This window comes from Mustela putorius, unplaced genomic scaffold (genome assembly GCF_011764305.1).
Source record: "Mustela putorius furo isolate JIRA1106 unplaced genomic scaffold, ASM1176430v1.1 tig00000135_pilon_pilon_pilon, whole genome shotgun sequence".
Classification (NCBI taxonomy): domain Eukaryota; kingdom Metazoa; phylum Chordata; class Mammalia; order Carnivora; family Mustelidae; genus Mustela; species Mustela putorius.
Window position 1 is genome coordinate 4,450,753 of NW_025421292.1, and position 142,083 is coordinate 4,592,835.

Consider the following 142,083-nt stretch of genomic DNA (forward strand, 5'->3'; position numbering starts at 1 on the left):
CCACTGGAGGCCTCAGTGGGCATGGTAGGTCCTAGGGTGGGCTCATGAGACATTCTGATTTACGCTCAAGTTCGAGAATTGCTGTTTTCAACAGTCAGGGCCTACACCCCCGCATGAAGGGATGTGGGGCTCAGTGGAGCTGAACCCAGTTATCAGAGAGCCCCGCAGCTGGTCTGCAGGGGTTTCCTTGGGGAGGAAGAATTGTACATTACACTTGACTCAGGACCCTTTTGCAGCTACCCACCACTGCCCACCCAGCCTTGACCTGGTACCCTGGAGGCACAGGGACTCCCTTGGGCCAGGTGCCTGGGGCAATGCATGGAAATGGAAAAGAACTGTGAATCCCCCCCTCAGGAAGTTTGGAAGTTGATCTGGAGAGTGGGAAGCCCTGGCTAGTTAAACAGCTACAGCAACCATTTTCCGTCTGAGTGCTTTTGAACTCAGCCTCGGCCTCCCATGAGTCCAAGTGGGTTTTACCAGGAGCCATTACCATGCTTCTTATCATGTGCCTTTCGTGCAGAAACTGAGCCTCAAAGAGATCGAGTGACGTGCGCAAGGTCGCACAGCTGGGAAGTGGTGGAACTGGGACTCAGCCCAGCCACCTGATTCTAGAGCCCACATGCTGCTTCTCGCCCCCTCTCCCCTTCCTTCCACTGGCCCCCCTGGATACTACATTTACACGGCCTCAAAACTGAAGAGTTCAAACGGATGTGCAGTGATACTCCTCTTCATCCCCTTCCTAGAGACAACGAATGGGAAGAGTTTCTAACAACTAGTTTTAGCATCTTCTGTGCCTATATAAATACATAGACTCCATAGAGACTCTCCCCTGCTCTTTTTGGACCAAAAAGTGGTAGCATCCTACATACTGTTTTGCACCTAGTTTTTTTTTTTTTTTCTTTCTTTCTTTACTTAGTATTTCTCAGCGGTCTTTCCATGTCAGTTCACCAAGAGAATTTATTTTCCTTATCCTGCTTTATAGCCCATATTCATCCCGAGCTCAGGTCATTTTCCATGAGCAGGAACCTCTGCTGGATAATGGTCTAGAAGGGGAACTAAAACCCAGGGCTCCTGATTCCCAGCAGACTCACTGCCCCCAGGGCCGTACTGCTTCCCAGCCGCTCTTACACTGCAAGGAGTGGAGGGAGGAACGACATGCCCGCTTTACTCTCTGGCTGGTTTTCCACACAACAATAGGAATGGCATGGGGCCTTTCAAGTCAGTTTTTATTTGCCCGTTTATTTGCCAACAGAGATGACAAAGATCAGAATATCGAGCCAACGTTTTTTCAGTCCTCCCACACTCCAGGCGTCTCCCTCTGCCCCCATTTGCTCATTCACCTCTCAGAGGCCAGGAGGGTAGGTGCCGTTCTTCCCTGCCCCCTTGTCCAGGTGAGGTGAAATGAGGGGTAGAAAGGAGCAGAGCTGAGATTTAAACCCAGGCAGAGCCCATATTCTTAACTTCTCTATACCAAGGACTCTTAGTTTGAGAGCAAACAACAGCTTTCGATAGGTGACACTCATAAATTATCATTATAATATTATTTCAACCTTCTCCAGAAATGGTGGCTATCTCCTTGATGTTTTTCTTATTTTTTATTTCTTGTATTATTATTATTACTGAGAGAGACACTGAGAGAGAGAACATGCATGCGCATGAGGGGAGGGGCAGAGGGAGGGAGTGTCCCACGCAGACTCCACGCTGAGCCTGGAGCCCCACATGGATTTTTGACTCTGAGATCATGGCCTGAGCGAGAACCAAGAGTCAGACACTTAACTGGCTGAGCCACCCAGGCGCCCCCTCCTTGGTATTTCAGGGGAAGCAAGAAGACCCTTCACCTATTAAAAAATGAACTACCTTCCCACCAGCTCTGGGCTGATTTCAATTGCACGGGGAGAGCGGCGTCTCTTAGGCTGACAGCTTGGATCCTTGAGGAAATGAAATTCTCCCAGGTACGTCCCCCCACCCCTCCCCCTTTTAATGCTCAGGTCTGTCTGTCCTGACAGAAACAGCTCTCTCCCTTCCTGTAGTTCTTATAAAAACAGGAGAGGACATCCCTGAATGTAACATTAAATTGCACTGTTAAATATGTCTTTACAAGCTCCGTCACTCACCCTGTCAGTTTTGCGGATTCCTTGAAGGTCTGAGCTCCCTGCTCGCTGTCCTCACTCTACTCCTCCTGCCCACGATGCTCTGATTCTCTGTGTGTGGCGCTTTCGCCATTCACCGATGTTGCCTGGCCTCCCGTTTCCCTGATCTCCTCTCCTGCAATGCCTGGGCTACTCAGTCCCAAGGTCAAGCCCTGGACAAGCCCAAGATCAAGATCCCACATTCAAACTTCTTCCCAGCTCACTCCTTCAAGCCTCACGGGTCCCACGGGCCCCACAGTCACTGACCTCATCGCCTTTCCACAGTGCCCTTCAAGCCCGCCTCCCCTCTTGTCCCAGCCTCAACTCCACCGATACTTATTACAGCTCCTTTCTTTAAATTTTATGTATTTATTTGACAGAGGGAGAGAATGAGTGACAGAGCGCATGAGAAGGGAGAGGATCAGAGGGAGAAGCAAACTCCCCACCAAGCGAGGAGCCTGATGGGGGACTTGATCCTGGGACTGCAGGATCATGGCCTGAGCCAAAGGCAGTCCCCTAATGACTATGAGCCACCCAGGCGCCCCTTAACAGCTCCTTTCTTGTCTACACCTCATCTCACCCCCAAGACAACTCCCCAGGGAGGCACTGTCATCACTCCCATTGTAGGGAAAGGGAAACATAGGCACAAGGAGCTTACACCAGGACACACAGAGTGAGGAAGGATCGGGGCTGAAATCCAAACCACCTTGTTTCAAGAGCCTTGGGCCTATAACCTTCTCTCTTCAGGGCTGGAAATGTCACACCCAAGTGACTTGTCAGTTTAAGCAAGTTTGCCGCCAACAGGTTTGAGTCCTGCCTGCAAAAGGAACTTGACCCTCTGAGACAGGGTGTGGTGTGGGCAAGGTAGGCCTGGCTTGCTCAGCGGGCTGCCGGCTGCACTTCAGTCCTAAGTCCAAAGGGGAAGCCGCAGAGGATCAGGGAGAGGGGCTTGCTCCCTCCCACGTGCTCTTTTGGGCCGGGGCTTTCTGCACCTCAGCCCTGCTTGATTCTCACCACACACCTCCACAGTGAGCCGGTCATGGAAGTGAGATTCAAACCAGACACATTTATTCCACTGAGAGGCTCCCAAGGCTGTGTTGTTACACGGGACATACCAGAACCGCACAAGTAAGGCATTTCTGAGCCATGAGCTTGGAGTCTTAAGCATTCTCAGTCCCAGCTGAAGCTCTGACCATTTGGTCTTTCCTTTCTTATCCCTTGAGAACAGGAAAGTATTGGACTGACGGGAGTTTTCCCCTGAGATGGGGAAAGGAGTTTGAGCCCACTTGTCATCAAGTTTTGACTCCAAAAAAAGGAAACAATTTGTTCTAATTTGCCAAACCTTAAGTCAAATGCTTTGTTTTGAAAACCAAATTGTCTATGGGATCCCGAGTTTGGCATTTTGTCTTTTTAAAGGTTACTAAATCTGTGAGAGTTCTTTTTTTTAAAGATTTATTTATTTGAGAGAGAGAGAGAGAGAGAAAGAGAGGTCACGAGTGGTGAGGCGGTGCCAGAGGGAGAGAGAAAATCTCCAGCATGGTCCCCACTGCGTGAGGAGCCCTAATGGAGGACAATCTCAGGACTCCGAGATCAAGACCTGAGCCAAAATCAATAGTGGGCCACTTAACCGACTAAGCCACCCAGGTGCCCAGAATCTGTGAGATTTCTAACTAGAGCAGCCCACGGGGATAGAAAGAACCGTGGCCTGGGAGTCAGGATCTGGACTTGCTGTGTCACCTTGAGCAGTTACCTCCCCTCTCTGGGGTTTGACACCATGGAAATGAAGGGTGTGGTTCTGATGAGCTCTGCATTCCCCTCTAGACCCGGAGTTCTAGGATAGGAACATGGGCTCTGGACTCAGACACTGGAGTTCAAGCCCTGTTTCATCATGACCAACTGGTACATGAGCAGGTTGGGCAGGTTGCTTAACTACTGTAGGATTCAGTTTCTTCACTGTAAAACAGAGATTGATAATGACTTTGTCATAAGGTGGCAAAGCCTGTTTTAGAAAATTCATCTAACTTCCTTGGCATAGGGAGCTGGCATGAACAGAAGATGCACTCAAGTTAGTACGACACGACAATGATGAAGTTTCTTTCTGTGTTCTTGGAAATCCATAAAGAACCAGATCACAAGGAGCGCCTGGGGGGCTCAAGTGGTTAAGGATCTGCCTTCAGCTCAGGTCATGATCCTGGGGTCCTGGGTTGGAGCCCCTTGTCTGTCTCCCTGCTCAGTGGCAAGCCTGCTTCTCTCTCTCTTCTGTGCCTCCCCCTCCACTCTTGTTCTCTCCTGCTAGTTCTGCTCTCTCTCTCTCTGTTAAATAAATACATAAGTAATCCTAAAAAAAAAAAAAAAAAAAACCAAAAACAAAAACCAGATCATAAAAATCTGAACTTCTACCAATAAATAGTTATTGAGCACATATTTTGCATTTGTGGAGAACCCTTTCAGTTGGCTATACCCATTCTCAGCCCCTTGTTTGGCACGTCCAGCCTCAGAGACTGGAAACACAGATACTCTGTCAGCCTCACTCAAAGCTTGGGGTGGCCGTATGATCCATGTTTTGCTGTGAGACATAAGCTACCAATGGCTTCTAGGAGAACTTTCTACCCCTGTGATAAAGGAGTCACCAGAGGGGAGCCCCCTGCCACAGTCTTTTTGATTTTTTTCTCCCCTTACATATGAATACATTATGCGGGGCAGTGGCAGCGTTCTTATAACCATGAGGCACACCACAAGGAGAAAAAGCCAACAAGCCAAGCATATCATAGGGTATAGCTGGAAAGAGCTTGGGTCCAGCAGCTGCTGGCTGTTAGACTAGTCACCATTTAACAATACAAGCCCTGTTTGTTTAGGCGGCTATCAGCTGGGCTTCCTGTTCTTTATAGCTGAGCCTGTCCTTGCTCATATATCATTCAATAAACACTGGTTAAGTTAATACTGGTGCCAAGCCCCATTCAAGGTATGTAGTTTATGGGGAGGGAGAAGACATCCTTAAGGCTTTACAATCTATTCAACAGGAGAGAAGATTTTTTTTAAAGATTTATTTATTCCAGATACAGAGAGAGAGAGAGCATGAAAGCATGAGTGGGGGTGGGGGGAGGGGCAGAGGGAAAGGGAGACAAGCAGACTCGCTGCTGAGCATGGAGCATGACATGAGGCTGGATCCCAGGACCCTGAGACCATGACCTGGGCTGAAACCAAGAGTCTCTGGCTTAACCAACTGAGCCACCCAGAGTCCCTTTTTATTTCTTTTTAATACAATGAAAATGTAAGAGGTCTTACAGTTGATGTCCTTCTGTGTTAGCACAAGGACATAAAGGAAGGACTTATTTCCTTTCTAGACTGTAAATGTTTTCACAACAGATACTTTTTCTTACCAATACCCCTCCAGTGCCTTGCCTAGCATATAGTCAGTGCTCAATAAATAATTGTTGAATGTGTTAACTGTGAGGGCAGCTTACCCTGCACAAAGGATGATCTCACTTTTATGCCCTTCTGAAGTTAGGTGTGTCCGTGTGACTTGCTTTAGCCAATAAAATATGAACAGAATTGATATATGTTGATGGTAGGCGGAAGCAGGTGAGAGCTGGAATGGATCTTTGTTCTTTATCTGCCCCTGGTGCCATGACCATTAAAAATGATCCCAGGGTCCTGGGATTGGGCCCCACATCCAGATCCCTGTCTGCTTCTTCCTCTCCCACTCCCCCTGCTGTGTTCTTTCTCTCGAGGTCTCCCTCTCTGTCTGTGTGTGTGTCAAATAAATCCATAAAATCTTTTTAAAAAAATGTTATTTTTAAGTAATCTCTATAACCAATGTGGGACTCGAATCCATAATCCTGAGATCGAGAGTTGCACGCTCCGCCAACTGAGCCAGCCAGGCACCCTTATGATTTTTGATAAAGAGCTAAATTGCTTTTGCAAAATGGTAGAACCAAAAATGTTCTGTTGTTGCATATGAGAATTTTGTTTGACATTACACATGCAACACTTACAGTCAGGACATACTGCTCTGGTTCTGCTCATATGGTCTGAATATGGGGCTTAAGTTATAGATATTGTTAACTGAGCTAGAAGGCAAAATATTTCCTCTAAAAAACAAAATTGCAACCCTTTATCGAACAGCTAAGTAACCATTAAATAGCCAAGCAAATAATCCAACATTATGATTTTTTAAAACCTCTTAGGTTGTTTGTTTGTTTGTTTAAGATTTTATTTATTTATTTATTGCCAGAGAGAGACGTAGTGAGAGAGTGAACACAAGCAGGGGGAGTGGGAGAGGGAGAAGCAGGCTTCCCAATAAGCAGGGAGCCCGATGCGAGGATTCTCAGGACCCTGAGCTGAAGCCAGATGCCCAATGACTGAGTTGCCCAGGTGCCCCAAACCTCTTAGGTTTAAATAATACCTAAGTTTCCTGAGAAATATAAGAACATGGAGAAATGTTCTGTTCTTTTCTCACTAACCCTGGATTGTTCTTAGTCATAGCCCAATACCATCCTCGTCTTGATCCTCTAATTGGTTAGAATGGGCCATTCCAACCGGAGTAGAGTTTAAAATTCCTTGTTTGGCTGGCTCGTCCGGACCTGGAATCTGCTTTCCTGGCTCTTCAGCCTTGGGCTCTGAACCACTTGGGGCTTGAGACCTCTCTGAGCCCTGGCTAAGCAGACAGGAGGGGCTAGCTGTGTGAACTGGATTGTCATATTTCCTCCTGAGGGACAGGACATCCCTGGGCATTGAGAGAGGAGCACAACCCTAGCAGAGGCTGGAAAGAATATTCAAAGGAGTGGCAGGGACTGACTTCGCAGTTTGGTTAGACAGCAAAGGTCTGCATCATCAAAAACCGTGACAGCATCCCAACAATGAATTGGCCACCTTTTGCCTACTATAGGACTAGAGAAACTGAATATAATAAATATCACTTTGTTACTCTGACCTTCATTTTCTCTTCTGTAAATGGGGGTTAAAAAAACCTTCTAACTCAGTATCGCTGTGAAAGCCAGATGAGATGATTATCTGAAGGTCTCTGAAAACAGATTAAGAAATTTACTAAGGGGCACCTAGGAAGCTCAGTCGGTTAAGGGTCTGACTCTTGATTTCAGCTCGGTTGTGATCTCAGGGTTGCGATTAAGCCCCAAAATAGGCCCCGTGCTCCACACTCGGCTGGGAGTCTGCTTGAGATTTCCCTCCCCCTCCCTCTGCCCATCCCCTGCTTGCACTCTTTTCTCTCAAATAAATAAATCTTAAAAAAGAAATTAGCTAAGTATCATGTTTTGTTTTCACTCATAATAAGACAGCTAACATCTATCCTGCAGTGTATAATCTATAGTAGTTCTCAGACTCCAATGTGTGTATGACTCCTCTGGGAGTCTTGTTTATTTATTTATTTTTAAAGATTTTATATAATTGACAGAGAGACACAGAAACAGCAAGAGAGGGAACACAAGCAGGGAGAGTGGAAGAGGGAAAAACAGGCCTCCCTCGGAGCAGGGACCCCGATGCAGGGGCTCGATCCCAGGACCCTGGGGTCTTTTCATTCAAGTCCTTTCCTTTTTCATGTTTTCTTTTATAGTCTTGAACATAGTTATAATTGCTGCTTTAAAATCCGTGCCTGGGGGCACCTGGGTGGCTCAGTGGGTTAAGCCTCTGCCTTCGGCTCAGGTCATGATCCCAGGGTCCTGGGATCGAGCCCCACATCAGGCTCTCTGCTCTGCAGGGAGCCTGCTTCCTCCTCTCTCTCTGCCTGCCTCTCTGCCTACTTGTGATCTCTGTCAGATAAATAAAGAAAAAATCTTAAAAAAAAAAAAATAAAAAAATAAAATCCGTGCCTGCTCATTCTTCCATCTGGGGATCTTGAGTCTGGTCTCCATTGATTGAGCTTTCTTTGTTGGATGGGCCATATTTTCCTGCTTATTCTAATGTCGAGCACCTTTGGATGGTATCCTGAATATTGCAAGTGTTATGCTGTAGAGAAACTGGATTTCTGTTGTTCTTCTAAAGAGTGTTGTTTTCTGTGTTTGTTTCAGCAGGCAGTGGAGTGGGCTGAACTCCCAAACTGCAAACACTGTCTCCTCACTGGCAGACATGAGCAGACATCTTAGTGTAGATCTTTTACTCTTAGCTGTGCTGCTTGCTGTCTGTCCTGCACAAGCGAGCTTCAGAGATGCATGCAGTCTACACACAGAGTTTGGGGCTCTCGTTTTGTGGCTCCTTCTCCTTTCCAGGATTTCGCTTCTCACTTTCCAGCCATATGTTTACCAGAACTCTATCCTCTGGTCTTTCTTTTCCTTCCTCCCTTCCTCCCTCCCTCCCTCCCTCCCTTTCTTCTCTCTTTCTTTCTTTCTAGATTTTATTTATTTATTTGAGAAGGAGAATGAGAAAGTAAGAGATCACAAGCAGTGAGAGGGGCAGAGAAAAAAGTAGACTCCCAGCTAAGTAGGGAGTCTGACGTTAGGCTTAATCCCGGACTCTGGGATCATGACCTGAGTGGAAGGCAGACACTTAACCGACTGAGCCACCCAGACGCCCCTGTCTTCTGGTTTTTCATGCCAGCACAACTGTGGACTTCTATCCCAATTTTAACCACCCCACATGCACCTGACTAGGGCTTTCCCTCAGGTAAAAAGTATCAACAATTTAAAAATGAATCCAGTGCTATTTCCTTTTTTCCATTATCTGAGTGCTTTGGTCACTCTTCAATGTCTTCATAGTTGTTTTTTATGATATTGTCATGAAGATCATGTGTGGTCCAATAGGTGCTGCTCAGCCTTTACTGGATGCAGATTTTTTTTTTTTTTAATTTAAGTATAACTGACATGTCAGTTTCAGAGGCATAACATAATGATTTGATATTTGTATGTATTTGCAAAACGATCATCACAATAAGTCTACTTAACATCTGTCACCACATGTAGTTACAAATTTCTTTTTTTTGTGATGAGAATATTTAAGATTTACTCTCTTAGCAGCTTTCAAATGGACAGCACGGCATGAACTATACCTAGCATGCTGTATAGTGCACTCCTAGGACTTATTTATGTTATAACTGGAAGTTCCTACCTTTTGAGCCCCCTCACCCATTTTGCTCACCTCCCACCCATTGCCTCTGGTTCCCAGCAGCCTGTTCTCTGTATCTGTGGCCTTGGTTGGGTTTCTTTGTTTTTGTCTGCTTAGATTTTACATAGGAGTGAGGTCATATGGGATTGTCTTTCTCTGTCTGACTTATTTTGCTTAGTATACTGCCCTCAAGGTCCATCCAAGCCGTTGCAAGATTTCATTCATTTTTATGGCTGAATAAAATTCCATTATGTGTATACACATATGCACACCACAATTACTTGATCCATTTATCCACTGGTGGACCCTAAGCTTGTTTCCGTATCTTGGCTCTTGTGAATAATGCTGCAGTGAACATGGGGGTGCAGATCTCTTTTTGAATTATTGTTTTAATTTTCTTTGAGTAAATGCCCAGAAGTGTTTGACCATATGGTATTTCTGTTTTTAATTTTTTGAGGAATCTTCATACTGTTTTCCATGGTGGCTGCACTAATTTACGTTCCCCACAACAGTGCACAAGTGTTTCCTTTTTCTTACATTCTTGCCAACATCTGTTGTTTCTTGATTTCTGATAATAGCCATTCTAACAGGTGTGAGATGATATTTCATGGATGTTTTGAGTTGTATTTCTCCAATTTTCAGTGATGTTGAGCACCTTCTGATGTACCTGTTGGCATCTGTATGTCTTCTTTGGAAATATATCTATTCAGACCTTCTTCCCGTTTTTTAATCAGATTTTTTTTTTTTTTTTGCTATTGAGTTGTATGAGTTATTTTTATATATATTCTGGATACTCACCTTCTCAGACATATGATTTGCAAATATTTTTCCTATCCCATCGATTGTCTTTTCATTTTGTTGATGATTTCCTTTGCTGTATGGAAGCTTTTTAGTTTGCTGTGGTCCCCATTATTTATTTTTTTCTTTCATTGCATCTGATTTTGGTGTCAAATCCAAAAACTTATCACCAAGACCAATGTCAAGGAACCTACTGCCTATGTTTTCTTTTAATTTTATGGTTCCAGGGGCTTTTGTTCAAGTCCTTAATCCATTCTGAGTTCGTTTTTGTGTGTGGTGTAAGATAATGATCCATTTTCATTCCTTTGCACACGACAGTCCATTTTTCCCAGCACCATTTGTTGGAGGTGTTACAGGATTTTTTTTTCTCCCTCAGTGCCTGTAGTTCTTGGTCATACTGCTTCGAAGAATGAGGAGGTAGACCAGACAGAGGTGCGGGCAGCGAAGCAAGGTGTATTGAGTGATAGCAGAGTGATAGTACAAAGCTCCTGAAGAGGGTTGCCACTGGAGATTTTAAGTCTAGATGTTTTTATGGGCTTGTTAGAAGGCTGTTTTCATCTGATGACCCCTCCCTGTGCCTGTTATCCCATCAGGTTTATGTCACCAATCTATCACCAGGGAAGGGGTAGAGGGCTCCTTTCAGGGCGCTGTAAAATCCTTCCAAGGGTGGTCTTCTCTTAGGGTGCCCCCTCACCACTGTCCCTGCCTGTCTGCCTTCCAATTATCCTTCATGGGAGGCACTGTCCTTCACTCATTGTATGTTCTTGGCTCCTTTGTCATAAATTAACTATGTATGTGTGGGTTTATTTCTGGGCTCTATGTTCTGTTCCATTGATCTAAGTGTCTATTTTTATGCCAAGTCCATACTGTTTGATTACTGCAGCTTGTAGTATAGTTTGAATCAGGGAGCATGATGCCTCCAGTTTTGTTCTTCTTTCACAAGATTACTTTGGTTATTTGGGGCTTTTTATGGTTCCATATAAATTTTAGGATTGTTTGTTACATTTCTATGAAAAATGCCATTGGAATTTTGATGAGGATTGCATTGACTCTGTAGATTGCTTTGGCTAGATGGACATTTTAACAATATTAATTCTTCCAATCTATGAGTACAGAATTTCTTTTTATTTATGTCTTCTTCAATTTCTTTCATTAATGTTTTACAGTTTTCAGTCTTTCACCTTTCAAGGAGGTTTTTCACCTCTTTGGTTAAATTCATTCTTAGATATTTCATTCTTTTTGATTAAATTGTATGTTTTCTTAATTTCTCTTGTTAAATAGGTTATCATTAATGAAGTGCAATGGATTTTTATGTATTGATTTTGTATCCTGAAATTTTACTGAATTCATTGATTAGATCTAACAGTTTCTTGGTGGATTCTTTAGGATTTTCATTTTTTTTCTCTTTTTAAAGATTGTATTGATTTGAGAGAGAGAGCACCAGCAGGGTGGCAGGGAGGGGGCAGAGGGAGAGGGAGAGGGAGAACAGGCTCCCTGCTGAGTAGCAGCCAAGGAGAAGAGGACAAGGATGTGAGCTCCATCCCAGAACCCTGGGATCATGACCTGAGCTGAAGGCAGATGCTTAACAAACTAAGCCACCTAGGCACCCCTCCTCCTCCCCCTCACCCTTCCTCCTCCTCTTCTTCAAGAGTTTTATTTTTAAATAATGTCTACACCCAATGTGGGGCTTGAACGCAGCAACTCTTGAGATCAAGACAAGCATGCCCTACTGACTGAGACAGCCAGGGGCCCCTTAAGAATTTTCCATCGTAATATCATGTCATCCTGTATGAAGAGTTTTTGTTAGTCTCTCTTTAAAAACCAAAGAGGCCTTTCTCAGAATTCCTCAGCAGGTTTCTTCTGTCTCACTGGCCAGAGTTACATTCATTTGCTCTTTCTTAATTCCCCTTGGGGGCGCCTGGGTGGCTCAGTCTGTTAAGTGTCCTGATTCTTGGTGTCAGCTGAGGTCATGGTCTCAGGGTTGTAAGATCAAGCCCCAAATGGGATTCCATTCTCAGCATGGAGTCTGCATAAGACTCTCTCTCCTTCTGTTCCCCCGCCCCTGCTCTCTCTCACTCACTTACTGTCTCTCTCTCTCAAATAAATAAATAAATCTTTAAAATTTTTTTTAAAAATCCCCTTTGTTCTGGGACTTGCTTGCCCTGAAGGGACATTGTTGCCCTGAAGAGGGTAAACAGAATTAGAGTTTGATTAGCTAGGAAGTTGAGAACCTCTGTTAAACCAGAAACCAAAGGAACTTGCCTCCAAGGATTTTTCAGAGCCTTTAAAATGAAGGTTTTCATTGTGGATCTCCAAGTTCTTTTTGTTTGTTTGTTTTTTAAGGTTTCTGTTGGTTTGTTTAAGATTCATTTATTTGTCAGAGAGAGAAAGCGTGTGTGCACAAGCAGTGGGACTGGCAGACAGAGGGAGAGGGAAAAGCAGGTCCCCCACTGAGCAAGGAACCCCATGTGGGATTTGATCCCAGGACTCTGGGATCATGACTCAAGCTGAAGGCAGACACTTAACTGACTGAGCCACCCAGGCATCCTGATCTCCAAATTCTTATCCCAATCTCACCTGAAGTATTTCTTAACTTTTATTTATTTATTTTTAGAGATTTTATTTATTTATTTGTCAGAGAGAGTGAGAGAGACCACAGCAGGGTGAGCAGCAGGCAGAACAGGCAGAGGGAGAAGCAGGCTCCCCACTGAGCAAGGAGCCTGATGTGGGGCTCGACCCCAGGACCCTGGGATCATAACCTGAGCCGAAGGCAGATGCTTAACCAAGTGAGCCACCCAGGTGTCCCTAACCTGCAATATTTCTTAAACTTGATTATTTGATTAAGAAATCCTCTATCCACCGAGCTTATGTCAGAACTGAGTTCTGCAGGGTACTGCAGTACTGGTCTCAACTGGAAACAGCACTTTCCTGCACCATCTTTTGGCTACAACCCTCATGTGTGCTTCACCCAGCACTGAGATGTTTGTTTGTTTGTTTATTCATTTGAGAGAGAGAGAGAGCGTGAGCATGGGGATGAGCAGAGGAAGAGGGAGAGAGAGTCTCAAGCAGATTCTGCACTGTGGAGCTGGAGGCTGACGTGTGGCTTGATCTCATGACCTGGAGATCATGACCTGAGCCAAAACCAAGAGTCAGACGCTTAACCAACTGAACCACTCTGGCTGCCCCCCCCCCCCCCAGGCATAGGTTTTATCAGTGTTTTCAACTTGACAGCTGTTTTTGAACTATGGCAATGGTTTTGACCAAAACTTGAAGTCTGAACCAATTGCTGAAATAAACACCAATAGTGGCCAAGTACCTCAGTTTTTGATGAACTGTTCCTGGAAGGTGGGTTTCTCCAGGAAAATCTGAAGAAAATGAGCTAAATTTAGGGCCCAGGGCTTTGCTCTGATAATTATTTAAACTAAAGTAAACTAGGGGTGCCTCGGTGGCTCAGTGGGTTAAGCCTCTGCCTTTGGCTCAGGTCATGATCTCAGAGTCCTGGGATCGAGCCCCACATGGGGCTCTCTGCTCAGCGGGGAACCTGCTTCCCCCTCTCCCTCTGCCTGCCTCTCTGCCTATTTGTGATCTTTCTCTGTTAAATAAATAAATAAATCTTAAAATATAAAATAAAATAAACTGAGGAAGTGGTGACTTTCCTGGGTTTACTACTTTGCAGGTTATCTAGACTCTGGTGCTGGGGAATGCCGCCTCCCTCTAAAAAACACGGATTGTCCTAAAAACAGTTTAAAATATGTTTTTAAAAAACTATTGAAAAGATGATGTACAAAGACTGGTAAGGACCATTTGAAAGTAGAAAGATCCCCACCATCCCACCACACAATGGGTTTCACTGTTACAGTCCTTTTCCACTTGCCACATTTTTATGTACTGCTTTTCCTTGATTCTAAAACAACATCACTTTTAAGATGCAGCATCAGTTTACTAAAAGCTTTTTAGGGAGAAAAAGAAACCACCACAAGAACCTATTAAGAATGTCCATTGATTATAAGATACATTCTAAGATCAGAAACTTTAAACTGTAAGGGGCAAAACTCATGCCTTAGGATTGAGGAATATAGCAGGAAAAAAATATTGATCTATTTTACTTTGCTATGTATCAGCAAGGGTTTTATTTTACTTTTCTCTCTCTTTCTCTCTCTCTCTCTCTCTCTCTCTTTTTTTTTTTTTTTTTTTTGAAGTAAGCTTTATGCTCAACAGGGGTCTCGAACTCATGACCCCAAGATCAAGAGTGAGATGCTCTGCTGAGCCAGCCAAACGTCCCCTAAACTTTTCTTTTTCTTTTTCTTTTTCTTCTCCTAACAAGTGTTTTATTTGATTTTTGAATTGGAAACATTCTCACATGGCGCAGCGTTCAGAAGGTACAAACGAACTGTCAGTGGCTTATCCTCCACTGCTCACCTCTTCCCCTCCCTCAGGCCCCCAGTGTTACAAGCCTCCTGCGTGCCATTCAGAGGTAGGTTAGCGAGTGAAACCTTAGATTCCCTGCCCCCTTTATAACACAGATCATAGATTATTATACTCTCTTCTCTGAGCATTGCTTTTTCACTTAATACTATATCATTAAGATGGATCAACATCGTGTCCAGCCCATGTTGATTTCTTTTGTTTTTCTAAAGCTACATCACAAGCATATCTCTAGCTTCCTATATAATTGCGGTAATTATCCTCTTCGATGACTATTTGATTTTGTGGGGTGGCTGGGCCACATTTAATAAGAACTCCCTGTTGTTGAGCATCTAGATTGTTTGCAGTGTTGCTGTGACAGGGCACTCGCTATGACCGTGGACTCATTCAGCAAGTATTTATTTGACAACCAACAACTGTGCTCCTCCTATGTACCGAAGGACTTTCCCCCAAGGGGCAGACAGGCAAGCCGCTGGAGCCGTTCTGGAAATAAATAAGAGCCCAGAAGTGTTTCCATTCCCCCAAGGAGCCTCTGAGTACAGTCTGGGCTCCCACATGCGGAGCGGAGAGAAGGGTTGTGATGCACCCATCCAGGGCACTGGCCTGTGTAAAGCAACAAGTGGGGTCACCGCTTATTCACTGGGCCTGTGAATGTTCTTAATGCGCATGCCCTGCAGACCCAAATCCCGCCTCCAGGTGCTGACCCGGCACAGCCAGGGTCACTGCTGCGCTGAAATTTACAAAAATTTCTAAATGCAGACGGAATTAACAGTGGTTACCGCTTCATAAGCATCTACCATATGCCAGGAGAACCCTCTGTGGGGTAAATATTATTTTCCCATTTTACAGATAAGAAAACTAAGACAGAGATGTTGAGTAATTTGCCAGCGGTGCAATGGTGAGGCTGGGATTGCAGCCCCTGGATTAAACCCTGGCAGCACTTTCTGTCTTTGTTCTGTGACCCCTGGCCCAATTCCTTTCCCTTCTTAAATCTCAAGGAGGGTAAGCTCAAGTGCCTTTAGTTCTCACTTACAGGATGAGCGATCTCCTACTTGGAGCATGGCTTTTCTTCCTCTCCAGAGAATTGCCTGCCAGCAGCTTTGAGATGCGTGCTCTTCTCCTCCCCTGGGAAAGAGGGTGCAGAGCCTCATCTCATCCTGCCGCTGTACAGCACAAGGAGACTCAGAGCCCGGGGCGGGCCCAGACCTAGGCACTCACAACTAGTCTTGGGACCGCAGGGCTCCGGTGGCAGCTCTTGGCTCAGACCTGCGCCCACCTTCCTTTGTCTTTCCTCCGCCCCCTCCCCCCACACACCCTGGTTCCATAGACAGGTCCCCATCCCCCACCTCTCTCAGTTCCCCTCTCCCTTGTTCCGCAGACAGCGCCCCTGTCCCCCAGACAATGGCGAGTCTGAATCTCATCACTCTGGCCGGCGTGCTGCTGAGAGCGCTGCCCTTCTGACCCAGCGACAGAACACATGTAATGAAGCCGTCCCGCTGATGCCGCGGCTCCTGCCCCGCTTCTAATAATTCAGTGTCTTCTCAGCTATTGCAAGGAAAGGCCCTCTTCACTTCAGAATCTTTCAAATGCCAAAACAAATAGAAGCTTATGGGAAAACGGGACTGTCCATACATTCTTCTTTGTTTACAGTCAAAGGAGTAACAGTGAAAACAGCACCGAAGATGGTGAACACTGGGTTTCCACCTGCAAACCCTGGTCCCCCACCTCAGAAGTAACCACCCAGTAGTAATTTCTGGAATTTTACAAGCACACACATACGAAATCCCATCTCCCCTCACCTCCCCCAATGCCCTTCAACATAAATGAGAGTACACTGTTTGGATCCTTGGGTTTTTTATTTTCATTTTTCCTACTTACCAATATATCTCGGAGAACTTTCCATATGAGTACATCCGGATCTCCCTTATTCTTTACTATGGCTAAGGAGAATTATATTTATGACCATGCCATAATTCATTTACCTAGCTTTCCACCGATAGGCCTTCAGGTTACTTCTAGATTTTTTGCTATTACAATTGTATCGAGCAAACCTATGCATAGATTTCTGGGGACTCCTGTATAAGTATGTCTGTAGGATTAATTTCTGCAAGTATTTATTTTAAAACAGGTGGTGCCAAACTACCCACCAGACTGGAGTTTTCCAATGGAGATAGAACTAATAGCTTAGGCTTGATGGTTAAACCATTTAAAATAACCCAGACTCTATTTTGTATGGGAGAGCATTTTCATAACTTGAAGCCACAAAAACACAAATCATAAGGGAAAAAGAATGGTACATTTTAAACTTCTGTACCATAGAGACATCATAAAAAAAGTTAAAAGACAAGCCACAAACAGGGAGGGGATATTTGCTATGCATTTAATATTAGCTCGTATTAGTACCAACATCTACACATTCCTGACAAAAGACAAACACTGCTCCCACCCTAGAGTTTTAGAAAAGGTTAAGAACAGCAATTGAGAGAAGAGGAAACTGGATTGGCCAGCGGATGGAAGAAATGATGCCCAGCCTCACGAATAACCAGGAAAATATCCATTGAACAACAAGATAGCATTTCATGTCACTCAGATTGGTAACATTTTTCATTCTGGTAAGAATGAAAAGAGAAGCAAAGCCATGAGACCTCTTACAAACTCTCAGTGGGAGCACAACTTGGCACTACCACTGTAGACAGCAGTAGTCAAATTGAAGGAATGCTCTTTGTATTAACTATATTTTCTTATTTTGTATATTCTGGAAGCTCTGGCCTGTGTGGCTTCCCTGACTGGAGAGGGACTGCCCTCCTATCCCACCCTTCACCCTAGGGCTAGTCAATTCTTGGAGAGAACAAAGAGAGCTGGGAGCACACACCATCTAGAGCCCAGACTCTGACCCACCTCCTCTATCGGGCTCCCATACTCTGGGAAGTGACATTCCTCTGCCCTCATCACCCAGAGCAAGCTACCAGACAGTTAGAGACCACGCCTAGAGTTCATAGCCGTGGCATGGCATGTCTCCTGGTCTCTGGAAATGTAAGTGCAGATGTCCCTCCTTAACCAGTAGCTCACTTTCCGTGATTTCAGTTACCAGAGGTCAAACATGGACCAGAAGCAGATGATCCTCCTTCTGACATCATGCCTGAAAGCCAGTAGTAATCCCATGCCATATCTTACTGTACCATGCTTACCCTTCTCGCGCTGATGTGAGATGACAAGATGCCCCTATGATGAGGTGACGTTCACCTCACGTCATCTCATCATAGGGGCATCTTGTCATCTCACATCAGCGCGAGAAGGGTAAGCATGGTTCAGTAAGATATTTTGAGACAGAGACCCCATTCACACAACTTTTATTATAGGATTTTGTTATAATTGTGTTATTATTCATTATGGTTGCTAATCTCTTACTTACTGTGCCTAACATAAATTAGACTTTATCATAGGTATATATATATAGGAAAAAACATCATATATATAGTGTTTAGTACTACCCGTGGTTTCGGGGATCCCCTGGGGGTCTTGGAGAATGTTCCCAGCAGAAGGTGGGACCACTGTAATAGAAACCTTCTTTCAATGGCGTTAGCCTCCCCCATCATCACTCAGTCCCTTTGGAACATTCAGGTTTCGTGAGTACAATTAATACACCCACACCATGACCTGAAAAATTCCCATGTCCTACAAAGGAAGTATTCACTGCAACATTGTTGGTTATAGTGAAATGTTAGAAACAACCAGAAGGTCCATCAGTAGAATGATAAATATGTTGTCCCACAATCCCATAATAGGTTACCCAAAAGCAGCAAAACGGAAAAGACGAGAGCCTTGTGTATCATAACACTGGTCGATAATGGCAAATCGCAGAATAAATCAGTGTGTTTGCTTAAGTGAAATTTAGAAATATGTTTAAAACAATACTATGCATTTTTTAATAAATCCTATTCATGTAATAAAAGTGTAAAAAACATGGAGGAGACAAGTTCTGTCCAATCTGGGAACCTGGTTTCCCATGGGAAGGAGAGAAGGAGGTAAGATTAAGAAAGGGTTCAAAGGAGGTTCACCTCCACCCTTCGGTGTTTCACTCTTTTAAGCCCAAACAAATATTTGACTGAGATGTGGTAAAATGTTAAGGTTGTTCAATATGTCTGGTAGGTACTTGGATATTTGCTGTTCTATTTTGGGTACTTTACTTTATGTGGGAGCTATTTCATAATGAGAAGATATGATTTAGGCTGCATGAATTATCTCAAGGTCATATAAAGGACAACATGACAGGATCCCTGCAAGCTCTGTCCCCACTTCCATTGGGTCAGATTTTCTCTCTCTCCCTAAGCTTCATTTTTTAAAAATTGCTGACTTTTTAGAAAAAGGTGTAAACATTTGCACCACATTCACCACGGAGAATACACCAATAGTCGATCAAAGATTCTTTTGCTAATCTCAGGGTGGTAGCCAGCATCCAAAATCAACCCTTGACAATTCCTACCTTGACAATTCCTGTAGGAGGGATGGTATTCACATCCCTCCTACATTTTACCAGGGTTGACCCATGTGGCCGATGGAATATGGCAGAAGGGCCGGTGTCACCTTTGAGACGAGGTTATAAAAAGTTTATAATTTCTATATTGGGTTCACGCTATTTCTTGTTCTTCTCTCTCTCTTTCTCTCTCTTCCACTCTCTCTCACTTCCTTGCATCTCACTCCAGGTAAAGCACACCACCCTCTTGTAAACAGCCCCTTGGAGAGGTTTATGTAGTGAGGCATCAGAGCTTTCTAACTCAGAGAAGAACTGATGCCCACCAACAGCCATGAGAATGTTGAACCACTCAGACAAGCCATTTCTGGCTTTCTAAAGCTCAGAAACTATGTAAGATCATAAGTGTTACTGTAAGGTATTAAGTTGTGAGGTAATCTGTGACACGGCAATAGATAACTCATAGACTCCATTGTGTCTGCCATGTTTCCCCCAATGGGTACTAGATGACTGTTATACCTCCAAACATCGAGTTCTCACAGGGCAGCATCTCAGGCAGGAAAAATGGCGGATGGAGCAAAAGGGGCTTTCCCTATGTACCTTTCTCCTTTTACCAAAGAGGAAAGTCTTCCTTAGAAGCCACCAGCAGATTTCTGCTTGCTTCTCACTGACCGCAATTGGATCTAATGATTGTTTCTAGATCAAGGTGGGGAAGGGGTGCCTGGAAAATCAAGGTTCAGGTCTTTCAGCTGCTTTATAGGGGTGTGGCCAAAGAACAAGTGGACAGGGAATGGCTACCATGGAGCTACCAGCCCTTCCCACAATTTCACTTTGTCTTGTTATTTCCACCCGGCACTCTTCACTTTTTCCTTCAAACTCTGTATTCACCGTGAACTGGAAAGTTAAGTCTGAATTAGATTCAGGTTAAACATTATTGGCAAGGTTATTCATGGGCGATGCCGTGACCTTCATTCTCACTCACCTCAAGAAACAACCCGTTTCTTCACTAAATAAACGTGTTACAGGATTTGAGCAGAGGGTGGTGTGCCATCATTGAACACTAACCCAGAATCCAGATGTTGCCTTTTTCTCCGAGAGCTGTGCCCTGGCAGGCTTCACATATTTCATACTTATGGGAACTCCGGGTTCTTCCGTAAATTCGTTCCAGGTTGTCTTGTTGGGATCGTGCATGGTGAGCAGTCTCTGTTTCTTGCCTGGGACTGCCTCAGGGACTGATGAGTCACATGGGCCGTGCCAACTGAGTTCAAAACCCCTGATGGGATTATGAGCCGACTTGAAAAATCAAATGCAGAAATGCTGGCATGTGATCTTTTCTTGATGTCCTCCACTTGAAGTTCTTAGGGCTTTCAGTGTAAAGTCAGAAACAAGGGGAGATGAGAAAAACCTTTTCAGGTGTTCAACTCCAAGGCCCAGGACAGGAGAGACCTGCGGCCCATGGGCCCTCATCAATGTGGGCTCCATAGGGACTGTGGTCTAATCCAGCAGCCAGGCCTGGGAAGCGGAGAGTGGGGCACCAGAGGCCACATCAGGACAAGGCACTGTCCTTGAAAGGGTAGTGGGCCCCAGCCTTCTCGAGCTCAGGCAGCCTGTGTCGAGCAAGGTGGTCTCGCTTCCTATTTTACTGGGGATAGCGAGGTGAACCTCAAAAAAGAATACTTGTCCGAGGTTGTCTTTCTTTAACATAGCCCCGTGCCAACCCCCTCCGACTTCTCACGCTTCTCTGCAGCCTCAAGGACAGGGGTCTCTGCTCCCCTTTCTGGAACCTTCCCTCCCCCTGCCTCCAGCACCAGCATCTTCTTGTCTCCTCGGACACTTTTCCAAGTTAACTCATCCTCTACCCAGTCTCCCCCGCTCTGCCCCCATTTCCTTAAGTCAGCCAAAGGCTGCCTACCCTTCCCGACCCCCAGGCTGAACACGCGGAAACTGCAGTGACTCACCCTCATCCAGCCAGTCCCCTGGTCACGAGAGGCTCTGCGGCCGTTGTTGCATTAGCTTGTCTCCCTCCTGCTGCTGCGCTAGCCTGGGCGTCCACATCCCTAGGAGGCTATGGCGCTATGCTCCTTCCTCACCCTCCAATGCAGGTCTCTTTGCCACGCCTGAGCTCCCTGACAGCTCCTCCTTCATGTCACAAGTAGATCACGCCTTCCTCTTCCGACCCCATCTTTCCATCCCACCTCATCTCCCACGTCCATCTGTTCCAGAAGCCTTGACTCTTCTTACCCTTTAATAATAACAGACGTACCGCATGCCCGGCAATTTATAGCCATATCTTTCTAGCTTCTAGCTTCTTCACATCCCCCAAACCATGCTACTCGCCCTCGTATTCGCTTCCCTGGTAGGAGTCTCAGTGCTGCACAAGTCAGTCCTTAATTACAGACTGCCTCATGCGTTTCTCTGGTTATTTCACATTGGCTGGTCTTATTCCCAAGAAGCGGTGAGCTTTATACCTCTCTCTGCACACATGTGCATGTGTGCGTGCCCACGGACACATGCATTTCCCTGTTACACACTCATTGGGTCCAAAGGTCTCTTCCCAGGGGCACCTGGGTGGCTCAATGGGTTAAAGCCTCTGCCTTTGGCTCAGGTCATGAACTCAGTGTCCTGGGATCGAGCCCCACTGGCTCTCTGCTCAGTGGGGAGCCTGCTTCCTCCTCTCTCTGCCTGCCTCTCTGACTATGTGTGATCTCTCTCTCTCTGCCAAACAAATAAAAAATAATCTTTAAAAAAAAAAAAAAGGTCTCTTCCCAGATGGAGGAAGCGATTCTGTATCTGGGACTATCCACCCAAGAGAGAAAAGTCCCTTCTTACCAAATCCTGATCATTGCCCGCATTGTGGATTCCAGGCTGGACCAGGGAGGCAAAGCATGCAGGGGAGTTCCTTGCGTTGGGGGGAGTATTGACATCACATTGTAACAGAGTGGGGAGCTGAACTGAGCATCGAGTAGGGGACTTGGTGTCCCATTCTAATTCTGTTTCTGCCACTGCATGGTCTGTGGGGGAGGAGAGAGATGTGATCTTGCCAGCTTTGCGATATCCGAGGCAGAGAAATTTGTGGACTGAGGCGGGGCCCTCCTCTCCAGGGCCACTGTGTACAGCTCCAGAGGGGGCATGACCTGTAGCCAAACTTGGTCCCCAGGCACCCGCCCCTTGGCCCTCAGGGCTCCAAAATACCTCTGCCCCCGAGGTCCCCATATCTGGCCTCCCTAGCTGTGCATTCTTAGGGTTACATATTGTCATCTCAAATTTATCATTAGAAGAGTGTGCTGTGCGAAGCTCCAGACAGTTAGAGTGATCTAGAGTTCAGTCCGATTTTTTTTCTTGTATACTTAGGAGATGACATGACAGTCTGGGACTTGGTGAGAGGGTGCTACAGGAGAGTGGGTCAACGGAGGGCTGGGGAGAAAGGGTGGGGAGAGATGGAGAGGCGTGATGTGTGCGGCCCTGAAGCCTGACTTCTTTTCCTTTGCCATTTTGCCCATGGCCATGTCCTAATATGTGAACACACACACAAGTTCTTTTGCAAGAACAAATAAAAACAATTGTGTAACACACCACACACGCCCCACAGGGCCTGGAAGAGGAGCCCAGGGAGGGGTGATGCTGGCAGAGCCATGGGTGGTGTAGGGTGTCCCCCTCAAAAACCATGACCGACCTGTTGGCTCTGGCCCCTGTGGGGGTGGGGACACCTTCTCCTTGGAGGGAGGCCAGCATAAAATTCCTTGGCTGTCGCACCCTGTCAGAGAGAGAGAGAGAGAGAGAGGAAGCCTCTGATAACCATCAGCGGAGGTTTTGCAACTCAGTGTGTGGAGCCTCCTGGGCTGAGCAGTGCCTGCCTCCCTGGGATGGTCCCTGTGGCAGCTGCCAATGTTGCCTGTCGTCCGCAGCACAGTCCAGGGGCTGAGATGACTCTAGCCACACGATGAAGCCAGGGGGGTGCCCGCACGCCCAGGACACTGCTCGCACATTCAAGGTGCCGTCTGCACCTCGACTGGGGTCCGAAGCCTTTCACCAGCCTTTGGGACTGCCTCCTGGAGGAGCTCGACAGGCCCAGGCAGTGGCTGCCGGTGCCATCCGTGGGTGTCCCAGCCAACCCAGGAGAGACGGCCCCTTTCTAGGTTCTGAGTTGGCAGGGAAGCTTGGTCGGAGTTCCAGCAGGAGAGCAGCAGCCCGAGAGGCGAGCACCGAGGGGCCGAGGAGATGGAAGAACAGGTGTTCAAGGGGGATCCAGACACCCCTCATTCCATCTCCTTCTCTGGTAGTGGATTTCTCTCCTTCTACCAGGCCGGGGCTGTGGATGCCTTCCGAGACTTGGCCCCCCGGATGCTGGAAACCACCCATCGCTTTGCTGGGACGTCAGCAGGTGCAGTGATCGCTGCTCTGGTCATCTGCGGAATTGAAATGGGTAAGGCCTTTGTTCTGGGTGCCCTGGGGAAGTCTCTGGCGAGAGTCCCCGAAGTGGAGGCTGAGGATCATTTGGGGGTGCTTCGGGGACAGAGCCAGGCCTTCTGGGTGGTGGGAAAGGAAGAGGAGTGTTGAGTGGCCAGCAGGCAGTCCTCAAATGGGACATTTGAGGTTGGGGTCATCCAGATCCCAGTCTCTGACCCACTGGGTGAGTGTGGACCCACCCCTCCCACTCCCCCAACACTCTTCTGCGATGCCCTGTGTGCCAAGGCCTGAGAGAGGGAAAGACAGCGGCCCCCTCCAGCATCCTGGTCTTGGAAGTCATGTCAGGACACAGTCAGACATTGGGGTAAAGTGTCATTCCTGTTTGGCCTCTTTTAAAGTGCACATCTCCTTGGGTGGGGCAATGCTTCACATCTTTACCACTTTGGCAGGGTAGGTTTGTGAGCTCACCTTCTAGGTGGTTGGCGAGCTAGAGGCCTCATGGTTACGGGGATGAACCAGATGGGGAGAAACCGGGAAGGAATCCCAAGGATCTCACTTCACCTTCTTTCCTGCTAGTCCAGGTCCCCAGAGAGAAGGATGGGGTCCCACCTCTCACCCAGAGGGAGAAGCGCCCCCCTGGGCAGGGGAACTGGACAGATGCCAGGCAGGTCTGGGCCAGCATCCTTTTGGGCTGCCTCAAGTGTATTTATTCATTCACTGTGCTACTGTAAAGAGCCCGTGCCCCTGTGCAGCAGACATTCTAGAGAGATGAGGCAGAAAGTAAACATTCAGGCAGGTAACTTGATGATGTCACCTCAGAATGCCATGAGATCTACAGATAAAATGATAGCAGGAAAGGGACAGAGAATAAAGTGGGGGCTATTTTAGGAAGAGTGATCAGGGAACACTTTTTGGAGCAGGCGGCCTTCGAACAGAGACCCGAGTGATGTGAAGATGAGAGAAAGAACTTTCCAGGCAGGGGAGTAGTTGGGGAGCCAGGGAGTGGGGCCAAGGAGAAGGGAGTGGGGGCCAAGGCTGGAGAGGCAGGCAAGGGTCAGATGGTGCACACTCAATGCTTGGAGCAGGAACAGAGGAGCACAGACAGGCTGTAAGGGGGTGACGTGGGGAGGCAGTGAAGAGTGTGTGCTCCAGGTGGATTGGATCCCAGGTCTGCCCTTCCACCATGTGGACCTGGGGCAAATTGTTGGATGCTCTATGCCTCCGTTTCTGCAACTGTGAAGCAGAGATTTTACCTGTACCTAATTCCCAGGGTTGTTAAAGGGTTAACTAAGCTAGAGTGACTGGTTTATCACAGTGCCTAGCACATGGCAACTGCTTGGTGTTTGCCAACTACCTGGTTGGGGATTTTAAGGAACCTCGACTGCTGGGCAGAGGGAGTTGGAGGGGGAAGGGCGGCTGCCAGGAGACTAGCAGGAGACTATGGCATGTGGGTCTAGGGAGGGATGAGCACGGCAGGCAGCCGGGCCTTGAGGGGCAGTGAGAAGCTGGTGGGTTCAGGATGTACATTGGAGGTTAACCCAGTGAGACTTGCCAAAGGGCCAGAGGCAATGCAGGAGGAAGGGGTGCCGGCGGGCTGCCTTTCTGCCTGGGGACCTCTGTGCTGGATGAGAAGTCTGTCTTCATTTTAAAGAATAATAGTGATGCCCATTCACCGAGTACCTCACGGGCAAGATAATTTTTTCCTTCAAATACCTCAGAAGTTATACATTCTTTCTTACTGTAAAAAATTCAAATCATGCAAAAATATATAGGGTTTTTTTCTTTTTAAAGCCTCTGCTCACCCTCCTTGTCCCCAGTTCCACTCTCCCTCCTGTGGCCAGTTCTAAGGGCTCTGCGTAGATCCTTCTAGATCTTGTTTTTCTTTTTCATTTAAAAACTTTTTAAAAAAATTCCAGTAGAGTTAACATAGAGTGTTGTATCCTTTCAGGTGTACAATTTAGCGATTCATCAATTCTATTCATTACTTGGTGCTTATCGTCATAAGTGTGCTCTTAATCCCCTTAACCTATTTCACGATGCCCCCACCCACCTCCCCTCTGGCAACCATCTGTTTGTTCTCCGTAGATAAGAGTCAGTTTGGGGGTTTGTCTCTTTTTTTCTTTATTCATTTGTTTTGTTTCTTAAAGTCCACATAGGAGTGAAATCACGGTATTTGTCTTTCTCTGCCTGACTTATTTCACTTAACATTATACCCTCAAGGTCCATCCACGTCATTGCAAATGGCAAGATTTCATTCTTTTTTCTGGCTGAGTAATTATCCATTCATCTATCAGTGGACACTTGGGCTGTTATTATAAATAATGTTGCAATAAACATAGAGGTGCACGTATTCTTTTAAATTAGTGTTTTTGTATTCTTTGGGTAAATACCCAATAGTGGAATTACTGGATCAGATGGTAATTCTATTTTTAACTTTTTGAGGAACCGCCATATTGTTTTCCACGGTGGCTGCCCCAGTTTGCATCCCCACCAACAGCACACAAGTATTCCCTTTTCCCCACATACTCACCAACACTTGTTGTTTCTTATATTTTTGATTTTAGGCCTCCTGACAGGTGGGAGGTGCTGTCTCCTTGTGGTTTTGATTTGCATTTCTCCCCAATGATGAGTGATGTAGAGCATCTTTTCATGTGTCTGTTGGGCCCCTACATGTTTTCTAAATGCTCAGAGCCCTCTTTGAATATAGCAGTTAATGCTCCAGTTGCACAACAGACCCTAGAAAAACCTTCAGAAATGGGCTGCGTGAGAGCCCACATGCTCTCTTGTCTGGGAATCCCAGAACTCCTGCCCTTGGAAATAGCCTGCCTCTAGGATACTCTCCCTTTCCGGGTATCTGTGTCACTCACCTGCTCTGTTGCTCCCTCCATCTTCACCATCTTTACTGCGGCTTCTTAAAATACACCACCTGAGAGAGTCAGTGGAGTTTCATCCTCTGACATACACAGACTTGTCAAAATGCATTCGTTTCAATCAGTTCAACCCATACTGCCCAAAATGGACTCGGACAGGCTCTGGGAGGCATGGACAGCAGTTGGGAGGCACTGGAACTCATGGGGACACCTCACTGTAGGTGTGACCAAGGCCCGGACCATGCACATGCCCGTAATCAGGATGGAAGTTCAAGGAGGAGTGAGATGCACGTGGGACTTGCCCTTGTCATTCATCAACCAGTTCATGAGATTTACCCACGTCATTCGGTTTAACCACCACATAATTTACTGTTAACTTCCTTGTATAAGTCTGCGGCATATTAACTTACCTGGTCCTCCCAGCAATCCCCTGAGGTGAAAACTATTATTGTCTCCATTTACAGAGGAGGAAACTGAGTCACAGAAGGCTTAACTAACTTTAAAGCGATACACACAAGCACAAGGTAAATCTGGGATTAGAACATGGTCTGAAAAAAAAAAAAAAAAGAACATGGTCTGGCCTCACCTTTTATTTACTTATTTATTTATTTTTATTAAAAATTATTTAAAGATTTATTTATTTAATTTTTTAAAAAGATTTTATTTATTTGACAGACAGAGATCACAAGGAGGCAGAGAGGCAGGCAGAGAGAGAGAGGAGGAAGCAGGCTCCCTGTCGAGCAGAGAGCCCGAAGTGGGACTCGATCCCAGGACCCCGAGATCATGTCCCGAGCCCAAGGCAGAGGCTTAACCCACTGAGCCATAAATAAGCCAGGCACCCAAGATTTATCTATTTTAGAGAGAGAGTATGCACAAGCGGGGTGGGGGGCAAAGAAAGGGGGCAGGAAGGAGACTCTGCTGAACATGAGTCCCATGCAGGGCTCACTGTCACAATCCTGAGATGGTGACCTGAGCCAGAACCAAGACCTGGACACTGATCTGACTGAGCTGCGCAGGCATCCCTGGCCTCACCTTTTAAACCACTCTGTTTCTTGACAAAGCAGGGTCAGGGAGTACAAATACTGGTTGTACGGATCCTGGGGTCAAGGAAGTCTCTCGAAGCAGATGGGAATTTGCACCTGGACCTGGAGAGGCTGAGGGAGTAAGCCACAGGAATATCTGGGGACAGCATTCTGTAAAAAGGGAGAGGTGACTAATGTAACTCCCTGTCATCAGTCAGAAACAGCAAGAAGGAGGACTCCATTTCCTGACTTTCTTCGAGGATCTTTACCTCTTTCAGTGTATGTTCCATTAAGACTATAACACGGCTCATCTAGCCATTCTGTAGATGGGATGGCCACGACATAAACATCCGTGTTCATGTCTCTCAAGCCCACATAGAATGTTTCCCTAGGATATTCATTCACATTAACATTACCAGACCTGGGGTGCCTGGGTGGCTCAGTCAGTTAAGCATCTACCTTTGGCTCAGGTCATGATCACAGGGTCCTGGGATCGAGCCCTGTGTCCAGCTCCTTGCTCAGTGGGGAGCCTGGTTCTCCCTCTCCCTTTACTGCCCACCCCCTGTTTTTGAGCTCTCTCTTTGTCAAATAAATAAAATCTCTTAAAAAAAAATTACCAAACCTGACTATTCTCCAAAGTGGTTGTACCCATTTAAACACTAGCAGTGTGTGCAAGTGCTAATTTCCTTACAATGTCACCAGCTCCTGGAACTGTCAGACTTCAGTTCTAAGTCAATCTAATGAGTGTGAAACTACATCTCATTTTATTTTGATTATTTAATCTTCGTATCCTGATTGGTAGTCATGTTAAGCATGAATTTGTTGTATGCATTATCTGTGTATTTATTGGCTACCGTGTGCCCTCTTCTGCGACCTGCCTGTCTGCTCTTGAACTTTTCCTGTTTTCTTTTTCCACCATTGCCTTGTTCTCTTTAATTTGCAGCTGTTCTACCCACAAATCAGGTGTCAATCACAAGCACTGCAGCTCTTCTGTTCCACTCCGTGGTTTGTCTTTTTTTTTTTTTTTTGAGCTTTTATATTTGAGTTTATTCTTCATTTAACTTTTAAAACACTACTATAGTTGAATATTAAAACAAAAACAATAGCAAGTAGTGAGCTATGATTATAGTCCTTCACTCATTCACTACTGCACATAAGATGCCAGCAGTGTTATTCACTGGCCCCATTAAGAGGTCTGACACTGAACACCACCCCTGGGATGATGTTCATCATCCTCATATGCTTCCCCATTGTAATGGTGCCGTCTTTCCTGATTTGGATCAAAGTCCACCAGTTCTACCTGGTCCATTTCATCAGTCTCTTCGACTTCCTTCCTCTCAGGTAGGAGTTTTTCCAGCAAAGAGAGTTTATCAGGAGACAGAAAGCCATTCTCAGGAAAATTTACCTTAAATTCGATGATGAGGCGACCCTTTTCATATGGCCTACGATAAATTGGCATGCCTTCATTTAGCACACACTTGATATCTCCATGCTTGACAATTTGACCTGGATGAGAGGTGATGACAATGGTTCGGTTGTCAAGAGTAGATATTGGCTTTTGAAAACCGCACAGTGCTTCAACCAGCTGTATGTCCATACACATGAAAAGGTCTTCTCCTCGCCGAGTAAAAACAGCATGATCCTTCTGATCTAAAACAATGATAATATCTCCTGGTTCCAGTCCTGGTTCTTGGTCTCCCTCACCATGGAATGTTATCTTCTGGCCATCTTTCATGCCTTTGTCAATATGAACTTCTAGAATCTTCTTCTCTCGAACTATCTTCCTTCCATTGCAGCTTTTACATCTATCTTTAGGACTGATCCGTTCCCCATGGCCCTGGCATTCCATGCACACAGACTGAATTTGCTGAACCATTCCAGGTCCTATCTGATGAATTCTTATTTGCATTCCAGTACCTCGGCAATTGGGACAACACTCAACTGCTGCTCCTTTCTTACCACCTCGGCCTTCACATTTATCGCAAATCACATTCTTTTGCAGAGCTAGTTTTCTTGTTGCACCGTTATATAAATCTTCTAAGGTTACTGAGAGCTGATGCACAACATTTTTACCTCTCCTTTCTCTCTGCATTCTTCCTCCTCCTCCAAAAAACATATCAAAGATGTCCATGGGGGAGCCAAAACCACCACCAGCTCCACCTTCTTTAATTGCCTGTTCACCTCCTTTGTCATATAATTCCCTTTTCTTTGCATCAGAGAGTACTTCATAAGCTTGAGAAATCTGTTTAAACTTCTCTCCTTCATTTGGATTCTTATCAGGGTGGTACTTCAAAGCCAGTTTCCTGTAGGCCTTTTTCAGTTCTTCTTGGGTGGCATTGGGTTTGACCCCCAAAACATCATAATAAGTGGTTTCTTTCACCATTTTCTACAGCCGGTGAGAGGGCCGAGGCCGATGTGGGGGAGCGGGAAGGAGCGCGTTGCTGGGCGCAGCTCGGGTAGCCGCCGCTCCTCCGCGTCTCACCGAGCGTTCTGGAAAGTTCCCTTGGTTTGTCTTTTTATTTAGGATCTCTTTTGTCATTCAGAAATCTTAAGCACAGTCAAATGTATCAGTCACTTCCTTCTACATTTTCTGTGCTTTCATATCTTTACTTTGTTACAATGATCTCTTCTGTATTTTCTTTCTTTCAAGTTTCTAGGGGTTGGTTTTTTTTTTTTTTTTTTTTTGCTCTTAATTAATTAATTAATTTGCTCTTAATCTTCATTAATCCAGCTGGATTTTATTTTGTGGCTAGTTTGAGGCAGAAATCAGAAGTTTTCATTGTTCTGCCCTCACACCATTTATAGGCAATCCTTTTCACAGTGGTTTGAGATGCTCTCTTCTGGCTCACTCAAGTGTCTGGATTCTCAAGGGTCTGTCCCGGGAGTCTCTCTTCTGTCTCCGTGGCAAATTTGTATATTTCTGCACCACAGCTCACTGTTTCGATCACTGTAGCTTTGTTACACGTGGCAATTCCTCTCCTCTGCTCTTTTTCTGAGTTCTTCTTCAAGTATTGCCTCTGTTATTCATGACCCCTCTTTCTCCTTGAGAAAAAAACTCTGTTGGGATTTTAATTGAAATTATATCTTCCCATTTATAAATCTAGTCTCTTTCTTCTGGCCTTTTGTGAATCAAGAAGGATTCTGTGTCTTTTTTTGGATTTATTAGCTTTTGTTGCTCTGAAGAATGGGTTCTTTTTTCCAATGGCATTTTCTAATCTAATTGATTACTGTTGATATAAAGGAATGTTGATGGTTTTTGCATACCGATCTTGTTTTGAGCAAACTTGTGAATACTCTAAATAGTTCCAAAAGTTTGTTGGTAGATAATTTCATATTTTGTATGTAAACAATCACCATATCTCCATAGAACCAGAGGTTTATCTCTTTTTTTAAAAAAAAATTCTTTGGGTTGCCTTGGGTGGCTCAGTCAGTTAAGCCTCCGACTTATGATTTCTGCTCAGATCATGATCTCAGGGTCGTGAGATCAAGCCCCATGCTGGGCTCTGTGCTGAGTATGGAGACTGCTTAAGATTCTCTCTCCTTCTCCCTCTGCCCCTCCCCTCCCACTCGTATGCACATGCTCTCTCTCTCTTAAAAAATAAAAATTCTTCAACACGTGGCATGTGGGGCCTCTCTCCTGGTCACACTCCCTCCTCTTCTTCCAGGCTGGGCTTTCTGCCCTGAGATTGCATGTTTTTTTCCTGTGAGAACAGAGGCAGCAGTGGGTCCACCTTCTGGAGACACGTGCCAAGCCCTGTGATAGGACCAATTTGGGGTACGTGAAAATGTTTGTAAAAACACTTAGCACAGTGCCTGGTTTTCATTAGTGATGCAGTAACGGTTTCTGTTCCTTCATGCATTTACCCAAGAATAGATGGTCTTTGTGACAACTGGTGGGGGCACTCAGAATTTCCAATCTGGTCAGAAGTGGGTCTGGGAACTTGCCTCCAGCTGCAGTTGCATAATTTTGAAAAATAAAATAGCTTCTTATTAAATAATGGGGATTTGGTGGATTTAAAACCCCATCTCTGCTTTAGCTATTACTTGGCACCTTTCCCCCAATAAAGACTATATGGTAAGAACTTCCTTCTTTCCTTCCTTCAACAAGTATTTTCTTTTTCTTTTTTTAAATTTTATTTATTTATTTGACAGAGAGAGAGAGTAAGAAAGCACAAACAGGGGTAGTGGCAGAGGGAGAAGCAGGCTCCCTACTGAGCAGGGAGCCCAGTACAGTGCTCAGTCCCTAGACCCCTGGATCATTACCGGAGCTGAAGGCAGACACCCAACCAACAGAGCCACCCAGGCACCCTTCAACAAGTGTTTTCTGAGCACATGCTAGGCTCTGAGGGGACACAGAATTATAACACAAAATGAAACTCCACCTTCACCCTCAAGGAACTTAAAGCCTACTCAAACTTAAAGGCAGATACGAAGTGGGTATAATACAAGAGAGTTCCAACTGAATGCTGGCCAATTCAAAGGCAGGGGAATGCAGAGGAAGGGAGCGACACCTCCAATGGTTGGAAGTCTCACAGAAGTGGCATCTGAGCTGGTGTTTGAGAGGTGAGGAGAAGTTCACGGGGAGGGATAGGTCGGGCAAGTGCCTAGGCTTCTAGTGAGGACAGGGCATTACAACACAACAATAACACATGGGGAAATGTGATGCCCCCAGGGGGTGGGGACCCTGTACCAGTGTCAGAGAAGCGGATTTTGACTCTGTGAGAATTACCCAAGATGCAAAATGGCCGCTCCTAAAAACCCAGTATAAACATAATTCTAAAAAGAAAAATTTTTTTCATGATAGGATACCATGCTCTACTGCCGTAATTTTACTGTTCTCTACCAGTTATTAAAACAACCTTCATTATATCAGTGGTCCTTAGGGCACCTGGGTGGCTCAGTGGGTTAAAGCCTCTACCTTCAGCTCAAGTCATGATCTCAGCGTCCTGGGATCAAGCCCCGCATCGGGCTCTCTGCTCAGTGGGAAGCCTGCTTCCCCCTCTCTCTGCCTGCCTCTCTGCCTATTTGTGATCTCTCTCTCTGTCAAATGAATAAATAAAATCTTAAAAAAAAAAAATCAGTAGTCCTCTCAGCTGCACATGCGAATCACCTGGGGGGCTTTTAAAATGTCCAGTGCACAGGCTTCTCACCAAGCGAATTAAATAAATCATGATCTCCCAGGGTGGAACCCAGGCACTAGTGCTCATTCCAATTACAGAAGTTTCCACTATTTCAGCCGTGGGTAGGGGGAGACCCAGTGCGCTTTGAAACACTAAGATGTAAGGGCACCTGGGTGGCTCAGTTGTTAGGCAACTTCTTTCAGCTTAGGTCATGATCCCAGAGTCCTGGGATCAAGTCCTGCATCAGGCTCCACGTTCCGTGGGGTGTCTGCTTCTCCCTCTGATCTTCTCCCTCTCACGCTCTCTCTCTCTCTCAAATAAATAAGTAAAATCTTTTAAAAATATATTAAAAAGAAAAATTAAGATGTATGACCTCCCTAAGACTCGATGAATGTCTGATGAATTTCTGACCAGGCAGTGGAAATGGTTCGGGCATTTCCTATGCAAACCTGCCAAAGGCCCATCATGGTCTTAGACTAATGACAATTCTCTGATTATTAATGGGGAATGGCTTTTTCCAGGATAAAGAGAAACCATTTCACTAGAGTGCCCTTAGGTTGTATTAGATTCTGTGAATTCCTCTAACTGGCCATAAATGAGGAAGACTGATTTTTGATAAGGGATTTTTGGTCCATCCCTTCCCCTTAGCCAATCCACATGTTGAAATCACTTTTCGGACAAATTGGTAGATGCCCCTGGCCCAGAGCTGCCCCTGACTGTCTTTATTTTTCTCTTCTTTTTTTTTTTTTTTTAAATTTTATTTTTTATTTATTTTACTTACTTTAAAAAAACATTTTTTCTCCCCTCTCCCCACTTTGGTCTTTAACTTCCAAAAACAGCTTTGTTGAGATTTAATTCACATACCATCCAATTCACCCACTGAAATCACATAATTCAATGGTTTTTGGTATATTCACAAAATGGTGCATCCATGGCCACAATCATTATAGAAGATTTTGATTACCCCCCAAAGAAAGCCCATACACCTTTAGCTGTCACCTTTGAATTCCTGCAAACCACCCCCCAACAAGGGTCTGGAAGTCACTAATCTACTTTCTGTCACTGTAGATTAATCCAGTCTGGTCATTTCTTACCAATGGGATCCCACAACATGTGGTCTTTTGTGTTCAGCTTCTTTTTATATTTTAAAAAATATTTTTCTTAGATTTTATTTATTTGAGGGGCTCAATCCCAGGACCCCGGGATCATGACCTGAGCTGAAGGCAGACGCTTAACAGACTGAGCCACCCAGGTACCCGTAGGCATCTTTAAGTAACAGTGCACCTGTTATAGCCTGTGCTACTGTTTCATTCTTTTTATTATTGAATAATATTCTATTGTGTGGCTATCACCCATTTTATTTATCTGTTTGTCATGTGATATACATTCAGGTTGTCTTTGCTTTGGGCTTTTATGAATAACTCTGCTTAAAAACCCTCATGTTATGTTTTTAATACTTATTAATAACTTTTCTTTAATGAAAAGATTGCAAACCTGTCAGAGAGGGCAGTATCATGATTTCCCAAGGACCCATCCTATAACTCCAGTAATTATCAGCATTTACTAGCTGGATTTCAGCCACAGACTCCCTGCCCTGCTTGGCTTTGTTTTGTTTTCTTTCTTTCTTTCTTTTTTTGTTTTGTTTTCTAATAATTTTAAGCTCACATGGAAATTGCAGGGAGCCTCACTGGGCTCTGTTTTCCGCACCAGTGTTCCAGAGCAAGTGTCTCTGTGCAGATAAGGACTGGGAGCCCAAGGAACCCCAAGGGAACAGGGCTTGTTGAACTGCTCGTAGCCCAGATAGTGAGGGGCAGGCACCTGCTCCCGAAGCTGTTCCCCAGTTCTTCTCAGTGGGTGAGGGGAGTAACCAGCAGACAGAGCTGACATTTAGCTGAGCTCATCAAATGACTTTGTTTCAGCCTCTAAAAGTAATAATTTTCCAATACTTCTCACACTGCCTTCCCAACAATGATAACTCTGGCCTCCCCATCCTTGCCCGCACCGCCCCAAACACCCAAACCACTAAATAAAATAGTAAAAGGGTGGGGCGCATGATCAGGGCTGGCTTCGGGAGCTTTTCTTTTCGCTTCCACAGCAGGTAGACTCAGGATGCCTCTGTTCTCTGCCTCTTTGCTCCAGCTGTTCCCTGAGGAATGCGTCCCTGCTTCTCTCCCCATGGAACATCTCCCCTGCCTCCAAAGCCTACCTCAGACGTCACCTCCCCTGAGAGCGAATCCTGATTCCCTTCAGGCACTGAATCCCTCGAGCTCCCACAGTCGGCTCTCCGATAGCGCTTGTCTCACAGGCCAGAATCCCTACGGGAAAGAGCACCTGACTAGGAATCAGAGATTTCTGAGAACCAAAGTGTCCCGTGGCCAGATTATGAGCCTAGCTGGCCACACGCATTGTTTTCATGTGGTCTTTCACAGTAAGATTTGGTAAGGAAGGAGGTGGGGTTCAAGCCAAAGCTGGTGTGACCCCAACATCCAAACTTTGTCCACCCCTCCTTTCCCTCTGGTCCCAGGAATCCACTCAGCAGTGAGTGACCTTGGACAAGCCACCTTGAGCTCAGCTCAGTTACTGTACAACAGGGGAGAACAGTGCCTGCCTCCCCCTCTCCACAGCCTCTCCCCTGACAATCACAGTGGTCTCTATGAAGGAGCATTGCAAACAAAGGGACTGATAGTCTACTTGCTTTGGTTGGGTAGCAGAGGCTTCCACAAGACGGAAGAGCATTTCTCACTCATGTGGTCTTTGCACTCTAGTCCCCCAAGGCCACAACTGACCACAGGGAAGACTGGAAAATAGAGACTTTATTCTGGGAAGCCAGGTTTTCACTAAAAATTGCAGGTTCCAGCTACTAAGGGAGAGGAAGAGAATGGATGGTGGGAACAGCTAGCAGTCTCTGCCACAGCCACCATAGTTGGAGATATGGTGGTGATGGAAAAACTCAGTCCCTGTCTGGGACCAAGACCATGATTCCATAATTGCCAGATCAAGTCCAGTGTGTTGGCTGGGAGGGTCTCATTTCTGAGCCATCAGTAGGCTCCCCCACCCCTCCATGTTACCTGGGGGTGTGAGTGCCTCAGTCTTGCTACTGGGGCCTGGGTGGGGCACCACGACACCCCTTACATCCCCCACCAAAAATGACCTTCTGGTTTTCTCTCGAGAAATATTACCTCCTCCCCAAACACCTTCCCATTGTACTCCACTGTATCTCTTTCCATGATCTCTAGTTTACCCACAGAATCTGTCTGCCTGTCCTAGTGCTTCATGATATATGGTCTTAATTGTTTCAGAAGCTGGGTCTTATTTCATCAGCTAGATTGGGTGAGCCAACTGAGATCTCATGGGTTCCCTGGCTCCACAAATTGCTTGTCCAACAAGAAATGCTTGATAAATTCCTGATGATTGCTGGCCATTGGCAAGTATGATATTGAATGTATTTCTGCAATTTCTATTTTGGGGTTTATCTGACTCTTAGACAACTTTCTGCACTTACGGGTATGGATATGGATAGAATTTCACAGAAGGAATGTCAGTGAGTCCAAATTTTTCATTCTATAGATAATTGTATTTAGGCTTTGGGAAAGGAAGTAAGCGCTGAAGGCAGACCTTGCTTAAGCCAGTGGTTTCCAAACTGTGTTCTGAGAAACCCCAAAGTTCTATGGGAAGGAGGGAGGTTGAGGGGCAGGGGAGATAGGGAACAAGAAAAGGACACAACTGAAGCCCTTGGGACCTCCCCCAGCTTCAAAAAGTATAGTCCTGCTATTGCCCATTCTTTTAAAAATTTCATTTAGAGTAAATTTTCCAACAATTTTTTTTTTTTAAGTTTGAAAGCCGCTGTTTGAATCTAATCTATGTAATGTGCAGACAAAGAAATTGAGGGCCATATTTTGAATGAATTACTGTGATAAAATAGACCATTCATTCATACTAGGTCCTAGGGATCTAGCAGGGAACGAAACAGCCCTCATGAAGCTGACCTTGTCTTGGTGAAATCAAGCCCTAAATCACCAAACTCATAGAAAAACATCAGCATGCATACTCCAAGGGGAAAATAAAGCAGGAGAAGGGTGTGGTGAACGATTAAGGGATGAAGTTTCAGGTGCAAATTTCAGGGGAGGCCTCTCCAGGCAGAAGGGAGGGAGGAAGAGTCAGGTGAGCTCAGAGTGTTCCAACTGAGAGACCAGTGGCACAAACACGCTTGAATTCTCAGAAAGGAAGGCAAGCTGTCTCTCTGCGCAGGGAACAGGCTTTAAAAGGACCTTGCAAGTACACAACAAGGCCAGAGAAGCAGCACGGGCCCTGCCCCACATACATGTACACAACAGGTCCCAGTACGCCCCCTCCCATGGAGATAGAGTCAGCTACAGGTGTGTTGGTCTGCCTCCTGTTAATCATAGTGACCTGCCTTCCCTTGGTTTTCCCATCTCTAACCTAGGCTGGGGTGGGGAGCACATGCTTTGGACATCGTAGTGAGGGACCAAAGAAGTCATGGATGTTACTGGCACAGTGCTTGGCAAATATTAGTCACAAAATAAGTCTTTGGCGAATGAAGGCTGAGTGAATGGATGAACGAGTAAACAAAACAAAACAAAACAAAACTATCTTGAAATAGAAAAGCAGCATTTTTTCAAACTTCACTGAAGAATGCCCTTCGTTGTTAAACTTACTAAAGCAAAATGACTAGACTGCAACCTGGTCCAGTTGATATTTTTAATATTCTAACTGTGAGCTCATGGGCACGAGGACTTAGTTTTTGTGGGAATTCTGTGTGGTCTGGGCAGTGACCGGACCTATCTGAGCTGGTTGGCCTTGGCCTTAACCTGCCTCCCCCCAACCCCAGGCACCCTAGGGTTATCACCAACTCAGGATCAATTGCCTAAAGCAGGCAAGGGGCTTTGAATTCTTATGGGTGACTTCCCCCCCCCCACCCCCCCACCCTGGGCAGAAATAAGCTCCTGGCACCTTTCACTGGCCCAGCAGTTAATGTAGCATCCTGGCTTTCAGCAGGGGTCTCAGTGCCCCTCACACAGCCAGGACCACAGCCTCTATCCCTTCCGGTTTCTGGTTTGATAACCATATCATCAGCTTTCTCTCTCCTGGCGCTGGCTTTCAATTCCTTCATTTGTTCCTCTTCTTTCTTGTGAGTTCAACCATATCTCACGACTTTTATATCAGGCTCTCTGTTGTTGTCGTTGCTATTCCTGAAGCTGGAAAGTTTCCTGGACTGCTGGAGTGGAAAGTCTTTCCAAACTTCTTTAAAGACAGGAATGAGAACCTCCATTTTCCCCCTCTGCGTGCGTGTGTGCGTATGTGTCCCCGCATGCGTACGTGCTCGCACGCATGCGCATAGGAGTGCGCGCATCCCCGGCGGAACCTGGAGTTCGGTCCTGGGTGCTGGGTGCGCTTTCAGAATCAAAATGTCTTCTTCGGATATCATTCTCAGTTACTTATCTGCCTGAGATGGCAACAGTTCCTGTAAAAAGTCACTCTGCTCTGATTCATGTCTTGGTGTCATGCTATTAACAGCCATTTATCAAGCACCTAGAATGTGCCAGGCACTGTGCTCAACGCCTTGCACGAATCATTTTCTCTAATTCTCTCACAACTCCATGAGGCAGACACTATATTTATACCCATTTTAGAAAGGAGGAAACAGGTATTTAGAGAGATTAGATAACTTGCCAGGGTTTATACAGCAGAGCCAAGACTGAGCTCTCTTAATTTCTACCTCCTCCATCCTCTTAAATCAACGAGTTCAGATGTTGCTTTGCAAGCAACTCGACTGTTTTCCTGCCAAACTCTGTGGCCAAGCAATTATTTGCACATTGCTTAAGAAACTGAAGTCCAATGACGTAATAAATGCAAAAGGGACTTTTTAATAAAATGCCATAGAAATCATATCACTACACAGCGATGGTTGGTTGTAATGACCATGTTGAGATTGGCATCTTTTAAGTCGCTCAAAGTAAACATATGCTTTACATGTTTAACCTCTCCAGCCAAGTGGATAAAGGTTCATTTTCCCCAAACAATCCTCTCAAACTCTTAAGGAAGAGAATTGAATGGCAAATCTGGTCAGATGCTGAATGTGTTGGTTGCACCTACAAACAAATTGTTAGAACAATTTAGAAAACAACTCATGCGGGGCCCTTCCTGCAATCTGTTTCCCCCAACATCAGCAGGCATTAACTGAGCCCTTCCTGAGTGGCAGGCTCTGTGTGTCTGACAGCTGTGGTCATCTGTGTTTATTGTTTTGTTTTGTTGTTTTTACTTCAGTTATAATAAATGTGTAACTTTGGAGTATTGTTGGATTTACAGAAAGATTGCTGAGCTCATACAGATAGTTTGGCATGTCCTTCAGCCAGCTCCCTCCTAATGTGAGCATCTTCATAACTATGGTACACTTGTCAACACTAAGAAATCAACACTTGCCCGTTACTATTCATGATGCATTTCACCAGTTTTTCTACTAACATCCTTTTTCTGTCCCAGGATCTAATCCAGGATCCCTCCCTGCATTTGGTGGCTCATTTCTAAACCCGCTCACTAAATACTAAGATAGTATTGTCTTCCTTGCTTTACTTTGGGAGTAAATTCAGCAAAGATTGGTGAGCTCCATTTCTGATTCTATAGGGCAAACAGGCAAACAAATGATAAAACTCCAAACCTCCTTTGAGTCAGGATTTGACCCATTGCTCCAACTCTGTCCTCATAAAACCACCGCTTAAGGAAAATTCTCCTCCCTAGCTCCAGCTCAGGGCCTTGATAGGGATCAGGATTGGGCTTGACAGAGAAGACTGTTCTGTGGTTTGCTTTCTCACAATTCCAGGTCCAGCTGAGTCACTGAAGGTTTTGCCTTTCTGACCACCATTTGGAAAGATTCCTAACAACACAGCAGAAAAGACACTCTTTGATGTCCCTCTCCAGTCCAGTCTTTAAATTTTGTTAAATATTCATTATTAATTTATTCAGCATACCTTCATTTACTGTAGTGTGCCGGGTACTGAATTAAGTGTGGGGGCTGTAATTGGGAACCAAACAAATAGTCTCTGTTTGTGAGATATTAAATAGCTTATTTATTCATTCTTGAATGTCTACTAATGGTTGAACACTGGGCGAGGCTCTCATGGGAGAGAAGGGTCTTCTTATGCAGGCCCTGTCCTCAAGGGATGCAGCTAGCCAGAGAAACAGGACAGGCCACTCAAGGCAGCCTGAGATAAATGGTGAGGAAAATAATGGGAAAAAGAGGGGGTACAGTGGGAGTGAACAGGGAAGGCTTCAAGGAGGAGGCCCAGATTTTAAGCTGGGCTTAAGGGTGAGGTCTGCATGGTTTGAAAGAAAGAAAGAAGGAAGGAAGGAAAGAAGGGAGGGAGAGAGGGAGGGAGAGGGAAGGGGCGGGGAGGAAGGAAGGAAGGAAGGAAAGAAAGAAAAAGAGAGATGTGTGTAGAAGGGTAATAAGCAGGATTGTGTACTTGTGTTTAACCAAGAGAGAGGAGACAGACCGTCCTGAGGAGGGGCTCTGGGTGTGGGGTTAGAAGAGCAAATGTTTGAAGACGTGATTTAGGTTCTGTTGCTCTAAAAAGAGTCTTCCTGTCTGCCAGAGACATCTGAGCCCTTAGGAGGTATGCCTAAAGTAAGTCCTGAAAAGGCAGATCCCAAGAGTCTTCATGGAACCACCTCTTTGCCTCACAGTGGGAAACAGGCTCTGAGAGACAGCGGGCATGTCCCCAGTGGAGGCAGCCAGCTGTGGTGGAAAGAACACCAGCTTTGGGGCCTTCAGGATGTGGAGGCCTAGCTCTGCTGTTTTCCAGCTGTGTGACCTTGGGCGAGTTACTGATGAGCCTCTGTTTCCTCATCTATGAAGAGATAACCCTCAAGGGAGCATCTTGAAGAGGAAATGAGACAGTGAGGCCTCTGAGCCTGCCATGGAGCCAGCACCAGGGAGAAACCAGGAAGTGGTAGCAAACATGGTAAGTTCAGTAAGCAGCAGGGAGGACTAGGACACTGTGGTTTCTAGAGCTTCAGGACTCCTGTGACACAGGTGGAGAGAGATATTGGTAACAGAGCTGACCATCCGAAGTCTCAGACAGCTGGGGCAGTGAGTGTCCCCAGTCAGCAGAAACAAACTTTCATTATCATGGTGTTGGAAGATGGAAGCATGGGTGTTACTCTGTGGTGGCACCCTAACTTGAGCATATCTCAAATGAGGAGATGTTCAGAGATGGCCTTCAGTCTGTAGAGCAGAGAATCACTTGGAGGTCTCTTGACCACCTCCCCCTCTACCCCAACACAAAATAAAACAAAACAGAAACAGCTTTTAAGACTAGAGAGTGACTAGTTCACAGCTCTTGCATTATTCTGGGGTCCCCTCAGTAGTGAAGGGAGAGTCTGACGGGTAGGACAGGCCAGAGCCTAGAAAGGGGACAATGTTGGTTTCTACCTTGGAGCAGGATCCTGAAGAGAGTTCTGGGCTCACCAAAGAAAAAGAGAGAACAGAGCAGGGGCAATGGCCCTCAGAACATTCTGAGGCTCCAGAGAACCTTCTAGATACATTCCCTCTCTGCCTGATTTATCTCAAGGTGATCAACAGATCCTTCAGTGGGAAGTTGGGGAGATGGTGTCCGGATTCTGGGGGAAAGGCACACAGGGGCTGGGTGAGGCCCCAAGTGCTGGAAAGAGTCCCACTGGTATCTTGATAGGAACCAAGGTGAGGAACAAGTGGGAGGCACTGTCGTTTCCATGGCAAGCTGATATAAACCGATTTGAACTTTTAAAGCCAGTTCTATAGTAAACTCTTAGGGTTAGAAAAAGGTCTGTGTGAAAGATTGTTATCACCCATAGAAGAGTATTGGCTTGGGTTTGTTTTGTTTTGTTTTGTTTTTAGTATTTACTGTAGATCAGAGCTGTTTTTGCCTTTGGCTAAAGCCTATAATGTGCATTCAGAACAGAATAGAAAAATACAAGTTTTCTCATACATTTTTCTTCTAGTTCCTGTTAACATAGACTGTGTGACCTAGGGTCTATCCACCTTGATTCATTTCTCCATCCATCCATCCAACCACCCAGCCAGCCAGCTGTGTTTATGGAGCTTTGTCTTCATCCTGGGCTTGATTTCTTATCTGCAAAAGGAGAGAATTAGTCTGGTTTCATATTTTGACCTAAGCTTCTAGAATCTTAGTAGTTTCAAGGTGGTGCTTTCAGCAACCACCTTCCTAGGGTGGGATGGGGGCGACCCAACAGGGTCTGAGACCCCACTTGGCTTCAACCTAGAACAGCTCTGCTTTTAGCTGTCTTATGTATTGGATTTCCACTTGTGATTTCTTTGGAACAAGGGCTCCCTGCCCGAAAAATCGCTGGCCCAGAAGGTCTTCCCGTGGCAACACTGCTGCTTCAAGCCAAACTATTTTCCAATCAATGGCCCTGCAGTGTGGGGTATGGAAATAAAATGGTGAATAAGCGAAGGTCACTACCCCTCGGGGGCTCACTGTCACTGTGAGGATAAACTGAGAATGTAAGCGTGAAAACCCGCTTTGGGTAAAAGACTGTTGTTAAGATAATAATAATTTTTATTATTATAGTGAAGTTGGGCAGTCAAGATATACCCACAGAGAAATGCAGCCTATAATTCAGCCCGCAATTAGGGACCAGGTAGGAGGAGCAGACTCCCAGGTGCTCCACGCAAGGACTCTGAGAATTGCAGGGCTTTCCTGGGAACGCAGCTCTGCTCGCCGCTGTCTCCCCTGGGGCTGCAGCGACGCCTGCTTAGCGGCCCCCACCCCCCGCCGCGCTTATCGCTCCTGCGGTCGGGGAGCGGGGCTGGCGGCAAGAGGAGGGGGGCGCCAGGCGGTGATTGGCTGAACCAGAGGTTGTTGCTAAGCTACCAGTCCGCGGGAGACTGGGGCCACGTAGTCCCATCCTCCAGGGCACATCTCTCCCCCACCGCAGACCCCATCCAGGCACCCTGTGAAGGAGATTCCCCAGCAGTTTAAATTGTCAGCTGCCAAATGCCCATCTTTCTAGGATTTTTTTTTTCTCCATTTAGCAGGAGGTCATGTGGAGGAGGGGAAGAGAAGCTGTTTTATTCGCGGATCACCTTGAAGAAGCTGCTTCTCTTTCTGGACCTCAGTGATTCCTGAGGTCCATTCATTTATTCATTATTCATGCAGGCATTCGTGTTGATTAAGTGCCTCCCATGTTTCAGGCACCATATTAGGAAATACGGACAAAAGGATAAATAAGACAGTGACCATCCTTGCTCTCATGATGCCATGTTGGCAGGGGGGTGGAGGAGATTAGATGCTTAAGCAAATTAATAAGATAATAAGACAAACCTATATCTAATCCCCTTCCTTCCTTTTCTGTGATATTTCTAAGCCCTGCGCCTTTTTCGTACTAAATCTGTAGGGCCCCCCAGGTTGACAAGGGAGGGAGTGCGGACGTTAACAGTGCCTTTACTGCATGACAGCCAGCCTATCACCCCACTGCAGTCTGAAACAGAGGGACATGCTCATCTCTACAGTCCATTTACTGTGCTCTTTTGCATCCCCAAGTAAGCCTAAGCACACCTCAATAAAAATATGGGGCAAGAATCACTGTTTCCTGTTCAGGTGAGAAAGCCAAAAGCCAGAAACATCAAAAAGACTTTTTTTTCCATGGTCACAAGGAAAATTACTGCGGTAACCTGACTGATAGCGAGCACATACTACATGCAGGCGCTTTAAACAAAACAAAACAAAACAAAACAAAACAAAACAAACAAAAACAAAAGCCAATCTGCCTCCTAACCACCCACTGAAGGAATTATTATTCCCATTTTATAGGTGGCAAAATTGAGATCAGAAGAAGTTAATTTGACTTGCTGATGATGGCCCAGTTGGTGTGTGGCAAAGCTGGGATTTCAATCATATCCCCTGGCTCCACAGCCTGAGCTTGTTCCGTAAAATGGGTCTGGTCCTAGAAAAGAGTTAAAACTCTCCGAGTGGCTGAGACCTGGAGTGGCTTCCAAATGCCCTTTAAATCTCCTAGTCCTGGATCTTACTTATTTTTCTATTGAAATTCTTGGCACAATAGGCTCATAAACTTGATGAATTGGCCACAGGTACCAACACAGTTGGCCTGGTTATCTATTCATCTATCTGGGATGATCTTGCCTTCAAGCTTTTACTGGGTAATGACATTGAGTAGCTCTTCCCTGTGAACACCTCCATCACTTGCTTTTCCTCCCTGTCAGGTTTTATTGAACAAACACTGGGCACCCACCCAGGGTCATGGGAGGCTTGGTAGGCAAAGGTGAGTATGGTCCATCCTTGCCATCGAGGAACTCCCAGCTTATAACAAAGGTTTCTGAAGGGCCTTCCCTAGGCAAAGCACAGTGATAGGACTTAGAGAGGGGAGGACCATAAGGATCTTCCTCCAGAGAATCTTCTTCTTGGCTTAGGAGACAGAGCGCACTTAGATAATAAAAGGTGTGAAAGGAGGTGGGAGGAAGCAGAAGTGTATGTAGCAAGCGTGGGTTGGGGGTGGGAGAGCCAACCTCGAGTCCCCCGTGGTGCTGCTTTTAAATCCCATCTTGCTGTGGTCAGTGTGGGATACTGTGTCTCAGAGCCCGGCAGCCTGCAGCTTGGAAGGAGGCCTTTAAATGGGAGAAGGTGCTGGAAAGTACAGAGATGCATAAAGAAGCAAGCTAAATTTATCCCTTCTCCCAGAACCCAGCAATTGCTATGCTTAACACTTGACTTTCTACCGACAGAGTCTTGTTTAACCAGAAGGTTAGTTGCTTCTCTCTTGGCTGGGAAAAGAGAGAGAAAGAAGGAAGAGACACATTTAAGCATCTGCCTCTGGCTCAGGTCATGATCTCAGGGACCTGGGCTCGAGTCCCGCATCAGGCTCTCTGCTTGGCAGAGAGTCTGCTTCTTCTTTTCCCTCTGTGGTTTCTCTCCCAGACACATAAATAAATAATCTTGAAAAAAAAAAAAAAAGAAAAAAAGAAAGGAAGGAAGAAAAAAAGAAGAGAAAAAGAGAGACAGAGAAAGGGATTGTTGGAGACTCTGAAGACAGAGGCACAGGGAAAGACCTGAAAAGGAGCAAGGAGAGCTAGGGTTAAAGGCAGCCTTTGCTCCACAGCCACAGGGAGCAGCAGGAGAGAATGTGAAGCTGGGCACCTGAGTGGGAGAAGTCAGACAATCTCTTGTCCCCTCCCTCTCTGACTACATGATCCTGGCTAGAGGGCTGCTAATTTCTCGACAGCACCACTTTTTCCAATGGGAATATCCTGGAGATGTCTATCTATTCCTATTGTCTTGGCCACTGCTTTGTCCCTGTCACCCATCACCACTCCTGATGAACTAAGAACGGACTGTAAATGGATGTTATATAAAAGCCACGATTAAAACAAGCAGTACGAGACAAAATATGCATGCCTTTGACCTAGCATTCCCACCTCTAGGAATTTATCTTGAGTACAATTATTAAGGACATAGAGGAGAAAAAACATTAGCACAAGATTATTCCCTGCAGCATTGTTTAGAAAAGCAAAGAAACAGACTACATAGCCAACCCCTCCTGGGCACCTGCTCAGCAAATAATGGGATAACATTACAATAGCTTTCCATGCTTCTTGTAAATTGGTTATAAATAGGCACTTATTGATGTGGAAAGACATGATTTAATAGGTTAAAAAAGCAAGTTACAAAATAATATATATAGTATGACTTCATGTAAGTATTCTTATAGGTAAGTAACATATAGTCTAGAAAGACGTAAATGAGATGTTGATCTCTGGTTGAAGGGATTCCAAGACACTTTAATTTTTTTTCTTTTTGCATACCTGCATTTAAAAAAAAGATTTTATATATTTATTTGAGACAAAGGGAGAACACAAGCTGGGGGAGAGGGTCAGAGGGAGAGGAAAAGGGAGATGCAGACTCCCCACTGAGCAGGAAGCCTGATGTGGGGCTCGATCCCAGAACCCTGAGATCATGACCTGAGCCAAAGACAGATGCTTAACCCACTGAGCCACCCAGGCGCCCCCATATCTGCATTTTTAAAAATTGTTTTTCTCCCAAGGAACATGTATTTCTTGTGCAGTGGGAACAAATCTCCTTCCGTCCATCCTAGCCAGCATCTGCCGTGGGGAGTACAGGTGCAGAGGGATGAGCTGAACCAGGTGCTCCTGGCTCAGAGGCATTGTGGGAAAGGCCACCAACCCATGCAAGGCCACTTAAGCTGCTCATTAAGAATTCCCAAAACGGCGTGTCCCCACCCTGGTTTGACTCCCCATCCTCACTGGTCTGGTGGGGCGAGAATTCAGTGACCCAGCCCCTTGGTATCCAAATGTGCAGTTGCTTCGTAACTACATAACGATGGTGAGTTGGCTATCCGTTTCCCTTGAGGGAAAACACTGTAGGTACAAGTTGGGACACGGTAAAGCTAACCTTGCTAAAATCACACCTTCTCACCTCCCCTGTAACAGGGTGAAAGCCAAGATGTTATGTTGTCTTGCTCAGGTCTGTCCCTACTACACGTAGGCAGTTGTGATTCTGATTGTTGGTGAGGGAGGGTGGGGGGGGGGGAAGACGGTCACCATGGCAACCCAGGCTTTCTCAGACTCTGGGATCAGTCCAAAGTGCAGGGAAAGAAGGTGGGATTTAGAGTCAGAACAAACATCGTCAGGCTGTCTGACCTGGGGCGAGGCACTTAGCTTTTCTCTGCTTTGGTCTCTACATCTGTAAAATGACGGTGAAGCTCTTCATCCTACCCATCTCCAGGGTTAAGGAGGAATCATCTGTGAACTGTGAAACACAGAAGAGAACTGCCCTGGCTTTTGTTTGTTTCCAAATTGCTGTGTGTGACTTTGGGCAAATCATTTAACCTCCTGTGCTTTAGCGGCTCTATTTGTAAATGGGAAAATAATGCCCGCGGTGATGACTCTCCAGATATATTGTCAGGCACCCATAAGAATCCCGGAATCTCCATGATGTAAAGAATCTTCACACTTATGCAGGAATCCCTTCCATAAGTTCTCTGGCTTAGGTACGTGTCCCACCTCTGCTTGATTACCTCCAGTGGCAGAGAGTTCATGACTGCATCACTTCCCAAATAACCATCTACAGGACATTGCTTGTAAGAGAGTTCTTCAGCATAGGATGTTCTACAGTTAAATATTCATTTAAAAAAGTTAGCAGTCCTTTTCAGAGCTTCTAATTTTGCCGGAGGGCTTGCACAGGGTAGGAATTAGCAGCAACAGGCAAGGAGCAGGTACAGGCCCAGCTCTAGAAGCCTGTAGTGGAAGGAGTATGGGTTCTGGGGTCACACATTCTAGGTTAAAATCCCACTTTGTTCACTCACCAGGTGGTTGGCCTTGGGCAAGTTGTATTATCTCTCTGAACCTCAGTCTCCTGATCAGTGAAATGAGGCTAGAAATGCCTACCTCATAGTATTGCTATGAGATCCAGCAGGAGAGAAATTCTCATCAAACTTACGGCCCTAACTTCCCCAGGGGAATTCTGGGTACTGGGTGGGGGACAGGTTACACCTTCCTCTGCAATCCCCTGAGCAACACATCCACCCTCTAAGCCCCACCTGGCACATGTAGGCCCTCATGTGACCTGGCTGTGCTCCCCTCAGAAAGAGGGAGAAGCTTCTTCTCCCTGTCCTGGAGACACCTGCAGCTTGGCCTGGCTTAGCTTGTGCTCCATACCTCTCGGCCTTCTCTCCCTCAGGACTGTGCCAGGGGATTTAAAGGGAAGATGGAGGCCATGGTTTCAGGACACAGGTTACCCATCCCTGTAGGTGACCTGCCTCAGGGCCATTCCCCTTTCCCTGCCCACAGATTTGGTGGGCCCCAAGCAGAAGATCACAGTGTGTCCCTTGGTGAAGGCTTTCAATTGTACCAGTGTTTTAATAGGAATCTCATATGAGGCAAAAAAAAACCCCTCTGAGGTCCCAAAAGAATGTAGTCTGGTATTAGATTTTCAGGCAAGTTGGGGAAAGACCGTGTGGGGTAGGCAAGTGGTCCTTTGTCTTCAGTCAGGATGGCTGGCTCTAGTTTTGTTTTTGTTTTTTTTTTTTTAAGATTTTATTTATTTATCAGACAGAGATCACAAGTAAGCAGAGAGGCAGGCAGAGAGAGAGAGAGGAGGAAGCAGGCTCCCCATGGAGCAGAAAGCCCAATGTGGGGCTCGATCCCAGGACCCTGGGATCATGACCTGAGCTGAAGGCAGAGGCTTTAACCCACTGAGCCACCCAGGCACCCCGGCTGGCTCTAGTTCTGCCATTGGTGAGCAGTGACTTAATTCTCCTGTGCTTTGTTTTCCATGTGTGCAGAATGACAGGTTGATCCCTGAGACCAGCCCTGCTTCAGAAGTCTTGGGGTTTCCTCTGTCGGGTATAGGACAAGGCGGAGGGCTGCTGACCTGCCCTCTCTTCTCTGCTTCCTCCACAGATGAGTACCTCAGAGTCCTCAACGTCGGTGTCGCAGAGGTGAAGAAATCCTTCCTGGGGCCCTTGTCGCCATCTTGCAAGATGGTGCAGATGATGCGACAGTTTCTGTACAGGGTCCTGCCCGAGGACTCCTACAAGGCCGCCACAGGGAAGCTCCACGTGTCCCTAACCCGGTTCACAGATGGAGAGAGTGTCGTGGTTTCAGAGTACACATCCAAGGAAGAGCTCATTGAGGCAAGGGGCGGGGCCCAGGGTGCAGGGGTGGGGCCCCGGGGTGGGGGTAGGGCCTGGTTTATTGTTGTGGAGGAGTGTGGGGGCAGACCAGGGAGTAGATCCCAGTTTGTGGAACCAGCCCTTCATTCTGTACCTTCTTTCCCAATGGCTCTTGATAAAAAGACTCAATTATTACCAAATGCGTTATCACACTGGGTGCTCTGTGCACCATTTTATGCTCATTAATATAAATCTTAGTTGTGAGTTATTATTGTTGGCAAGTGCTGTGGATATGCCCAGTTTTCTTTCAGGACAAAAGTGTTAAGTGGCATGGACTTCCCTCCCATATCCCCACTCCCCTCTTCTCTCCCGAATACAAGACCCTTGCCATGCAGCCTCACAGCCCCACGCTGGGAGCTGGGGGAGTGAATGGGCAGTAGGCACGGACACCTCCTCAACTTACCTCATGTCCCTCTGCATTTTTTAGCACTCAGCTCTTTGAGACTTTTCTCTCCCTTCTACCTCCTGTCAGCTCCTGCTCTTACTTCTGCCAACCAGAGCAAACCACACACAAACAGACCCCTGGACCTTTGTACTTGCCGTGACATCTGCCTGGAAAGCCCTTCCCCCCTTCCCAGCTCACGTCACCTGCTTGACAAAACTAGTCGCTCTGCCTGGGAACTTCCCTTCAACACCTGCCTGTCCCACACTCTCCTGGGTTGGGTGCTCCTCCTTAGAGGCCCAATGCCCACCATGTTCACCTCTATCCTAGCCCCTGTCACCCTGTGTACCATCACCTTCTTCCTTACTCTCCCCTGTCGACCATTCCCAAGTGGGCGCATCTTACTCTCCTTTGGTCCCAGAGCCTGGACCTGGCCACACACACATTAATGGCTATTGAATTCCACTGGATTCATGGAGATATGGTACCAGAAGGGACCCTGGAGGTCACTGAGGCTGCCTTGTCTCTTTACAGCTAGGACATGGGTCCAGACTACTAAGTAGGTTAACAAGGACCCAGCTCTTTGGGGCCAGGTCAGGAATTGAACTTGGGGCTCAACTCCCTAGGGCAGTGCCTCTGCCTTGGATTTAAGAAGGACCAGGTTGGTGGTGGCCCAGAGGCCTGCTGGTGAGCCCTCCCCACCCAGCCACAAGAGCCTCACTCTCTGCGGGTTCTCTCCCAACAGGCCCTCTACTGCGGCTGCTTTGTCCCTGTGTACTGTGGTCTCATCCCCCCAACTTACCGTGGCGTGGTGAGTTCAACATGGGAGAGGGTGAGCAGGGACCCAGGAGTGCCCTGTGGCCCACATCTGGGAGAGTAGAGGGGTGGTTTCAGAATTCAGTGGGAAGACCAAGAGTTGGTAATACTCTTGTGTTTTTCTACTTAGAATTCCCAGTAAAGATGGATTTCTGGGGCTTTCAGATGAACTTTCCTTCCATACACTGGGCTTTTCTCTGGGCCCACCAACCCAATACTGAGCCTGGCTAGTCAGGACTCCATAGCCTTGCTGGATTTTCCCATACTTGACAGAGAGCATAGAATACAGACCCTGTGACATTGCTACCTGGAACCGTAAATGATGGTGACCTTTAAAGTCATCTAGGCTAATGCACTTGAATCACCGGTTGAGGAGGGGGAAGGTCTTGTAAAACAATGCAAGTTCTGATCCCCTAGCCCTGGAGCGGAGCCAGAGACCCTGCCTATCTCCAACCAGCTTTGGCTGGGGTTGCTGGTCCTCAGACCGTGCTCTGAGTAGGCATATCTAACACATGCCCTTTCCTCATTTTATGTAAAAAGAAAATGAGAAAATGAGTCCAGAAATCAGGATTCAGCTAGGAGATGGAGCACATATTGCTTATGTCAGCCGTGTGCTTCCCAGGCACCCCAGAGAGTTAGAACCTCAGAATCTGTGGTCCTTTGTTCACAGCTGAGGCAACAGAAGCCCCAAGAGGGAAGGGCTATGTGGTGGCTGGTGGCCAGACCATGGTTGGGGGTGTTCTGGAAAGTGCTGAAGATACCTGACCTCAATAGAGGGAGGCAGTTTGGACTCACAGCGGTCTGGAAGAGGGGATAGTGCCCAACCTGCTCAGATCCACCATGTGTTCACCTTCCAGAAAGACCATGGGAACAGGCTCCATTCCCCCCACCCTGCTTTTAGCAGTTGAGTGGCTGAGGAGGGGCAGCTGGGATGGGGAGCTGTGACAGGGGAGCATGTGCTCCTGCTTTATCCAGAGTACGAATGCCCCTCCCTCCCCGGGCTCAGCACCTTCGAGATGGCTGAGGGGAGACAGTGTAAGGACAGAGCCCTGGGCTGGGAGTTCAGGGGCCACTGTGGACACACCATGCACCCACCTGGACCTTGGTCTCCAGGCTTGTCCCAAGGGACCCATTTCCTTGGTGGACTCCCTGAAGAGGGAAGAGGACCTCTCTGATCCCATTAGCATTTACGACTTTGCCTCCCCCCGCCCCATAGCGTTACATCGACGGGGGCTTCACGGGCATGCAGCCCTGCTCCTTCTGGACCGATGCCATTACCATCTCCACCTTCAGCGGGCAGCAAGACATCTGCCCCCGGGACTGCCCTGCCATCTTCCATGACTTCCGCATGTTCAACTGCTCCTTCCAGTTCTCCCTGGAGAACATCGCCAGGATGACCCATGCCCTGTTCCCGCCGGACCTACTGGTGAGACAAGGGGCCTGGAAGGAAGGGGAACAGGGGGAAGCTGACAGGGCCTGGGGGAGCCAACAGGATCTATGCAGTTCCATCCGTGCCTCCTTAGACTTCCTCCTACACCTGCATCCTGGATTTGTGGCTAACTAGCTGTGTGACCTTGAATGAGGCCCTTAGGTGCTCCCAGCCTCAATTTTCTCCCCTATAAAAGGAGATGATGTCAGAACTGCTGATAGGACATTACTGGAACTTTCCCACTCTGACATGCAATGTAGGCTTCAGCAACCATGGCCCATGGGCCAAATCCAGCCAGTGGCATGTGTTTTGGGTTTTGTTTTCAATTTTATTTATTTTACTTGTTAAAAAATATTTTATTTTATTTTATTTTATTTTGATAGACAGCACGAGTGAGGGGGAGGTGCACAGAGAGAGGGAGAAGCAGACTCCCCAATGAGCACTGAGCCAAAAGCCTGACTCGGGGCTCAATCTTAGCACCCTGAGATCATAACCTTTCCAAAACTGCTCTAAAAAAATTAAGTCTACATGTCTTTACAAAATGCATGTCATTCTTTGGCAAGAAGTGTGATCCTGGGAGTAGGCACCAAGTTTTACTTATTTCTTTGACTACACTCACTATGTCTACAAAGGACTTTGCTTATAGAAGGTTCTCAGCAATTGTTGTTTGAATGATAACTCCTCTAAGCCAGTTTTGTGACTTACAGTCTAATTATTGTTTACAATCCAGCATCTGCCTTACACTAATTTATTGGTAAAGAGTATGACTATTTACTCTCATAAAAGCAATCCACCAACAGGCAGTTCAAGAAAGACAGAATAAATACATTGTATTCATCAGAGCCTCTCGAACTTGACTTTCTGCTCACCATCAGGGCTCGACTTTCATTCTCAAGGTGTTTGTTTTTATATAGACTGTGAGCTCAGAATGGGCTCTCCATTTTTAGATAGTTGTAGAAGTAGGAGAAAGAGAGGGAAAAGAAGAGGAAGAAGGAAAAGGAGGATGAGAAGGAAGAGGGAAGAAGAAGAAGATGGAGGAGGAGGAGGAGGAGGACAAGAACAAGAAGAACAAGAAGAACGGGAAGAGACAGAGACTCTCTGTGGTGTTCAAAACCCCAAATATTACTCTCTGGCCCTTTATGGAAGAGCTTTGTGAGCAATATCTCATGTAACCCCCTAGCATCCTTTGCAATAGATACGACCACTGTTCCCATTTTACAGATGAAGAAACTGAGGCCGTGAGAGGTTATAGCCATAGAGCCGCACAGCTAGAAAGTAACAGCACTGGGATTTAAACTCGGCTCTTCATATGGCCCTCGTGCACCTTTTCTGGTTCTACTACAAACGTCTCACCCTCTCCTGCCCAGGGGAAGCTGATGATCAGCTGTAAATGATTTAACACATTAATGACCCGCCACATTAATGGACACAAGATCATAACTGCTCCCCACTTCTTAGCAGATAGTGAGGGATGGGACACTGGATGGGTTCATTTTAAAAATCCATTTAAATAAAGCTCAAAGGCAATGAAAGGAGCTGCTCTGGGGGAGGGGACCTCCGCTCTCTCCATTGCTGCAGCCTTTGTCATTGTCCTGCTCTCCCCCCTTGCAGATCCTGCACAACTATTACTACCGAGGGTATGAAGACACCGTTTCTTACTTGAGGCGACTGAGTAAGTACGAGGTGGGGTCATTCTCTGGACAAGGTTGGGGGATGGGAGGAAGGATGGAAGGAATGTGGGTTCTGGAGTCAAGAAGGCCTGGGCCATGATTCTCATCCCCCTTGGCTGTGTGAACTCAGGGAAATCACCTGCCCTCTCTGTCTTGGTTCCTAATCTGTAAAAAAGGTAAATCTTGGTTCCTGACACCTACTAACTGTGTGATCTTGAACCAGGGATTCATCTCCTGGGACCTCGGTTTTCTCATCTGTATAATAGGGCTGATCATGGAACCACCTCAGAATTTTATTCCTGGACCCAGTCAATCCAGCCCACTGACCCTCTGATCTAGGAGACAGGGCCCTCCTCTCGCCTTTCTGCTAGACAGACTCCTCCTGACCCTGACTCTACTTGAACAGCTCCCCACCTCCTACACATTTACATGGGTTACAGCTATGAAAATTAAGCTCCAAGTGCCCCAAAGGGGGACCACATGAGGAGTGTCAGTGGGGGGTAGGGATGGGGTCTCACCTACGGTCTCAGGAAGAGGAGGAGCTGGCAAGGGCCTGAGGTCCTTTCCACCCCCAGCTGGGAAGCCCCTTCACTCTTTCCTCAGTTGTGGCATATACTGGGGACATGGGGCTGGAGGATCCCCTGATTTGAAACTGGGACTTGGGACATATTCCTTGCCTCAGGAGACCCCTCTGTACCTGGCTGCCTGGTTACCAAATGTCCCTGTCTCTCCCCTAGAACTTGTTTCTCTTCCTCTCAGGGCAAGCCCGGGGTGGGGGTGTAGTGGGTGGGTAAGTTACAAAGTGCCTTGCTTTAGCATCTCTGGTCTCTCTCAGCGCCGTTTCATGCTTCCCCACCCTTCCCCCCTTAGTTGATGTGGACGTCGTTGTATAAATGACAGTCTTAAACCCAAGGGTGAGACTCTAATAGGAGCATTTCAGCATCTGCTGAAGAATCAGGGCGATGTATGGAGGATGGTGGGTTTTTCCAGGGCCCTAGAATCACTCCAAGCAGGAACGGACCCAACTCATAAGGAAGAAGATGTCTCTTGCTGGCTATCAACTATTTTCGATTCCTCTTCCAAATTGCCAGTGTTTGCATGGCTCTCAGTGCAGGTTCCTTCAGCCCCACCCTTAAATCCTCTTGGGTTTGGTAGGACTGGATTTTCCTCTCGGCACCAGATGCAAGCAGAAGGTATGACGCATCCTGAGAAATTGCGGCTGGTGCCCAGAGCCACACTCTTAATTCCCACCTGCCATCTGGGAACAGAAAAACGGGAGTCCGCTCCAGCCTCCCACCCTACTGCTTTCTGGATGGGGGTCAGCTCTGGCAGAAGGCCACACCTGCAAGATGTCACCCTGAATTCTTCAGCTCACATCCTGGCATCCCCCTTTTCTGCCCTTCTCAGGACTCACATCTGCCTAATTATTCCTGCTGCCGGGCGAGCTTCCCTCTCCACCCTTGGCCTCCCCAGGCAGCAGCCTCCTGCCAAAGGGAAGGGCACTGCTTGCTGGTATGCTTGAAAATCCACATTCCCCACACAGACATGTGGATGTGGGCGTTGAGTGAGGTTGGAGCTCAAAGGATGTCATGTCTAAAATTATCCATCTGGCATCCAGGCGTGCCTGGCCGGACCTTCTTTCCTACCCCCTTCCCTCCCTTCCCTTCCTCCCGCTCCCCACTTCCTTCCTTCCTTCCTGGCATTCTTCCTTCTCTTGCCTCCTTCCTCGCTCACACAATTTGTTAAGTTCCCGCTCTCTCACTTTCACACACACATACACAAACACACACACACACACCCCTGTGAAGTCAACACCACAATCAAGAGAGTGAACCATTATCCATCATGCCCAAAGTCGTCTTCATGCTCCTCTGTGACCCTTCCCACTTTCCCTCAGTGCCCCCAATTTACTTTCTGTCATTCTAGAAATTTCCAGTATGGACTTACAGTATGGGCTTGATTTTGTCTGCATTCTTTCACTCAGTATAATCAGGCTGAGATTCATCATGTTATTGCGTGTATAAATAGTTCATTCCTTTTTACATTCCACTCCATCTATGAAAACCCCACAGTTCATTTCTCCACTCACCCATTAATGGACATCTAGTTTGCATCCAGCTTGAGCTATTATGTATAAAGTTCCTTTGAATACTCATGGAGTCTTTGTATGAACCTATGCTTTCCTTTCTCTTGAGTAAATACTGAGGAGTGGAATGTCTAGATGGTATGGTGGATGTACATTTAATCTATACTTATGTAATATACAATTATATATATATATAATTCAAGCAAAACACATAACATAAAATTTACCATCTTAACCAGTTTTTAAAGATTTTTTATTTTTAAGTGATCTCTACACCCCATATGGAGCTCAAACTCACAACGCTGAGTTCAAGAGTTTAACGCTCTTTCAACTGAGCCAGCCAAGTGTTCCACCATCTTAACCATTTTTAAGTGTACAGTTCAGTTGTGTTAAGTATATTTACACTGTACAACCAATCTCCAGGACTTTTTTCTCTTGCAAAACTGAGACTCTATACCCATCACTCAGTGATTCCATCTTTCTCCTTCTCCTAGGCCCTGGCTACCACCACTCTATTTTCTACTTCTAGGAGATGGACTACTTCAGATACCTCATATCAATGGAATCACACAGGACTTGACTTTTTGTGACTGGTGTATTTCGCTATCATAATGTCCTCCAGGTTTATCCATTTTGTAGCATGTGACATATACCTGTGTGCATACTGCATTTTCTTTACCGAAAAACAATTTGAATTGTTTCTTCTTCTTAGCACAGGTTTCCAAATGTCTTATTTTTCAATTCTTTGGGATATATACTAAGGGCATATACTCAGAAGGTATGTTTAACTTTTTAAGAAACTGCCAAATTGTTTTTTGAAGTGGTTGTACCATTTTACTTTCTCATCAGCAATGCATAAGAGTTCCAGTTTCTTCATATTATCACCAACACTTGAAATGGTCAGTCTTCCTAATTACAGCCATGTGAATAGTTGTGTGATGGCATGTGATTATAATTTTAATTTGTATCTCCTTAATGACTAATAATGTTGAGCATCTTTTCATATGCTTATTTGCCATCTATATATCATCTTTGTTGAAGGGTTCAATTCTTTTGATCATTTCCCACCCAGACCTATAATAAGCTTTATTTTTAAGAATAATTTTAGGGCGCCTGGGTGGCTCAGAGGGTTGAGCCGCTGCCTTCGGCTCAAGTCATGATCTCAGGGTCCTGGGATCGAGTCCCGCATCGGGCTCTCTGCTCGGCGGGGAGCCTGCTTCCTCCTCTCTCTCTCTCTGCCTACTTGTGATCTCTGTCTGTCAAATAAATAAATAAAATCTTAAAAAAAAAAGAATAATTTTAGATTTACCGAAAAAAATGTGAAAATAGCATGAAGAGCTTCTATGTACTCCCCATTCCGTATTTTTATGTCTTATATTTGTTAGAAGTTATAGTATGGTACGTATAAAATTTGGTACATAGTTTAGTGTAGTGTTGACAATTAATGTACTAATGTTGGTTATTATTAACTGAAGTCTGTATATTCAGATTTCCTTTGGTCATTGAGAGCTCTTTCAGTGGGCTCTTATTTATTTATTTATTTTTAAAAGGTTTTATTTATTTATTTGACAGAAAGAGATCAGGAACAGGCAGAGAGAGAAGGGGAAGCAGGGTCCCTGCTGAGCAGAGACCCCGGTGTTGGCTTGATCCCAGGACCCTGAGATCATGACTTGAGCCGAAGGCAGAGGTTTAACCCATTGAGCCACCCATGCACCCCTCAGTGGGCTCTTTTGCCCAGCTTAAAAATTGAGTCGTTTTCTTATTTAAGAGCTTTTATGTATTCTTGATAAATGCCCTTTATCTGAAATATGATTTGCAAATATTTTCTCTTGGTCTGTGATTTCTTTTTTCAGTTCTTTAACAGTCTCCTAAAAAGGAGTTTTTAATTTTGATGAGGCCCATATTATTAATTTGCTTCCTTTATGGATAATGCTTTTGGTGTCTTATCTAAGAAATCTTTGCTTTACTCAAGATCACAAAAAGGTTTTTCCTGTTTTCTTCTAGAAGTTTTATAGCTTTTTGTTTTTTCATTCTGTCTATTTTTCATTTTGAGTTAATTTTTTAATATGGTTCAAGAAATAAAACAAAGCTTTTTTTTTTTCTTTTTATTTAGATGACTACCTGTTCCAGCATTGTTTGTTTAAAAGGCTATGCTTTTTCTGTTGAGTAAAATCAGTTGTCTCTGTATGTCACGGGTCTATTTCTAGACCTTTTGTTTTGTTCAATTGATCTATTTCTCTGTCTCTACATCAATATACTGTCTTAATCCCTGAAGCTTTATCGTAAATCTTGATAACAGGTAGTCTTAGTTTTCCATCTTTGTTCCTTTTTTTTCTTTAAAAGTTGTTTAGGCTATTCCAAGTCCTTTATAATTCCATATGAATTTTAGAATTAGCTTGTGAATTTCTACATAAAATGTGATTGTGCTGTATTTGTCCTGGCAACATAGTCACCACCTTAAGACTTCCCCTCTCCCTGATCACCAGGAGAAGGCCTTTCCTCCAAACAACTTCACAGAGAAACACAAAACCAACAGAGGGAAGTTTTCTCAACTTTGTACTACCAAATATTCAAACTCAGCCTGCTCTGTCTCCCTCCTTCTTAGAACATTAAAGGAAGCAACCCTTTTCTTGCCTAGAGCCCACCCCCTACCTGTGCTCAGACCCCTTCCCACCTCAGCACTCTTGAATTATCCATTATTTCATCTCTCTTTTATATATCCAATCCCCACTTCTCAAATGGATCCTTACCAGCAACTTGTAGGTCTACCCCAGTCTTGCCCATTTTAGAATCTTGGCCTGGGTTCCCCTATCCCCCTCCTCACTCAGTCCTGGCTCTCTCCTCTTCTCACTCTGCTTTTTCTCCCTAGGCAACCTCCTCCATGGCCACCATCACAGCTTCAGTGACCATCCATAGACAGATTCCCAAATGTAACCTCTAACCCTCAACTCTTCTCTGAGATCCAACCCATATATCTGACTGCCCACACTTTTCATCTCTCCTTGGATATCTCTAAGTCCCCCTAAAATCCACATATCCTCAAACAAACTTTAATCTGTGTCCTCCTCACTGCTCCCTTAACCCACCTTCTTCCTATTCACCCTGTCAGCGCCAGCATCCACCTGGCTGTGCAAGCTAGCTCCCTCCTCTCTTCCCCTGAGTCAATCCATTGTCAGTTCTCATTTATTTTACCTCCTAAATAGAATCTTCTAGTTCTTTCTCTCTCATTCCAGGTGCAAGCCCTAAACACCTCTCCACCGCACCCTTACACATTTCCCTGGGTCCTCTAGGCCCTTCTCAGTGAGTCTCCACACAGCAGTCACAGTGATCTTGTCAAAACCAGAGACAGTGCAGCAGCCCCATTGCCTGTAGGTCTTTCATGGTCTCCGTGGAAACCAAGGGCTCTCAATGGTTTCTACAAGTATGATTGGGCTCCAGTGGCCTCCTCAGCCCCATTTCCCACCAAAGTGCCCCCACCCCTGCTCCAACCACACTGACCTTTCAGGCCTTCCTCATGCTCCCTCAAACCTGTGGCATCTGTGTGTGCTGTTCGTACTGTCTGAAATGCTCCTCCCCATCCCACACCAACACCCCCTGTACCCTCACTCACCCTTCAGATCTCAGCGCAAATGTTGCTCCCTCAGGGAAACCCTCCTGAAGAAGTCCTCCCTGCTTCCCTCTCTCTCATAACATCATGTTCCTTTTTCACCTAGAACTTGTCCTGGTAAAAATGAGATTATCTGGATAATCAATGCCTGTTCCCAAGCCAGACTGTAAACTCCAAGAGGCCAAGAACCATCACACCTGTTTTTGTCTCCCTCACTCCTCAGTACCTGGTATAATGTCTGGCACATATAGATGCTCAATAAACATCTGTCGAATAAGTGAATCAATACACAATCAAATACTCAATATAAATTTGAGTAAGTAAACAAAGGCCATTAAAAAGCACTAATCCTGCTTATGAAAATAACTTGGGAAATCACTTTTTGAAAATGCCATGCTGATGCCAGGGGCTAGTAATGCCACCGGTGACCCAATGCCATTGTTTTCCTAGATGCTGCTTACCTCAATTCTCCCTCCAAGAGAGTGATGTTCCCCCGTGTGGAAGTATACTGCAATATAGAACTTGCCCTTGGCAGTGAGTGCCCTGAACACAGTCAGTCAAGCCTCCAAACAGAGCAAGAAGAATCCATACAACCTCACACACAGTGGGCTCCCGAAGGGGAAGGAAAGAGCTGCCACAGTCCACTTGTGTCCTCACCTGTGCAGACACCTGAATCCACACATGAGTGGCCTGTAGAATCACCTGTTTCACCACTTGTCTCTTCATTTGAGCAGTCACCTGCATCTCCACTGGCCTCATCACCATCACATTCTCCAGCTGACTTGCCCCCTGTATCACGCCCAGCTGTGCCCTTACCACTCAGCTCTACACCTGTGCTGTCTCATATATCACCACCACAGCAGAGGGTACAAACGACTGGATCATCGCCAAGATCCCCACCCTCCCAGTCACCTCTGTCACCCAGGCCATTCCTGGGGTCTTCATCTGTGGGGACATCTCAAACACTGCCCCTGTGTTCTTCAGTGTCACCTGGACAGCCACCTGTGGAGGAACTGGGCCCAGAACAGCCCCAAGGTATGGACCCTTCTGGCTTCTCCCACCTTCCTTATGTCTGGAGCCCCTCAGCAAGTGTGCCACAACATGGGAGTGACAACCATTGCGTTATTATTTTTTAAATTATGTTCAGTTAGCCAGCATAGTTGTTGTCAGTTAGCCAACATCATTAGTTTGTGTGTGTGTTGTTAGTCATCATAAAATACATCATTAATTTTGATGCAGTGTTCCAAGATTTATTGTTGTACATTATTAGTTTTTGACGTAGTGTTCAACAACTCATTAGTTGCCTATAACTATTGCGTTGGGAGGTGCTTTGGTAAAGTCAGCAGTTAGCTTTAGCCATTCTACCTGTTTTGAGGATAGGCCACCACAAGGGGGCAGTGTTCTTGACCTTTGTTCTTACTTTTCGTCCACTGATTGTCAAAGGTTGGTCTCTGACCTACAGCAAACTCTACACCTGGGGGACTTGTTAGGAATGAAAATTTTCAGGTCATATCACAGACCTACTAACTCAGGGTGGTGGGACCCAGCTATCTATCTTTTTATAAGCCCTCCGGGGGGTTCTTTTGAGAACTGTGATTGAGAACTACTGTACCAGAAGGTTTTTGTTATTGTAATAACTGCTCTTCCAGGGCAGAGCTACTCCAAGAGTGCTCCGTGAGCAAATGCTGGTCCCCAAACTATTTGTTACTAATTCACAATGAACTGAGTACAGAGGTTGAAAGTAAGCATTTAGAAATGTTTACAGCCATGACATCCAAGAGCTTGGTCATTTTCCTACTAATTCCTTGTATTGTATGTCACAAAAGTACTAGTCCATTTGGATTCCAAAAAAAGATTTTAAAAAGATGGTTCTTTAAAACTGGTATTGTCTACAGATAGTTTGAGAAGCACTGCTCTAGAGGCTTCAAAGCTAAACAGCTCTCAGCTCCTCACTCAGGAAATCTCCCCGGCAGCCGAGGGGATGACAGAGATACCAACCTTAAAAACACAGCACAAATGATTAAGTACTACATTACTAGCAAACACAGAGTGCTGGAAGTACTCATAGAGATTAAAATCACTTCTCTCTGGGGGGTTAAGAAAGGCTTTTTGGAGGTGACAGATGAGTTGAAATGGGCAAGATTTTGTCACCTTCTCTCGTCTCCTCTATTTTTACTTTTGACTATAGCTCCTCTTGCCTCTTCAAATCTGAAAGATGCCATGCCTTTGGTTAATGTGAAGGAAGCCACCAGCAAGCCTCACATAACGTAAGTTTCTCCTTAACTAGGGACACATTCTTTCCTTTGGCAGGGGGAGGAGGGCCCAGCTAAATGAAATTTTCCTTCTTTTTAGCTGCCATAACAACACTGGGATCCTTTTCTGGTTTGTGTGATTACAGTCCACCCCTTTACATTTCTCTCGTCTTCAGTGGGGGCAATGAATGGGAAATGAGCTATTTGTGCTCACAGTGTCATTCTCGTCAGCTCCTTCCTGTACTCACTGGGGAATGCCCCTTCTCTGAGTGCAGTGGGAGAATGTGCACCCCCACCTCCCATGTCTTACTCTCTGGTGGTGTCTCAGTTCAAGGGAGCTAGCAGGCATGCTGCATCCTAGCCTGAAATAGGCTATTTCCTGGCCAAATGAATTGTGGGACTCTGTCAAAGGCCTCCTTTAATACAAATTATATTCTATCAGCACAATAAGCAGGCTAATATTCCTATGTTATAGATAGTCCTCAGAAAGTCTTTTTTTATAATACTCATTAATTGTCTGGGTTGTGTGACATGTTCTCCATTACTTACCTTCACAGTCATTCTGAGAGGGCCTGAAGATTGGTGGTAGTTGTTTTTTAAATATTTATTTATTTTTTTTTAGATAGCACATGAGTACGGGGGTGGGGAAGCGTGGGGGGTTTTGTAGGGGAAGAGAGAGAGGGAGAGTGAGTCTTAAGCAGACTCTGCAATGAGTGCAGAGCCCCATGTGGGGCCCAGTCTCATGACCCTGAGATCATGACCTGAGCCGAAACCAAGAGTTGGAGGCTCAACTGACTGTGCTGCCCAGGCACCCCAGGACTGGTATTTTTTTAAGTTCCTTGGGGGTCACATTACCCAGGCTTCCTTTGCTGGCTTCTTTCCAGTTGGGTTAGCCAATGGAAGACACAAGCAGGAGATCAGAAGATGGGTCAAAGAGTACCTCTTCCCTCCTCAACCTCATCCCTCCTGCCTTGGGGAAGTTCTGGTGGTGGCTGGGGTTCTCCATGGCCACAGCGGCACCTATTGGCAGAGCAGGTCCTTTTGATGTTCCAACTCTATATTGTATCAAATATATCAAAACATACCTGGTTCTCACATTAAGTACAATTTTAATTATAAAACTTTTTGAAAGAGTTTTCATGAATTTAAAAATTTTGTGTTTGGGCATATACTATGCATTTTGTACATAGGGTTTACACTTTATTGCATTGACTTATAATTTACAAAATTTCAGTTGAGTTTCAGTTGACTCATTAGCATGATGTTACTTAGATAAATAGTCATTGATTATAAATACAAATGTTTGTTGTGGGAAGTCTGGGGCTTAGCCAGGGTTAAAAGACATTGGTGTGTCTATCTTGTGAGCTGGAGCAGGGCCCTGATAGTGGAGGACACAGGACAGGTCATTAACAAACTATTTATTTCATCTGTTGCCCAGAGGGAACCCCGCTGAAGACTCCAATTGGATGAGCAAGATGTTTAAGAAGAACAAACAAAAGACAAGTAGCACCAGAATAAGCTTCCCAAGACATCCACGATCCAAAAAAACAGGCGGCAAATTGCAGTGAGCATGATTAATGTTTCTCAAGTTCCATGGGGAGTAAAAGCTCTGGGAAGAGTCCACAGGAAGATTACAAGGGGTCAAGGAAGAGTCAGTAGGAGCAGGTGTTAGGAGCTGGACTTTGGAATCAGACCCACCCAGTATATATTCCCTTCTCTGCCATAATCTTACTCAGTGATCATGCTTAGGACATGTGATCTTTCTAAGCCTCTATTTCCTGATCTGTAAAACAGGGATAATATTGTGAAGGTTTAATGAGACCCACATATAAATTGTTTTGCAGAATGCCTGATGTGTAATTAACACTCAATAATTTCGTAGATATTAGTGTTATATGCAGAGGTTAACTAGGACTTCTCAGCTTCTGAATTCACATTCATATTTAAAAACCAACCTAGACAGATGTGTGACCTTGTGACCCTCAAGAGATCCAAACTGTTGCCAGGGTACAACTAAAAGTCCTTACCAATGTAAGCTGCTTGTAGTTTTTTGGTTATTTTACATTGTTATTGATTCCATAAGTTTTAACTTTTATTGAGCACCTAATGAGTACCAACCACTCTTCTGGGCTCTAGAGAAAGCAAATTGAACTAAATCCTCAACTTTTTTTTTAAAGATGTTATTTATTTATTTGAGACAGCGTGAGAGAGATCACAGAGGGAGGGGGAGAAGCAGACTCCTTGCTGAGCAGAGAGCCTGATGCAGGGCTCGATCCTAGGACCCTGAGATTATGACCTGAGCCGAAGGCAGATGCTTAACCTACTGAGCCACCCAGGCACCCCTCGATTCCTAACTTTTAAGAGTTTACCCCAAAATTGAACTTCAGACCAAAGACAAGAACCAAGTCTTAATTTTTTACTGAACTACTTTTTTAAAGGGACATGCATACATACATACATACTTACAGATGAAAAATGCCAGCTTCAAACACAAACCAAGCCAGGAGTAATCAACAACGATTTTACTGGATTATCAAAATATTCTCTGACTGGAACAGACCCACACAGCTATCTACTTCGCTTCCAGCCTCCATTGGTCAGAAAAATGCCCAAATCATTCTAAGTGACATCCTTCCGTGTTGTTCCTATCCCAGGTGGGCAGAGAGATGTATCAGACAGATCAGGGTCAGAGTCTCACCCCAGCAGCCACAGGCCCACTTTGAGGTCTGGGCAAGTAGGTACTTGGTGGGTTTGGGGAGCAGTATGGTGGGAAGGAGATTCTCAGAGCTGCCGTAGAAAGTGGGGCAGAGGCATGTGTCAACTTTTGGATTAAATGATGGGGAGGGAAGGTGCCCATCCTGTAATCCAATGGGCAGTTGGCAGTCCCCTTGGGGTCATGGAATTAGTGAATCCTGGGATTAGTTTCGCTTTGTTCCTTGGTCTTCAGCCCCAAGACTTCTTTGACTTTTGAGTGTCCGTATCTCTGTCTCTAGGAGCTCAAGGTCAAGTTTGGTCAGGAGAACACAGGCAGGTCTGCTGTGGGGGTGAGGAAACTTCCTTGGGCCTGGGAGTGCCATTTGGAAGCCAGGCCCAGGCTCGAGTCCCTTCATTCCCGGGCCAGGCCTCCATCTGTGCATCGGAGTGGTGGAACCGCAATTCAGCCAAAGCTACCTTGGTCGATAAACTTCTAGGAATCAAGGTACTTTATACAGAAGCAGGCTGTGATAAAAACAAACAAAACAACATTCACAGCTGTGGGAAACCCTGTTGTCAGTAGGTCACACATGCCATCTGCGGTGTTCCTTTATAGAACAGATTATGAAACTGCCTGGAAGCAGTTTACCAGTTAATGTTCTTAAGCAATTCCATGCAAATTCACTGCTCTGAGCTTCAAACACCAGGGTAGGGGGTAGAAAAGAGAAGCTCAGAAAGGTTAGGTATAGAGAAGGAGAGATCCAGAAAGAGAGAAAATCTGCTCATTTCCTAACAGAGTACAATCACAAGAGACACTGTCACATCCATGGGCTAGACCTGTGCAACTTCTGGCCTCCAGCGGATATTCCTCCCAATAAAGAGGAAAGAAGTGAGAATAAAAGCTACAGGGTAGGGGCACCTGGGTGGCTCAGTGGGTTAAAGCCTCCACCTTTGGCTCAGATCATGATCCCAGGGTCCTGGGATCAAGTCCCGCATCGGGCTCTCTGCTTGGTGGGGTGCCTGCTTCCTCCTTTCTCTCTGCCTGCCTCTCTGCCTACTTGTGATCTCTCTCTTTATCAAATAAATAAATAAAATCTTAAAAAAAACAACTATAGGGTAGAAGTTCCATACATTAATATCTCTCTCTCCTTCTCTTTCTCCTTGTGTGTTTCTTAAAGATTTTATGTTCTTATTATTTATGCATCCATTCATTCATTTGCGAGAGAGAGAGAGAGAAAACCATTGAAGTGGAGGGGCAGAGGGAGAAGGAGAGAATCTCAAGTAGACCCCATGCTGAGCATGGGGCCTGATGCCAACCTCGATGCAGGGTTCTCTCTTACTACCCTGAGATCACAACTTGAGCCAAAAGCAAGAGTTGGATATTTAACCAACTGAACCACCCAGGAGCCCCTCCCTTTGTGTTTTTAAAATCAGATGTTCAAAATCATACTCTGATCCTGGTTGTATTAGTCAGTAATTTCTGTTTGATAATGCTACATAACAAACATCCCCCGCATCTCAGTGGATTCCAGAACACGTTTCTTTTACTCTGTCAGAGTTCTGTGGGTTGTCTGGTATAGCTCTGCTTAGGCTACACATTGGAGTTGAGTCTGCTCCCTGTCCCTTTCATTCCAGGACCAACAGATATGCCAAATACACTCTGCCCCTGGACTGTGGCTAGATAAGTGTGTCAGCCTGACTTTCCTCTGCTAGGCTTGGCTCTCAGATATGTGTGTCAGCCTGACTTTCCTCTGCTAGCCTTGGCTCTCCTCCCATAAGAGTTCTGTGGTCATCTGATTCAGGTTGTGTAACAGGCCTGTAAATGGCAAAACAGATTGAGAAATTCAGCGACTGCCTACAGGCTCTAAATGGAAAAGGGGGAGGTCCCTCTTGCTAATTACTACTCAAATCCTCTCAGCAGCTGCCAAGTCTGTCAGACTCCTCTGATTTCTACCATTTCTATAGCTAGAGAGCTCCTCCTTTGAGTTACTGTGGAATTTCCCCCTATTCAAATGGAAATGTAATGATAATAGCTAAAACTTACTGAGTAGTTATTATGATCCAGGCATAGAGGCACAGAGATGGTGAGCAACATGCCTAAAGTCACAGAGTAGGGAGCTGGCAGACCCAGGATCTGAATCCAAGTTGTCTGTCACCAACATCTTGGTGTCAAACACTAAGGAATACAGCCTCCCAGGGTAAAAGGAGCCCTGGAGTGAATCAGATGTCACAGGCTCTAGTCTACTTTGTCTGGGCAGGGAGAGGCCTGGAGGTGCACTTACAGGTGCACGGGCAGACATGGCAGGGATAGGGCAGGCTGGCTTAGGGACCATGCTAACAAAGCTGGACTTTTTGGTGCTAGGGAGTTATTACAGGGTTTAAACAGAATGACACAGTCAGAGTTGAAAACTATCCAAGAATGGACAGGTCCCCAGGCCAGCATTTCTCTGAGGTACAGTCTGCAGGAGTCTTCTTGCAATTTCCTTGAGAGGGCCAATGACTGCCCAGGGTCACACAGCAGGTAGAAGAGGCCTTGAAACATGAGGTTTCCCACTGTCCCCTTTTTTGTATCATTACTCCTCACATGTGCTTTCTTGGCATCTTACATCCAGGTCTGCTCCCTGCCCACTCGACTTCTCTCTTCTCTCCACTTCTGAGACAGTTTGGGTCACCTACAGGCCTCACCCCAGCTGGATCCAGGAATACAGCGACCCTGAGGTGTGGAACTGACCAGGATGACCCTGGAAGCCAGACACTACCTGCTCTGTGCCCAGATGTTGCAGTGACCTCTGAGCTCCACCCACCCAGTTTCCTTTCTGACCCCACCCACCTCTTCCTGGTCATAGCGAAGGCCAACATGAGCCCATATATTGTTTTGTGCACTAAGAAAACAGTACCCTTTCCTGGAGAACTTGATTGCCAGCTCCTGGAAGATTGTGATAACATACTGATTTTGTTAAAACAGTTGACTGCCACCTGCTAGACATCTGTATGAATGGTTTACAAAGACACCAAACTGTACAAATAACCTGTGGCATAAATATTTCTGTGAGATGCCTCCCCTCTGTATTGGCAGGGTCTCCTTGTGCAGTCTGCAGTTTACACAACCACACTTAGCACTCAAGAGGTCACTCTACTTCCTTCCTCTTCCTGAAAAACCAAATATTAATCAGACTTTTGTAAATTGAATAACATTTCAAACACTCTTTTTTCAACTCCTGCTCTGCAGATGGAATTCTCCATTTGCAAAAACAAATAAGCAAGCAAACAAACAAAAAAACCCCTTGTATAATAAATTGGGATTTGCTAACTGATTTTTTGATATAAATTGAGATTTCCAACTTCCACGCATCCAATTGGCTAGAATGGGGCCTGGCTCTTTGCTTGGGGCTGCCTGACATATAGGAAACTGTGGATGTTCTCAGTGGAAATATGGGGAGGAAAGTCCTCGATGAGGGACTTAGAAATGATGACTCTCTGTCTTTTTTCTAGGAAGCTGTGAACCAAGAGAGAACTTGAGCTGGAGTGGGAGAGAATGTGATGACCCCAAGGTAGAGCCTTCTCTCCAAGGCTCTCAGATGCATCCCCCTTACCCTAGGCCTTTTGGGGACCAGGTGTTGCCCACTACCAAGCCTGTTGGTGTGGAGGTCATGCTTCCCTTGGGCAAGCACTCTTTGCCTAGACATCCTCTCAGCTTCTCAGTGGACTTCCAGCCCTTCCACTACTCTGCTCTGGACAGACAGATGGACACCAGCATGGATGGGCTCTGAAGAGCCCACAGTACTTCCTCCTCCTGGCTGACTGAATTCTAGGCCTTCCTTCCTCTTCTTTGAGAGGGACTGCATCCATCCTGGCATCCCAGGATCTAGTCTCCAGGTCGAACACGTGGGGGGCGGGGAGTGCACTGTCCTCTCTTGTGTGGTGTCAAGAGACCAAGTTCTTTTGTTTTGTTTTGAATTCTCCTAGTGGACCAAAGGCTTGATCTGCAACCACTGGACTCTTGGCTGCTCACCGGAATCCCTCACAGAGCTCATCAGGCATGAGGTCCTTCAGAGCTCCCCAAGGCTCGCGGTTGCTTCCATGTTGAGCAGGCTGCCCTGTGCTCCTGTGAGTCCCACTGTGGTTGTAGAGGAAACAGGAGGCCAGATATCCCTTCCTTCCCCGTCTCCCAGTAGGAGGGCGGCATGAGGGCCGAATCGTTTTGCTGTTCATGCCTCAATGAAAACATTCTGTGAGAAAGACACACTCTGCCTCAATTTTTCCAGTCCACCCAGGAAAAAAAAAAAAAAAAAAAAACACACACACACAAAAACGAGCCCCACTGCTTGCTGGAGTGTGGATAACCTCCAGTCCCGGTCAGGCCCAGCAAGGAAGCCTGGGCTGCCCACAGACTTCAGATGTATTTGCTTAGCAAATCCTGGAATGCAAGACCCAGAACACTGGGGTGTAAGAGAGCCCTGAGCTGGGTTGGGGCCTCTGAGAGATGCATGCAAATATTAGACAGGCAGTGTGGGAGGCTGTGCCAAGGGGGCCTGGTGGAACCTACATTTAAGGGGACCATGTCAGGGAGCAGGAGTCCGCACAGGTACCCTTCTGAAGGTTCTTCCAGGAAGAACCTAACTGATGTGGAAAACAAAGACAAGAGAAAAAAATTACATTTCCTTATTGCCGACAGCCCACTGATGAGTCCTTGAAATGGGCAGAATGACCTCCCTCTGGGAGCTTAGCTGCCTCAATATTGACACTTCCCTAAGGGCAAAGGACAATCTTACCCTAACCCTCCAGGATCCTGTCAGTCTGCTTTACCATCTAAAAATTCCTGTGGAAACTTCCTTTATCTCTACCCCCAAGATACAAGTTGGCAATCATCTTCCAAAATATGGCCCACTGATCTACATGCAAAGGGACTCATGACAGAGTTTCTCCTAAACAGTAATAAATGACCTTTTCCTAACCACAGCCAGCCCCCTCTAGTCCCCTCAGTATCCTGGAAACTTTGCTTCCAAAATACTCCAGAGGCCTGTGCTGTCCCTAAAACCCTCCCAACTCGAAAGTATATCCTCAGTCACCCTTCACAATCCCAGGGCAGCCTTTTCTGCTCACAGGTCCTATCCCCGTGCTTTAATAAAACCACCGTTTTTGCATTGAAGACGCCTCAAGAATTCTTTCTCGGCTGCCAGCTCCAAACCCCAACATTTCCTACATCGCTAACTAACTGTACCTTTGAGAGGCTGAAAAGAATCAAATCTCGGGTGTTCCTACACCCTCTGCCTTCTCTGACACTCTGATTCTGTGGCCCAGACTAGTCAGGGGGATCGTGCTGGGGGCCACATGGGTGGGGAGAGACCGGTCCCACCCAGAGGGGTCCTCCTGGCCGTGGTCTCCTGGCTTTCCTCCCAGGAGTGGTCTTGTGGTTTGTCCGTGGCTGCAGGCCCTAAGGCCTTGAGCCCTGTGAACGGGATGGAGGAGGCATCTGGAATGCTTATTCCCTGGTGCTCAAGGGGGAATGGAACATAATAGTCATTGTCATTCTAACTTAAAGCCTGTGTTTAGAGCCCAGATGTTGTTATGTTACAGTTATAGGTATTGATAAATCCTCCTGTATATTTTTCTTCCTTTTGCTTATTTCCCTTTTCCCCATGACAAGGTACTTAAGAGAACTCTTCTTGCATTAGTTCCAGGGTTGCTAGATAAAATACAGGACACTGCGTTAAATGTGAATTTCAGATAAACAATGACTCATTATTTAGTATAAGGATGGCCCCAGTATTGCTATTATTTGTTGTGTCTCTGAAATTCACATTTAACTAGGCTACCCATATTTTTATTTGCTAAATTTGGCAACTCTAATTGGCTCCTCTCTCCTTATAATGCCTTTTTTTAAAAAGCCAATACTAGTGGATTGTTTTTGTTTTTGTTTTAATATGCCAGTCACTGTACTCTGAACTTGGAGGTCTCACTGGTGCGGAGGCCAAGGGCAGAACATTCTCTGGTCTTCCAAACAAGCATATCCGGACGACCTCTACCTCATAGGCCTCTGTGTAACTCAGCTCACATCCCAAACTAACCAGGTCTTGGCAGACCCCATTATCTCTGACTTACTCACTTAGCCTCCTGACTTCTCAGGGTCAGAAATCAGGTTAATTAGGCCGTGATGGCACTTACCCACCTTTTCAAAGACTTTCAAAGCAGCAGGGACTCCCACGTACCTCAGTGCTCTTGAGAACCTCTGTGATGTGAGTCGAGGGACCCCTGTCCACCTTTGCACAATGCTGTCCCCACCACCAAAATCCTGTAATGAGCGAGGTCCATGAACTCCCCGAGGGTGGGGATGGTGCCTTTTACACATATGTATTGCACAGAGCTAGATCAGACCAGGCACAGAGTAAATGTTCAGTAAATATTAGTTGAGTGAATGAACTAATGGATTAGATAGTTCGGGAAGGCACTAAATGGGTTCTGGGAGCTGGAACCTGGCCTGGTTCTGGCTATAGGTGGCCACGTGACCTTGAACGGGGCAGTAGCTCTTTCTGGTCCGTGAAGTGAGGTGCTGCCCTCTTCTGCCCTCCTCAGAGCATTACAGCGAGCCTTCAAGGTTTGGGAGCGGAGCGGTGGTTGGGAAAGAAGCGGATCTCTGTACCTACCACCTTCCCCAGGAAGCCTCTGGAAGAACTCACGTGTTACCTGAGAGTCAGGGGAGGAGGTCTTTAAAACCTTTTAGCAGAGACCACATTCTCTGGATCAAAATCTAGACACAGTATTCTGTCCATTTTTACCCCAGTTCTGAGTGACAGTTTGGACACCAAAATTAGGGACTTCATAAAACAGACGATGTAGAATCAAGACTGACCCAGATGTTCCTGGACATACAATTAACTGTCATCTTAACAGTCACAGAGTAGTAGAACATCAGGTCCAGAGGCAAGTATCATGTCCCCGAGGGCCTCATTCTGTGGGAAGTCAGGCGAAAACCCAGGTGTCCGATGCTCAGGGCACTCCATTACTGGTTCAACAAGTGGCACCCCAAGGAGTGGACCTTGGGGAGCAACCAGAAAGGGCCTCCAGGTGGGGAAAGGGAGGCTGACCCTCACAGTCTCACAGGCCCCAGACTGGCCTAGATGTGGGCGGTGGCCTCCATCTTGACAGCATTGTGAATAATTGAGATGAGACTTTGGCAAAAGTCAATTTCTTTATTTGCTTAAATAACAATATAAAAATGAGACTCAGATGCCAGCATCGGGAACTCATACCAAATACTCATACAACTTAAAGAACATCATCCCAAATAAGAAACTATGTACAGAAGGTTCCTGACCCTCATTTCAAAACTGATTCTGATCTTTTGCATTTCGGGGCAGTGTTCCTGAACACTAAAATAAATCCATAAATAGATCACCTCTCCCCCATGTCTTAGAATCAGCAATAAAACCAAATGACTTGCTGAATATGCTTTGTTGAACTTCCTAAAACTTTGCATCAGGTTTGAGGCCATCCCATATAAGTGTCCAAAGCCCCTCTCTCTGCCCTTGGTTTCACCCCCCTCTCCAGTCCTACCCCACAGTGATCACCACATTCAACACAGCAATACAGTGTCCAATCAGGGTAATAAGAGAGAGTCTAGATTTTAATACTCTCTCCCCTATGGCCATGTGTTCCAGGCAATGTCCAATGGCTATGTTTATAACCCTGTTGGGCAGGCATGTAGATAATGGACATCTGGCAAATTGCCCATCTGAGCCAAACTTTTCAAACTGTTCAGCTCTGTAGAAGGCAGAGCTTCTAATAGCCCACACGTTGCCTTTGTACAAAAATAAAAAGAAGCTCCTTTCTCAAGATACTTTACTGTCATCAGGTAGAAAACTGCTATCATAAATCCACAAGTCTGCAATGTCTAGGAAGTGAATAGCACGGCTTGGGGTAGGGTGTTCTCGGGCAGTGCACACCCATGCAACCATTCATGGCAATCCAGCTTAAAGCCTTTCCCCATGTCCTGAAAACTAACCAGATTTTAGCTATAGTCAGAATGACAACATACATGGACAAGGCACTGTGTAATTTTCAGAAATCTTCACATTGTTTTCTCACTGACTCTGGGCAAAACCCCACGAGATGGGAGAGGTACAAGGCATCAGCATCCCTTCTCTGGACATGGGATTATAGGACACAGGATTGGAAGGATTCTGAGAGACTAGAGATCCCCAGTCCATAGGTCTTCTCTCTGAGGCCTGCAGACCTCCTGAGAGGTGTCAGTAAATCCATACTGGCATTAAGCACTGTTGGTCAACGGAATAAATTACTTGTTGCACATGAATGCACATCTGGTTAAATGAATGTGGCTATTCTGGTGAGAAGTTAGACAAAAATGTATTTAAAAAAACTATGACTTGGGATGCCTGGGTGGCTCAGTTGGTTAAGCATCTGCCTTTGACTCAGCTCATAATCCTAGGGTCCTGGGATCAAACCCTACATTAGGCATCCTGATCAGTTGGAAGCCTGCTTCTCCATTTGCCTACAGCTCCCCTTCCTTGTGCCCTCTTTCTCTGACAAATAAATAAATAAAAACTAAAAAAAAAAAAACAACTAATAAGACTCATTGGAAATTGACATCTAGAAAATGCTGGCCAGCTTTCCACAGGATAGTAGACATAGTTTTAGACCCTACCAATGAGGAAAATATAGTAAAAAATAAGTGTAGGAAAGTTGGTACTCTTATATGAAGGCTTTGACTCCTGGTCCAATGTTCAGGACTAGGGCCTATCAAGGTAGCTCCCCATTTCCTCCCTACCTCCCAATCTAGAGAGAGAACTACGGGTTGCACAATTCCAGTGGAGGACCCAGGCCTCCCAAGGAATGCCTGGCAGAGTTGCCTGGATCTCAGGAGCTCTGACACTCGTTCGTCTCGTCATTCATTCCTTCAGTGAGGACTTAAGGACTGCCTCCAGCTCACTGGCGCGTAGTTAGCCACTGAGTGAAAGCACTGACCCTCCCCCCGCCACCCCCCGCACCACCGTTTAGAGACACTTGAGCACAGTGGAGTCAGAGGGATCCCATGGGCTGCATACGTAGTCGTGGCCAGAATCCAAGGTCTGGAGAGGAAGACAAACAAGTCTGGGTCTTGCAGCAAGTTTGGAGCAGGTCAGCAGGTGGTGCTCTGGTATCCTAACTCCCAGCACGTGCTCTCCTTTCCCCAGCATGGCTTCCTCGTCCAGCTAAGTGGGAGAGGGCTTCGTATGTCTCAGTCTCAGGAAGCCCAAGATGGCACCTGGGCGCAGACGGCCATCCCTTCTTGTCGTCATTCATATCTGTGAAGGTCCTGAGGAGGCCCCAAGCTGCCAATTATTTGAATAGGTCAAGGGAACTTGAGTTTAAAGCACAGCTTTTAATCTGGACTTTGGGTTTCATGACTTGCGATGTTCTGAAAGGAGAAAAAGAACATAGGTTTTAGCTATAGCCCCAATTACTTGTGGGTACCACTCTGATAGCAATAGATTTCTAATTATTAGCATAGCCAACACAGCACACTAGTTGTCCCCTCTGGGTCTGGACTCACTCAGTACCTCCTATCGGCAGTGCTCTCCTGGTCCTTTCTCCCTATCCACAACCTCTCCATCCTTCAACATCAAAATCCATGCCTGCCACCCCCTGGAAGGCTTCCAGAACCAATGGCTTCATTGGCCTCAGTTACCACTAATTTGGCATTTTATAGGCACTTAATTTCATCATCAGGAAACATTCTGTTTTTTCCTATAGCAGAACCTTCCTCAGGCCCTCACAGCACCTTGCACAGCAGGGCCCAGTGGAGGTTCTCCGTACCTATTGGTCGAATGAATGAGTGAGTGAATGAATGAGTGAGTGAATGAATGATCAGTAAAACCAGAAGATGGAGCTGGGGCTACTGCGGATGTCAGAGCTGTTGTTTCTATAATATCTTTCACAAAGAACTCAGATCACTCTATAAGCAATAACCTAACCCATCCTAGAGGGCAGATTATCCATAATATCCCCATATCTGGGCAAAGATAATGAGGCTGAGGAAAGAGAAGTTGAAGGTCATAAGGAGTTTCCACCAGGAAAATAAGCGAACATAGAGCAGACCATTTGAATGACAGGATACTAGTATTATGAAATCAGATCAGCGTCCTTGAGAGATGCATCACGTGACTTTGAAAGGTAATTCCAGGAGAAGCAGAGTGTTTGCGTGATGGTGACATCATTGTAATAAAAGTCTAGGGATCATTTGGATATAGAAGTTCTTTTTTTTTTTTTTTAAAGATTTTTATTTACTTATTTGCAAGAGAGAGAGCAATTGAGAGTACAAGCAGGGGGAGCGGCAGGCAGAGGAAGAAGCAGGTTCCTCAATGAGCAGGGAGCCCGATGCAGGACTCGATCCCAGGACCCTGGGACTATGACCTGAGCTGAAGGCAGCCACTTAACTGACTGAGCCACCCAGGCGTCCCTGGATATAGAAGTTCTGTTTGTCCAATGCCAATAAACAGAATGCTTCCTCCCTTTATTTTTTTGTTTTAAGATTTTAAAAATTTATTTATTTGAGAGAGAGAGAGAAGGGGAGAGAGAGAGAACATGAGCAGGGGGCGGCACAAGGATGGGCAGATTCCTCACTGAGCAGGGAGCCTAATGCAGGGCTCCATCCCAGGACCCTTAGATCATGATGTGAGCAGAAGGCAGATGCTTAACTGACTAAGCCACCCAGGTGCCCCAAGACCGCTTCCTTCTTTCAATATCACACCTTCATTCGTTAGCCTCTGCACTAAAGATCTGGGTCAAATTGTCTGTAGGCAGGTTATCTTAAGATGGGGAACACTGCTTATCAGAATCCACAGACAACATGAAAACTCAGACTTTAAAAAAAAAATCAGTGAGAAGTATTATTTCCAAAGGGACCATCTCAGAGCCTTAGGAGCACAGGGGCTTATTAGGAAATGCATGAAATTGATCAGAAGAGTGAGATCCAAGCTATTCTTAATCAATCAACCAAGACAAGGTCAGTGAAGGTCCGCCGCTCCTTGGAAGCCTTCCAGAACCAACAGCCCATGGACCTTTCCCATCTACCTCACCCATCGCTTGATACAGAATCTTCCTTTGCTTTGAGGTTTAAATTTTGTGACGGTCTTGACTTTGGGAAGCCAAACAGCGCAACCCATGAAACAACGAGACGGCAAGTGAGAGTAACACCGGTCCAGGGCTCCATACCAAAATCAAAAAGGATGAAAATGCACAGATGATTAGGGATCAGAGCCAAATAAAGAAGGTACTGAGGATCCATTAAGGCCAGTGAGGGTTTTGGGAAAAAAATGGTCCCTGTGGGTGTTGAAGCATCTCACCGGGCCTCTGTAAGGAGGTGGCATTTGAGTGAGCCCCACCCCGAAGGTCAAGAACTCAGCGTGGGGAAGGGAGAGTCCAGCAAGGGATCTTGGTCCTGTTGGGATCTGGAGCCTGTTGCCACTGGTTCTCACCTGCTGGGCCACCCGGCATGGGAAGTGAGCGTAGCTGTGTTGGCTGCGACCATAGCACAGGCCCATGAGCCTCAGGACCGCATGGCTTTCGTTGCCGGCAAATCTGTTAGACGAGCCGAAGGCAAAGTGGTAAGTTCTCTCGGTGAGGTGACCTTCTGGCTCTGCAGGGTGGGCCTTCTGTCTCTGCAGGGTGGCTGCCAGCTTCCTGAGGGAGGAGTCTGAGAGCTTGTGTAAAAACCTCTTAAAGCTGGGGTGTCGTCGGATCTGGAAGCAGAGACGAGGGAGGCCATCAGGGATGGTGGCAGAGAGCTCCCTCCCGCCAGCTGCCCTCTGCCCAGCTCCATGCACCCAGGCTGGGCTCCTCCCCATCCCACGGGAGCCTCTCAGACTCTGCTCTGCGAGGTTCAACTCCAAGCAGCAGAACAATGTGGGGAAAAAAGAAAAAAAAGAAAGAAAAGAAACAGGTCTCTGTATAACGGATGCTAAATAGCAAAATAGCATTTACTAGCTGTGGGATTTCTCTGAGCCTCAGTTTAGTCAGGGCATGGCAGTAATGATGTCTGGTGCCTGCACGGTATTGTTGGGGGAGGGGATTCAGTGAGGTTGTTCATGTAGAATGTTCCATGCGGAGAAGATGTTGGGTGAATTTCAGTTCCCATTCTTAGTTGTCCCCTCTTAATATCTAAGTGTCCTGGGTTGCGTTCCAAGGGCTCAGGGGCCGGTAGTTTATGTTGTAAGTGATGCAGGGAAACACTGATGGGGTGATGGAGATCTGGGAAAGGCTGGGAAGACAGTCCACACACTCCAGCTACTGAGACTGGTCCTCACTGGCCACTCCAGGAGTGGGGGTAGAACATACTCCTCAGAGTTATCCCCATAAGGGGGGTGGTGATCATTCTGGCCTGCCATGTGGGTGGCAAAATTGTTCCAGAAGCCAGTCCTCAGGCAAAAGGACAGGGTGCTGGCAGTGGGGGGCTAGGCCAGTGTGCACCGTGGTGGTAAAGTGAGACACTCCCAGAGCCCGCCCTGCTCATGACCCATCCATGACTCGTGCGCATATCTGATACAGCGTATGTGGTCTGGGTCTGTCTCTCCAAGCAGACTGTGAGGCTTTCAAAGAGGGAACTTTCTATTACAGGCTCTCCAGCAGGAGGGAAAAAGCTAAAAGCTTGAGAGAATTGCAGACCACATTGATGCTGAAATGTGGGCTGAGGCAGAGTGAAAAGGAAGCTCACAGAGGACACGATCAGTGGGACTGGCGGGCCGGACTTAGGGAAGGAGGCTTCCGGGGAGGTCGGACACAAGTGAAACCTCGAGGGGGATTTGGATTTGGGGAAGTCCTGGCCGGCAGGGTGAGCCCCATGGATGTTATATTATTTTCAGCTAACATTTATCTCATCTGCTATGTGACTGGCATTTTCTATATATATACTAAGCCTTGTCAAGTTGATATATAACCCCCATTTTGCAAAAGAGAAAACAGAGGCTCAGAGAGGTTAAGGGACATGCCCAAGGTCACTTGGATGCAGAGATATGGGGATTGAACTCAGGTCTCAGCTGTGGGATGATGAGGCCCCCCAGGGCCAGCCTTGGAGGTACTGAACAGCCCTTACCTGCTCCCCCAACTGTTCATCCACTTCTTGGAGAAGGTCCACCAGCCTCTGAATGATCAGCTCCTCTAAGGAAAATAAAGAAAGATTGCAGAGCTGTTAATGAGCTCTGCAACAACTCGCCCTCCCATTACAGATGATATTGTTGTCTCTAAAGCACTTCTGAAGGGCAAGGAAAAATCTTCCCCGAAATTAGGGCTGGGGCATGAAAGCTTTACTTGAGTTTGCTTTATAGAAACTGAAAGGATGTTGGCCAGTCAAGGCTCACCTCACTTCCATTTGACAGATGGGGAAACTGAGACCTCCCAATGTCCCCTGTCCAGGCTACTGAGTAGTGTGGTCAAGCATGGGAGTTGGGACCAGGAGCAGCTAATCAGAAAGCAGGGAGGGGGAAAGGCCACGGCCACAGATGCAACAAGAATGCGTCCATGAGGGGCGTGTGGGTGGCTCAGTAGTTAAGCTTCTGCCTTCGGCTCAGGTCATGATCCCAGGGTCCTGGGATTGAGCCCTGCATTGGGCTCCCTGCTCAGTGGGTGAGCCTGCTTCTCCCTCTCCCACTCCCCCTGTTGTGTTCCCTCTCTTGCTATGTCTCTCTTTGTCAAATAAGTAAATAAAATATCTAAAAAAAAAAAAAAAATGTATCCACCAGGCTGGGCTGCAAGACCTAATTGCACATATTCTGGATATTTGGTCCTTTTGGTATAAACTAGTGGCGGCTTGAAATCAGCCATGGTGGGAACACTTATACCATAGAAATCTGCAAATCCTGCGTATCTGGGTTCCCCACCAGGCCTACCTCCAGTCCCTTTGCCAGAACATCACTGGTTATGAGACCCAGAGCCAGCTGGGAATTTTATATGAAAGATTCAAGCAAACCAGGGGGGTGGCATGGGGTGAAGTGATACCCCGCGGAACAGACAGGTGTTCTGTAGCTGATGAGAACCTTCCACCTGCAACTTTGCCCCAGGAGCCCCAGCAGAAAGGCCAGCCCTGCCTCTTCCCGGTGCTGCTGGAGTCTCCTGGGGTGTTTGTCAGCACCTTCCCAGAGCCCACTCGGATTCCCCTATGAGACCCACATAAGCAGAAGCCCTGGGGCAGCTGCCGCAGGAGAGGGCAAGGTGATACTAACTAGATTCGAACACTTCGTCCGGCTGCGGTTCCTCCTCCGGCTTGTGGCCTCTGATCGGGGAGAACACTTCTGAGGATCCAACAGGGGTCCCTTCTGCAGGCGAGGACTCCTGGACCTCGACATCGTCCAGATCTGAGGGCAGAAAGGAGATGGTGTGAGTGTGTTTGGCAAAAATCTCAAATCCACAAGCACATCACAGGGGTCCAGTTCCCGACAAGGAGCTGTCCAAAGGCACTGGCACCAGAGGGGTCCTGGTTTCCCAGGCTCCTCAGCGAGCCCTCAGCCGTGCAGGGCCCAGCTCAAAGTGCCTTCTTCACCCCCTCCAGAAATCTCCTTCTTCCTTTCTGCCGGCAGCCCTGTCTGCCTCCACATAGTCTGGGAGAAAATGGCAGGCCTGCCAACGGATCCCACCCGATCAGCCCGTTTCCCCTTCACTCCATGAGGCCTGACTGAGTCACTTTGCCTATGTGAGCCTCATTTTCTCCACCTGCCAAATGGGAATAACAAGACTGACTTCACGGGTTGCAAGGTGGTTAAATGAGATGACACACGTGAGAGGGGCATGTAGGAGGCCCTCCTTTGAGGTCAAGGGAAGCGCGGTGTACCTTGGCCTGTGGAGTTGTGAAAAGGCAGAGGCCCAGGCCACATCCTACTTCACCCAACCTGAGTCTCTGAACTTTTCTATTTTTGTGTGTTTATGTGTTTATGTATGGGGAAGGGAGGGCTTGCGTTGTGGCTGGGGGGCCCAGTGGGCGCCTGGCACCCACCCCCCTCCACAGCCCTCCCAACCCTCTCAGAGCAGAGAGCCAAGGTCAGGCCTGGGGCTGAGGCCCACGCAGGGGGAGGCCTGGGGCCCGAGGGAGCCTCTGTGACCATGGCAATGCTGGGCCTGCTCACCGAGGCTGCTGGAGGTGGAGGGCTGATGGCCCCCCACACACTGGGGCAGAAAGTTGGGCCTCCTGTGTGGTCGGGACTCTGGGTTGGCGACGCCTGCAGTCCCCGCTCTCTTCGGTTCCTTGGAGCCGTGTTTCTTATGAGAAAAAGCTTTCTTAAAACTGGACTTTTTCTCAGGGGATTTCCTTCTGCAGGGTGGGGACAGGCTTTCCACGGCCACCTCTGGTTCCTGGACTTGAAGCTGTTGTGGGGGAGATGAGAGAATACGAGTCAGGACCCCCAGATTGTGAGGAGATTGCGAGTGAGCTGGGGAAAGAGACCAGCACCCCTGAAACAAATGGAGACCCCGCTGTGGACCAGAGGGCAAGGCCTGTCCAGAACAAGGGTGGCCTGCAGCCACCGGGCTGGCTGGTAGAGGCTTCGGGAAGGAGGGAACAGAGCCCGGTTCTGGAAAGATGGAACACTGGGGGAGGGGCAGGGAAGTTCTTAGGCCAAGCAGGAGTGGGGGTGTCCACAGTCAGGGTCAGGATCTGTGTGGGGGAATGTCTGCCTCACCTTCTCTCCCCACTGCTCCTCTGCATCCTGGAGTAGGGCCGTGATCTTCTGGATGAATTCTTCTAAAAGGGAACAAAACGCTTGCTTATATTTGAGTGTGGAGAATAGCTTTTCTATGGTCAGCCCTCACTTCCTAAGACCCCAGTGGCTCCCTGGGTGAATCTGACAGGTTGCTAACTAGCATGCCCTTGTTGGTTGTCCCAGGCCTGGCCATGGGGACGAGGCAGAATTCCTCAGAAGTGGCCTGAGCTGGTTCCCTAGGAATCTATTCACTTCTTCGTTGGCCAGGCAGCACTTGCAATGCACCCGTTAAGAGTGAGGAAGATAACGTAGGCCCCTGCCTCCAGGAGAAGGTGTCTCAAGGCCATCTGGAAAGGCTTGGTCCCCACAGGTCCCCTGGCCCAGCACCTTCCTCCTCTTCCCTTCTCAATTCCCCTTCAAAGCACAGTTTCTGTGGGAAGCAGACAAGGCAGGACCGGGGATGTGGAGGAAGTGGATACTTCAAAGGTTCTCCAGACACACAGAACTGAAAGTTCTGCCAATGGTAAGGGAGTAAGAGCGACAGCACCACCGGTGTGTTGAACCTCGCCCCTAGGGCCCCTCCCCTCCCTCCTCTCCTCTGGACTTCTCCTGAGGCCCCCGCTCTCAAGCTGGGCTCCAGAACCACCACTATAATAACAATAAAGGGCAGCTAACATTTAATAGCTCTGAATAGCTTATTCACTGCCCCAAGGCTCTGGACCCTGCCTGCTGTGCTCTGTGGAAGTCAAGGCCAGGTCACTGCCTCTTTCTGGGCCAGTTTCTTTTCTGGGTGGGAAGGGGTCAGGCCACACAATTTCCAAGGGGTCTTTGAGAAAAGGAGGGGGTACTAACTGAATTCCAAGGCTCTGTTGGTCTGCAAGGCCTCTTCGGGTCCCTGGCTTCCTGCCTGGGTGGCAAGCTCGAAGGGTCTTGGAGCCCCGCTGTCTGCGGACAGGGCCTCTTGGATGTGGGGTTCCTCCGAATCTGAGAAGCGAGAAGAAATGGTGGGTGTGTTTCATCTGTGTGAGGGGGTTAACTAACACAGAGAAGTTAGCAGAGGTTCTAAAGTCCACTCCATGGCTAGAGTGTAAAAAGGCCGTTCTGGGGCGAGATGAGTAGGGGGTCAGGGTCAAGGCTCTGAGGTACTGGTCCAGACCTTGCTCCCTTATCCCCTTGCACTTCTTAAACTGGCTTTCCCGGGCTTTGCCCTCCTGTCCTTCCTCCTCCAGTAACCTCATTCCTCCTCCAGCATCTCGGTGGTGTGGAGAGTAAAGGCCTGATTCCTTGGCATGAATTAACAAAGCAGGGCCAGAATTCCACCACTGGGGTTCTCTATTTGGTCCAAAACATTGTCCCTCCTTTTTAAAATGTAAATTTCCCTGCCCAGGACAAATGGCAAGTCTAGGCCATTCCTCCCTGCAACCCAGGTGGCAAGGTCTAGCCCTGGTCCCATCACTGGTGGGCCATGTGAACTTGAATGCGTTGTTTGACCTCCCCAAGCCTCAGTTCCCTCATCTGTAAAATGGGGATAACAATATGGCTATGAAAACTGATTGAGTATAGATACACAGTACGGAAGGGTCTTATTTTACAGATGAGGAGACTGAGGCAGGCACAGAGATGGGGAATGATGTAGAAAGTCCTGTCTCAGAGTCCAGGTGTCCTGCGTCCCAGGCTGCAGTTCCTTCCTACAAGTGCGACCCCCCTGCCGGGGTCAAGAGGCTGGAGCTGTGAAGCGATGGGGATGGCTGAGGAATTCCTCAACACAGTCTTCTCTGGGGCTTAGCTGGATTGCCTGCCTAGACAGTGAGGTTTCATGTGTGGAGGTCACCTGATATCATCCCTACCTCCTCCCCACACTGCTTGGGCCAGAGCAAAAGTCAGAACTGGGACGGCAGCCCTTACAATGTCCAATATGAACCCGGGAGAAGGTTCCAGAGCTGGAGGCAGCTGCTTTGTTGCTAGTAACTCAGAGCCTACTTACCAGGGCTGCTGGAGGTGGAGGGCTGGTGGCCCCCCACACACAGGGGCAGAAAGTTGGGCCTCCTGAGCGGCCGGGACTCCGGGCTGGAAACATCTGCAGACCCCGCTCTCTTAGGCTCCTCAGAGCCATGTTTCTTGTGAGAAAAGGCTCTCTTGAGACTCGACTTCTTCTCTTGGGATTTCTTCCTGACGGCTGGTGCTGGGTTCTGTGGAACCACCTCTGGCCGAGGAGCTTGAAGCCGCTGTGGGAGAGATGAGAGAAATTGAGTCAGGACTGACCTTGAGGAGAGGGAAAAACTCCCCAAGAACCAACTGAAGAACAACCAAGTGCTTCAAGATGGCCCCAGGTGAGGGAGGTGACAGAACCCAGAGCAGGGGAGCACTGAGGCCTAGAAGGGCAGATGGGGCTTAAGCATAGAAGGGCAAGTGGGGGGGTGGACAGTGAGGATGAGGAAGTGGCAGACCATTTGCTCCTCACCTCCTTCTCCCACTGGTCTCCCACTCCTTGGAGAAATTCCACTATCATCCTGATGATAGTCTCCTCTGGAAGAAAATGAAATGCGCCCAGTTAGAATTAGCGAAATGCACCACATTTCTCTGTGTGCAGAGAACGCTTTCTAACGGCAGTCTTGGACTTCTGAGATCAACTTAGTTCTTCTGTATTGAGGGCACTCTTAAAACAGTTCCTCGGGCCACGGACGTGAGAAAAAGCACCATGTCCCAGGAGCTAGTGTTTCCGAGAGAGAATTGGGAGATCCACAGGGAAAGGGGAGCTGGCCAAAGCACGAGTTCTTATGCAGGCCATCTCAGGTCAGTCCTTCAAGAGTTGAACCTGTATCCCACTGCTACCTTTGACCTTTACAGATTTGTGAATATCTGCTTTGGGTTTGGCAAGCTGTGTGACCTTGAGTAAATCTCTTAACCTCTCTGGACCTTCATCTCTTTCCCTGTGAAGTGTGAATCATCATCTCGGTTCTGCTTCCCTCAGATGGCTATCAGGCCATCAAAGAACGGTGCTTGGAAATACTGTGGGAGCCTCATACGATCTTCCCACCTGCCAAATTCCAGTGGGGGAAATGGTGGTGACCCAGCCTAACTAAGGTGGAGGACAGAGGAACCCCAGCAGGCATGACACAGACGGCCTGCCCCATGGATGCCTCCACTAAGTCTTTACAGAGAAACCACAAACAACAGAAATGGTTTTTTTTGATACCCCTGTCACCGATCCAGAGACAATATGCCCGGGAGTAGTCTCTGCTAGCTGCCAGCTGACTGCTTTATGCGAAAGAAGGTGCAAACAAGACTCCCCAGTCCCGGGCTGTCTACAGATTTTGTCACCCTCCCATTTCCCTTCCTCGCTTCTGTCTCATTTATAAATCTTGTTGGGCTTTTGTTCCTTGACTCAGTCTACCAGCTGATTTCCTCTAGTGTAAAAAAACAATTAGCATGTAAAACACACAGCCTGTAGACCAGCCAACTAAATGTCTTTTAGTTATTCCTTGACAGATGCATAGATGTTTTATTTTCTTTTAAAATATGCCCATTCCTTATAGGGGCTTAGATTAATAGAGCATCGCTATCGATTTTAGTAGGGGCAACAACAGTGTTGTGGTTGTGCGTGAGACTATACTCATTTCTTGGAGATGGGTGCTTAAGTATTTAAGGATGAAGGACCATTTTACTGAAAATGGCTCAGCAACAAAATTGCACACACACACACACACGAAGCAAATATTGGCCTCCGTCAACAACTGGGAGTATATGAGTGTGCACAGAACTCTTCCACTTTTCCATATATGTAAATGTATATATAAATTCTATATACCAAAAAAAAAAAATCTATATTCCCTCTTCCATCTTCCTTCTATAAATTTAAAAAGACTAAAAAAAAAAAAAAAAAAAAAAAAAAAAAGGCCTATGCTCATTAACACATAAGGCAGGAACATTTGCCAGTGGCTGTTCTAATTCCTGAGACTCCCTTCTGTGAAACTCTAAAATAAGTAAATGTGACCGGAAGCACCAGAAGGACGGAAGCACCAGAAGGAGCAAGATCAGCATAGGCATTTTTGAAAGGGACCATCCAAGGTCTAAGCAGTCATCCAGAACAATCCATTTCAGTTGGTACGGGCCACCCCAGCTGCAGGGAAAGAGGACACTAAGTAGATTCTGACTCACTGTCAAGGTTTTTGAGCTCCTCTTCCCGCCAGTGACCTGTGGCTTGAGAAGAGCTCTCCGACACTCCAGGACCTCTGTCCTCAGTGGACAAGGACTGGTGGAGATCAGAACCTTCCCCACCTGGAAGAAAGCGGAAAGTCAGTGTATGTGTGGGGGTGTGAAGGCGTGTCCATGACATTCTTCTGACTTTGTTCATAAACACATTGAAATGGCACAGAGCTCACAGCAGAACAGGAACTGTAGCTCTAGGCTTAACCAAAAAACCAGAAACCTGCCAAGGTTTCCATTTGAAAACAGGCTGTTTCAATCAGGCATTCTTATTCTCATTAAAAACGTGGTCAGTTTGGGGGGCGCCTGGGTGGCTCAGTTGGTTGAATGTTCGGCTCAGGTCATGATCTCAGGGTTCAGGGATCACAAGCCCCTGTCGGGCTCCATGCTCAGCGGGAAGTCTGCTTGAGATTCTCTCTCTCCCTCTTCCTCTGCCCCTTCCCCAGCTCGTGTGTACCCTCTCTAAATAAATAAATAAATAAAATCTTAAACCCCCAAAACAACCACCACCACCCATGGTGAATTTTGAGTGCTACAGGGCAAAGCTCTGTTTCCCTCCAGGTGCCTGCAGGCCCTTCCACTCCAGGACCTAAGTAAGAGTCAGGAAAGAAAGGCACCTTGGGGACCAGCTTCCTTATTTTCCAAATGAAGAACCAAAGGTCAGGGAGAGGACTTGCTCAAGGTCACAGAGCAAGTTTATTCCTGATACAGCCGATCCTAGAACCTGCACACTCTTTCCCTCTCCCTGGCCCCACCCACAGTCCTCTCACCTCTGGATTCAAGTCGTGGGCTGGGCTTCCCTTCTCACCTCCCGTCCGGCCTTCCCATCCCCTGCCTTGCCCCACCAGCCCCCCTACCCCAACCCCACCCTGAGCCAGCTCCGGGCCACGGTTATCCCAGGAGGTAGCAACTGTTTGTTATCCCCATTTTATGGATGGAAAAAAAAATGAGGCTCAGAGAGGAAAGTCGCCAGCCCCGGGGCGCACTGGTGGCAGCCAGGTTTGACGGCAGGTTCTCAGCCACGGTGCTGTTCTGCCTCAAAGGAATTTCCCAGTGGAGCTGTCCCTGATGGTTGCCCTGCCTTCCAAGCCCCTCTGTTGAGAGGTTTGGGGCCCCCGGCTTAGAGTACCCTAGCCCTTGGGGGTGAGGCGGGGGGGGGGTGTGTGACCAGGCATGGTCTGCTCACCCTTAGGTACTGGGCCCAAGTCAGCCTCCTCAGAGTGCTGGGCAGCAGCCACCTTGGGCAACCCTGTCTCTTGGCCTTCGGCCTCTTGATCTTGGGCCCCCTTGGTTTCCTCAGCAACATGTTTCTTGTGACTGTGTTTCTTTCGGCTGGCCTTCTTGTCGTGGGTTTTCTTCCTAGAAGCTGTGTCCCCCGGTGTCTCAGGGGTTTCTGCAGGCTTGGAGAGGCTGTCCTTCCCCTTTGCCTTGTGGCTGCCCTTTTCTTTAGGCTCCTCCGGGCCTGTCCTCATAATGAAGTTTTTAAGGGTCTTCAGCCACCCCTGCTGGCCGCGCTTCTGGGCCTTGTCATTCTTGGTGTCCTGAGGAGGCCTCTGGTCACTGGGGAGAAACTCCTTGTTCTCCTCTGGGCTGAGGGCTGTGGCCATGGTGTCCTGAGCCTCCACAGACTGAGCTGGGTTCCGGGGACATCTGGTGCCATCGCTGGCCGTCCGGTGGAGCAGCCGCCTGGAGGGGGTGGTGAGCATGGGCAGGGACAGGCACTGGCAGTCCCATGACTCTGAGTCTCTCTTGGGGCCGTGTGACCTGTCCAGAGACCTGGCTCTCCTCCCTGACAGAGGCTTCTTGGGTCCCCGCAGATTCTCCATGGGCACTACGAACAAAGCAAACAGTTCCCTTACAAGAGCCCTACCACAGATGCGACCGCGGCCAGCCAGGCTGACCTGTGCTCTGAGCCACTGTGCCCATTCATGTGAGCGACAACCAACCCTCAGAGCTGTCGTCTCCATTCAATGCCTCAGCAGTCCCGGGACGTTGGGCTAGCCTCGTCCCCGTTTTCCAGAGGGTAAAGTGTCTCACAACTGGCAACTACCCCAGGGCACGGCCAGACGGGACAAGGCCTTGCTGACACCCGGATTTTCGTCCGTTGAGACTGACTGACTTCTCACCCCCGCAGAACTGGAGGGTGATTAACTCATGTTGTTCCCAAACTTCTGAGTATGTGGTGTTTTGTTATAGCAGCAATAGGAAACTAATACAGCTGGAGCCAGGGGCCCAGTCCTGCCCCTGGGGACTTCAGGCAGCTCGAGCATGCTTCCCCACCTGAAATATGCCGGTGACCTGAGGGTCTGTCGCACTGGCTGCCAGACTGTTTACAAGACAGCTCAGTAAATGGCAACCGTGCTCCTCCCATCACCCAGGCCAAAAATGTGAAGTCATCCAGACCCCAACCCATCTCCCCACCTCCTCCACTGACCCTCCTGGGTCAGTCTAGGCCCCAGCTCTGCTCACTGGGGCTACACAATACCTCCCAGTGGGTCCCTTCCCCGCCTGCCCCCCTTCTGCTCTTGTCCTCCTCCCAGTTTCTCCCCTCAGCAGCCATGGGGATACACCCTAAGTCAGAACATGTCACTGTGTTGCCTCCAACAGCTCCTCTTTCACTCAGAGTCAAAGTCAAAGTCGTTACCCTAACCACCAAGGCCCTGTACAACCTGGTCCCATTGCCCTTCTCGACACCTCTCAGCACTCACTCCATCTCACAGCCCTGCTCCCTGCCTCAGGGCCTTCACACAGGCTGTTCCCTCTTTCTAGAACATTCTTATGGTCTATTCCCTCACTTCCTTCAGGGCTTTGCTCAAATGTCACCTTCCCAGAGAGGCCCTCCCTGTGCATCCCCCAATAAGCACATCTTCTCCCCCATTACTACGTCATGTTATGCAATATCACATCTCTCTCTGTGTCATTGTTATCTTCTGAGTCTCTCTTCCTTCCCTCTGTTTTGCAAGGTCTTGTATCCTGAGCACCTAGCCCTCCATAAGCCCTCCTTCAATAATGAATAAATGTACAAAACAAAGTTTTAGTGAACAAAGGTTAGTAAACTCTAGTCAAAGTCTAGTAAACTTTACTAAATAAAGTTTAGTAAACAAAGTTTAGGGGGCGCCTGGTTGGCTCAGTTGGTTAAGCGACTGCCTTCAGCTCAGGTCATGATCCTGGAGTCCCAGGATCGAGTCCCACATTGGGCTTTCTGCTCAGCAGGGAGTCTGCTTCTCCCGCTGACCTCTCTCCTCTCATGCTTTCTCTCTCTCTAATAAATAAATAAATAAAATCTTAAAAACAACAACAACAACAAAGTTTAGTAAACTCTATAATACATAAGGTGTCTTTGGGTGTGTAGTTGACGTAAAGCCAACATGTCTGGACTGGTCTCATCTTACAACAGTGGGAGCCCTTCCTTGGTCCATCCAGAAGGAAGCAGCTGCCATGGAAAGGGTGACAGAAAGAATCATCTCCTCCTGGGCAGTGTTTTAAGCAGGGCAGGCTGTGAGCAGTGCACCTACTTTGCATGTCTTTAATCCAAAACTCCCGTGGTTCCCGATTCTTTCAAGGTTGTTCAGAAACCCTTTACCCTTTGGTGCAAGTTAAAAGAAAAATAAAATATGGTCTTGAATCCCAAATCTGAGTCCCCAGAGATTGCTATGGAATTCAAATCCATGGACAGGCTATTCTACTTTGTAATTATAGTCTTATTATGCATTTACTAAGTATTAGTGTATTATATATTCATGAATTATGTATTTACATCATATCTCCTGCATTAACCAACTAATTCATTACTTTATGTTTTTTAAAAGATCTTATTTATTTATTTGACAGAGAGAGAAAGAGAAGTAGGGAGAGGGAGAAGGAGAAGCAGTCTCCCCACTGAGCAGAGAGCCCAATGGAGGGGCTTGATCCCAGGACTCTGGGATCACAACCTGAGCCAAAGGCGGACGTTTAATAACTGAGCCACCTAGGCGCCCCTAGTTCTTTATTTTAAAATGTGCTTTCTCACATTCCAGCTAAGAGATGCAAATAATAATCTATAATTGTAGTTTCAGATGTGTGCGGATCCATGTGAATATGAGGAAAATACAGAGAGAGAGAGAGAAAGGACAGGCATGGGAGAAATACTAGGAGATTTGAAGGTGAGCGTAAATTTTAGGATGTTGTCCCTCTTTCGAGTACGGGTATGGGGAGAAGGGACTGGGAAGGGTGGCCAGAGGCCCCAGGTACCAGCAGCACAGCTGGGTGTCCACACATGGACAATCTTGGAGAAAATGAGAAAACGGGCTGGGGAGGAAGCAGGAAATTTGGAAGGCTTTATTTGTTGTTTAATGTTCCTTCAAAGGAACATCTGAGTTACACCAAACCTTTAGCACTCTGTGCCTGCATCTTATATGGAATTAATGAATGCTCTCGAAAGCCTGGGAAGTCTATGGTCATGCTTTTGAAAAGTGGTGTGGGATAGGCTACGTGGAAGAAATCATAGAAGAAAATATTTTCTTTCTTCTCATTTATGTCTTTCAACAATGTTCAATAAGCACCCGCCAAGTACCAGGGATCAGGCTCAGTGCTGGGGATATAAGGAATGAGAGGCAGGTTGTGCCCTCGGAGAGAATGTTCTGGTCTTCTTCAGATGGGCACCACAGTAAGTGGTAGTGACGGTAATGGTCTATTCCCCTGAGAGCTGCTCTCTCTTTAGTAGCACACGGTCTTAGGAGAAGATAAATTTAGGTTGAAGGTTTATTTAATTCAAGATCCAAGTGAATTGGGCCAGAAATATTTACTGAGTGGTGTCAGGGTTCTCTCTGCCTTTTCTGTATATTCCTGCGGTCAGGACATGTTGGATGGGGTTGGCCGAGAGGCTGTTTGATAACAAAACCACCGAACCAGCCAAACACAGCAGAACACCCTCGTTCAGCTCAGCCCCTCTTCTTCCTGTGCTAACTTGGCTCCAGCGGTAGGGGCTGGGAGTGGTGGGGGGGTGGGGGTGCATGGCAGGGAGGGTCGGAGCATCCTTCCCAGCTAATGGGAACAGAGCCGCAGTAATGGTTTAAAAGCTGTCATTGCTATGGAAACGGTTCCCACCATTGCTGATGGTCGCAGTGTCCTCCTACTGTCTTTGAAGGACACGCTGCTACTTCTCATCAGAGCATCGGTATAATTCCACCAGACAGTGGTGTCCTTCTCGATGTTTTCTCAAGGAAACTGCCTTGATTTGGCCGCCCCCTCCCAGAACATCGACGCCCTGGGCCTGAGGGAGGCCAGGGAGAGCAGCAGCTGCCGAAGCCCCAGAGGCTGACTGGCAGAAGCCTTTCCGAGGGTTTCCCCAGAGAGGAGAGACCCAGGATCTCTCAAGTTCTCCTCATTCCAAACCAGGGACCTCGTCCTCCCTTAAGGGTCTACAGCATTCAACACTGCGTTCACATGGCCTCTCTACTTCCTTGAAACTCTGCCCTCCCTGGGCGGCCATGACCTGGCTCAGCCCAGCCTCCCTCTACCTCTCTGACCAGTGCTCCTTCTCTGTGATGCTCCAAAGATCCTCTCTCCATATGCCAGCAGGGAGTGGAGAGAGTGCGGCTGGCCCAGGAGGTCACACCCACCCTCCCCCAGGAGACACCGGGAAGAGCCTCCCGTTGGCCAATGTGTCTTCAGACTCTTAAAGTCTCTAAGCCCTGATTGTGTTTACACACACACCCCACACACCCCAAATTTCTCCCAAATTCTATGTGTGCTGAAATTAAATCTTTCTAGAATTTCTAATTATAATTTTCTGCCTATCTAGAATTCAGCAAAGCAAAACTTTCTCTTTCCTTCCTCTTTCTTTTCCATGTTCCATGCCCCTGCCCTGTTGGTGGTCCACCCACTCTCGGCCGTGCGGGGAATTCCACCCTGTCCTGGAAGTAGGTGCAGACCAGGAACCCTGAGACAGCAGCCACCCCTGACTAGCGAGGGGCCCCAACTGCTCTCGTAAAACTCATTTATGACCTTTGCAGAAAGTGGACTTTGGAACAAAGTCCCGGCCTGCTCCAAAACCCCCCAGGTGAGACGCAAAGCTCAAGTCTTCTGATAAGCTTTGATCCAGGTGGGTGACGTGTTCACAACCACCACCGCCCACCAGAGAAAGCCCGAAGAGCTGACCTTGAGGGACCGGGGAGCGGGACGTTTGCCAACTTCTTCGAAGCGTGCTGCCATCTTTGTTTTATTGTCTGAATGATAACACTGACCTCATCTCTACTCCATTCGCTCCTTCACTCCTCTGGCCCCATTACTCTGTAACTGCTCTGGCTCCGGTTCACAGACAGGTTCTGTGGCTCCCCTTCTCCACCCTGGGCTTCACACAACTGATGTGAACAGACGGCTGGACAATCTGATGGAGTGCCCGTGGCGCCCATGTGGGGGCCCAAGGTCAACACCTGCAGACACTCATTGCCGTAGGCTGGATGTTTGTGTGTGTCCCCCCACCCCCACACCTCGATATTAGGAGGCAGGGTCTTTGGGAGGTGATTAGGTCATGAAAGCAGAACACTTTTAAAAGAGATGGGCTCCCTTGCCCCTTCCACCAGGTAAGGGCACCCTGAGAAGGGGAGCACCTGTAGAGGTCCCCAAGAGACACCAAAGCTGCTGGTGCCCTGTTCTTGAACTTGCAGCCTCCAGAATGGTGAGAAATAAAGATCTGTTGTTTAAGCCACCCTGGTTGGGGGCCACAGCAGCCCAAATGGGCTCACACACTCGTGGGTCACAGAAACAAACTCTAACACACATAAGCCTACGTGGCTTCCTAACCGTGTTATTTTTCTTAAACCAAATGCAAGGGAGTAACAGAGTCTATTTGCCGCCACACCTCCGGCTCCCTCCCCAGGCTGAGAGAGAGGATCCCAGCCTGCCCTGTTCCCAGTGGGGACCACCCTGCCTAGAGAGTTCTCAGCATTTGCAGAACAAAGAAGCAAGACACAGATACATGCAGATTCGACCTGTCACCTGTGTGCTGCCCCCAGAATGTCCAGAATGCTCTGGGTGGTCCTCTGAATTGGTCCAGATGCAAAGCCATGGCCCAGCGACCCTGACAGGCTGGGGGTGGGAAACTGAGGCTCTGAACAGTCGAGAGACTTGCCTGGGCGCCCGCAGCCAGGAAGCGTAGTGAATTGGGGCTTGAATCCACCTCCTTGATTTCTAAATCCTTCCTTTTCTCTCCTACACCAAGGGGCCTTCCGTAAATACAAACACACACCCAGGGACCTACTGGTCCACATGCATGGAGTTAACCAGATCTATAGACACACATGCTGTGAGCTGCCCACATGGAGTCCCATGTCACACATCCTTGGAATGGACGCCTGTGCCTGAGGCAAAGATTGTAAACACCAGGAGGGGCTCATAGACCCCTGGACTAGAGCCAATCAGGAGGCTGGAGGGTCAAGGGTTATACCCTAAGGTCACACTTGCTTCTCACTGGCATAGGCGGCCCATAGACACTCCTAACTCCTGGTGTGGGAGCTGTGTGCGTCCAAGTTCAAAGCCTTCAACCTGGGCTCCCACAGCGATGTAGCTCCCATGGGAAGCTCCCACACCCCCCACATGCCATGCAGGGAGGGAGGGTGGAAAGACCTTCCACCTCCACCGGCCAGAATCAAGTGGAGGGTGAGGCTGTCATCTTTTCTTTCAACACTGTCCTAGTTCCGTGCCCACCTCTCAGGTGTTAGACTGCAGTGATTCAACGTGTTTCTTCTCCTTTCATTCCTCATAGGGTCCAGGAGCCAGAAGGGACCAGAGAAGGATCTGGCCCCACCTCTCATATAGGATTCCTTTAGGCCACATTCCTGGCAGGGAGACTTGTCACCCATACTGGAACACTTCCTGCAGTGGGAAATTTCCACCCTTCGAGGCAGGGGATTCCACACAGAATCAGGCCAGCCTATAATCTTTTTTTTTAAGGAAGTCCTCCTTTGACTAAGCTGAAGTCACCAGCAGCAGTCCCTCTCACGTGAGTGCAGGGCGTGTTGCCCTTTGAGTTCTCTCTGTCCCCATCCATCATCCCGATCACCGAAGTCACCTCAAATCACATGTTTTCTAGACCTGTCCTCCTCCTGGGCACCCTGCCCCTGGTAGTCACCTGCTGGTCCTCGTCCACTTCAAAACATGAGGCCTAGGCCTGGAAAGGGGCTCCAGCCAGGGCCCAACCCCGGCAGAGGATGGGATCTTTGCATAAAGCCTCCGACCACAGGGCATCTGAGCAGCCACATGGCACCGTTGGGGGTGCCAGTTCAGAGTAAAAAGTGGACTTTGACTGTCTGCCTGTTCCTTATCATCACTGCCAAAACACACTGACGCCTGGTGCCTGTTTTCCAAAAGGCTAGGCATTTGCATCTCTTGAGGATGTTTCCAAAACCACAAGAAAGAACTACCTAATGGTGGAGTTTCAGGCACTAGGACCCAGTAGTGGGGCAGACTTGGGGCAGGGGTAGTGTGGTGATCATTTCCAAAGCTGGAAAACCCCTAAGATAACCACCACTCCCCACCATCCAACACTAGACTGTGCTCTGCTCGTGTCCCATATGGTCCCCAAGCCATCATGTCCTGTATCCAGGACCACAAGCACTGCAATGCTATCATCCATCCCCTCCTCAAATTGTTGTCAGAGCCACAGGCCACCAGAACTCTTCCTACGATCTTCCTGTCCTTGGACTAACTTCTAAGAACGTTAAAGTGTTAGAAATCGAATTAGCCATGGGTAATAACAATACCTCCTGTTTATGTAAGGTTTTCTTTTACTATGGACCTTCCCATAAAGTCTCTAACTTGACCTCTACAACGTTCAATAAAGAAATAAGCAAGAGAGATGGGTAAGACTGCTCCCATTTTATAGGTGAGGAAACTGAGGCCCCAGAAAGGGACTGTCCTCACTCAGGGTTGCTGGGCTAGTAAGCGGCAGGCTTGGGACTTGAACTCAGCACGCGTAGTAAGTTCAAGTTAGTTCAGAGCTCTTTGCAGCGTTGAGATTACATCACTGAAGTCGGCACTGTCTTTCTAGAGTTGCAGAAACTAAGGCCTAGGGAAAACCCAACAAGCTAGAAGCAGACCTGGAGTTCGACTCAGAGTCCTGGGTCTGCCCCTACTTTCAGGACCCTGAGATACCCACTCCTCTAGCCCCCTAAAGAGAGAGTATCGTTCAACTAACCTTAGACCACAGAAGTCACTGCCGTCACAGAACACCTTTGGCCAGGATCTCCAGACCAGGGGCTCTGCGTCAGGAACCCCCGCAGTGTCTGGGTACCACTTCCTGTTGGCTGGAAGTTGGACCCAGAGGGTAATCCCCCTGGCTCACCCAGGGAGAAGATGCTGCTATTGCTGCTGCCAGTTTCCAGTGTCTCCGAAGATATTTTGGTCACCGTAAATTTATATCCTAACTCCCAGGAGCTGAGCTCATGGGCAGCCAATCCAGAGAGCCAGGGTCAAGTTTGTAAGCTATGGCCTCACCCTGTCCTATCACAGGGCTGCTTCCTGCTCCTCCAGTGATAGGAGGCTTACCTCAGCTACCTGGGGGAGGGGGAAAAAAAAAAAAACCAGTTTCATTTGACGACTTACCTATTACATCCAAACATCAACAAGAAACCAATACCAGAAAATAACCTTGGACCTGGCAGGATGAAAGCCAGTCCGTGGAAGAGAAAACAGGCCTTTATGGGAAAAGCAGGTGGGGAGGCTGAAGAAGGAGGTGCTTTATCTCCTTCACCTTCAGCTCTCCTGAAAGAGGGAAAGCTCTAAAAAGAAAGGTCATTGAATGCAATATGTCTACTCCTTGAGTTGGAGGAAAAACTCAGGAGAAGTTGATAAGGGACATGTTTTCCAAATCCCGCTACCCCTGGAAAGGGTCGCCCTGAATCTTGACAGATCATTCTAAGACATCTTGAAAATTCACATGTTCATTTACTGTAATGCCTGAATTTTTTTAAGGGCATGTTTATAATAAAAAAAAGAAGAACTAGTTCTATTGAAACAAAAGCAAAAGTTGGCAGAAATCCAATTTTGGTTAATTGACATGGGGAGGCATTGCAAAGTAAATATTGAAAGCACCACGCTTTGGAGGCACCCAGACCTGGAACCATATGCCAGCTGTGTGACCTCTGGCCAGGGACACAGTATCTCTGAGTTTGTTTCTCATTCAAAAACTAAGTAGTCACCTTAAAGGTTGACTGTAGGGCCAAATGTGATAGTGTTCCTAAGGAAAAAACAAGGAAGTGTACTGAGTGCAGGACCCTTTCTTCCTTCCTTCCTTTCTTTCTTTTCTCTCTCTCTCTCTTTCTTTCTTTCCTGATTTTATTTATTTATCGGAGAGAGAGAGCATGAGCAGTGGAGGAGGAGGCAGAGGCAGAAGGAGAAGCAGACACCCTGCCCCTCCCCGAGCAGGGAGCCTGATAAAACCTGGTTCCATCCCCGGACCCCAGGATCATGACCTGAGCTGAAGGCAGAGGCTTAACCAACTGAGCCACCCAGGCGCTCCTCCATCCTTTCTGTGTATTAAGAATGTCTAGCCCCTAGTAAGTACTCAATAAAGGGCCAATAATTTATTATTGGTAGCATGGTTACTAATGTTTTATTCATTCTGCCAGCAAAGAGGTTTGGGATCCAGCTATGGGCTGGGCACTGTCTCAACATTGGACTTAGAGGGTTGATTAGAACAAGAGATGACCCAGGCTTCAACAAGGGTTAAATGATATCTCCATCCCTCCAACGTTTTCTTTCCTTTTATTTAAGGAAACTGCATTTTCTCAGCCTGGTTCTCCAGTTTGGCTGTGCATCCTGCCTGCTCTTTCTCACTCAGACGTGAATAAGCCCCTCCCAGCCCTCAGGGTGATCGGTATAGTCTGGAGGAGAGACACATAGAAGCACCACGCAAACAGGTGGGAGGGAATGGGCTGTATTGTGTCAGGGGCACAGAGTGTCGGTTTGGGTAGGTGAAAGAGATCTAGAGATGGCTGGTAGTCCGGTTGTACAACAAAGTCAATGCACTTAATGTCCCTGGGCTGTAGACCTTAAAAATGGTTAAAATGATAAATTTCAGAGGACACCCTCTCCCCTGCTGCTCCCCCTGCTTATGCGTGCTTTCTCTCTCTGTCAAATAATAAAAAAAATCTTTAAAGAAAGACGGTAAATTTCATGCTATGTATATTTTACCACAATTTAAAAAAAAGGCAGATGGAAGAGCAGGGGCAGAGCCAAGGGGGGCATTGGTTTTGCACAAAGTTACTCTATGGACCCCGTAAGTCCATCTGCAGGTACATATAATCCTGGGTTCTCACAGGAGGGAGAGCCATCCTGGGGCCATTATGGGCATCAGGGGTCAGAGGGGCAACCTAGCCCTGGCCCTGTGCCTGTCAAACACCACGCCTTGGGCAGGGATCTGTGGGGAGACACTGGCAGCGGCCTGGGACCAGAGCTGGCTACGTATGTGATATGTGAGGCTTAGTGCCAAATGGGAACAAAGGGCCCCTTGTTCAAAAAGTATTAAGTAGGGGCGCCTGGGTGGCTCAGTCAGTTAAAGGCTGACTCTTGGTCTGCTTCTCGCTCTCCCTCTGCTCCCTCCCCAGCTCGTGCTTACTCTCTCTCTCTCTCTCTCTCAAATAAATAAATAAAATCTTTAAGAAAAAAAAAAGGGCTAATTATTTCAAGACAGAGACAGCAGAGCATGAAACCCATCGCAGGGCTTTCTGAGTGCAAGCTCTGAGCCACTGTAAGGGTCCCATGGCCATGGAGGGGACTCTGGTGGGAACAGTTCTCAGTCAGTGCTTGTGGAAGATGACAGAGGAAGGGAGAGGAGAAAAGTGAGAGAGAATAGTTTTTGAAAGTTTCATTTAAGTATCGCAACTAGAAAAGTTCACCAATCATAACCATACAGAACTTTCACAAAGAGAATAAACTTGTGGACCCAGCAGTTACATCAAGAAGCCCAATCCCAGCAGCCCAGAAGCTTTCCTCATGCTAAGCCTTCCTCGTGCTTTTCACACGGACCCCAACCAGGACTTCCAATAGCGTAAATTACTTTTGTCCCCCTGGGGGTTTCATGTAAATGGGAACCGGAGGGCATGTTCTCTTCCAAGGCTGGCTTTTCTCTCTTTCATGTCTCAGTCATGCTGTGGCCTGTAGTGCGGTTGTAAGGGTTTTAAGTTCTCCGACTGATGATGCCAAGGGTCAGAGAACATGTGGGAGGCCCAGAACTCTCCTAAGCCTCAGGAGGGAGCAGCCCCTTTGAAAAACTGAGTGGCGTTGTCCACTAAAGCTGAGCGGACACCCACCCTCAGACCAGCACTTCCATTCCTAGATACAAACACAACCCAACTGCACGCGCCAGCTCTAAGACGGCTTCTATGAGCGCTCTTTGTATTAGTCCCAAAGGCAAACACTTACAAAAACAGGGGCATATTCACAAAATGGAGAATTCCCCCCCCCCCCCCCTGCCCACTGGAGCCAGTACATTTGTTTAGAAGGACCATTTATTCTCTTGGGTGGCCTGTGGAGTCAACACTGGGACCAGAAGATAAACTCAGTCTTGAGGGAAATTGAAGACTCGAATGAAAAGGGGCAGGGGTGGGGGCAAGGGGGGTGGAACGGAGGTCTCCAGTGTCAGGAGCCAGGGGAGGAGGAGTGACATATTGAACAGAAGAATTTTCCCAAGAGACACTCAAGAATCTGTGAGTTTGGAACCCCCATTCCCAGAAATCTAACTGCATCCCAGTGAAAGAATTTGCATTGTGAAAATGGTGAGTCCAAGGGCGAAGAGAGAGTGGCTGGGCATGCCCTCCTTCCTGGGGCCACACCCTCTGCCCGGAATCCGCCAATACAAAGTCCAGCCTCAACACGGTTTGCTTGCACCTTCCACTTACCCAGCTCTGCTTCCTCTCTCCTCGGTATCAGGTACCTGAACTCTGGACAGCACTGTTTCCCAAGCCAGGTCAGGACCAAGGACGGAAATCCCCTGGCCAGAAGGCAGTCTCAGAGTTTCTTTTGGGTTGGGGACAAAAATGACTGAATTGGGGTCTCCTGCCTTAAGTGCTCAGGGAATCTCTATCCATCTCCATGTTCCCTTGCCTCGGTGTCTTTTTCTGTCCCTCCAGTGGTTTCCAGAATCTCCCCTCTCTCAGTTGTTTCTGGCCCCCCCCTGCAAGTGGGCCACTCGGTGACCATCATGAGGACAAGACTGGCTTTGGACAGAGCTGCAGGGCAATCCAGTTCCTCGCCCGCAGTGGGCATACTAGAACAGTGATGCCAGCAGTGGCCATTTGTGAAATGTTTCTTATATGTCAGACCTTGTGCCAAGAGCTTTTGTATGTGTTATTCATTTTTATCCCCCTCATAATGTTTATAAAGCCGATTCTGTTCTTTTACAGATCTGGAAAATGACACCCAAAAAGATAAAATACTTAAGTGACATGGCTAAATGGGAGAAGAAAACCTGTTTGTCAGTCTCCAAACATGCCATTAACCAGGGCACTGCACTGTTCTTCTGAACCTCAGTTTTCATAGTTGTACCATGGGAATAGGTGACTCCAGTCTGGCAGAATTGGTGGGAAAGTTCAAGGAGGCGATTCCCGTGAGCACTAGCTTGGGCCACAGAGTAAGGGACTCAGGCCATGACAGAACTGGGTGTAGCGGAGCCCACTATGAAGTCTCAGCTGAGGAGCTGGGGACCACTCTTCTCTTCATGGAATTTGCATCAAGTCTAACAGGGCTGTGGGAGTGAAGCCAGTTAGGATAATTCCCTGCATTCCTCTTTCCCATGTCCTAAGGTGGGTATTGGTCCGCTCACCCTACTGTGGCTCTGGCCCGCCTTTCACATTCTCTGTATCAGTAATGAACATACTTGGTCAACAACGATTTATGCCAAGGTCTCTCATCTTGACTCTACTGACACTTTGGACCAGATAATTATTTGTTTTGTGGGCTGTCCTGCATATTGTAGGATGATTAGCAACAATCCTGGCCCCTACCCACTAGAAGCCAGGAGTACCCCCTTCCAGTAGTCAAAAACAAAAATGTCCCTGGACATTGCCAAATAGCCCCTAGAGGGCAAAATCATGCCCAGGTAAGAACTGGTGGCTTAAACAATGATGCCGTGTAATGATCTCATCCGATTGGAAGTCCCTGGAGGTAGGCATTTCCAGGTTTGGTGCAGCAGCTTAAGGATGCTAACAAGGACCATTGCCTCATGATCACAATATGGCTGCTATAAATCCCACTACTACACCATCACATTCAAATTCAAAGGTAGGCAAGAGGCGCAAAGTGATGGTGTCGTGTGTGGCTTCGCCTTTAATCTTAAGAGTTTTCCCAGCCACTTCTCAGTAGTTGGTCTTGTTGACCAAAACTGGTTGTATGTCCATCCCTAGCTGCAAATGAGGCTGGGGAAGTGACTAGGTGGCCAGGGAGAGGAGGGTAGGAAATGGCATGGGTCCTCCCCTGACATGGTGGTATGGGCAGTCTCCATACTTGTGGAAATCATTTTTCTATCTGCTTTCCTCTCTAGGCCAGAGCACCTTGACAACAGGGACCTCCTCAGGTTTTCCTCTGTGTCCTTAGAACTTAGCCAGGTGCTTGTGTACTGAGAAAGTGCTCAATCAGTGCTCACTGAATGAATGAATGAGTGAACCAATCAATGAATGCTTTCACTTCCCCTTCTTTGCTTACATCACTAAAAGCCTTACTTAGGTGATTATTTATTCATATGCAAACTAAACATGGTTTAACAAGAACAAACCCATAATGCAAATGAGTTCCTTCCACAAGCCACGATCCCTCTGGTTATTGGGCATGCTGTTCTCTTTGCTCAGAATATTCTTCCTGCCACCTCCAGCCTCCCTTTGCCCATTTTGGATGGCCAGCTCCTTCTCACTCTCTACGTCTCTGCCTACACGTGACCCCCTCCAAGATGCTTTCCTTCATCTCTCCAGTGTGGCTCAAAGATTTCTGCTATATCCCTGTCAAGCTCCCCATGTTGTCTTATTCTAGCAGTTGTCGCCCTGTGACCTCTGTTACTTGTGACTTCTCCTTGTTAGGACAGTGATCGCCCATGGGGACCAGAACAACACGTTCTACCCTAGCAGGGTATCCATAAGCTTTTGTTGATTAAATAATGCTTACCAGTGTTTGGCAAAGCTTTGATATAAAGAGACAGATGGGGAATATTTTCAGCTTTGTGGGCCGCATAACCTTTGTTGCAACTCTTCAACTCTGAACAGAGTGAGAGAGAAAGCAGCCGTACATAACACGTAAACAAATGAGAGTGGCTCTGTTCCAAGAAAACTTTATTTATGGGCGCTGAATTTGAATTTCATATAAGTTTTATATGCCATGAAATAGTACTCTTCTAAAAAATCTTTTTTTTTCAATCATCTAAAAATGTAAAAATCATTCCCTGAGGCTTTTGGGCCATACAAAAACAGGTGACAAGCCATAGCTTACTGACCCAGATTGATACAAAGAGTCACATGTTTCGGGTTTTCCAGATCAAACTCAGGAATACATCCAGGTCACTTAGAGCAGTAATATCACAGTATTTCTCAATCTCAAGCAACAAATTAAACTTGAAAGTGCATTAAATGACTTCGCCATAACATCCACTAGACTGTATTTTAAGAAATCAAAGGCAATTTGAGATTAAGAAACTATTCCTGTCAGGGAGCCATGTCAACGGGTTTAAACAAAACTGTTTGACAATTCTATATGCAATCCTGATGGGAATTTTTTAAAACTGGGCGTAAAAGGGGATTTGTTTTTCATGACAAAAATTATTTATCTTAAGTCATATCCAACATATGACTTAGATCAACGGAAGTAACCACTGGGGGGCGGGGGACACAGGGCTTTTTAAAAAAAATCGGGTTTCATGTAGTAGAGGACTAGGAAGTGCTGAATGGTAATGAGGCCGCAGGGGCATTTTCTGCAGGGGGGTGGGTAGCGTATGGGCTGGTGTCTGTGTTCCTGGGAGGTAGCAATTCCACTCCTAGAAGTTTTCACACGGCCCCATAAGGGCACCAGAAAGAGGAGTCCCCGCAACACCGTTTGTGGGACCGGAGAGTTAAAGGATCCTGGAGAAGGACAAATAAACTGTGGAGGAGGGACTCCCTGAAGAATTATTTGACATGAGAGGCATCTAGTTGGATGAACACGTAGCAATGTGGAAGGATCCTAAAAATGCAGTGTTTGTTGGGAAAGTGAGAAACAGAAGAAGAGGTACCAAATAACATTATGTAAATTAAGAAGATAAACATGCAGGAACGCCTGGGTGGCTCAGAGGTAAGCACGGGACCCTTGATTGCAGCTGGGGTCCTGATCTCAGGGTCGTGAGATGGAGCCCCTCACTGGCTCCACACTGGGTGTGGAGCCTGCCTGTTTCTCTCTCTCTCCCTCTCTCTCTGCCCCCCCAGTCTCACTCTCGTGCACTCATGTGTGCATACTTGCACACATACTCTCTCTCTCTCTCAAAAAAAAGAAAGGATTATGAACAGGCAAAACAACAATGCTGGGTTTGTAAGAACACGGATGAAAAGATACATATTCTGTATACTGGCAGGCTCAGTTGGGGAGAGAGAGATACACCTAGGATTAATACACACATAGAGGCTAGAGGGGCTGGATGGGGCCTTGAACAGGCAAATGATATACCACGAACTATACCTGAGGTCCCGGAAAGAAAAATAGACAAACAAGCAAAAATAAACAGGAAGACCATGAATCTCTTAAATCTGCAAAACTTATTACACAATAGTGAAATATCAGAGGACTTCCAGTTGAAAACTGGAAAAAAAGATAAAGCCAATTATCTCATAATTGGTGAACATTGTTCTGGGTACTTCTGACCCACACATTAAGAACTGAGATAGAAATAAAAGTTATGCATAAAAGGTAAATCGGTAGGGAGATGGATACACAGAAATAGATACAGAGAGAGATACACATACATATAGTTACAGATTTTACTGGCTCCCAACTGAGCCAACTTCTGACCATAGAGCTACTTAAAAAATCCTTCTAAGTGTCTTATCAGGTTTCAGCCAGGACAAACAGTAAATATTCCTGACAATATTAAATAGCACCGCGGACCCAAGAGGCATCCCCCCAAACACTGCCAAAGTTGATACCTGCCAAAGATTCGGAGCCACTCTCAGGGATAGCTAAATGAAAGAAAGGCTTTTTAGGCAAGTCCCCCGGGGGGCTGGCAATGGACTCTGCCTGCAAATGGGCTGCAACCCTCACTGGTGTCCGGCCATGTTTGGGGGGCCCCAAGCCAAGTTCTTAGGACACAAAACAAGGCAAACGAGAGTAACAGCTACTCCGGGTGGGGGTGAGGGGTGAAAAAAAGATCCATAACCAGTGGATTTGGATTCGGAAAGGAAGAGACAATGTGAAATTTTACCTTCCTCTCTCACCTGAGCACTACAGACGGAGAATCAGGAGAGCTGACCCTGGTGAGAATTCTCACCCTTTGCTGGCCACTGTCTGCTTTCCTAGGATGCCATCTGCAATCCAAAGCAAGTAGGGATTAAAGCACAGAGTGTGGCCCTGATATCTACCAGAAATTGATGAGATTTTCCATTAGCTTTAGATTTCCCTTGACTGTTCAAGGAAATCACTGGTAGCAGTTTACCAGAAAATTCCTCAGATCCTGTCAACCCTAGGAAAGACCCATTGAGGGGGGGCAGCTGCCCTTCGAGGACAGACATGGGGGCATCTGTAAGACCACCAACAGTGGTCTTTATTTTCTGTTTACAGTCATGTAGTGGTAGCATGAGTCCCTACATAGAGGAGGGTAGAGAGGACAGGAGGAGTGACATCAACCCCATGGTCTTTTGTTTTAGGCATCTCTATGCCTTTAATTCTTCATTAGCCTTTTGCAGTGAATATTTCAATGAAACTATTTGGGGAATTTGAAGCCTTTTGGAGGCTCCTACATGCCAATTAAAATAGATGTCCCATTTTGTTTGATTTAGGAATCCTAGCTTCCGAGTGCATTTTTAAAATAAATGATCTTGTCCAGTTGGAACGTTCCTCATCATGGTCATTGCTCTAGGTTGTCTTCAGTAAGATTGGTCCATGCACATGAGGAAAGACCATATCTTTAACATAAAACCAACCATAGCTGCTAGGGAGGGGACTGTCCTTAAAGCACTTAGATGACTAGGATCCCATTTTTGGAGTTTTCTTGAGAGCAAAGAAAAATATTCTTAGATAGCCTAGGGATCATGCTTGGGGTTGAGATGTCAGTTTTGTTTGAAAGCATGCCTTTTGCAGCATATTCCTTTTCCTTAACAGACAGCTTCTGCCCTATTTATCTGACCTGTGACCTGGTGTCCCTTGTTGCACAGAATTTTCTTGCTGGTAGTGAGTGACCTAACATGGAACCTCCTGGTCCGTGATCACATTATATTCACACAGTAGTCTTGGGCTTCACAGATGGTTCTCTCTCCTGGAAAGGTGGCAAGTGCTCTAGCAGGATCCAGGTGCCCAACCCATGCCCATTGGCTTTGGTTTTAATCTTGGCCTCAGGAAAATTCACAAGTTTACATCTAAACCAAGCACATTCTAATTCATAAACCAAGCACATTCTAAATTCAGAAACCAAGTGCATTCTAAATTCAGAAACCAAAAGAGTACTCACCAGAAGGACAATCTGTCCTTATCCAAATCCCAAAAAAAGTCAGAGAGCTCAACCAAAAGAGGGAGCTTGAAATTCAAGAGGAGACTCACAAAACCAGAAGCAGAATGTCACTCATGAAAGCATTGAGCTCAAGGGGCTCAGTGCAGGTGACTTGCTTGATTCTGAGGCTCCTCTTCCAGTCCCCCCTCCCTAGGTCGGGGGGCGGGAGTGTGGATCTCTTTCCAGTCTCACTTCTGACACCACTGAATGTCAACCTAAATAAGGGGGTAAACTGAGGCAAGCTCATATTACAAAGAAATTTGAATTTATTTAGGAATAGCAGAGGAACTGCAATGCAAGAAACACAAGATTTAGCAAGCTACAGGGGAATCAGCTGAGGGTTTGGGGTGGGCTGTATTTACAATTAAAAAGCACATAGAGGGGAAGTCCAGCCAGAGTCCAAGCAATGGGTTCATTGGTTTGAGGATAGAAAGAGATTCTTGGCAGATGTTTATTGATCAGTAGATAAGTCTTGTTTTCTGTAAGTTAGGCATTTAATGGAAATCAGTGTCTTGGTTCTTAAGTTCTGTTTTTCTGAGGGTACATGTATGAGATTCTCTACTTTGTATCCTTTGATTCCATTTTAGATTGAAATCCTTTCATGATATAAATCTAGATAGGCAATATTATTATCACTGGTGAAAATATAATTACACGACCAGAAAATCAGGATCAGTTGAAAACTTTTAGGATTAATAACACAAAAAAGCCTGTGTGCAAACTAATAAATACTGCAAAAAAGGTCAAGTTTTTCTATTTACTGTTGTTTACAATATTTTCTATTTATTATTTACTTTATTTCTATATAACCAGGTGGAAGGTGTGATGGCAGGAAATTTGGCACCCATAAAGCAATTTGAGAATACTCTGTCCAAGGGTGCCTGGGTGGCTCAGCCAGTTAAGCGTCTGCTTCGGCTCAGGTCATGATCTCAGGGTCCTGGGATCAAGCCCCACATCGGACTCCCTGCTTAGTGGGAGTCTGCTTCTCCGTCTCCTTTGCTCCTCCCCCTTCTCCTGCTCTCTCTCTTTTTCTCAAATAAATAAGTAAAATCTTTCCAAAAAGAGAGAAAGAGAAAGAGAGAATACTCTGTCCCAAAGAAGAAATATATGAGATCTATAAGCAGTACAGAAAATTTGAGAAAAATACAGAAACATCCACATTCTTGAAAGGAAAGCTTATTAAAAAAAAAAAAAAACCTTCAATTCTCTGCTAGTAATTCACAGTTCATCATAGTTTTGATTAAAACTAAAAAGAATTTGACAGAATTTGAATATAGAAACTGGCAAACTTTCTCTGGCTATATTTCCATAGAAAACTGACAGGTAAAGTTACATAATATTTTTGGAAGATAAGAATAATTGAGATAAAGAAGGGACATTTTCTCTGCCAGATATGAAATGTATTAGAAAGCTAAAGAAGTAAAACAAGGCTGCATCAACCAGAATCAATGGACAAGTCAATCAGAAAAAAATAGCTCTGAAACCATTCCAAGCGATCTATGAATTTTATGTATGAGAAAGAAAGCTCACAAACCCACAAGAAGAGGTGGGTTATACAGCAAATGGTATTGGAGACCTTGGCTAGAAGGTGGGGAGGACTCATTTAGACCCACACTTTATATTGGAGTATAAAATAATTTGCAGATGTATTAAAGCATTACATGTAATAACACTACTTTAAAAAGCTAAAAAAAATAAAGACATAACTAAATTTGGGTGAAGGACTTAGAGTAAAACCCATAATGAGGGGCACCTGGCTGGCTCAGTCAGTAGAGTATGTGACTCTAAATTTCAGGGTAGTGAGTTCAAGTTCCACATCAGACCTAGTACTTACTTACTTTAAGAAAAAAAAAAAAAACATAATGAGAAGATTCATACAAGAAAAAAATGATAGATTTGACTTGGTCAAAATCATAAACTTCTGCAAATCAAAAACACTATCAAAGGTTAAAAGATGAACAACCAAACTAGGAATAGTTATTTGCAATAAATAATACAGGCCAAGGGTTACTCTCCTTATTTTATAAAGGATGCAAAAATAAATGCAAAATTAGAAGTAATCAGTAAACACATAATACATGTTTAACATCATTGTTAATATACAACTATACTTTGCATACCCAGTTTATTTTCATATATATATTTTATGACACCTTGAACAGAAAACTCGGGATATAAAATTGCTCATGCAGAAGAATCTAAATGGTATTAAAGCATGCAAGTGTGTTTTTAAAAATGGAAATTTAATCATCTAAATACTTCAAATGACTTTCATTTCGGAAGGAATCATAGGTGATATTTATTTATTTATTTATTTGTTTATTTATTTATTTTTGCCAAATGTTCCCAATTTGTGTAGTACATATGTATTATTTATATAATACTCCATTTTTGAAAATGAGTTAACAGTATTTTCCTGGCTTAATTCCCCACCAGGTGAATTGTAGAAATGGCTAACTTCCCAGGGGTACCACCGTGGCTCTGTAGGTTGGGCATCACACTCTTGGTTTCAGTTCAGGTCATGATCTCAGGGTCCTGAGATCGAGCCCTGCATCAGGCTCTGTACTCAGCCTCTCTGTGCCCTCCCCCAATCATACTCACTCTCTCTCTCTCTTTAAAATAAATAAAATGTGGGGCGCCTGGGTGGCTCAGTGGTTTGGGCTGCTGCCTTCGGCTCGGGTCATGATCTCAGGGTCCTGGGATCGAGCCCCGCATCGGGCTCCCTGCTCCGCAGGAAGCCTGCTTCCCTCCCTCTCTCTCTCTCTCTCTCTGCCTGCCTCTCTGCCTACTTGTGATCTCTGTCTGTCAAATAAATAAATAAAATCTTTTAAAAAAATAAATAAATAAAATAAATAAAATGTTAAACAAAAAAAGAATTGGCTAACCTCTTTGGTAAAAAGGGTGTGAGGGGAGGATTCCTGGAGTATCTTGCTCAGGGACAGCTTCCAAGTTGCTATCCCCATGGAAACTTTTTCCTGTCCACATGGGACCTCAGACCCATCACCCTGGGCCTCTCAGTTTCACTAAGAAACACAAACCACAAGTCAGACCTCCATCATGATCTGGCTCCCAAACAGAATGCCACGAGTGGTTCCAGCTCTCTGGACACTGAACAAACCCAAATCAAGCCTTCCTATCTGGGAGGGTTGCAGGTATGGGAGAGGAGAGGCACCCAAGGCCAGGAAGTGACAACAATCAGAGAGGAGGAGGAGTTTCAAGAAGACCCTTGCTCCATCAAGCACCTCGGTGTCTTCTGCAAAAGAGCCCCATTATGTCTATCTTCTAGCCAGGTCTGACCTGGATGGAAGGCTGCAATTTAGGCTCCAGGAGCTGGAAGCTCTTTTGCAAACATGAGATCATGCAAATTATTGGACAGAGATTTGCAACATGCCATGACCAACTGCAGTAGCCCAAAGGGCAATGAGAGCAGCAGCGTCTACACTCTTGCTGGGCCCCTCTTTGTAGTGGGTTGAATGATGACCCCCCAAGAGGATATGACCAAGTCCTAACCCTTTGAAACCTGGGAATATGGCCTTATTTGGAAAAAAAGTCTTTACAGATATAATTAAATTAAAGACTTCAAGATGAGATCATCCTGGATTTAGAGTGGGTCCTAAACCCCATGGCAGATGTCCATACAAAGACAGAGATTTGAGACTCATGGAGGCACGCAGAGGGAAGAGGGCTGTGTAAGACAGAGGCAAAGATCAGAGTGAGGCATCTACAGACCCAGGAATGCCAAGGGTTTCTGGCAACCCCCGGAAACTAAGAGAAAGGTATGGAACCCACTGGAATATTCCCTTCCTTCTAGAACAAGAAGCACCCTGAGCCATCCAGCAGAAGTGTGCATCTCAGGCAGAAGACATGACCATATTCCATCACTTCCAAAGTAATCCTTTCATAGCCCTGAGAAATAAGCAAATAAAATAAAATACAAGAGAAAATGATTGAGGTTGAAATAAAAAATGTAAAACCAATAACAAAGTTACTGAAGCCAAGGCAAGGTATAATTCACAGGTCTTTCTGCCTTTGGTGACAGAAGGTTCTTTGGCATCTCTGACCCTCCCAGTAAGTCCAAGGGAGGTCCAGATTTTCACCTGCAGTTGTCACCTACAAGGTGACACTTGTGACAGCAGGTCCTGACTGTTCTAGGAATTCCGTGGGGAATGTGATCAGATATCAGGATCTTGGATAGGAGGCCCAAGTTGGAAAGAGACATGTTTCGGGGAAGAGGCAGTCCTTTCCCCTAGCAGGTGACTGTTCCTCCGTTGATAAGTAAGATCTCTTTGCTTCTACCAGGGAACCGGAAAACAAGCCATCCAGGACAGACTTTGAAGGTCTTATCTTATCAGAACAAGAGCCTACCAACAGGCTGGCAAGCCTGTGGGCAGCTTGGCTGGGGACAGAACAGCTTCCTTCTAGAATAATTCATGTCTGTGTGTGACTTAAAATACCAGAGGCCACATAACACCCCCGTATTTGGACATAGCCATTGTTTTGAATAAGCCTTTCTGGGATTTTTCTTTTTAATATGGAAAACAGCATAGCATTACGTATTGTTATTATTGTGTTCATGGATGGGAACATTCAATATATACTGTTCCGTGACTCGCCGTTTCTTATTTATGTTCCACAATAAACAGTGTCTTAAGGCAGTTTGTGGCCAAAGAGCAGGGCAGACACCCTTCTTCCTTCCAAGCCCCTAAAGGTCTCTTTTTTTTAACTGAGTGAGTGCGAAGCTTCAGAACTCCAGGTGACAGTCAACATGAATATTGAAGGAGGGGAGTGCAGCAACATCTCTGTATTTCCCATGCATTTTAGAATATTGCCTTTTACCCACACCTCTCAGCATTTGGTTGAGGACTTTTCTCCTTGAAATTTTCTTTCTTTCTTTCTTTTTTTTTTTTTTTTTTAAAGATTTTATTTATTTATTTGTCATCAAGAGAGAGCGCAAGCTGGGAGAGTGACAGGTAGAGCAGGCAGAGGGAGAAGCAGGCTCCCCGTTGCGTAAAGAGCCCTGCTTCCTACCCCAGCCTACACAGGCAGGGATGTGGAGATGGACCTAAATCAGCCATCTGTCTGTCGGCAGCTAGGTCACTGTTTCTCTCTCCAAGATAGCACCCCTTCGGCTTTTAAACCTGAGGCGTTAAACAATTCAGAAACCCAAGTTCAACTTTTCCTTCCTCACTGGGGAACACTGAGAGGTAAATAAAACCCTTATGACTTCTCGGAGGAAGTCATGCTTTCAGTCTGACTCCTTGATAGAATTTATCTCAAGTGTCCTGCAGAACCAAAGATTATTCCGTTGTATTTATTGATCTGAGCCCTACTGCTAGCCTTTTGGGCTTTTCCCGAATTTTTGCAATTGTAACCCCATGTTTCAAAGACAATTGCTATAAATATATTTTTGTTTGTATGTGAGGACATTCCTGAAAGGTGTTTTCTCAGAAACGGAATGACTCGGTCCCAAGGGATGCATTCAGCGCGCTGAATATCTATTCAGTTTTTTTGTTTTTTGTTTTTTAAGATTTTATTTATGTCTTTGTCAGAGAGAGAGAGAGAGAGAGAGAGAGCGCACAAGCAGAGGGAGCAGCAGGCAGAAGGAGAGGGAGAAGCAGGAGTGGGACTTGATCCCTGGACCCCATGATCATGACCTGAGCCGAAGGCAGGCACTTAACCAAAACCAACTGAGCCACCCAGGGGTTCCAATAAAGTCAGTTTTTTGGTATTTGCTGAATTTTGGTATTTTGCTGAATTTTGTTCCAAAACTTTATGCCTTTTTACCCTGCCATCTGCGGTTGCTGAGAGTTACTGCTTCTCTGCATCCATACTCATAGTAAACACAAGTCTAGGTAGCTTCATCCATAAATATCTTTGCCATAGACACCTCTACTTTACCACAAGTGTCTTTCACTGTGTAACTGTCGACCAAAGTCCATTTTGCCATAAAAGATAAAATAATGCAAAATATAAGAGGGACATTTATTTATTTTTTAAAAGATTTTATTTATTTATTTGACAGACAGAGATCACAAGTAGGCAGAGAGAGGCAGGCAGAGAGAGAGGGGGGAAGCAGGCTCCCTGTTGAGCAGAGAGCCTGATGTGGGGCTCGATCCCAGGACTCTGGGACCATGACCTGAGCCAAAAGCAGAGGTTTTAACCCATTGAGCCACCCAGGCACCCATAAGAGGGACATTTAAAAAAAAATTGTGAAATGAAGGCAATTTGTCATAAAAACTAAAATCATGAAAAAATAAGGAACATTCATTGAAAAGCACATACTAGAACATGAAAAATGAATAATGGAATGAAAAATATTGGGAAACACAAACTACTTCAATATGTTCAAGATCTAGAATGTGGATTCATAGTAACACTGCACAAAAGTTAGATTTTATTTTGTGGATTGTTCTTTTTTTTAGATTTTATTTATTTGTTTGACAGACAGAGATCACAAGTAGGCAGAGAGGCAGGCAGAGAAAGAGGGAAGCAAGCTCCTCATGAGCAGAGAGCCCGATGCGGGGCTCCATCCCAGTATGCTGAGATCATGACCTGAGCTGAAGGCAGAGGCTTAACCCACTGAGCCTACCCAGGCACCCCTTGTGGATTGTTCTTAAGGACATGTCTTCAAAGTCTTTCATTCATAGTAATAACAGTAATCTGCCTTTATCTGTAAGGGGTATGTTCCAAGACCCCCCAGCAGATGTCTGAAACCAGACCCACCCCTAACATATGCAGTTTTTTCCTGTATGTGCATGCCGATGATAAAGTTTAATTTATGAATTAGGCACAGTAAGAGATTAACAACAAAGGCTAATAATAAAACATAACAATGTATTGTAATAAAAGTTACGTAATTCCCTCTCTTTCAAAATATCTGTGCTGTGCTCACCTTTCCTCTTGTGATGACGTGATGACATAGGAGGAGAATCGTCTGCTTTTGCGAGTGTTGATTGACTAAGGTAAATGAAACCAACCAGGGGGAAATGAAACTCTGGAACATGAAACTACAGATAAGGGGGGGACTACAGTATGCATTTTTTAAATTTGCCTGTTGATTCATCTCCTCATTCTGCATCACACTTTTTTTTTTTTTTTTTTGCATTAAAATTTCTTTTCAGGAGCACCTGGGTGGCTCAATCAGTTAGGCATCTGACTCTTGGCTTTGGCTCAGGTGGTGATCTCAGGGTCAGGCTCCCAAGCTCAGTGCAGCGTCTGCTTGTCCCTCTCCCCCGCCTCTGCTCCTCTCCCGGCTCACTCTCTGTCTCGCAAATAAGTAAATAAAATTACAGTAAATTCAAACATAAAAGAACACAATCTCTTTTCGTTAAGAGAGGTATCCATTTCCAGCTAGTAGGATGTATTTGTCACTGAGCTTCATGTTGCGTTGTGAAAGCCTTCTGCACCGTTGTTCGCTGTTGGCATATGGTCACCTGTCTACTGACAGACATTTCCAAGTTCTATGGGAAATGGGGAAGAAATGCCAATGCTATAAAGTATTTATAACTGAGCTTTGTGATCACTGTAACTGATAAGATATCATTTTCTGGCATAGTACAGTATGCGGTTTGCTCGACATGGTATGTCACACTGCTGGTAAGTTTTGTCACCAAACTTCCTATCAAGGAGATACACATAGTTGTTATCACCCACTATTTTAAGATCACTACCTCTATTCATTACCGTCTAGATCATTATGAGGGCTAGCAAAAATTTATGTAACACAAAAATGGGAACTTTGTCAATGGAGAAATGAAACCAAATGTCAACCAGTTATGTTATCTTGTACAGCAAAATCACCTTATGGCCAATTAGTTTTGTGACAAAAACGTTTGCAACAAAATTGTCTACAGCAAAGACACTCACAGCAAAAAACACCGGACGTGAGTAGACACTCCCAAGGCTGTTCCTTGTTACCGACCTGATGAGCTACTCTTGTTTTTGATTTGCTTTTAATTATTCATGAAGTGTAGCTGTCTCAAAGTCTTCCTTACCTCTGAGTGTGTTCTTAAGCAGCCGGTTCTTTATTGAAAAAACTGAATTTATTAAGTTATATTGTTTCCTCCAGGAAGTGCTCATTATTCTCAAGAGAATACGTGGAAACTCTTACTTCCTATAACGCACAGGAGTTTCCCACTTCCTGCAGAAAAGCGGATTTCATTCCAGCAGCGGCCAAACCCGGAGCCCTTGAAATCAGATATGAGGACTTGCCACAGGAAACCACTTCTCCTGGTTTCCAGGGCTTCGGAGGTAAATTTATAGGCTGCACACACAGGAAAAAATCATTTCAGGCTGCAAAGATAAATTTTACACAGTGAAGAGAAAGAGAAAGAAAGAGAGAGAGAGAGATCATCAGTTGTTTAACTCAAGTAAGTTTCAAGCCAAAAGAATGTCAAAATCTTGATATAAGGAGGTTGGTCTTGATGGACTGACCCCACCAATCTCCATCCCAGCCTTCTGCCAGAGTCCCTTCCTTTATCTCACAGGCTGAAAAACTGGAAAGTACACTCCCTACTCTCCTTTGCCCCTAGATTTTTGGATGTGAATTAGGATACAACCATTAGATCCTGGGGCCCAAGATTTGGGAAGAGCAGGTGAGATGGGGTATCTTCCTGTGGGGACATGCAAGGTCAAGAGAAACTGTCTTTTTTTCAGCAGCATTCCAGCATTGTGGGCACCCCTTCACGGAACAATAGTGGCCCTTGATGTCCGGATCACAGGTCTCATGGCAGTGTTCTAGATCATTCCTGGGGACCACAGCTCAGAACGCACTTCTCCAACCCTTCCACCGACTTTTTAAGCCCCTGAGTTGGTTCCTGCTACAATCAGCTGGCATAGTTCCTCTATCCCCCAGCTGAACTCTGACTGAATGAGCTCTCAAATACTAACCTTGACGGAGCCAGGCAAGATACAAGAAGGAAAAGCATGGACAACAGGCAATGTTGTCATGAGTCATGCTTATTATGGGTTCCCTAATAGCATTTTAGTAAAAACAACAGCAACAAAAAACCTCATCCCTGTAGAACATTTGAAAAGTACAAAAAAAGGTCAAAGAACAAAATAAAAATCATCTGTTATTGCACAAGAATCAAATATTGATGAGAAGAAAACATTCAGGCCATTCACGATGTAGTCCTAATGGGCCAGCTGTTGCTACTCATTTGTATCTGGAATCACTGGTTTAGCCAAGGGGAGCCCGGGCTGATTTTGGTGCCATGCTTAGTATCTACAGTGGGACAGCAGAGCAGCTCCTGGCCCCTTCCCAAGAGGAAGGGAGGAAAGTTGCAGCTCTAGAATGTGACAAAATACTCCATCTGCATCTAACTCTAACCCACTTGGCGATAGTACAGGGAGGCTGAGTATCTGTACTCTTTCCTTCTCTGGTCACCCTCCTGCCCCCTATTCCTGGAGAGGGTCATCCATCCCCTGCTAGCCCTACCTACAACCTAAACTCTTTTTGTCTACTTCTTTCAGGGGCCTTTTCCTTCCACCTCTCATCCAAGGTCAAAGTTTTTTCCCAGGGACCTCTTCCTTCTTTGTCCAAGAGAAAATAACAATAACAATGATGATGATGATGATGATGATGATGGTGATGATTATACCAGCTATCATTTGTTGAACAATCATTCGTTGAAGGTAATCCCCCTAAGAAGCCTACAAAGTAAGAATTATTCTTATGTTATAGATGAGAGGGCTCAGAGAAACCATTTTCTAACACTCTACGTCTCATAAGAGGTGGAAGGAGTGTTCGAGCCCACAACCATCACAATTCAAAGACTGGGCTGTAATCCTTATGCTGTGCCCCACTCTCAGGGACTAGGAAAGTGCCTCTGACCTGTTGTTTTTGGGGGAAGCTGTCAATCCACATAGGGGTCTGTTTGCACATAAGCACTTCTTTCCTCTACTGATTTACTTAGCTGGGTGGACATTGTGTGGAAGTGGGATCATACAATCTGAACATTATTCCTCCTATGGCCAAATAATAATCTATTGGATAGATATACCCCATATTGTTTATCCATTCATCAGCCGATGCACTCTTGGGTTGTTTTTACTTTCTGGCTATTGTGAAGCATGTCACAACGAACATTTGTGTATGAATTCTTATGTGGCCCTCTGTTTTCAGGTCTTTTGGACATGTCTTTAGGAATGTAATTGCTGGATCGTACGGTAAATCCATATTGTCTTTTTGAGAAATGGCTAAATTGTTCTCCATAGCAGCCTCGCCATTTCACAGTGCCACCAGCAATGTATGAGGGTTCCAAATTCTCCACACACTTATCTGTTAGGACCATCCTAGTAGGCATGAGATAGTGTCTCATTGTGGTTTGGTCTGTGTTTCCCTAATGATTGATGGTGGGGAACATCTTCTCATGTGCCTGTTGGCCATTCATATATCTTTTTTTTTGAATTGTCATCGTCTCTTCAAGTTTTTGCCCCTTTTTGTTGGGTTATTTCTCTTTTTATTATTGGTTTGTAAGAGTTCTTCATATTTCCTGGGCACTAGTCTCTTGTCAGATATACGATTTGGAAATATTTTCTCCCATTTTCTGTGCTGTCTTCTTATTTTGATGAAGCCCAATGTATCTATTTTTGCTTTTGGGGTCTCATTTAAGAGACTCTTTTCTGGGGGTGCCTGGGTGGCTCAGTTGATTAAATATCTGCCTTTGGCTCAGGTCATGATCTCCAAGATCCTGGGATCAAGTCCCACATCATGCCCCTTGCTCATGGGGAGCCTCCTTCTCCCTCTGCCTGCATCTCCCCCTTCTTGTTCTCTATCTCTCTGACAAATAAATAAAATCTTCAAACAAACAAACAAAAAGAAACTGTTACGTAATCCAAGTCATGAAGATTTACTCCTATGTTTTCTTCCAAAGGTTTTATGGTTTTAGCCATTATATGTATGTCTTTGATTCCTTTTGAGTTAATTTTTGTATTGAGATGAATTTTGCATTGAGTTGAATTCTGCATATTGGTGTGAGGCAAGCATACAGCCTCACATTTTTGCATGTGGATCCCCAATTGTCTGAACACTGTTTGTTGTGGACACTATTCTTTCCCCACTGAATAGTCTTGGCATGCTTATCAACAATTAATTGTCATTAACGTGTGGAATTATTTCAGAATTCTCAATCCTACTTCACTGATCTACATGTCTATCCTATGCCAGTACCATACTGTTCTGGTTACTGTAGCTCTGCAGTAAAATTTGAAATTGGGAAACATGGGTCCCCCATCTTTGTTTTCCTCTTCAAGACTACTTTGGCTATTCTTTTGGCTATGCAGGGTTGCTTGTTGTTCCATATAAATATTAGTATCAGCATATCCATTTCTGTCAAGAAAAACCCCAAACAGTTGGAATCACAAGAAGGATTGCACTGAATCTGTTGGTCAGTTAGAGGAGTACTGCCCTCTTAACAAGAGTAACTTTTCCGATCCATGAACATGGAATATCTCCCCATGTATTCAGATCCTCTTTAATTTCTTTCAGCAGTGATTTGTAGTTTTGAAAATATACTTCTTGGGGTGCCTGGGTGGCTCAGTGGGTTAAGCTGCTGCCTTCAGCTCAGGTCATGATCTCAGGGTCCTGGGATCGAGCCCCGCATTGGGCTCTCTGCTCAGCAGGGAGTCTGCTTCCCTCTCTCTCTCTGCCTGCCTCTCTGCCTACTTGTGATCTCTGTCTGTCAAATAAATAAATAAAATCTTAAAAAAAGAAAAATATACTTCTTGTTCTTTATTTGAATTTACTCCTAAGTATTTTATTCTTTCCGATACTAGTGTATATAAGATTGTTTTTAAATTTCATTTTCAGACTCTTCATTGTTGGTGTATAGAAATACAGTTGACTTTTATAGATTGGTCTTATATCTTACAATCAACTTGCTTATTCATTCTAATATATATTTTTATTTGGGTCTTTTCAATATGCAATACTATAACATGTATGAACAGACAGTTTTACTTCTCCCTTTCCTATCTGAATGCCTTTCATTTCTTTTTCTTGCCTAATTTCTCTGGCTAGAATCTCCTGGCATTAGGGGGAAAGCATCTAATCTTCTACTATTAAGTGTGATGTAGCAGCCAGGTTTTCATAAACGACATTTATAAGGTTGGAGAGGTTCAATTCTATTCCAAGATATGAGTATGTTTATCATGAAAGAATGTTGGATTTTGCCAAATGATTTTTCTGTGTCTGTTGAGATGATGGTATGTGTTTTGTGTTACGTTTTAATAATATAGTCTATTATACTGATGTCCATGAACTCTTGTATGAGTTTGGGACAGAAGTGGAGCTGTGTTCAAGCAGTAGGCCTCTCTAATCCCTGGCAGGAGGACAAGGTACATAATGGAATCAGTGACTGGTACTGAGAATATTTGATGCCACCCAGTGAAATCTCCTCAGCTCCAAAGCAGCAACTCTCTCTGATTCATCCCAGACAAAGGACACCTCCCCCCCTCCTTGAAATCCTCTGGTGATAGGGAACTCAGCTTCTAGAAGACAGAGAAGTGGCAGGTCTGGGAGCAGACTTGAAGAGTGCCAAATAATTTTTGGTAAGGACCGTACCTCCTCAAAATAGACCAATAGGTCCTTTGGTAAGGACCGTACCTCCTCAAAATAGAGTCAGAACATTCTTAATTGTATAAGACAGAAACCCCAACTCAAACCAACTTAAGTGAGAGGAGATTTGTTAGGAAGCTATTGGGATTGTCAAAGAATTCAAGGAAGATCTTCAGGGCTCAGGACAGCTCAGAGTTCCCAAGGATCAGAAATGGACGACAGGCCCTGTCAGGACTTCCCCTCACCTTCTGCTTCTCTGTCATACTGTCATGGCAAAAGGTGTGATCATTACCAGCTGGGGGTGGGGTGGGGTGGGTAACCTCTCTGCCAGCTCCAGTCAGAAAATGCCAGGAAAGGACTCTGACTGGCCTGTCCTGGGTCACATGCCTTCTCTGGAACAATAACTGTGGTCAGGGGAATGAGCTTCTCTCAGTGGCCCCGCTTGGGTTGCAGGCCTTTCCCCTTTCTCCAGGGGCAGAAGACTGTGATGGAGCAGGAGAGAAGCTACTCCCAGAGGTCAAATCAGGAGGATGACAAGAGGGGTGCTGGGTTGAATCCCACATTATCTCATTGCCCATCTCTCTGGGGCTCTGTCTTATGAAGAGTCATGCTTCAAGTAGAGATGTGTTACTGAGGGAAATTTGAGGGACTCCCTGACCTCCACTGAATTACCATCACAGGTTATGTTACCAAAGCACTGAGCCATAACACACAGCAGCCTTCAATGGCTGGAACCCAAGGTGGGACATGTGTTGGTTTTCTAAGATCTGAGTACCACAGACTTACAGATGGCTGCCTTCTCGCTGTGTCCTCACAGGATCTCTCCCCTGTGTGCACATATTCCTGGTGTCTCTCTGTGTGTCTTAATCTCTTCTTCTTGGAAAGGCACCAGTCAGATTGGATTGGAGCCCACCTTAATAGCCTCATTTTACTTTAATTACCTCTTTAAAGGCTCTAACTCCAAATATAGTTGCATTCTGAGGTACTGAGGTTTAGAGCTTCAAGAAATAAATTTGGCTGGTCTTGCGGAGAGGCACAACTACATTTACAAGAGGAAGTTAGAAGCTATGTGACATTATGAGCATAGGTAATTATGAGATTACTTTTATTTTGGAGCCACAAAGAGAAACCAGCATTTGAGTTCACAGGCAAGGAGCCAAGTAGCTCGGGACAACAGAGACACCATTTACAGCTGGAGGGGCTACCCAATGTCAGGTGAATAGATTTCCTCCCCAGCCCACTCACTCATTTTACAGATGAGGAAGCTGAGGTGCAGGAAAGAGGCATTGCCCTCTAATAGCCTACACAGAAAAGCCAAAAGGTGTAGTGGTCAGAGCGGGTGGATCAGAGACAGCTGTCCACCAGAGAGTCCTTGCCATACCATGAGGAGCAACACCCAGGCTGGGACTCCCTTCCCCAACCCCCCTTGCCTCGATGTGCATCCACATGGAGCAGTGACGATGACGGCAGGAAGCAGATGGACCACTCGCACCACACAATCGTGAAAAGTTTAATAACAATACCATTTACAAGGATGCACACAGGGTGTAGGGAAAACACAAGTGTTGGCACAGTTTCCTGGGGCTGCCAACGGTCTAAAAGGGCAAGTGGAGGGATTAGGAACAAAACTTGGAGGGAGTGACCTTATGGAGTGACCATCTGGAGACAGAAACGTGACCTTTAGTAGAAGAACATAGCCAACCTATGGACCTGCTTGGGACTGGGGGAAGGTCCCCAGTCAAGGAGAGACTGGCGGAAACACATACCTTGGCCACACTCTCCAGTTTTCCTGCCAGAGGCTTCCTTGACCCAAGCCAACTACAAGCAGAGGACAAAAGGAGCCCATTGGGGCCATCCCCATGGGTCAGCTTCCTCGCCACAGAGCAGGATAAAGAAGGCTGGAGAATGGAATGAGTAAGGGTGGGACGGCATTCAGAAGGAGCTGAGGGCCATATGTGTATGCCACCTGCCCGAGTCCTGGCAATGGAATGTCGGCAGAAATGATGGATGCCTCTTCTCCTGTCCCATCTAACCCAGCAACTGGATTTTGATCTGGGCACATCCAACTACTCACTGCAAAGTCAAATATATGAATTTGCATCATCAGAAAGGCACTTCATCTGTCTGAAAATAAAGATGAGGTCGGGCCGCCCAGCTTTCATTTCTGCTATTTCTTTGGGGACCTTCTGCTGTTAGCTCTAGTTCAGATCTTCTGCTTTGTCAAACATCCTTTTCCCTTTTTGTGGCTGATCGAGACCCACGTTGGTGAATTATTTACTCTTCAGCCATGAAAACATAACGTTCTTTGTCACAAATCACATTAGGGTTTGTGCGAAGCTGGAGTTGGGATGGTCTGTTCCAAAGCTTGGAAAGGGCCCTGAATGAAAGGCAGGATCCCAGACCCTCAAGCTCCCCCTGATAGCTTTGATCTTCAGTTGTCCTATCCCTAAAACAGAGTCTGATCATGGTGCTCATAAGGGATGGTAGGGAGAAAAGTGCTTTGTCAGCTGCTCCAGAAGCTCTCTGGGGATTCACTCACCAGGTACCAGCCACGCCCAAACATCAACTCTCCCATAAGCTGATAGGCACCCTCCACCCCAGGCCACAGGTTGAGAACCTGAGCATGTCACTAGCCGGAGTGTGTGACTGAAGGGAAATCTCCTTCTGGTAAGAATTGCTGGGATTTCAAGAGCCACGTTTAGAACCTGGGGTTTTCCAGCCAGAGAGCTTTCAACAACACCCAGTACTTTCTTGAGTTGAGATGTGTAGATGGGTCTGACCTGGAGAGTTGCGGCCTGTTCAGGAGAATTGATGATCTCATCAGCCTTAGCTTGTGGTTCCCCCACGGGGAAAAGAGGGGACTAGAGAGGAGCAGCTCTGGGTCAGTTTGGTCTTCTCCCCTCCCAGCCTTTCTGTCTGCACTATTCATATCTACTAGCATTGCTTCTGGTTGCACATAACAGAAACTAACAACAGTATCCATTTCAACACTGTCTGTCTCACTTTCACGGTAGGAACCACAGGCCACAGAGAAGGGGGACAGACAGAGGACAGGGGGAAATGGCTGTCGGGGAAGATGACTCGCTCCTGTTTTCACATGCTTGTCACATCTCTGACAGTTCAATTTAGAGTGCCCCCCTTCCCTTGACTCCACTGTATCTTCTTTCATGGCATTTACCGCAACGCCTGATATCAGATGCACCATTTCTTGTTTACTTACATCTTCCCTACTTTCTAGAACAGTGCCTACCTTATAGGGGGTGCTCAATAAATATCTGGTAAATAAACGAATGCATCATTTCATTGGCAATTTTTCAACAACTTAATATGGCAGTCAGGGTAAGGGATGCTGTTAGTCACTTTACAGATAGGGAAACCAAGGCCCAGGAGGCTGCCTTCACGAAAGCCACCAGGAAACTCAGGTAGTCTCAGTCCTTCGGGTTCCTTATCTAGGTCCGGGGGGCGGGCGGGAGAGTGGGCAGGTAGAGTGACTTTTGACGTGTCTGGCCGCGTCCCAGACTGTGAAAAATCTTGTCTGAGCTAGTGTTCAGACTCTTGATAAACTACGCAAGGATAAGGTGATAAGAGATTTAGAGATGGAGATACTAAATTATTCACAACAAAGACCCTGGCGCTAGGGATTTTAGAAACCCGTGGGCCGAGTGTTGGGAAAGGATGGGTGACATTATCACTGAATAGGTTGCTCCTCGCCCTCTCTCCCAACCCCCACTACTTACCCTGCCCCCAGGGCTGGTGAGCTCCCCGTCCCCGGAGGTGTTTAAGCCGGGGCTGGATGTCTGCTTACGGGGTATGCCTGGGTTGGAGATCTGTATTCATGTCCTGGTAGGAGAAGGCCGACTCGCCCCCACCCAGAGCAGGTGCAGTGAGCCGACCCTGGGCTCCTACACTCTTACAAAAGAGGCTTTGCGCCATCTGGTGGACATGTCTTCAAACTGCAGCCCTTTCCCAGGGAGAAGCCCACAGCCGGAGGGTCCCCAAGACAGAGTAGAAGCTCTCAGTTTCACCGGGGTCTGCTTTAGTTTGTGAGAGCTCGGCGGGTCCTCCGCGCCCGGCTAGGCGTCGGCAGGCTTCAGAGGCAACGGTTACGGGGAGGATTTATTATTAGCGGGACTCAGGGCTTGCTAAGGTATGTCCCTGGGATTGGAGTGACCTTGAATTGTCTTTGCCCAGGAGCAAAAACTTCCCGGTTCAGTTCCACGTGAGTTTCTGTGAAACCAGCCCCAGAAAAAAGCAACAACAACAATAAAACAAAAACAAAAACAAACTCTCTCAAAGTGTTTTTCCCCCATGGACATCATATCCTGGAAGAGTCTGTGTACCAAAACACATGTTCTCATTATGTTTATTACCTGATTGCATCATTTATTATCATCAGAGGCCCTTACAACGGCCCCATTGAAGCCGCAATGGGCGTTACCTGTCAACAGGACCACATGAGGTTTGTGTTATCAACAAAAGCATAGACATTTGAAAGCTCAGTGGGCCAGGGCAGCCCCATCTAAGGTGAGTGTTCGATTATGCTCAGGCCCCCTAAAGCACTGAAATGGGCTCTGGCTCCTGGCCCAGCCTTCCTTCTGCTTTAGGTGGTGAAGCCCGGGGGCTCAGTTGTCCCGGAGAGAGATGGGCTCCCTGCCCCGTGTGAAGCCCTGTCCCAGGCCAGCTGCTCCTCTCACCTCTTCTTTTGGTTTCACTTCAGTTCTGAGGAAAGGGCATGGTTTTAATGAACAGTTGATTCCAGGCCTAGCAGCTGGCCAGGCCCCTGGGAGGCAGGGCAGAAAACCCTGGCATGGAGTGCAGTTTGGTAGTCTGCTGAGTGACCCCTTGAAGGCTCCCTGTGCACTGGCTCTATATAACGTGTTCTCCTCCCAGCATCAGCTGCCCCAGGAAGTGGGGTATGTGCGACGGGTGCTGTCAGTTTTCTCCAGTAGGTCCTCAAGGTTCTGACACAGGACGAGCCCTCCCTGTTTCCAAAGGTGCTCTTCACCCTTACGGGAGTGTCAGCCTAAGGCTGACTGAAGCATGTAACTCGGGGACCCCTTTCCCCCCTCCCCCCAGGGATGGGCCTCTACCGTCAGCCCCTGACCTACCCTCAACTCATCGTGATCATGAAACCCACAGCCCCACCACACCTCCAGGCCCTCCAAAAAAAGGGGAAAACAGAGCAGAAGCCTCTATGATCCTTCCTAGGGGTGCTCTCTCTGGCACATCCCAGCGCCACCTTGTCCCCCACCATCTCCAGGGGGCATGCCTCTCATTACACCTCTCCCTGAGGACTGCAACAGGGACTGATGAGTGAACTTCCCAACGGCAGGGCTGCACCCTCCTTCAGATGCCAGCCCCATACCTCCCCACATCCGCAATTCACTTAAGAGGATTTAGGAATTTAAGTTCATGATTAAAATCTTTTTTTACATGGGCGTATCCTGATTTCAGAACCGCATGGTTTGAACTTCCCGCACAAATCTTGGATCTGGCCCCCGTGGCAACTTAGTTTGGAAGTCCCATCGTGGGGCTAAGTGGGCACACAGGAGGGGGCGGGTTGTTCCCCAGACTCCTTCTGAGCCAGGGGCACCTTGGCAGCTATCTCCAGAGGCTGGATAGTTTGGAGGTAGCAAGCCGTTGCTCTATAAATGTATGTGTTTTCTCTGCATCTCTATAAAACTTTCCCAGCCAAGACTTGAGTAGAAAATGCAGATTGACATCATGGAGAGGGACCAGAGGAAGAAGTCAAGAGTGATGGTCACTGCTAGGCTCCTCCACGACAGGGACAACAGGTCACCAGCATCAGCCCAGGTTTCCCCTAAGAGCCCAAGAAATGGCAGTGACACCAGGATTGAAGGAAGTGTTAGATGTTGTCACCACAAACTTACGCGGTTCCATACGTCAATCACATCTCAGTAAAGCCGGGAGAAGTGGAACTTCCTTGTGAGGGAAAAAGACTGTTTGCAAGAACCCACGTAGCAGAAACGGAGAATCATGGAGCCCATGCTCCCGTGACTTGTGTCATTTTTTTCATTAATGAACTTCTTAACACACTCCGTTTTTAAATAAATTATTTATTTACTTTTGACTTCAATATTATTTGGCAAAAAAAAAAAAAAACAAGAGACAAACATGGCTGGCTACTTTTTCAAATCATGAAAATTTATCTCCTGCTTTTTAAAAATGATCTGTGAGGAAGTTCATCTTGACCTGTTTTCAGTGACCCATCACTTTTCAGGAATCTGTGCCCAAAATGGTTGTAAACCCAGAGCCTCACTTGGTGCCAGGTAGACAGCAAGTGCTCCATTAATGCTGGTGGAAGGAAGGGCTGGATGAATCCTTTTACTCCTGACACCCAGGTGGATATCCCTGACCTGGGCCTGGGGAGATGGGGAAAGGGTGGGCTTCCCCCGGGGTTGAGTGGGATGACTGGGCATTCGGGCTTTGGGGTGGTAGATTCTGCCCAAGCCCAGGCCCCACGGGTCCGGCGCTGGGTGGGTTTCATCACCCTGGGTGAAGATGTAGCCCCGGGGATACACTGCTGTTGACAACCACGAATGAATGCCTCAAAAATGCCAACATCGTACCTGGAAAAAGTGACTTCTGAGGCAACGTGAGGAGTCGGCCAGGCTGAGCTGGGCTGTTTGTCTTTGAGCCTGTCCCTCCCCATCTCTGGCCTCAGTTGCCTTATCAATAAGGTCCTTACTGGACAAGTGGATTTTGAAAGGCTTTCTCAGTCTAGTTGTGGAGTTCTGGATTAGAGATGCTGAGAAAAGCTATGGGGCAAGGATTCACCCAGGACCAAAGTCAAGGAGATGGAGCAGTTTCAAGGGAGAGGAAAGAGACCAAGGATTTTCATAGTGAGCCTTTACGCCCAGGCCACCTGCCTGGCCACTCTGGCGTGGAACTGTCCAGGGATGGGTTGGGGCTCAGCCAGGACAGGAGCCCTGCACAGGCGTGGTGGCAGCTCTGAGGGCCAAAGTCCAGGAATCCTTATCAGCTTCTGCACAGTGACTCAGAACCTGCTCAGGCTCACCAGGCTGGGGATTTCCTGACCTGCCAGAGGGTGGGGGCTGGGGGCAGGAGGCAGAGGTTTCCTCCTGCCGAGAAAGAAGATGTGAATCCAAGAAGTTCTGTTTTCAATGAAGTAAAAATATCCCCCTCCCTTTCACCCGCAAACCTTACTGGAAGGGTTACAGGGCAGAGGCTCTGATCCCCTGGCAAGGCCCCAGCCACTCCTGGGGTGCTGGGGAGAAAAGAAGAGAAGCTGAACACAGATGCAGTTGAGTTTGTGGCATGTTTTTGGTGAACACAGACTAAGTGGTCCCTACAGAGCAGGCACATGCTAAGCACGTCACCAATGTTGTCTTACGGAGATTTCTAGCAATCCTGTGAGGTCAGGTTGGGAACAGCATCTACATTTTACAGAGAAGCCTGAAGTTCCAGAGAGAGACAACAACCTGCCCAAGGTCATGTGGCAGGTGTGGGTAGGAGACGACAGGTTCAGGAGGCAGAGGCACTCTCGGCTGGGTCAGAGTCACAGCGTCACCAAAGGACTGAAAACAGGAAAGAAGGTTGGGCCAAGGGAGGCGAACCATTCACCAGAGATGCCGAGGGCAGAGAGGCAGGGCCATGGCCTTGGCTTGAGAAGGGCCCCAGAGTCACTAAAGGCCCCAGAGACACACAGAATCACCAACCGACCAGCCAAGGAACAGAGCAGTGTTCTGAAGAGACAGCCCAGCTCTGCAAGCCTTGCCTCTGTTTCCCCATCTTTAATCCTTGGGGGTTTGGTGTGTGAATGGAATGAGATAAAATATGGGCAGGACCCTTAGTAAGAGGCCTGGTACACAGGGGTCACTTCAATGTCAGTTAGTGTTGTTAGATATTATTACTAAGACTGACAGGTCCCTCTTACAAAAGAGGAAGGAGCTAAAGCTTGGTGAGGGGCCTCTGCTACCTTCTTCTGTAAGTTGAAGGAGCTGAGTTGGAGACTCTTTCAGTGCCCAGCGACCGCTCCCAAGCTGGGCAGGTAGCAAGGGGTAGGGCAGGGAGAGAGTTCACTCCCACGCCCCACTGAGCCCCATGGCTGCCTTACTCAAGAATGATGTCCTCCACAGTGTCCAGAATGTAAAACCTCCCAGTTCTCAGCCTTCTGGGTGCCCAGGCAGCTTTGAGGTCTGAGACAACGGTGATGATCCTGTGAGTGCAAAACCCATTGGGGATCCCTGCTGCTCTGTGAGGAAGGCAGAGACGACCGGGCAGCTAGCTGCCATCAAGGGATACTCAGTTTCTGTCCATCAGTGCTTGGTGCCCAGAATCCACCTGACCTTCACGGAGAGACTTCCAGCATCTTCTCCTTGAAATCCATCCTGTCCTGCTCCTGGCTCTCTGGCTGCTCCAGGCGGCTGTCCTCGTCCTGGCTGACCTTGCTGGGTGTCTTCAGAAATCTGGAAGTCAAGCCCCAGTTGCAAATCAGCTCCTGCCCCAGCTGCTTCTAGTCCATCCAACACCACCACTTCCCCTTTTCACGTTGGTCCCTAGGCTACTCACCTGAATAGGAGTTTCTGCCCGGGTTCTTTCTTAATGATGTTCAGCTTATAGTAGTGGCGCAAGGCACGAGACATCTTCTCATAGGTCATGTTCACCCGGTTCTAGAAGGCAAAGCAGTCCCACATCACCCTCCTCTCCCCACCCCACTCCTTCCAAGCCTCAGTTTCCACACCTGGAAAGGAGCAGGTTGGGGCGCGCCTGAGTGGCTCAGGTGGTTAAGCACTGGCTTTTGCTTTCAGCTCAGGTCATGATCTCAGGACTGGGAGATCGAGTCCCACGTCGGGTCCACACTCAGCCAGGTATCTTCTTGGGATTCTCTCTCTCCCTCTCCTTCTGCTCCTCCCCATGGTCACTCTCACTCTCTCTCAAAAAAAGTATCTGTCTCTGTCTCCCTGCTTCCCATCCTCTACTCCCCCCATTTCTTAAAAAAAAAAAAAAAGAAAGAAATAAAGAAAGAAAGAAAAAGGAAAAGAAAGGAGCAGATTGAACTGGGTGGTTTCTTAACCCCTTCAGTCCAGATTGCTGTCAGCATTTCTAAGAGTCTTTTGAGTTTGGAAGGAGAAAGGCAGGGGAAGGATGGAGGAGAAATAATGAGCACTACCTACTGGGTTGAGAACCATGGGGCAGGAGTAAATCAGCTATTGCTTTTACTTAAAAAAAATTTGTTTTAAAAAGATCTTATTTATTTATTTGAGAGAGAGTGAGCACAAGCAGGAGGGGCGGGGCAGAGGGAGAAATAAACTCCATGCTGAGCAGGGAGTCTGATGCGGGGCTCGATCCCAGTATCTCGAGATCTTGACCTGAGCCGAAGGCAGACGCTTAACCAACTGAATGACCCTAGCACCCTTCACGCATTGTTTTTAAATAGCAAATGTCACTCGGAGCAACGAATACATATATATTTAGTTGAAAACACAGTCAGAGAGACAGCAGGGGAAGGGGAGCACAGCAGTAGGAGGAAATCACCACGAGCTGTGTGACTTTCGCTAAGTTATTTTATCTTTTCTCCCTCTGAGGGATGAACAGTGCAGAGTAAGGGCAAAGAGGCTGGGCTTTAGTGTCACCGTAAGCCCCAGCTCTGCCATTTGGCATTTGCGGGACCTTGGATAAGTTTCCTTGCCTCTCTGCATCCGTTTCCCTGGCCTCCAAATGAGGATAAGACCATTCATCTTGCAGGTGCGTTGTGAGGGCTAAATTAGCTAAACCCTGCGAGCACTTAGCACAGTGCTCGGCATGTAGCATATGCTCATTAAATGGAATTGCTCTTCTCTGAGCCTCAGTTTCCCTCCCTGTACTACATGGGGACTGAACCAGGTGAACACATGCAGCTTTGAGTCACTTACATCCTTCCAGCCACCAATACCCTGAGAGGCAACAAGAGGGGGCACCGTGGGGCTGCGTGGGTGGCACAGTTGGTTGAGAGTCCAACTCTTGATTTCCTCCCCAGTCGTGATCTTGGCGTAGTGAGATCAAGCTCCAAGTGGGGCTCCTTGCTTAGCGGGGAGTTTGCTTTTCTTCTTCTCCCTCGCCCTCTGCCCCTCCCACCACAAATCAATACATCCATCCATCAACCAACCAATCTTTAAAATAGGGTAGAGCCCGGAGCCACACAAGACCTGAGACCTGGGTTTCTACCCCAGCTCTCTCCAGGAAACTAGGAAACCGGTCTCCTCATCTGGCCCAACTGTCCCACAGCACATATTGCACAATTCAAGTAAAAATGCTTTGAGAATCTCAAGTGCTAAGCATAAGTGGGTTTGAGTGAGTAGATGGCAAGACCCCTGAGTTTCAGGGACAGTCCCCATCCTTCAGAAGTAACATCCTGTTGTCCCCCAGGATCTCCCAGAATAAATTGATCCCAACACTCCCGGAGCTGCTAGGGAAGTTGGGAATGCCCTCCCCTCCTCGGTCAGTTGAGGACCATCCCCTAGAGCTGACGGGTCCACTCTGAACCCCTGCTCTGTCCTCTTCTGGATGTGTGGAGGCCACCCCGCCTGCTGGCTGCGGTTTACCTTATGGTTTCCCCAGAGTCTGGCAAGCCCGTTTGGATCCACAACTCTGAAGATCTTGGCATTCTTGTCTTCCCACCGGATGTAGGGCTCGTACCTGGGGTCAGAGAGCAGCTGGTACACATAATCCCACAGCAGCCGGCAGTCTGCAATTGAGACAGAGCTTTCCTGGAGCCATGAGGACAGGCATTAGGAAGGTTCTCTGGCACTCTCTAGGCTAGGGCCCAGGCATGCAGTGGGATGGTCAAGACGACAGCTTCAACAGGACCAGTCACGTGTGGGGGCTCATTGCCTCATTTATTCCCCATAACTTTAGGAAGTGGTTACCTTTATCCCCAGGAAGATGATGGAATGGACTCAGAGAGGTATGGACAGATTCCCAGTCACCGAAGTCTCCTACTGACACACAGACCAAGGTGTCTAACCTAGCCAACATCCTTCATGGTGGCAAGGGCAGGCAGTGGGGGTGCCAGAGGGTGGCCAGTGGCCTGCACCTGTCTCCAGATCCATCCCTTCAGTCGCTTCTCCATTAAATTAGGATTATTAAATCCACCTTGTAGAACCCCCTGGGGAGAGGCCTTGAGAAAATCAACTGTGCCATCTTGGAGGGCAAGTGGCAGAGAGGGCCTGGGAGCAAGAGATTTAGTGCCCCTCTCTGAGTCTTGCAGCTGGGTCATTTCCAGCAGATTCCCTAACCTCTTCCAAGCCACAGTTTCCTTATAGGTGGTGATATGAGGATTAAGTAACATAAACTCAAAAGCCCTTGGCCCAGGGTCTGGTACAGAGTAAGTGCTCAAAGAATATTTCATTTATTTATTTATTTATTTGAGAGAGAGAGAGAGAGAGAGAGAGAGGTCGCAAGTAGGTCGGGGTGGGGGGTGGGGAGAAGCAGGCTCTCTGCAGGGAGAGAGCCAGATGCAGGGCTCCATCCCAGGACCGTGAGACCATGACCTGAGCTGAAGGCAGAGGCTTAACCCACTGAGCCACCCAGGTGTCCCAAGTGCTCAAAGAATATTAAGAATCATTATTAAAAAGACCTGATATTTGTGTGTTAGTGATTCCCAGCCATTTCCAACCCAGAAGCTAGGCTTCCGCCCCTTCTGTGGTGTCTTAGAACAAACCACCCCTTGGCGGTAGTTGAGCAGGCGGTTTATCTGTCAGTCTGTCTGGTGGCCTTTAATCAACCCTTTACTGATGAATGTAGAGTGGAATTGTGTCACCTGCTTAGAGTTCAGGCGTTGGAGCCAGACTTCCTGGGGTCACACCGCAGCTCTGCCACTTACTGCTGTGAGATTGATCCTGGGGGAGTCACTTAACCTCTCCTTGCCTCATTTTCCTTCCTATAAAATGGGTCTAACACAAACCTCCAAAAGCTGGTGTGGGATTAAATAAAGTTCTCAGAATCACACCCAGCACCCAGTAAGCACCCAACCATTTAAAAAGAAATAAATAAAAATTCGAAGGAGAAGAGTATGCCATGCCAATCTCACGGACTATGACCGGCTTCACTGTCCCTGCCCTGGAGAAAGGGTGGGCTTGGCGACCTTGGACAGCGCTGCCTGCTGCGGCCAGATTGTGGCCGGCATACAGACAGTCACCCTATATCCCCCAACCACCCAGCACAGACTCATTCTCAAGCTGAAAACAGCCCTCCCCCCTGCCACCCACCCCCGGGACTTGGCCTCAGCACACCTCCCTCTGGGCCAGGGGCACATGGTCTCCTACTCACCAGCAATCCTGCCATCGAGGGGGGCCTGTGGCACGGTGGGGAAGGAGCAGGCTGCCTTAGCCCTGCAGCCCAGCTCTGCACAGTGTGATACGTTGAGGGACTCCTCCCTGCTGAGGGGCCACTTGACCAGGGGACTTGAGTTGCTGGCCAGCCCCAGGTGTGATGGCTGCTGCAGGACATTGCTTCGGGGAGCCAACGGAAGTGGCCCAGTTCCCTCTGCAAGCGGGTAAGTACCACTGATTATGTGGGCCCAGAGCCTCCCCCAGCCCAGACCCCTTAATGGCATGACTGGGAGCCCTGTGGGCAGCACTTCGAATGCTCTTCCTCCATCCAGTTCCAAGCTGGAAGGTCAGGGAGGCACAGAGGGCAAAGGTGAGGGCCAGATAGCCCAGGTGCTAACCCCAGCTCCCAGACAAGTAACTCAATCTCTCAAATCTATTCCCTCATCAGTAAAATGTTTGCAAAGCCAAGGGATGACAGAACCAGGTCCAGAATCCAGATGCCTTGTACCTCAGTCCTATGTCCTCTCTATGCACCCAAAAAATATTTATTGAGAACCTTCTGTGAGCCGGCACTGTTCTAAAAACCTCGAGGACATACCACTGACCTGAAAAACAGAGCCCCTGCTGTCATGGAGCTTGTATTGTAGTAGTGGGGGAGTTGGCAGGGGACAGTGGTTGGAAAGGGAGAGAGATGATCAAAATAAAAAAGGAAATAGAAACAGTATACAATATGAGGGGGAATGGAATAAGACGTTATAAGGCGGATGGGAAATCCTGGGAAAGAAAGAGGTACATAATGGTACAGGAAGGTCTCACTGAAGTGTTAACATCTAACAGACATGTGAAGGAAGTAGAGAAATGAGCTATGTGCATATCTAAAGGAGGGCATTCCTGGTGGAGAGAGCAGAGGCCCTGAGGCAAGAGTGTCTCTGGCTTGTTCAATAAAGAAGCCACTGTGGGTAGACCAGCATGAGCAAGCGGGAGTGGGGTGGGAGAGGACAGAGGAAGACAGGAGGTCATTGTAAGGACTGTGGCTTTGACTCTGAGTGTAATGGGATCCATCGGAAGATTTTGAGCATAGAAGTGACAGAATCTGACTTATGGATCTCTCTAGCTCCTCTGTTGTGAATAGATGATAGGAGGTCAAGAGTGAAAACAAGGACACCAATGCTGGTGTCTAGAGGTGATAGGGGCTGGGCCATGGGCAGCAGTGGAGGTGTGTGAAGTGGGTGGGTTCTGGATAGATTTTGAGGATACAGTCAATAGGACTTGTTGATGGTGGGGATTTGAGTGGGAGATAAAGCAAGCAATCAAAGGTGATGTCCAACATTTTGGCCAGAGCAACTGGGAGGATGATGGTGCAGTTTGCTGAGATGAGGAAGTCTGGAAGAGGAGTATGGCTGTGGGGAGGGCGGTGGGGCAGGAATCAGGTGTTTGTTTGAGGAGATTTTAGGGTTCAGATGCTCATTAGACATCCCAGGAGAGGTGTAGGGTAGGCAGTGTGGGGTGTGAAAATCTAGAATTCACAGAGATCTGGGCATATGTAGGGATCATTAGTACTAGATGGTATTTAAAACCCTAGGTCTGAGTCCAGATAGAGAAAAGCCCCCCAAGCCGTGGGGTACCCCAAGACTGAGAAATAGGGAAGAAAAAGAGAAGCCAGAAAGTGAGAAGGAGTGACTGGAGTGTTCTGGAAACCCAGGGAAGAGTTTGAGGGGAGGGGGAATGACCCACTAGGTTGTAGGCCATGATAATAGATAAGGAATGATGGTGGACGGGGACATCCCCAAGTTCAGGCTGCTAGAATCCCTAATAAGGACAATTTCGACAGGGAGATCAGGAGAAGAGGAAATGCTTTGCTGGAGAAGAGAGCAGAGAAATGAGGAGACAGGAGGAGGAGGGCTGCTGAGAGAGTCACAGGGGCCAGGGTGAGGGCTAAGGAGGCAGGGCAGAGGGGAGCTGGGAGCTCAGCCCACACAGCTGCTTCTTCCCTTAGGTTTCCTAGAGAAAGCCTTGTCATCCTTCCCAGTGAGGCCAACTTGGGGAAGAGTCCCAGAGCTTGGAGAAGAGCTCCTCACCTTCCAGGAGGCAGGGGCAGCACTGAGTGGACACCTTGTGCCTGAAGGCCCCTCCAGAAAAGGGTCCACACACCAAGGCTTGCCTCTGGGTCTTGATGTACTGGAGCAGCTCATAGAGGACATCACCTAGGAGTGGAGGAAGGGAGCAAGTCAGTCACCTGACTCTGGGGTGATGGCTGGGGTCAGTCACAAGCTTCGTGCTGATGAGATGAGAAGTGGCAGAGTTGAAGTGGGTAGAGAAGACAAGAGCCATGGGGAAGTGGAGGGGAAATGACAGCAGGACATACCGCTGGGTCTCTGCAAACAACAGCCAAACAGATTCCTCTGCAGGCCTGCTCTTGCAAGGAATGACCAGGCAAACATTTATGGAAAGGGGGACATCTGCCATGCTGAGACGTGAGCATGCCCCTCCAACCAATGCATCCATCTCCCTCCATCTCCCTCCTGGGCCTACCTGGGTTTCCATCAGAACATTTTAGAGGGGATCCAGTGAGTTCCTCTGACCTGAACCAGGTGCACGAAGCCGGAAGTCATCCTTGGTGAGAATGCAGAGGGCTCGGCCGTTCATCTCAAACCCATGCTCCCCAGAGCACTGCAGAGAGTACTCCTGCTCAGCCCAGCGCAGCCAATACAACACATCCTCCCTGCTCCAGAGTGCTGGCTGGATGCCTGCAACCACAGGGACAGGGACTGGGAGAGAGAACAGGGCAGAGGCAGGAGCTTTCCCCACAACAGTCACTCATCCTTCCACTTCAGGCCCCCTCTGGAATGTCACCTCCTCCAAGAAACCCAGCCAGAATGCTACATCTGCACCAATGCTGTCCTCTCCTGTCTCCCTCTTGGTTACCATGTTCTGTTCTTTTCCTTCCTGGCAACTGATTTCCTTTTCATTGCACTTCACATAGTTATAAGTGTAAGTTTATGATCATCATTATATATGCATTATGTATGTGTTCACTTATTTTAGTTTTGGTACCCCAGCCTGTTTTCCAATTCTTAATTCAACACATATTTACTGAACTGTTCCATGCCAGGCACCAGGCTGGATGCACGGGGACACATTTGTATATGTGTTCAGCACCAAGGACAGCACCTGGTCCACAGGCGGTGCTCCATGGTTTGAATAATTAACAGTCCTGTGAAGAAGGCATGGTATTGTTACTGTTTTCCCAATGAGTTAGCTGAGGCTCCCAGAAGCTGACTACTACCCGGTCACACTGGCAGCATGAGGTACAGCCAGGTCCAGAATCCAGGTCTCTCTGGCTGCCGTATTCTTCTGCTCTGTTGTGCCAGCTCAGGTCTGGGTTTGCTCAGGGAACAGCCCAGAGGACAAAGAAGTCTCCTGTACTCATTTCCAGCTTGTGTGTTCTTGTCTCTGGCAATACCCAGACAAGGAGCTGCTTTCTTTTATTCCTCCTCCTTACATGTCTACTCTGCTTGGACCTCTTATGCTCCTAATGCCAGTTATTTACCTCCCTAATCTGGGTTGTGTTTAACCAGGCCACCTTGTGACTCTTGTGGACCGGTGTATTCAGAGGCCCCTTCCTCACCTAAAATATACTTAAAATTTTATTTTATGATTGCATTGGAGAAAGATGAATGTATTGTTATATGTGAAAACATTTTATTTTTAAAAAATTTTAAATTTATTGTTTTAAAATAACATATAATGTATTATTAGCCCCGGGGATGCAGGTCTGTGAATCACCAGGTTTACACACTTCACAGCACTCACCTTAGCACATACCCTCCCCAATGTCCATAACCTAACCACGTTCTCCCTAGTAAAAACACTTTCTTCTGCCTAAAAGTTCAGTTTTTTTCTCTTGACTTCAAAAGAAATCAGAACTTTTTTGTGGGCCCCTAAATGTGTTAGGGCCCCCAGCCCTGTGCCCACCATGATGGCAGCCTGGTGCTTTGCTTTGTGTGGTGTGTCTCCTTCCAAGAACGCTTCAGCCCTGTCAGGATCCTGTGCCACAGTAGGAGGAGGCTGGGGCTTATCAGGGCTGGTGCAATGGGTAGCAAAACTGAAACAGGGGAGATACCTGTCCAAGGCCACACTTATGCAGTGACAAAGACTAGACCACCCCGTGACTGTCTTGGTCAGCAAAAGAAATAAAACTTGCTTTCATGTTTACAAAAAGAAGAAGAAGAAGAAGAAAAAGAAAAAGAAGAAGAAGGGGAGGAGGAGGAGAGGGAAGAGGGGGAGGAGGGGGAGGGGGAGGAGGGGGAGGGGGAGGAGGAGGGGGAGAGAAAGAGAAAAAGGAAGAAAAAAAGAAAGAAAGGAAAAAGAAAAGAAAAAGTACAAGTGTATTACCCATTTGTCATCAATTCAGCCAATATCTAAGAAGCATGGGCCATGTGCCAGGCACTGTGCCCCTGCTGTGGACCTGGCACAGAGTGAGGCTGGCAGGAGGGTATATCCAATGACTATCTAATGACAATTCTTCTCAGCCACATGGAGGGAAAGGACCCTGGGCTTCAAACATAGAAGGCAGAGCAACACAGCCCAGTTTGGGAGGAAGGAGAGGTTCCCCTTAACTTTCTTTAGGGACCTAAGAATGAATAATGAAGAAGAAGAAATTTCTGAAACTAACCAATAAAATATTTAAGGGGGAAGAAAAGAACAGAGGTGACAACTGGCCTTCATGTACTACATACCACAAAGCCACATCATCAAGATCTGATGATATTACTGAGACTGACAAATATCAGGGAAAAAGATGGAGCCCAGAAATATGTGCACATGCACGTGGGTGTAAATGTAATACACAATAGGGGTTTTAATTCAGTGGAAAAGGATAGTGAATTTGAGCTATGTTAAAACCACAACTGTTTTTTTTTTTTCCCCAGCTGGAAAAGAAATATATCTGGACCTTCACCGGTATCCACTTAGAAAAATCAGTTCCAGATGGGATTAAGGCTTAATGAACAGAACAATAGAAACCTCAACAGAAATCATGAGCACCTGGGTGGCTCATTCCATTAAGCATCTGACTTGGGCTCAGGGCATGATCCCAGGGTCCTGGGATTGAGTCCCATGTCAGGTTCCCTGCTCAGGAGGGAGCCTCCCTATCCCTCTCCCTCTGCTGCTCCCCTGCTTGTAGTATCTCACTTTCTCTCTGTCTTCTCTCTCTTTCTCTTATTATGTCAAACAATAAAATCTTAAAAAAAAAAGAAGAAAAATAAAAGCTTTTTTTAAAAAAGTGGAAACAGGAAACCCACATGCATTAAACAAGGGTCGGGTGGGGGACCTCAAACCTCAACCAAGACGGGAAACTCAGAGGCTGTTACATAAGTGGAAGATGACTTGACTATATTAAGTTTTGTACGTGTGGTAAAAGAGACCATAAACGAAACTAAAAGAGCAAAATAAAAGGAAATATTTGCATCATAGATGACAGATGAAGGGCTAATGTCTATCATGGTAAAGAGCATCTCCAAATGGCTTCTTTTTTTTTTTTTCCAAGACAAAACGTCTTACCAGCAATTTACAGTGAAGCAGGATTTCTCAGCCACAGAACTACTGGCGTTTTGCCTTAATCATTCCTTGCTGTGGGGGCTGTCCTAAACTTTGTGGAATGTTCCCCAGCATCCCTGGCCTCTGGGCACTAGATGTGAGCAGCACACACACACACACACACACACACACACACACACACCAATAAGATGTGACGACCCAAAATGTCTGCAGACGTCGCCACGTGTCCCCAGGGGAGAGGAGCAAAACTGCCTCCAGTTGAGCATCTCTGCAGCAGAACAAATCCACTAATAAACATGTGGCAAGACGTGACACCTCACTAGTCAGGGAGAGACACAATCAGAGAATGAGAAAACAGTTTTTTAATGATAACACCTACCCCTGGCAGGAAGACAGGGAAAAGGACACCTTGCTGGTGGAAAGGGGAATTTAGAGCCTCTGTGGGAGATCAGCCCAGTGATTGTAGAAGGGCCTGAGACACAAAAGCTGAGCGGTGTGAAAGCTAGAAACCACCCAATAGATAGCGAGATTCAGAAGTGTCAGGGGTGGGCCCCTTGGCCAGCCAGGGCTGTTGGGGCTTGGGGGCCCATGGGCCATTGCATTTTTGTGGTATTGCCTTTTTCACAGTATTTGGGACTGTCAGCCTGAAAATTTAAGACTACGATTCCTGAGTCAGAGGAGTACACGGGCCTGTTTGGCCAGAGGGTAGGGATGGATTTCACACCCTCCCCAGCCATCCTACCTCCAGGGAAACACTAGAACTACATGAAGAGAAGGAAACCATAAACTTGGCAGACAGTATCAACCACAGGTGTGGTCCTGCTACCCAGTCCAGAGACATGGGCTGGGGATGTCCCAAGCTGCCTGTGACAGACTCTGAGATCACACAGTAGAACTTGAAAATGAAGCCTGTTATTGCCCCAGAGTGAGATTTAGTTTTTCTCTCATTACCTCTGGTTCACGCCTATCCTCGCCTTTCATCCCTTTGCTGCTGGCACCTCCAGTCCACTAAGTATGGAAAAGGGACCTTCCTGTTCCTCATGTTTTAAAGAATACTAGGGGCATAAAGGGCCTTCCAATTAGGATTTGAGCCCCCAGAGAATGATCAAATTCCAAGCAGTGGATCAGCCACCTAGCTCAGGGCCAAATCTCCAACCCCAGGCTCTGGGTCCCCAGCTCAGCCCCTTGCTGGCCAAGTCACCTACAAACCATTCAACCTCTCTGAGCCTCCATTTCCTCCTCTGTGAAATGGGATAACATTTCACTGCCTGGCGGGGCTGCTGTGCTGTTTGAGGGGCAGGATGGAGCAGGGGTTAGGAGCCCAGGCTACATACTGTGCAATCCAGCATCGCCTAAGAGCCATGGTGGGAATGCAACCACCAGACGACATGTATGCGAATGTCCCCAGTGGCTGTGGTCATAATAGAAAAGAAGTGGAAACATTCCAAATACACATCAGTCTGAGAACGGACAATCACGTTGTGATGTTTCCATGCAATGGAAAACAGAGAGTACAAAACACTGCTACTCAGGACACATGGCTTAAAGCTCACTGATACTCTGCTGAAGGAAAGAAGCCAGACATAAAAATGCCATCAAGAACAGATGCTGATATAGGGGGAGAAATCAGAAGAGCAGTCACCCTTGGCCACTTGGAGGGGAATGGACTGGAAAGAGGGACAAGGAAACTTGCTGGGGCACTGGAAATGGTCTAGTGATGATCTCAGTGGTAGCTGTACAGGTGTGTCCACGTTTGTACACTTGAGATCTGAACACAGGACGGTATGTAAATCATCCCTAAAGGAAAAGGAGAAACGTACAACAAAAAGGATCGATGATGGTGGCAGGCCAGCTGGAAACTGGCAAAACGACTGTGTTTCAGTGTCTTCATTGGCAAATCGAGGGTGGTGATGGAATACAGTACCAGTGACATGGGGCTGTCATCAGGATTCTACAGAATAACCAATGTAAAGACCAGGGTCTGGCACGTGGTCTGCGCCTTCCAACACAAGTGGAGCTCTTGAAGTTAGCCGAGGTGACATGAGTAAAAAGCTTGGCAAATGGACTCCTACAACTAAGAGCTCCATAATTGCTGGCAAGTGTTATCTAAGGCATCCACTATCCGCACCCCCCCCAGACATCTTTCTGACCCTGTCTGGGATGAGCCTAATGGAGTCTCCCCTTAGCAGTCTGACCACCCCTCAGGGGCTTTGCCTAGGCTCCTCCCTCTTTTGGCTGTGATCCATGGTATTTTCAGTTCCTCACATCAACCATCTTTGTGTCTCAAGACTCCAGCCTGATATCACCTTACTCTCCCAGCTCCAACCACATGATCACTGGGGATTTCCAGCTCAACTGCTTCCTGGCTTCTGGAACAGGTCTGGACAGAGTCCCCAGCTGGGGAGGCTGGAGAGACTGTGGGTCCAAGACACTGCTGGAGGGTTTGTGTATCTCCCTGAAGAGTCAGCACTACCTTCCACCCACCCCCAAGAGTAAGGCAGGACTCAAAGCCTCCCCTCCCCATCCTGGGCCACATGACCCTCTGCTGTGTTTATCACTGGGCATCTTGCTTAAGCAGTCACTGTATCCCCCGTTAGAATGTCAGCTCCATGACCACAGACTTTGCCAGTCCCAGTCACTGCTATCTCTCCAACACCTACAGCAATGCCTGGCACATAGTAGATGCTCAATAAATATAAACTGTCTAAATGAGTGAGGTGAAAGACTTCTAGGCATCCTGACCAGCTTCCAATCTCACCCAAACCAGGTCTCTCTTTCCATGGCATCCCTTTCACTCTCTTGCTCAAGAAACTGACATGGCTCCCAACTATGAACTTCAGCAAGTCAAAACTCCTCTGTCTTGATTTTAAGATGCCCTCAAGCTGCCCCTCCCCTACTGAGCAAAGATATTTCCCAGCTACTCCTCACCATACCCCTGCAGTTTGCTAGATAGAGTGACCTCTAGAATGACAGAGCTGGACAAATCATGAGCAACCAAATCCAGAACCAACAGCTGGTTTCTACCTTCCTGGCAGTGTTCACAGGAAGAATACAAGGAACTGTAAAGTGCTTGGCCAGTCTGATAAAAACGGGAGTCGCCGTCATCCCACACCGGAGGCTGTTGCTCAGAGAGAGTGACAGCTGTAGGGTCTGAGGTACCCGAGTTTGAATCCCAGCCCCACCATTTTACTGGAGGCTGACTATGGACAAGATCATTCTCCCTGCTGTAAGACCAGTGTTCACATCTGTTAGGCAGGGATAATAAGAATCTACTTTCTAGGCCCATTTAAGTGTATTTAACTACAGTAAACACAATATGCCCAGCACAATGACTGGGCAAGAGTAAAAACTCAACAAATGATATGTATTATGATTACCAACATCCTCACTGATGAAGCTTGACTGAAAACAGAGGGAGCAGCTTGTTTCTATGCCATGATTGCTGTAGCTTGTCCTTGGCTTATTGAGGGTCACTGTCTGTCCAGGGTCTTCAAATCCATCACCCCATTGTTTGCCTGACTTTCTCAGCTGATATAGCCTTTCTTGGTAATCACACTCAGCTTTATGGTCACCAGACATTGGGCCAGGGCTAGTGCAAACAGTTGTGCCCAACAAAGGCACCATTGGAGGGAAGGGATGGGAGAGTATGGATGGTATGGCTTCCTCAGAAAGGAGAGGTCTTTTTAATCAGCACAAAGATGCACATGGTCTATCCCTGATCGTGACATCAGGAAGGAGGTGGTTCTTTGTTGTCAGATCATGGGGTTTTGGAATCTCCCATCTGTGTGTTGTTTGCCACATTCTCTTTCACTGGCAGGTGGCAACATCAAAGCTTCCAGAACATTCCCTTTGAGCCTCCAGCCTTCCCATTTCACCCCACCCCACCTCTCTCTTGGCACCTGCATCCATCTAACTTACTGCTTCTCATATGCCTCAACCTAGGGCAGAGTTTCTCAGACCATTCTGACCTCAACCCACAGTTTTAAAAAAAATGCATTCTATATCATGACCCCCACACATGTATATATAAAGAGCCCAAAGTATTCATGAAACATTCTATTTCATTTTTTAAACATACTTATTTTGACCCACTAAATTGGTTTCATTCCTTAGTAAGTCCTGACCAAAAACTGAAAAGCACTGTTAGAACATATCTATATAAAATGAGTCCCTCAGATGTATTTTTTTTTAAAGATTTTCTTTATTTATCAGAGAGAGCACAAGCAGGGAGAAAGGAAGGCAGAGGCAGGCACCCTGCTGAACAAGGAGCTTGATGTGGGACTTGATCCCAGGACCCTGTGGTAACAACCCAAGCCGAAGGCAGACACTTAACCAACTGGGCCACCCAGGCATCCCCCAAATGTGTTTTTAGCAGTAGCAGCAGTGTCACCCAGAAGTCTACTAAAGATAGGGCTCACTAGAGGCTGTGCCCCACCCTCAAGCTACTGAATCAGAACCTGCACGTCAACAAGCCTTCAAGAGACCCGTGTACACGGGAAAATAAAGTGCCAGGGGACTCTCTGTAGATGCAGGGTGCGAACTTGAGCAGCAAGTTCATCTGTTGGAATTCCCCCAAGGGCCTTTTCCCTTATTTGACATGGCCAGGGAGTTGCTGAGAGGTGTCATCCCTCTGCCCATGACATCTGAAAATTGCAGGTGACACTTTATGGTCTCTTTGCATGGCTTATTCACACCTGGGAGCTTTGAAAAGCAATTTCAAAAGGCAGAGACACGGGTTCCTCTGTATCCAATGGTGGCAAGTTCAAGTTCAGGAGGGTTTTTTTGTTTTGTTTTGTTTTGTTTTTGGGCCAGAGAATGAGCTCCAGGAAAATGCAGAGTCAGGACCGAGAACTAAGTTCTAGGTGTGAGGCCCTTCTGACCATCAGCTGCACAGATGACTTTCTCATGTGGAGTCTCAGTGTCTCTGTTATCAAATGCGGCCATGCTGGTGACCAGCTCTAAACTACCTCTTCTCAAAATCCCCTGAGGTGTCCCAAGAGGTTGTATCATCTCCTCCCGGACTCCCTCCCTGGGGGACCTCAGCCCAGCTCCAAAAAGGGGTCCCAGGGGCTGGACTGCCTTCATAGCTGTGACTCATCCTGGCCTTGGGAAAACCCTCCAGGATGCAGACTGCGGGGAGAGGCCTTGTGAATCCTCTTCCGCTCTCCACTTCCAGAGAAGACATCGTTGTGAGTCTCCTTGTGAGTGCAGGACATTGTGCTGGAGCCTCATGGATCCAGACCCTCCGTCTCAGCCCACATCCTGTGACATGACTGGACAGTCATCCTCAGAGAGAACTTTGAACTACTCTAATGCACATCTTTGTCAGGCAAATAAACACGGAAATATAAGCTCTATAGGGAAATTGTTGATGTGTTCTCCTCATTGCCAGCTGACAAAGCTATAAGCAAGATTTGTTTTGTTGGAGAAATGAAATCTTGCCATTTGTGATGATGTGGATGGAACTAGAGGGTATTATGCTGAGCGAAATAAGTCAATCCAAGAAAGACAATTATCATATGATCTCCCTGATATGAGGAATTTGAGAGGCAACATGGGGGCTTGGGCTTGGAGGGTAGGGAAGGAAAAAATGAAACAAGATGGGATTGGGAGGGAGACAAACTATAAGAGACTCTTGATCTAACAAAACAAACTGAGGGTTGTGGGGGTGGGGGGTGGTGGGGGGAGGGGGATAGGGAGAGATTGGTTGGGTTGTGGACTTTGGGAACGGTATGTGCTATGGTGAGTGCTATGAAGTGTGTAAACCTGGCCATTCACAGACCTGTACCCCTGGTGCTAATAATACAGTATATGTTAATAAAAAATTAAAAATTAAAAAAAAAGAATGTGAGGTTTAGATGAGTAAACATTGCTACTGAAGGAAAAAAAAAAAGAAAAAGATTCGTTTTGTTGGTTCACCCTCCTGCTGAGGCAAATCACCCTGATGATTAGAAGAGAAGCCAGAGGTGGAGGAGGGAATGGGATGGACAACTGAGGATAAATGTTAGTGAGATGCCCAGCAGTGGAAACCCCATTTCAAGAAACAGGAATGACATCACCCCAGCCATCTGAAAGGTCAACCCTTTATTAGGTGTCAGCAGTTTGCTTATTTGGGATGTTGTTGAGAGGAAAATGAGTCATTTCGTATACCCTATATTTTTTTAATTTTTTCAATTTATTTATTTTTAGAAAAACAGTATTCATTATTTTTTCACCACACCCAGTGCTCCATGCAATCCGTGCCCTCTATAATACCCACCACTTGGTACCCCAACCTCCCACACCCCCTATACCCTATCTTTTAAGACTTTTAGGTATTTACTAAGGGCCAGGATTGGGTTGCCTGAATATTTTCAGAAGTAAATATGATTCATGAAACCTAAGATGAGAAGCATAGAAAATGCTACTTGGGCATGCCCATGGTCCTTGGCTTTCACCTCTACTCTCTGAAGGCCGCCAAATGCCGAATGTCAGCCTCTAAATTTGCACCTGACTTAGCCAATGCAAAGGGCGACATGGGAAGCTGGAGAGGAATGGGAAAGTGGGGATGAAGCCAAGCCAAGCCCTGGCTGGGTTTGGCTCAGCTTCTCCCCAAAGGCGGGGTCTTCTCAATTTGCAGTGGAGTCAATGGAAGCAGCCTCACCCTAGGGCGAATGAAGAACCTGCTTCCTTACGCTGGGGCTGGGTGGAATCAGGGTATACTCTCACTGCCCCCCAGAGGTCCCCACTGGGAGTGAGCTCCAGTTGCCCGCAGTGCTACAATTTAAAAATTTTAAAAAAGATTTTAGGGGCACCTGGGTGGCTCAGTGGGTTAAAGCCTCTGCCTTCCACTCAGGTCATGATCCCAGGGGCCTGGGATCGAGTCCTGCATTGGGCTCTCTGCTCAGTGGGGAGCCTGCTTCCCCCTCTCTCTACCTGCCTCTCTGCCTACTTGTGATCTCTGTCTGTCAAATAAATAAATACAATCTTAAAAAAGAAGATTGTATTTATTTATTTATTTATTATTTAGTTTTTTATTAAGAACCTGCATGCAAGTGGAGAGAGTTCCAGGCAGACTCTGTACTGAGTATAGAGCCCAATACAGGGCAGATCCCACAACCCTGAGATCATGACCTGAGCTGAAACCAAGAGTCAGACACAACCCACTGAGTCACCCATGGGCCCCTACAATTTAAATTTAAATTAGATTTCCTTCTCTCTTCTATGGGGAAGTATTTCAGGGTCTGCTTCTGGAGAAATCTAACCAAAGTCAATAGGATTAGTACCTAAGGAGTTGTAAATAGATCACATGACCCTGCTCCCGGAACTGAGTAACCAGGGAACCAACTGGCTGAAGAGGAGAGGAAGTTCTTGTCACTAGAAATGGGCAGGAGGGCCTGGTAACCATCTCAAAGGGGCCCCATCAAAGGAGGCTTCAAAAAATTAAAAGGCTGGCATAATTGTATTTACCAAGGTGATGACTACATTTTCTAAATCCCCACTCCTCCTCCTATACCCTCTTACCCAGTAACCTTGAGCTAGGCACCCAGTGGCAGCGAGGTCACTGACCTGGGCAGGACACAATCTTCTGGCCCTCAATTTCCTTATTTGGAATATGAGTGAATTACCCAAGGTAGCATCTAGGGTCTCTATCAGTGTTGACATCCTAGGACTTGGTGTGCCAATTATGGAAGTACACTTTGAATATAGGGGAGGCCATAGGAGGTAATCTGGAGGGCCTTGTGGGACCTGCAAAGAATTCCATCCCTCTCTGAGAATCGGTGTCCTCAGCTGCCATAAGATGACATCAAATGTCCTTCTCAGCAGTAACACCCAGGGTCTTTAGGTCCAACCCCAAAGTCCCATTTTCCCTCATCACTGTGGCTTGGGTTGGAAACAGAGCCCAAATCCTACCCTCCTACCGATGTAACCATTGCCAAATACCTTTTTAGAACATCCCTGAGCCTCAAGCTACCAGTCAGGTTTGGCATTTGGTCAAAACAAAGGAACAGAGGTTCTTTGTAGAGCTCCTTGCTCCTCTCCCTAGATCCCACAGCTACTTCCCTCCACCACAGTTCTGAGGCATGAGGGCCTCCTTCACACTCTGTGGCTTTCTCATATCCATGAATCCACATCTTCCCACAGGCTCTGTTCCTCATTGAAAGAATGCCAGGCTATGGAGAGGAGAGGCAGAGGCATTTGGGGGCAACCTGGTCTTCCCAAGGCCTATGAAGTCATACCCAACATTCTGCTCAACCCAGTTGGTGGCTGAAAAAGAAGGTCAAGGCCAGGATATCAGAAGGATGTGAAATCAATTAGGCAGTGGTCCAGCCACTGGGTAAGCCTAGAAAGAAGTGGCCTGGATGCTTCCAAGCCCAGATCACAGTTACCTGCCAACGCTGCCCCAAGAGCCCCACCCACTTTAAGACCTCCCACTGGCAGGCAGCTTGCTACCTAGCCTATGATTCCTGTGGCTTAGGAAGTATGTTGAAAACTCTCTTAGAAGACTATAAGCAGGACCAAGGTTTGGCCTTAGCATGGAGAGCCCACGTGCTCTTGAGCCTTAGCTCTCCCACCTCTCAGCTCTGGCAGTTGAAATATAGGCATAAATACATGAATCTATGGCCTGTTCTCTGGTTATGAGCTTCCTCGGGCAAGAGCATAACTTAGGAAAATTAAATAAAAAGATATGGCTAGTCGGTTTCTTGTGGTGCTCTTTGGGTTGATTTGATTGTTCTATGTATTCCTTTTTTTTTTTTTTTAAGATTTTATTTATTTATTTGACAGAGAAGGAGAGAGCCCAAGCAGAGTGAGCAGCCAGCAGAGGGAGAGGGAGAAGCAGGCTTCCCCTTGAGCAGGGAACCCCATGCGGGACTCGATCCTAGGACCCTGCGCTCATGACCTGAACCAAAGGCAGATGCTCAACTGACTGAGCCACCCATACTCCCTGTTCTACTTATCCCTATGCTTCCCCACCACTTGCCAATTTTTGACAATACATATATGCAACTTTTGAAACAATAACAGTTAAACTCAATTATTTAAAAGAGTTCTACATACACAGAATTTTTGTTCACTGTTTAACTCCATCTGACTACCTCATTGGAAGGAGTGTCCCCAACTCCTTGTCTTTAGATTGGAAGAGATCCTATAGCTCATTTGATCCCAACCCTCTTACTAATGAGGAGACTGCCTGCCCTGCCCTCACCCTTGGCCATGGTAACCACATTCCCCACTGTGAGCGTTCATGTTTCCCTCTTCTAATTTCCTCATCAATGAAAAGTTAAAGAAAACCCAGCAAAGACATAGGAGATGGAGGGAAGGTAGTTCCTCAAGTAAGAAGTTCATGGGTCACATTTATGTTCTTTAAAAACATCAGTCTGGGCCGCCTGGGGGTATTAGTGTGTTAAGCATCAGACTCTTGATTTCTGCTCAAGTCGTGATCTCAAGGTCATAAGATCCAGCCCCAAATCATAGGGCTCCACACTCAGTGGGCAGTGAGACTGCTTGAGATTCTCTCTCTCCTCCTATCCTTCCGCCCTTTCCCTCCTCTGCTCGCTCTCTCAAATAAATAAATAAATCTTAAAAAAAAAAAGAAAAGAAAAAGAAAACATCAGCCTTTTCCCTCCTCTCTACTCACGGAGTCTTCCTGGTAGCTTGCAGATTCCCCCTTCACCCAGCAAGTTCATTCTAGCTTCACATCTGGCCTGGGTGCCCGGGGGTGGTGTGGCTGCCTCCGGCCTCACGGAAGAGCTGGCCAGTGATCCCTCCTAGAAAGAGGAAAAACCAGGTCAGTCAAAAACAAGCCTTCTCAGTGAAGGCTCCGTCATCCTTAAATGTATTAAGAATTTTTCTTAAAGGGAAAGAGCATCCGTCTCTGTATCTATCTTAAAGATAGGAACCAGGTGGAGGCACCTGGGTGGCTCAGTCAGTTAAGTGACTACCTTTGTGTCAGGTCATGATGCCAGGTCGTGGGATCCAGAACCGTGTAGGGCTCCTGCTCAGTAGGGAGTCAGCTTCTCCCTCTGCTTCTGTTTCTCTCCCCTGTGCTCATGCTCTCTCTCTCAAATAAATAAATAAGAAATTTAAAAAAATTTCAAGGTAGAAACCGTGTATGTCTTCAGATTGATAACTTCAACATTTTGTACAGAGTGGACACATG

At 46.8% G+C, this 142,083-nt stretch overlaps 4 protein-coding genes across 7 annotated transcripts in view; 1 reads left to right on the top strand and 3 right to left on the bottom strand.

Annotated features, from left to right (window-relative positions):
- The first annotated feature begins 22,687 nt into the window (after nucleotides 1-22,687).
- On the top strand, nucleotides 22,688-65,684 carry PNPLA1 (patatin like phospholipase domain containing 1). 2 transcript variants are annotated; one of them, XM_045074781.1, is made up of 9 exons: nucleotides 22,689-23,299; nucleotides 47,747-47,979; nucleotides 49,146-49,211; nucleotides 50,433-50,642; nucleotides 52,257-52,317; nucleotides 58,459-59,043; nucleotides 60,197-60,275; nucleotides 61,699-61,824; nucleotides 65,567-65,684. In XM_045074781.1, exons 1-9 carry the CDS (start codon nucleotides 23,095-23,097, stop codon nucleotides 65,682-65,684), a joined length of 1,683 nt encoding a protein of 560 aa, XP_044930716.1. In that variant the 5' UTR covers nucleotides 22,689-23,094. The 2 variants fall into 2 exon arrangements, with proteins under 2 accessions (XP_044930717.1, XP_044930716.1); XM_045074782.1 differs by lacking the exon at nucleotides 65,567-65,684 and having other exon boundaries at nucleotides 22,688-23,299; nucleotides 47,747-48,006; nucleotides 61,699-61,828.
- LOC123390647 (dnaJ homolog subfamily A member 1-like) lies at nucleotides 28,208-29,673 on the bottom strand. Its single transcript, XM_045074780.1, has one exon. It carries the CDS (start codon nucleotides 29,556-29,558, stop codon nucleotides 28,362-28,364), a length of 1,197 nt encoding a protein of 398 aa, XP_044930715.1. The 5' UTR covers nucleotides 29,559-29,673; the 3' UTR covers nucleotides 28,208-28,361.
- A 4,446-nt stretch (nucleotides 65,685-70,130) lies between the features above and the next one.
- BNIP5 (BCL2 interacting protein 5) lies at nucleotides 70,131-84,677 on the bottom strand. The gene is made up of 11 exons (XM_045074851.1): nucleotides 84,030-84,677; nucleotides 82,796-82,981; nucleotides 81,099-81,163; nucleotides 80,622-80,862; nucleotides 79,490-79,621; nucleotides 78,617-78,678; nucleotides 78,065-78,302; nucleotides 77,168-77,299; nucleotides 76,042-76,106; nucleotides 74,429-74,692; nucleotides 70,131-72,369 (listed from the first exon to the last, which is right to left on the bottom strand). The coding sequence occupies exons 1-11, from the start codon at nucleotides 84,667-84,669 to the stop codon at nucleotides 72,334-72,336; spliced, it is 2,061 nt and encodes a 686-aa protein (XP_044930786.1). The 5' UTR covers nucleotides 84,670-84,677; the 3' UTR covers nucleotides 70,131-72,333.
- A 36,694-nt stretch (nucleotides 84,678-121,371) lies between these two features.
- The window catches only part of ETV7 (ETS variant transcription factor 7), a 22,569-nt gene continuing 1,857 nt past the window's right edge, over nucleotides 121,372-142,083 (bottom strand). Inside the window, exons 1-8 of one of the 3 annotated variants that reach the window (XM_045074784.1) lie at nucleotides 141,866-141,988; nucleotides 141,562-141,691; nucleotides 128,966-129,151; nucleotides 128,462-128,587; nucleotides 126,382-126,597; nucleotides 124,656-124,798; nucleotides 122,644-122,744; nucleotides 121,372-122,540 (exon numbers count right to left, since the gene is read on the bottom strand). In XM_045074784.1, coding sequence (XP_044930719.1) covers nucleotides 122,423-122,540; nucleotides 122,644-122,744; nucleotides 124,656-124,798; nucleotides 126,382-126,597; nucleotides 128,462-128,587; nucleotides 128,966-129,151; nucleotides 141,562-141,610 — 939 coding nt within the window. In that variant the 5' untranslated portion in view covers nucleotides 141,611-141,691; nucleotides 141,866-141,988 and the 3' untranslated portion in view covers nucleotides 121,372-122,422. Of the gene's footprint in view, nucleotides 122,541-122,643; nucleotides 122,745-124,655; nucleotides 124,799-126,381; nucleotides 126,598-128,461; nucleotides 128,588-128,965; nucleotides 129,152-141,561; nucleotides 141,692-141,865; nucleotides 141,989-142,083 lie in introns of those variants that run through there. The other 2 variants (XM_004770721.3, XM_013044861.2) reach the window with 2 other exon arrangements.

What these genes read in the sequence shown, in the direction of transcription:
- PNPLA1 (XM_045074781.1), top strand. Translation starts at nt 23,095, where the DNA reads ATGGAAGAACAGGTGTTCAAGGGGGATCCAGACACCCCTCATTCCATC. An exon ending in CCCCAACTTACCGTGGCGTG is followed by an intron (nt 49,212 to 50,432) that starts GTGAGTTCAACA and finishes CCCGCCCCATAG; the next exon opens with CGTTACATCGACGGGGGCTT. An exon ending in GGGCCCAGAACAGCCCCAAG is followed by an intron (nt 59,044 to 60,196) that starts GTATGGACCCTT and finishes TTTTGACTATAG; the next exon opens with CTCCTCTTGCCTCTTCAAAT.
- LOC123390647 (XM_045074780.1), bottom strand. Translation starts at nt 29,558, where the DNA reads ATGGTGAAAGAAACCACTTATTATGATGTTTTGGGGGTCAAACCCAAT.
- BNIP5 (XM_045074851.1), bottom strand. Translation starts at nt 84,669, where the DNA reads ATGGAGAATCTGCGGGGACCCAAGAAGCCTCTGTCAGGGAGGAGAGCC. An exon ending in CTCCACCTCCAGCAGCCCTG is followed by an intron (nt 79,622 to 80,621) that starts GTAAGTAGGCTC and finishes CTCGCTTCTCAG; the next exon opens with ATTCGGAGGAACCCCACATC. An exon ending in CTCCACCTCCAGCAGCCTCG is followed by an intron (nt 77,300 to 78,064) that starts GTGAGCAGGCCC and finishes TTCTGCCCTCAG; the next exon opens with ATCTGGACGATGTCGAGGTC.